Raw genomic sequence first — 144,179 nt, forward strand, 5'->3', positions numbered from 1 at the left:
AGAAAAAGAAAAAAAAGTCTTGCTTATCATAATAACATGACACAACATGACCTATGGGGCTTGCTTAGATTTATTTTCCAGGGCAGCTGTGTATCCCTAGTCTGGCCCTGCAGGCAGTCATAGACACACACATTTACAGGCAGTCAGACAGTCTCACACACACACAGTTACAGGCAGTCAGACAGTCTCTCTCACACACACACACACACAGTTACAGGCAGTCAGACAGTCTCACACACACACAGTTACAGGCAGTCAGACAGTCTCTCACACACACACACAGTTACAGGCAGTCAGACAGTCTCACACACAGTTACAGGCAGTCAGACAGTCTCACACACACACACACACACACACAGTTACAGGCAGTCAGACAGTCTCACACACACACACACACACACAGTTACAGGCAGTCAGACAGTCTCACACACACACACAGTTACAGGCAGTCAGACAGTCTCACACACAGTTACAGGCAGTCAGACAGTCTCACACACACAGTTACAGGCAGTCAGACAGTCTCACACACACAGTTACAGGCAGTCAGACAGTCTCACACACACACACACACACACACACACACACAGTTACAGGCAGTCAGACAGTCTCACACACACACAGTTACAGGCAGTCAGACATTCTCACATACACACACACACAGTTACAGGCAGTCAGACAGTCTCACACACACACACACAGTTACAGGCAGTCAGACAGTCTCACACACAGTTACAGGCAGTCAGACATTCCCACACACACACAGTTACAGGCAGAAAGACAGTCTCACACACACACAGTTACAGGCAGTCAGACAGTCTCACACACACACACACAGTTACAGGCAGTCAGACATTCCCACACACACAGTTACAGGCAGTCAGACAGTCTCACACACACACAGTGACAGGCAGTCAGACAGTCTCACACACACACAGTTACAGGCAGTCAGACAGTCTCACACACACACACACACACACACACACACACACACACACACACAGTTACAGGCAGTCAGACAGTCTCACACACAGTTACAGGCAGTCAGACAGTCTCTCACACACACAGTTACAGGCAGTCAGACAGTCTCACACACACACACACACACACACACACAGTTACAGGCAGTCAGACAGTCTCACACACACACAGTTACAGGCAGTCAGACATTCTCACATACACACACACACACACACACACACACACACACAGTTACAGGCAGTCAGACAGTCTCACACACAGTTACAGGCTGTCAGACAGTCTCACACACACACACACACACACAGTTACAGGCAGTCAGACAGTCTCACACACACACACACACACAGTGTTACAGGCAGTCAGACAGTCTCACACACAGTTACAGGCAGTCAGACAGTCTCACACACAGTTACAGGCAGTCAGACAGTCTCACACACACAGTTACAGGCAGTCAGACAGTCTCACACACAGTTACAGGCAGTCAGACAGTCTCACACACACAGTTACAGGCAGTCAGACAGTCACACACACACACACACACACAGTTACAGGCAGTCAGACAGTCTCTCACACACACAGTTACAGGCAGTCAGACAGTCTCACACACACAGACACACACAGTTACAGGCAGTCAGACAGTCTCACACACACACAGTTACAGGCAGTCAGACATTCTCACATACACACACACACAGTTACAGGCAGTCAGACAGTCTCACACACACACACAGTTACAGGCAGTCAGACAGTCTCACACACAGTTACAGGCAGTCAGACATTCCCACACACACACAGTTACAGGCAGTCAGACAGTCTCACACACACACACAGTTACAGGCAGTCAGACATTCCCACACACACAGTTACAGGCAGTCAGACAGTCTCACACACACACAGTGACAGGCAGTCAGACAGTCTCACACACACACAGTTACAGGCAGTCAGACAGTCTCACACACACACACACAGTTACAGGCAGTCAGACAGTCTCACACACAGTTACAGGCAGTCAGACAGTCTCACACACACACACACACACACACATTTACAGGCAGTCAGACAGTCACACACACACACACACACACAGTTACAGGCAGTCAGAAAGTCACACACACACACACAGTTACAGGCAGTCAGACAGTCTCACACACACACAGTTACAGGCAGTCAGACAGTCTCACACACACACACAGTTACAGGCAGTCAGACATTCTCACATACACACACACACAGTTACAGGCAGTCAGACATTCCCACACACACACAGTTACAGGCAGTCAGACATTCCCACACACACACATTTACAGGCAGTCAGACATTCCCACACACACACATTTACAGGCAGTCAGACAGTCTCACACACACAGTTACAGGCAGTCAGACAGTCTCACACACACACACACACAGTTACAGGCAGTCAGACAGTCTCACACACACACACACACACAGTTACAGGCAGTCAGACAGTCTCACACTCACACACACACACACACACACACACACAGTTACAGGCAGTCAGAAAGTCACACACACACACACACACACACACAGTTACAGGCAGTCAGACAGTCTCACACACACACAGTTACAGGCAGTCAGACAGTCTCACACACACACACACACACACACACACACACACACAGTTACAGGCAGTCAGACAGTCTCACACACACACACACAGTTACAGGCAGTCAGACATTCTCACACACACACACAGTTACAGGCAGTCAGACAGTCTCACACACAGTTACAGGCAGTCAGACAGTCTCACACACACACACACACACAGTTACAGGCAGTCAGACAGTCACACACACACACACACAGTTACAGGCAGTCAGACAGTCTCACACACAGTTACAGGCAGTCAGACAGTCTCTCACACACACACACACACACAGTTACAGGCAGTCAGACAGTCTCACACACACACACAGTTACAGGCAGTCAGACAGTCACACACACACACACACACACACACAGTTACAGGCAGTCAGACAGTCTCACACACAGTTACAGGCAGTCAGACAGTCTCTCACACACACAGTTACAGGCAGTCAGACAGTCTCACACACACACACACACACACACACACACAGTTACAGGCAGTCAGACAGTCTCACACACACACAGTTACAGGCAGTCAAACATTCTCACATACACACACACACACACAGTTACAGGCAGTCAGACAGTCTCACACACAGTTACAGGCAGTCAGACAGTCTCACACACACACACAGTTACAGGCAGTCAGACAGTCTCACACACACACACACACACACACAGTTACAGGCAGTCAGACAGTCTCACACACACACACAGTTACAGGCAGTCAGACAGTCTCACACACACACAGTGACAGGCAGTCAGACAGTCTCACACACACACAGTTACAGGCAGTCAGACAGTCTCACACACAGTTACAGGCAGTCAGACAGTCTCACACACACACACACACACACACACAGTTACAGGCAGTCAGACAGTCTCACACACACACACACAGTTACAGGCAGTCAGACAGTCTCACACACACACACACACACACAGTTACAGGCAGTCAGACAGTCTCACACACACACACACACACACACACAGTTACAGGCAGTCAGACAGTCTCACACACACACACACACACAGTTACAGGCAGTCAGACATTCTCACATACACACACACACAGTTACAGGCAGTCAGACAGTCTCACACACACACAGTTACAGGCAGTCAGGCAGTCAGACAGTCTCACACACACACACACACACACACACACACACACAGTTACAGGCAGTCAGACAGTCTCACACACACACACAGTTACAGGCAGTCAGACAGTCTCACACACACACACAGTTACAGGCAGTCAGACAGTCTCACACACACACAGTTACAGGCAGTCAGACAGTCTCACACACACACACAGTTACAGGCAGTCAGACAGTCTCACACACACACAGTTACAGGCAGTCAGACAGTCTCACACACACACACAGTTACAGGCAGTCAGACAGTCTCACACACACACAGTTACAGGCAGTCAGACAGTCTCACACACACACACAGTTACAGGCAGTCAGACAGTCTCACACACACACAGTTACAGGCAGTCAGACAGTCTCTCACACACACACACACACAGTTACAGGCAGTCAGACAGTCTCACACACACACACAGTTACAGGCAGTCAGACAGTCTCACACACACACAGTTACAGGCAGTCAGACAGTCTCACACACACACACACAGTTACAGGCAGTCAGACATTCCCACATACACACACACACAGTTACAGGCAGTCAGACATTCTCACATACACACACACACAGTTACAGGCAGTCAGACAGTCTCACACACACACACACACACACACACAGTTACAGGCAGTCAGACATTCCCACATACACACACACACAGTTACAGGCAGTCAGACATTCTCACATACACACACACACAGTTACAGGCAGTCAGACAGTCTCACACACACACACACACACACACAGTTACAGGCAGTCAGACAGTCTCACACACACACAGTTACAGGCAGTCAGACAGTCTCACACACACACACACACACACACACACAGTTACAGGCAGTCATACAGTCTCACACACACACACACACACACAGTTACAGGCAGTCAGACAGTCTCACACACACAGTTACAGGCAGTCAGACAGTCTCACACACACACACACACACAGTTACAGGCAGTCAGACAGTCTCACACACACACACACACAGTTACAGGCAGTCAGACAGTCTCACACACACACAGTTACAGGCAGTCAGACAGTCTCACACACACACAGTTACAGGCAGTCAGACAGTCTCACACACACACACACACAGTTAAAGGCAGTCAGACATTCTCACATACACACACACACAGTTACAGGCAGTCAGACAGTCTCACACACACACACAGTTACAGGCAGTCAGACAGTCTCACACACACACACACACACACACACAGTTAAAGGCAGTCAGACATTCTCACATACACACACACACAGTTACAGGCAGTCAGACATTCTCACATACACACACACACACACACACACAGTTACAGGCAGTCAGACAGTCTCACACACACACAGTTACAGGCAGTCAGACAGTCTCACACACACACACACACACACACAGTTACAGGCAGTCAGACAGTCTCACACACACAGTTACAGGCAGTCAGACAGTCTCACACACACACAGTTACAGGCAGTCAGACAGTCTCACACACACACACAGTTACAGGCAGTCAGACAGTCTCACACACACACAGTTACAGGCAGTCAGACAGTCTCACACACACACAGTTACAGGCAGTCAGACAGTCTCACACACACACAGTTAAAGGCAGTCAGACATTCTCACATACACACACACACAGTTACAGGCAGTCAGACAGTCTCACACACACACAGTTAAAGGCAGTCAGACATTCTCACATACACACACACACAGTTACAGGCAGTCAGACAGTCTCACACACACACACAGTTACAGGCAGTCAGACAGTCTCACACACACACACAGTTACAGGCAGTCAGACAGTCACACACACACACACACAGTTACAGGCAGTCATACAGTCTCAAACACACACACAGTTACAGGCAGTCAGACAGTCTCACACACACACACAGTTACAGGCAGTCAGACAGTCTCACACACACACAGTTACAGGCAGTCAGTCTCACACACACACAGTTACAGGCAGTCAGACAGTCTCACACGCACACCATTACAGGCAGTCAGACAGTCTCACACACACACACAGTTACAGGCAGTCAGACAGTTTCACACACACACAGTTACAGGCAGTCAGACATTCTCACATACACACACACACAGTTACAGGCAGTCAGACAGTCTCACACACACACAGTTAAAGGCAGTCAGACATTCTCACATACACACACACACAGTTACAGGCAGTCAGACAGTCTCACACACACACACAGTTACAGGCAGTCAGACAGTCTCACACACACACACAGTTACAGGCAGTCAGACAGTCACACACACACACACACAGTTACAGGCAGTCAGACAGTCTCACACACACACACAGTTACAGGCAGTCAGACAGTCTCACACACACACACAGTTACAGGCAGTCAGACAGTCTCACACACACACAGTTACAGGCAGTCAGTCTCACACACACACAGTTACAGGCAGTCAGACAGTCTCACACACACACAGTTACAGGCAGTCAGTCTCACACACACACAGTTACAGGCAGTCAGACAGTCTCACACGCACACCATTACAGGCAGTCAGACAGTCTCACACACACACACAGTTACAGGCAGTCAGACAGTTTCACACACACACAGTTACAGGCAGTCAGACAGTTTCACACACACACAGTTACAGGCAGTGGCGTACACATGACCCATGGGGCCCCGGTGCGAAAATTGATCCGTGGCCCCCCCCCTCGCGCTTACTCTGCGCGGGCCGGGGCAGCATTACATGGCGGCGGGCACCTGGTCGCAGGGGTTGCGACCGCGGTATGTACGCCACTGCATGCAGATGCACACACACTTAAAGGACCACTACAGACACCCAGATCACATCAGCTCAATGAAGTGGTCTGGGTGTCAGGTCCCTCTAGTTTTAACCCTGCAGCTGAAAGCATAGCAGTTTCAGAGAAACTGTTATGTTTCACTGAGGGTTAATCCAGCCTCTAGTGGCTGTCTCACTGACAGCCGCTAGAGGCGCTTCCGCCATTTTAAGACACTGAACGTCCATAGGAAAGCATTGAGTAATGCTTTCCTATGGGCGGTTTGAATGCGTGCGCGGCTCTTGCCGTGCATGCGCATTCGGAGCTGAGAGGCGGAGGGATCCCCAGCGCCATGGGAGTCCGGCGCTGGAGAAAGGTAAGTGCTGAAGACACACACACACTCTCACGAACAAATGCATACACACTAGCTAACAGACACACACATTTACTGACAAAGACACACTCAGCAGCAGACATACATACTCACTTACAAAACATACACTCTCACTGACAAACACACACACTCACTAACAGACATCAAACAGACTCACTAACACACACACACTCACTAACAGACATCAAACAGACTCACTAACACACACACACTCAGTAACAGACACACACAGTAACACACTCACTAGCAGACACACACTCTAACACAAACACCAACACACACTAACACACACACACTAACACATACACACACTAACACACACACTAACGCTCACACACTAACACTCACACACTAACACTCACACACTAACACTCACACACACACTAACACACACACACTCTCACACACACACACACACACTCACACACACACACACACACACACACTCACACACACACACACACACACACTAACACTCACACTCACACACACTAACACATGTTTTTTTTTTATTTAATCCCCCCAGCCTCCTTACCTTTTGGAGTGCTGAGGGGATTCCCTGGGGTCCAGTGGTGCTGCTGGGCTCCTGGGGGGGCCGGTCACCCGGCGGGCTGGCTGGTCCTGCGGGCGCGCGAGGGAGCACTCTCCCCTGAGTGCTTCCTCTTCAGCTCCCTCGCGCACCGCGTATCAGTGCGGTGCGCGAGGGAGCTGAAGAGGAAGCACTCAGGGGAGAGTGCTCCCTCGCGCACCAGCCGGCCGCCGGGTGTAAGCAGGGCCAGCCTCGGGGGGCCCGGAGGTGGCCGGCTCCTGGGCCCCCCAGGAGAAGAGGCTGGCCCAGAGCGTACATACCGGGTCGCAGGGGCGGCCGGGCCCCCTGGTGGGCCGGGCCCGGTCGCAGCCGCGACCCTGGTATGTACGCCACTGGTTACAGGCAGTCAGACAGTCTCACACACACACACAGTTACAGGCAGTCAGACAGTCTCACACACACACAGTTACAGGCAGTCAGACAGTCTCACACACACACACACACACAGTTACAGGCAGTCAGACAGTCTCACACACACACAGTTACAGGCAGTCAGACAGTCTCACACACACTCCTACTTACAGACAGTGGGCTGGAGGAGGAGTGGATTTGCTGAAGTTCTTCCCTGGTGTTAGTTGGAGAAGCAGGTATACCTTCTTTCTTCACCTCCACGTGCAGCAGTAAGAGCATTCAGTAAGGGCCGTGTTAAGCGCTACCCCCACTGCTGGTTTGGCCTCGCCCCAACTTTTATTAGCTCCGCCCAAACGGCAGCATTGGTCCAGCAAACCAATCTGGCAAACGGAAATGGGAAGCCCTATATTGACCCTGTAACTTTCCAAAACACCATGAAATCTGTACATGGGGGATTCTGTTATACTCGTAAGACATCTCTGAACACAAATCTGAGTGTATTAGAGCCGTAACATGTATAATGCTGATAATATCATTGGTGAGAAGGCAGTTTGTTTTTGTAAAATATGCAAAAAACAAATATAAATGCTATTTTTGTCCAGTGTTTGTGACTAAGGGGCTACTAAAACAGACTGGACATACCCCATTTTGAATACCCTGGGTTGTCTACTTTTACAAATGGTGTGCCATCATGGGGGTAATTCTCATTCCTGGGCTACCATACGGTCTCACAGGTAACAACCAATCTGGCAAATTTCAATGTGCAAAAATGGACAAGGGGAAAGCCCTTTATTTTGACCCCTGTAAGATTCCAAAACCCCAAAACCTGTACATGGGGGTATTGCTGTACTGAGAGAGATTACTGAATACAAATATGTGTTTTTATTGCAGTAAAAGCTAACAGTATTATGACAAACACCTAAAATCTCATGCAAAACTTGAATTTCTTTTTTTCCTTAAATTCACACTTTAGGTTTTATTTATATAAAAAAAATTTTTTTTTTTTATTCTTTATTTTTGTAGCGCATAGATGTAACATAAGCAGGCGAGAGGTGCCCCAAAGGCAGTCCTCCAGCTTATCCCACGCGAAGCATGCGGGACACAGAGTATCATGCACATTTTAACAGTTAAAACCGGTTTTATACATAAGAATACCGTAGTAGAATGTAAAAGGTAAAAATAGTTTTATACAAAGGAACAGTATGCAGCACTATAACATGTGAAAGTGCGCCCGAGTGTCGGTTCATATAATCAAAGCAACTGTCGGGGTGTCAGACTCATAGTAAATGAGGGTTGGCATGTCGATACGTGTAATAAATGGATTCATGCGTAATATGGCGCTCAAGCCTGAGTACCTTCAAAACATAGTTAATGGATATAAAGAGGATATCGAGAAGCAGTATATAAGAGCATAACTAGAGATTAGATGAGAGGAAACTAAAAATATGAAAAAACATATAAAAAATATAAAAGGTCACATAGCGTATTGTACTTAAGAGTGTCACAGACTGTCTCAGTCCTCAAGTCATCGGCAGGTACGCACGGTGTCGTGCAGCCAATCGTGGTAGACCTCCAAGATACGTCCGTTATCAAGTTGTGACTTTGGCATATGGGTCTGCGGGTGTTCTCCGGGGCACGAACTCCGGGGCTTCAGCACCCAGTAGGTGTACTTGGCCTGCTGGACGTGTCGGCTGGGCCATTGCGTTCGGGGGGAGGCCAAGCAGGCTCAGCTTCTCAGTTGCCTCCTGTAAGTCGCGGATGGTATGCCTGTTGCCTCCAGCTTCTATAGTGAGGGTGCGCCCCGGACCCCATCGGTACCGGATTTGTTGGAGGCGCAGGAGAGCCGTGAATGGACTCATTTGTCTCCTCCACCCTAGTGTTCCACCCGACAGGTCCGCGTAGAACGATATGGACATGTCTTCGAAGGATTATGCAGGTTGACCTTTAACAGCTTCTAGGACCGCTTGTTTGTCCCTGAATGACTGGAACTGGAGGATCAGGTCCCTTGTTGCAGTTGGTGGGGCCGAGGCAGGTCGCGGTATGCGGAACAGACCTTCCAAAACGGTCGCCTTTGCTGCCTTTGGGGTGAGTAGTGTTGCGAGTAATCTCCTGACAAGATGTGGCAACTCAGCTTCGGGGATGGAGTCTGCGACCCCTCGTAGTTTTAAATTGTTCCGTCGGGCTTTGTCTTCGTGTGCGGCCATTTGTTGCTCATGTTGCCAAATTTTATGTTGCATGTCCCTTAGTGCTGTCTGGAGGTCTGCAATCTGTTTAGTTTGGCTGGTAGAGGTGGCTTCTACTGCAGTCAATCTGTTGGTAATGCCCTTAATGTCCCCTCTAATCAGGGCAACGTCGTCCGCTATTTTTTTGTGATGGTCCGCCATGAGGGCCCCAATTGCCTCCATGGTCACTGGGGTATGGGGTTTTGTGGGCGGTTTTGTCTGTGGTGCTTGCGGGGTCGGCATGGGCAGCAAGAGGTCTCCCCCATCTTCGTCCGACGACCCATCAGTGAAGTCGGAGCAGCCGCCATGCAGGGACGCCATTTTGGCTCCTGCAGCGTCGTGTGCCTGCCACCATAATTTCCCGATATCCATGCCCTGGCGGGGTTTGTCGGGTTTTACCTTTTTGGTTTTCCTGCCCATCGTGCCCGTGGAATCTCGGGGTCTCCCCTTGTAAGGTTTGGCAAGGGTTTAAGTGCTGGTATTGTGAGTTATTTTGCTTGTTGGTCCGGAGCTAGACGGCCATGCGACCGTCCGCTTCAGATGCTAGGCTCCACCCCATAAAATTATGTTTTATATCTAAATAGTTTATGTGAAATGAAAACCTTGTTTTTCCTGAACAAAATGATATACAATGTGTGTAAGTGTGGGTGCACAATATGAAAGAGGTGAATTATTGTTGAACAGACATTTAGTCAAATTCCAGGTTTTGTTTTGATATATATATTTTTTTATCAGAACGTACATTTGTCTCCATCTTTAAGGGGTTAAGACTATAGCATAAGGAATACTGATATGCATCAATGTTACAGTGTCCCTTTCATTGACATTTTGTTTGTACCATGTAAGTGCATGCTGTGCATTGTGGGTACACATCCTGCACGTAATTTTTAAAATATTTTATCAAAATCCAATTTAATCAATACAATTTCTTCCAATTAAGACTAACGCAATGTACAGATAACAAGTAATGTCAATGGATTGTGCTTGTTATAGCGAGCTGCCCTACATGGCCGGAATTATATCAGTTTATTGGAGGACATTCAGAATACGGGTTTTGTTATATTTATCTGTTAACATATAGAACTCTCCAATCTCGGGGGAATAAAATACTCAGCAGCTAGGGCAGACAGACTGAGAACATTTCTTTCCTAAAAGTCTTTATTCTAAAATGTTTCTGTAATACAATGAAGTATTAATTACTATTATTGCAATGACACTTTTTGTGTGTATATATATATATATATATATATATATATATATATATATTTATTATTCTGATTTATCATCATTATTAGAGGCTGCATTCCCCTCTTCTGTCTCTCTCCAGCAATCTCATCTGATGATTCCCTCTCTTCTCTCTGTCCTCCCCCTACTTCCTCTGCATGGAGCACAATGTAATCAGTGCTTTCTTCTGTGGGTTTAAATGGTTAATTGTATCTTAGGAAGAAACTGGGGGGTAGACCACCCAACCAGTTACAAATTGGGAGGGTGCAGGGGACAGGAGGAAGAAAGGAGACAGGACAGAGGACAAGCTAATTGTTCATTTATTATATGTGTTTTATAATCCACTGTTTGCATATTGCTCTTTCCTGACACGCACCTTTGAAATCCCACTAAGGTATAGATTGTTCTTTAAATCCACCGTCACTGTAATACAAATGTTTATGATTCACTCTGATGATGAACTAGTGAATCATCACCAAGTTACACATTGCTAATGTGCGGTAATCACTGCATGTGGGTGGCCGGCGTATCGTTTGGAAAGTGCACTTGTAAAATGTGTGTGTGCGGGCTGGTAGTCACTGCATCTGCCTGGCCTTGGGCAGTAATAGAGGGACAGGCTAGGAATAGACTCACACGCCGGACATGACTGGGACTGTGGCTATTTTATCACCAATCACTAGTATACCCATTCCGAAGTATAAATAGCCAGGGGCAGAGAAAGCAAAACAACTATGGCTGCTGCAGAACTTCATTTAGATCCCAGCCCTGCTTTACTGGGGTAGGCCAAAGGGCATAGATTTTAAAATTATACTGATTTTACTTTATTTATTTCCCGTGTCCAGGAATAGTAACAGAACAAGGTACCCAAATCGCGGAGTTTACAGGGATGCAGTCGGGTGAGATATACTCACACTGACAGACACAGACACACATACAGATACACAGACACAGACCAAAAACAGCAGATTATTATCGTACTAGAATGCAGTTTCAGGCAGCATTCCTTCCCTTGGGATTTCATTCATTCTCAGACAGTTGATGTAGCTCCAGTTTTATGAATGCACACACATTGCCTCGAAGCAACATTGTATCAATATTAGCCGCCGACGAATGGCGGTTACTCCAGTTACTCCAGGAATGTTGCCATCGGCGGGTATAAAGAACGTCCCTAACATTGCCCGCTTCTTCCCAGTGCTAAGAAAATGTAGTCATTCTTTTTAGAATGGAAATGTAGAAACCATCTCTGAATAACAAGATGTTTCCATATGCCTGTCAACATGAGAAATGTTTTTTAATTTTACTGTCAATTTCAGTGCTGATCAGTTGGAATCCATAAACCCAGAGTCATTCAACCTGATGGGGTTAATAAGTATCCACTTTTAGGTGGGTCCCTGTTCAGTGAATCAAGGGGTAAATAGAAAAGAATAAAAAAGCAACTCCTACTGGCAACTTTGACTATCCCAAAATTAAAATAAAGAAAGAAAAGAAATAAGTATCCGCTTTCAGACCGGAAAATGCCAGTAACATCCAAGTATCTCCATCTAACTTCTTCCAAAGTCCTGGAAGGAAGCAGCTATTGAGTGCATTCTATCAGTGAACTGGTGTCTCCACTAACACAATCTCGGGACACATAGAACAGACCTGCTCGGTTTAATGTCTTTTAGGCCAAAACAGGGAACATTTTTGAAATCATGTTTTTATTTGACCTGTTTTGGACTGAAGTGCTCAATTCACAATAGAAAAGAAAAAAACTGTTTATGCCTGAAGAGACCTTATTCACATTCATTAAATTCACAATTCTTGTAAACTAGAAACAGAATTTTCAGGGATTCATTCTAAAAGAGCCCACATGCAGTGATCAGCCACAACATTAAACCTACTGACAGGTGAAGTGAATAACATGTATTATAATCGTTACAATGACACCTGCCAAGGGTGGGATATAAGGCAGCAAGTGGACAGTCACTTCTTGTATTTCATATGTTGGAAGAGAAAAGGTCTGAGTGACTTTGACGAGGGCCAAATAGTGATGACTAGAGACTGGGTCAGAGCATCTCCAAAACAGCAAGTGAACCGGCATCAGGGTCATGGGCACTAAATACGTCCCCTCCCCTCACACACATACATACGCCCACACAGGCACGTACACATGCAACATTTTAAGTCACCCTCCTGTTTCCTACCTTTTAGATGCAGGAGGTTGACTACCCTGGGGTCCAATGGTGGTTTAGTCTGATGGGAGTCAGAACTCCCACTCTGACTCCCTCTTTGTTTCCTCCTGCGCGGCTCCCGGTGGTTGCTGGGAGGAAGTGACAGTCACTTTCTCCCTGCGCTCTGACCTCATCACAGAGGGCCTCTGTCACACTGACACAGCACTGACCGGGCCCCCTGGATATTCATTGCCATTGGGTGGCCTTAACAGCATGGACCACCTGATGGGCCCTTTAACATGCAGCCCCAGCAGATCTACCGCGCGACCTGGGCCGCAACACATGGCGGTGGGCGGCCAGGCGCCCTAGAATGACGGGCCCGGTCACAGCTACGACCCATGCGGCCGCGGTAGTTCTGCCACTGGACCTGGCATTCATGTGAATGTAACTATTACAAATACCACCTACCTATAGATTGTTGCAGACCACGTACAACTCTTCATGGCAATGGTGTTCACTGAGGGCAGTGACCTCTTTCAGCAGGATAGTGCACCCTGCAAAACTTGTTCAGGAATGGAGAAACTTGACAAAGAGTTCAAGGTGTTGTCTTGGCCTTATATTCCAGATCTCCATTGAGCGTCTGTGGGATGTGCTGGAACAAATCCGATCCATGGAGGTCCATCTTACAACTTGTAGGATTTAATGGATCTGCTGCCAATGTCTTGGTGCCAGATACCACAGGACACGTTCAGAGGTCTTGTGGAGTCCATGCCTCGATGCATCAGAGCTGTTTTGGCAGCACCTACATGATATTACAAAAACATAATGGTGGTCCAGGCACTCAACTTCAATCCAGTGGGCAGATTTATCGGAGCAAAATCAAAACAATGTTTCGACCCACAACAGGGTCTTTGTCAAGCTCAACCCACATGATATTAGGCAGGTAGATTTAATGTTGTGGCTGCTCAGTGTATTTAACAATGTTAATTATGCTGGAATTGTAAGGGCTTACCTTGGTTGGGGTCCATAGTGCAGAGATATTTGCTCACCCTTGCAGGTAATCACAGCCCACAGTAACCAGGTAATAAGCCACCTGGGCTGTGAATCTGTGCACGGGGGCTTGGCAGGAACTATAACCGGGTACATAGACTGTAAGCTCATTTGAGCAGGGTCCTCTTCAACCTATCATTCCTGTAAGTTTTCTTGTAATTGTCTTATTTATTGTTACATCCCCCCCTCTCAAAATATTGTAAAGCGCTACGGAATCTGTTGGCGCTATATAAATGGCAATAATAATAATAATAATAATAGAAACAGACAAGGGCAAATCTAGGAGAGTAGTCAGGCACGGTTCCAAAGGTCAGGGCAGGCAGCAAACAGACAATAACAAAATATCCAAAAGCAGGGGAAACAAGCCAAGTCAGTCTGGAAATCAGGGGAACATGGGCAACAGCTACAGGAACAGGAAACAATGAACTGTCACAGCCCTCAGAGAGAGGCAGTGTTATATACCTGGCTAATGAGCAGATAATTTTCAAGTTGCCTCAGGTGGTCTTAAAGTGACAGGTAGTAGCAACAGGAGAAGTCCAGCCCCCTAGTACGGCAGACAAGGCAATGTAAACAGGGCTAGAAATACACTGATAGCGTAAGTTCAGCAGTGGCTCAGAGGCAAGAGAGTAGGCTTAGGATACTGAAGGGCTCAGGATCAAATCCCCTGTAAGACACCTGTGGGGTGGCCACACCTAGCCGTGTGGATGGAATGGGCCGAACCGTGACAGGAATCCCCTCTTTGATATTTGTAAAAATACGTTCCAGTTGCATGGCAGAGGGCCCAAAAAGAAGTCGTATCCCTCTATGCCTGGATTGTGTGACGACTCTTACAATTCCTGTGAAGATACATTTCAAACCTCCTGCCTCTCCCCACTTAGATTATTACCCAATGTATGTCCCTCTGACTTATTTCATAGTTCTCACCCGCTGCCTATGGGTGGGGACTTGGGGTGCTTGTAAATGTCTGCATCCAATACTTTAAATAGGATGCCTAACAAGTCTGGGGTTGCTGTGTCTCTCGTGCAGAGGGAACTTGCTGGCATTTCGGATCTGGACTGGCCGTACGGGTGGGACCAGTTTGATATGTTTCAGAGATGTTCTCTCTGTAATGGCACAAGACGAGCTAAAACCAGCTTGAGATCTGAGCGGGGACCCACCGAAGGACAGGCTATTTCAGCTGCTGCTCGTTCTCGGCATTCTCTTGCGCCCCGTTTTTTTGCTCTCTTTAAATAGGATTATGTTACCAATAGCACCGATTTTGACGTTGACACCAGATACATCCCCAATAATGCTAAATCCCGATGGTCTATGTTATTAACAATTGCTGTCATCCAATCCTGGATGCACAGCTGTTTGGGGTTTTATTTTCACATATAATATTCACTATTTCCAGGAGCAATCTTTACTACTTTTTGAGACATCCATACAACACTGGTAGCATTGCATTCACTCCTTGTTAATACCTCCCCCTTTACATTTGTATTACATGTCAGTTTTTTTTTTACATGTTTCACTTTGAAAACAAATAAAAAATCCACAGAAATGTACATTGCTGCTCGATTCGGCCTCTTCGTATTAAACGCATTGTATCGTCTTATTGTCCCCTCGTCACCACATACATGAGCTGATATATACACTGTATATCGGTGCTGTGTATTTCCTTATGGAATAAAAACATATATATTATTTAAAATACAAAAAACATTCCATACAATATTTTTAAAAATACAACTTTTGCAACTTACCCATCTGCATCTGAACCAGCAAATTCCACTTACAAGTCTTCTCCATTATTATAGGTCCAGCTCATTCACAAACAGCATTACAGTACAGCGCTACGGAATCTGATGGCGCTATATAAATAATATAATAATAATAACAATAACAGTACATTCTATAACAGACTGAGGGCAGAGGATTATGGGAGAGGAGCCAGGTTTCTATTCGGGGTCTCGTTTCTTTTAGAAAGTGAGAGCTGAGGGGAGTTGCTTGAATACACATTATGTTAATTTTTAAAAAAAAAACAACAATCTTTAGAGTTTGCAGCACAGATAAGAAGCCAAGTAGAATTCACCACAAGCTTTAATTTGGTTTAAATGTGTCCTAATACGTGGAATGTCCCTTTCATTTATCCCATCATCACATAATACTTTGCGCCTGTGAGTTTAGCTCATGAGTCCAACTTTCATAACTTTAGATAAATGGGAACTCTCAACTGGCCGACAGCAAAACTGGAGAAAACATACGCAATGGCGCAGCCCTCGTACTAAAGGATCATGGGAAAAAAGCACGATAATTTTAATGAAGGGCCCTGAGTCATATATAAAAAGTCATGCAAACAGGATGGCATGTAAAAGATGATTTATTTACTGGATTTGATGGTACGTTTTCTCAAACAAGATTATCGTTTAGCTCTCCATATGATATGCTTGTCATTAAATGTTCTCTGTGTTCCCTGAAGTGAGACACATTCCAAATCAGGACTGTTCCACCAGCTCCAGGGCTTTTGGAAGGTATGGTTACATAGGCGGCATGTCACTGCCATCATGTTAATGTGACAGGCTGATAGAACAATCCGTTTTTGTTATGAGCTGCCAATCAATTTGTTTAAAAAAAAAAAAAAAAAAACACAAAAAGAATAATTGTACGTTAAGCTTTGCTCAAACTGGCAGCGCAAGTAACCATCGGGAAATGTTTAAAGTAACAATCAATTAAACAACACAAATGTAAGTAATAATATAAATAAAAAACAGAATATATATATGATAACCTAAATAAATATGCCTTAATTATTGGGGTATATCGGAACTCTCTAAAGAGTTAACCATTTTTTCCTGTGAAGCTAGCTATCAAAATGAAACTAACGATGATTTCTATTACAACCGAATTTCCAATGAGACGCCTGCCGATTCTATCGAGTTATCACCATATTGGAGGATTCGGTTATAGGTTCCCATTATTGGATTCAGTATTTTTTGCCGACTGTTGGCATCTGGACGTTCAACGTTCAACGTTCAGCCTAACTTGGTGACTGTGTACCAAAATCCAGACGTTGATAAATCTTCAGAACAACATCTGGATTTTCCAGTCCAAATGTCTTCTAGAGGCATCTGGAATATTTTAGATCTGGACTGGTCATCCGGACTTTAGACAATAACTGTGTGAGATTCAGTGAAAATATTTTCTGTATTATAAACATTCTAAGGTTTCTCATTTAGTAGATAATGCTGAGTATATTTTTATTATTTCATGTTCAGTTTGTTATCTATACGGAGATTATAATTTTAGCCACATACCTGAATATACTTCAACGAAGTCTAAAATGTAAATGTTATTTTATTTTCATTATTTACGATGTTCTGAACATTTAAACATCTCTCTCCCATTATGCGAATGATTCAGGGATAAACATTTTTCAGATTGTTTTTTTTTTCAGATCAATAAAAAGAATTTGTAATTTGAAATACTGTAATGATAGATGCTCATTTAAATCTGGGGGGTAATTTTAGCCATTTGGTCTCGGAGATTATTAAACTCGGAGGGTGCCCCACAGCAGTACATTTTACCATAATTGGGGCTTACCTTCCCGAGAGCGGCTTGTGAGCCGATTTGCTCTGCTACTTGTTAGCAAACATTGTCTGGAGATATTTTCTAACATTCCCCAAGAGATTCCCTAACTGGCACATTTGCCTGCTGGATCTAATAAAAGATTAATAGTGGTACAAACAGCCTCTAGCTGTCCTGCCACCTGCTACCCGGGCCTCTCCCCTTCTCCTACACTCCCCTCCACCCCCCCTTTAAACAAAAAACAAAACAAAAAAAAAAACACTGGCAAACAAAAGACTTTAAAAATCTTAAAGGAGCCATTCATTCAAGTGACAAAAGGGTAACGTGATACATTATTATAATTAGTCTTGGGTGGTACAAATTCACTGCTTTATCCTTTATGTGCCACAAAGGTCTGCAATACATCTCTGGCTGCTATTAACTGCTCGTACGGTTATATTTACCACAACGTGGGCCAATACCACAGCTACTCATTGACCAAATGCCATGGATTAGGGTTGCTATCTGGATAACCAAACATTCTTGGGAAATAGCTTAAAAGTGCTGTCTTGCAGTATCAAGAAATCACATGCTTCAGGAATGAAATCAATGAATTATGTAAAAAGGAAAGGCATGGATTGATTCAGTGATTATTATTCCCCCGCAGTGTGTTCAGGAAAACACATTCAATCTGTTTTCCCTTGGGAGAATCACTGTATTGGATTCTCTCTCTGATAATTCTAGATCCAGTTTAGGGGGCATTCAGCAGGAATCCTCCTGGGTCCATCTTATCAGTTACAAGGTTCTCCTTAAACAAATCATTAGTAAAGGGATATGGCACGTGTAAAATAAATATCAGAAGCGAACGACAAACACATGCAACACGTCAAAATTCATTTGATTCCAATCCAAACGTATAAATTGTAACTAAAAACGTGATATGAAGTGAGCACAGAACATCACAGCAAAGAAAATTATAAACCTATTGCTCATCAACCAAAATGTTCAATAAATTCTAACAAAAAATAATATACAAAATATTATGCAAATTTGTAACGATAAGATTATACATTAGAAGAGTAAGTCCCAGATAGGGACTGAAACTTTGATCTTTTATGAATACTAAAATTCTTCAATAAAGTAATTCATTTAACTTCAAACACCGTGAGTGCAGCCAAGTACTTTTTACCTTTATATGTACATATCCAAATAACTTCGTTTCCAGGAATGGACATGAAGTGAGAGTAGCTAGTACCAGCCAACCAACCCGACTTCATGGTGGGAGACAAGTAACGGAAGACTGCAGTGGAGATGGATGTGGTGATATCCATTACCCAGAGACCCACTGATATTCGGGTACTGTCACGTGGTGGGGGCTTAGCATAATATGGCCACATGGTATAACTGAATCACCATATTTTTTGCTAAGATAGGTGATTTTAAATAGCCTCATCCAATTTTAAACTGTATATTTCTTTTGTTTGTGTGTGTGTGTGCACCGTTCGTAATCTGGATTTTTATGACCAAGAAGAAGAAGGAACATGAGATGATGGACAAATAACAAGGACTGGAAGAAGAGCAAGAAAGGATGTGGAAGGTGAAGGCAGTAGTAGTCCCAGTTTGATAGGAGCACTCTGGGCTGTGACTCCCAAGTTGGGCTATTGGCTTCAGAAGATTCCAGGTGGGACATCTGAGATCGCTGTCCAAAAGACGCACTTCTAGGAACAGCTAAGATACTGCGCAGAACCCACAGACTCCCAGGCCCCTGGTAGATTTCCCAAGAATGAGGATTTCACAAAACACAACCCGGAGCAGTGAGAAGGTCAATTTATATATAATCCACGATTCTGCATACACATTTGTAGTATAAGTGCCACCATGCCCTTTCAGCCAAATCAACATAAATCTCCACGAAGAAAGGCACACGCTGGGCTTTTTGAAGAAAAATATCTGTCTTTATTCATAACACACGGGTTACAGCAAATCGACGTTTCAGTCCCTCATAGGACTTATCCTGATGAAAGTCCTACGATGGACTGAAACGTCGATTTGCTGCAACCCGTGTGTTATGAATAAAAATGAATCATTTTCTTCAAAATACCCAGTGTGTGTCTTTCTTTGTGGAGATTTATATATATATTGTAGCCTATCCAAACTCCACAATAAATGACAGAAGCTCAGAGCCACCCACCTGGTATTTTTTTTATCAAGTAATCTCTCAGAGCAATGTGGGGGGCTGCAGCCCTATTGTTGCTTTATTGCAAAACATGAGGACAAAGGTCTTAAAATGTTAATTTACTGTATATAAAGGTACTTCAGTATGGCACGTATGGTACACAGTTATGCTCAAAAGTTTGTACACTCTGGCAGAAATTGTGACATTTTGGCATTGCTTTTGAAAATATGACTGACCATGAAAAAATGTCTTTCACTGAAGGATAGTGATCATATGAAGCCATTTATTATCACATAGTTGTATGGCTCCTTTTTTAAAAATCATAATATAACAGAAATCACAAAAATGGCCCTGATCAAAGGTTTACATACCCTTGATGTTTAGCCTTGTTACAGACACACAAGGTGACACACACAGGTTAAAATGGCAATTAAAGATTAATTTCCTACACCTGTGGCTTTATAAATTGCAATAAGTGTCTGTGTATAAATAGTCTATGAGTTTGTTAGCTCTCACGTGGATGCACTGAGCAGGCTAGATACTGAGCCATGGGGAGCAGAAAAGAACTGTCAAAAGACCTGCGTAACAAGGTAATGGAACTTTATAAAGATGGAAAAGGATATAAAAAGATATCCAAAGCCTTGAAAATGCCTGTCAGTACTGTTCAAACACTTACTAAAAAGTGGAAAATTCAGGCATCTCTTGATACCAAACCATGGTCGTGTAGACCAAGAAAGATTTCAGCCACTCATGTTTTAGGCAGGGGGGGGGAGGGGGGTGGGGGGACCATCACAGTCTCCTGACCTTAATATCATCGAGCCACTCTGGGGAGATCTCAAATGTGCAGTTCATGCAAGACAACCAAAAACTTTGTATTACCTGGATGCATTTTGCCAAGACGAATGGGCAGCTATACCACCTGTAAGAATTAAGCCAACTATTACAAAAGACTGCACGCTGTCATTGGTGCTAAAGGGGGCAATACACAGTATTAAAACTAAGGGTATACAGACTTTTGAACAGGGGTCATTTCATTTTTTTTCCTTGATGCCATGTTTTGTTTTATGATTGTGCCATTCTGTTATAATCTACAGTTGGATATTAATCCCATAAGACATAAAATAAATTTGTTTGGCCTGCTCACTCATGTATTATTTAAAAATTGTACATACAATTCTCCAAGGGTATGCAAACTTTTGAGCACAACTGTACATAAGAGGCAGATTAAATGATGCCATTAGTTATTCATTTAATTACTCCCAGCTCTTAACCTTTTCATACTTTAAGGGAAGCAGGGCCTATCACTGAGGAAGATAGAGGGACTCTTTGATCACTTCTGGACCTCTCTGGTGGCACGTCAGATGGCTGCTTCCTCTAGACTCGAGGAAGACAACTGGGAGGATGTGATCCAGGTGATGAGTGAGTCTCCTTCGTGCAATCACCTTACACATGTCCAACTACCCTCGACTGCTAGCCCGCTCGGCCCCATACCCAAGGAGGTAAGGCCCCAAAGCATTGTCCTCACGGACGAAGGACCAGTTGCAATCCACGGGGACATACCATGCTGGCCTTCTGTCTCTCCCCATCTGAAAAGAACTTGGATTCACTGAACCCCAAAGTCCTTAGCTATAGGATGCTGGCCTATCACCAAGCCTGGGACTGGACTGAAGGGATGCCCCACATCGCACCAGGGGCTCCATTGCCTCTTAAACTCCCCACTTACAACAATTATACTTCCCATATTTGGGAATAGGCTGAATGATAGGGTGCCATGTGATTTACCCAGCCTCTTATAAGCCCGTTTAGCAGCATAATTTGGCTGTTAAAATATCAGTTTATTTTGCTTACTCTCTTTAATCTGCACTACGCTGTATAAGACAAGGTATAGCTCCTACCCCCTCCGTAGATAGCTTGGGGGGACTCGCTAATTAAATATCATTAACAACTGTCAAGCAATGCTGAATAATAATATTTTATTTTGCCCAATCTGTATATGCAATGCTGAGAGTTTCACTGTGCCCTAAGCCTGACTCTCATTCCTGGCCCATTACATAAGCGTTCGTTGCTTTTATCACTCTCTAACTCTGTATTTACACCTTGTGCCTCAATAAACATAAACAAAACTGTTACTTTAAGATTAATTCAGTTCAGTTTAATCCAATTAGACTAATTTATGCTTTTCCCTGAATGAGATAATTTATTATAAATTTACATACATTTGTTTGTGTCTGAGGTGGATCAATGTATTTTATTTTCATGATAACGTTTATATCACTCACTGCTTTGGGGATAGTTCTATACCTTGTCATCTTCAACCCACGAGTGTGACTTTACAGAAACAATAAAGGGTTTACTCCAAATATATCCACTACAGGAGTACCCTGGCCCAGATTTAGCAGCAATCTGCTCATATACCTGGATCCCTGCCGGGCGCTGAGGCCGGATTCTGTAGAGCTGTGGAAGTCGATCCAGTCGCCATTTATTGGAGAATGTCAGCTGACCGCTATCGTCCAATGAATGACACTTTGTGCATGAAAATGTGCACAGAATTGATATTATCCGTCAAGAACTCTTGTTCCGGGCCGGATAATTACGCCCCAATGACGCCGCTGGAGGTGGAGTTACTAATTTTACAAAACAAGTCATAGTTGTAAAATGTCAGTGACTATAATATACTCTTTTATATATCTAAGTATATAACCTAAATCTGGGCTGGCTAGCCAAAACATGTGGTAAGATTAATTTGATGACGACAGGAGGATTTGAGCACCATTACATTTTTTTTGGCCAAACAGTTTTCAAGCAGTTTGTCCAAACCTGTGAGTCCCCAAGGCCACAAGGCTCCAGCCCCTGGTCACTGGAATGTAGGGGTCCAACTTCAACATTAATAATATGAGTTAATAAAGTCAAACTAGAAAAACCTCAAACTCATGCTCCCTTTTATTCCATTCCAAGGACTAACTGGAGAACTGGAGAGATAAGTCCTGTTGACAATGGGACCAGCTAAGATGGGGAGATGTTAAGATGGGGAGATGTTAAGATGGGGACCTATAGAGAATAGAAGAGGTTGTGGATCGGGTCTCGGTGAGATGGGGAGATGTTGAGTTTGGAAGATATTGACATGGGGACTTTCTGAGATGGGGTACTAATGAGAGATGTTGAGATAGGGATCTATAGAGAACAGGGGATGTTGTGCATGAGGTCTTGTTGAGATGGGGAGTTGTTGAGTTGGGAAGATGTTGACATGGGGGCTTTCTGAGATGGGGTACTAATGAGAGATGTTGAGATGGGGACCTATAGAGAATAGGAGATGTTGTGGATGGGGTCTTGTTGAGATGGGCAGATGTTGAGTTGGGAAGCTGTTGATATGGGGGCTTTCTGAGATGGGGTCTTAATGAGAGATTTTGAGATGGTGGCCTATAAAGAATAGGAGATGTTGTGGATGGGGTCTTGTCGAGATAGTGAGATGTTGAGTTGGGGAGATGTTGACATGGGGACTTTCTGAGATGGGGTACTGGTGGGAGATATTGAGATTTTGACAAGGTGGTCTGTTAAAATGGGGAGATGTTGAGATGGAGTCCTGTTGAACTGGGAACATGTTGAGTTGGGGAGGTGTTGACATGGAGACTTTTTGAAATGGAGTCATGTTAAGATGTTAAGATGTTGAGATGATGAGATGTTGAGATCAGGTTTAATCTCATTTTAATCTCGATTTAGTCTGTTTAATCAATACACTGGGAATAGAATAAACTGTGTAGAGAACTGATCAGGCAATATAAATAGCAAACTCTCCCACAGATTTATTTCTGTTGTTTTGACCCCAAATTTCCAATAATTTTTTTCCCATATTTTCACTATTTAGTTTGATGAATCGCTAATAAAACATTGTGTATCATTTGACATTGTTTTGATACTTTCTTAACGTTATTCATTGTCTCTATATTATAGTTTGGACAGAATGGAGACAGTCTTGTGAAATCTCTCTGCACTCTGTGTGTCCTAATCATTGATGTGTATTTACTTCATAGTGTCTTCATGCAATATTAGTAGAACTTGTCTTATTATTCCCAACATTTCTTTTTTTTTTAATCAGAATATACTCTGTCCAGGTTAATCACTGAAGAGTAAGTTGTGAGGAATTCGGACTGACCGTGCAAGCACTCTTTCAGTTTGTTCTTTTGGGCTATTGGTGGTTTAAATTTAAACATAAATGATTTGCCTGGTAATCCCCAGTCCTCTGCAGTAAGCCATACGGAAGAGGATTTGGGGTGTTGACAGGCAAAAGGTAATGGTCAGTAGGTGTTGCCAGTGCCACCAAAGGGCATGTACCCGATTAAATGTAAAGATTGAGAAATATCAATTAACTGGCAAGATGGTTATGCTAAACAACTTGGAGGTCTGTGCCTACTAGTCCTTGCAGTAATATATGGTGAGGGATAAAAATGGGAGATTGGAGATCAATAGCTCCTTTCTGTCTAAAAATCGGTACTAAATGCACAAAAAAGCTGACTGCTGTCTTTATTAGATCCTTAATAGCAATAGTTTACCGAAAAAACAGTCTCCCTTCGTAGTAGCTATAGCCTGACCAATAAATCAATAATGTCGGTGGCTAAGGTCTGGTTACCAAACAGCTAACAAAGAAATCCCCATAAGGTGCATTGGCAGCAATAAAAAATCGTAGGATAAGGAGTTACAATACTGGTTACATACAATGTTGCAAGGATCAAAAAGTGATCAGCTGAAAGTAATTCCTTCCTTCCTAATTCTGTTTGGGAGGTATAGGTTGGAGACCAGTTCCCATAATATTGGTGTAGCGACTTGTAACCCACTCTTCTGGTGTCTTGTCTAACCGAGAGCCTGTACACCAGTCCCTAATAATCTCCCAACACCTTCGAGGTAGAGGTAGAAAGGGTACAACAGTTCAAAACAGAACCAACGTTTAGTCTGAATGAAACTAAGTTACAAAGTAACTTGGAAAAATTCCAATCCATTATAAAACAACGTAAACATCACAAATTCCTAAGGGACACAAAAGACTTTAAAACAGGCAACGTATACAGGAGATCCCAAAGGAGACGGAGGGTTAATAGAGACCAATTCTCCACCTCCGAATACGAAACCAGCGAGTCAGATCCAGAGTCTCAAGCGTCTACCTCAACTGGAGACGAACAGAGCGGTGGTATCCTTAAAAAAGGGGTGACTTTTTTAGAAAAACAGGGGGTAGGCCGCCCCCAATTAAGACCAAGAACCAAGAGGCAGTACAACCGAAAGAGCCAGTTCTAGAGAATAAAAACCAAGTGATCAACTTGTCTATATACAAGTTGTCACAAACAGAACTGGACCTCCTTAACAAGGGCCTATCCTTTATACCCACCCCACGTATTGACAAATTCACCTGGGTGAAAGATATCCCCCTGTTCGCCCGAAAACTTTTGCTACACAAAAATTATCTCCTTACTGAGGAGAAAAAAGCAAAGACGCTAGGACTAGACCCTAAAGACTACAGAATGACGATGCTATTAGTGGGACTCTTAGAAGAAAATGAAGGTGGAGAATCAGTCTCACCTCCACTAACCAACTTAAAGAAAAAAAGTCGATACTGCCCCAAATTAGCAGATGCTAAGTATATAGAGACATTCGTTGAACTAGTGTGCAATGAGATTGAGAAAATCAAAATGTCAGATTTAGATTTCACACCCAATTCAAACCTTACCACTGCAGAAGTAAAAGCATTAGACTCCCTAAAGAATAACAAGGAAATCACAATCAAACCATCCGACAAAGGGGGCAACGTGGTCATTATGGATACTACTAACTACGCCAATATGACTAAAACAATATTGACAGATGTAAATACCTACAAAGTTATCCCTCATGACCCCACTAAGAAATTTCAGGAGGAATTTAAAACGATCCTTGAAATAGGACTTAACCAAAATGTAATCTCCAAAAATGAATATGAGTTCATTATAGGGGACAGCCCACGCATTGCCACGTTCTATAGCCTCCCGAAGATACATAAAAAATATGATATCTTAACAGGGAGACCTATAGTCTCGGGTAACAACAATTTAACCCAAAATGCAAGCATTTATATTGACCAAATACTAAAACCACTGGTTACTCAACTCCCATCATACTTAAGAGATACCAAACAGACCCTAGCTGAACTAACTAAGATACAGATGCCCCCACATTCGTTATTGTGCAGCTTAGATGTGGAATCTCTGTACAGCTCGATCCCCCACTCCTTGGGTCTAGAACACACAAGCTACTTCCTACGTCAAAGAGGTACCCAATTATATGAACATAGCGATTTCACTACACAACTACTCAAGTTCATACTAACACACAACTTCTTCTTATTTGATGGGGTATACTACCACCAGGTGCAGGGAACAGCTATGGGGACGTCTTGTGCGCCCTCATATGCCAACCTGCACCTGGGATGGTGGGAGGAAAAAATAGTATTTGCTCACCCACAAAGTCAACTAGTCCAATGTATCCACTATTGGAAAAGATACATAGACGACATAGTGATTGTATGGACTGGAACACACGACCAGTTCCTAGAATTTGTACAGTTGCTAAACATCAACGACCTTAACCTCAGATTTACTACCGAAGTAGGAACCCCAAACTTGACATTCTTAGATCTTACTTTGATCCCCAATCCAAATGGGACGATCAAAAGCGATCTATTTAGGAAAAGCACGGCCACAAATAGCCTATTAAACTGGAAGAGTCACCACCCAACACCCCAGAAAAAGGGAATTCCCATCGGACAATATCTACGCCTCAGGCGCAATTGTACAGATATTGAAGACTTTAAAACCAGGGCCAGGGCCTTAAGAATAATGTTCAGGACTAAGGGGTATCCCAACAAATGTCTTAAAAGGGCCTATCACAGAGCCCTCTTAGTAGACAGGGAGAGCCTAATAAGAGAGGACACTGTTCCACGCAAGAAATTGATGGAACAAGACAACAAGCAATTAAGATGTATAGCCACGTACGATGCCGGATGGAACTGTGTAAGATCAATTATGCACAGATTTTGGCCACTGTTAAAACAGGACGAACACCTGAGGGACATCATCCCAGCACAGGTAGCGCTTGTAGCAAGGAGGGGTAAGAACCTTAAAGATTCTTTGGTACACAGCCATTTTCAGAGACCTAAAGCACCAACGCATTGGCTAACAAATAACCTCAAAGGTACGTACAAATGCGGGAGGTGCAAGGCATGCAAATTCATTAAAAAAGACTCAAAAACCTTCACCGACAGTACCAAAAATCAGCACTTTGACACACTTTCCTTTTTTAACTGTAGCTCAAAAGGCTTAGTGTACCTAATCACCTGCCAATGCTCAATAGCATATGTGGGGAAAACCTTCCGCCCCTTCAGAAGGAGGATCCTTGAACACATCAATTCCGTTAAAACAACCAGACATATGGAGACTCCTATCTCTAGGCATGTAAAGAATGCACATAGTGGAGACCCTACAGTCTTGAAATTTCAGGGAATTGAATTGATCAAACAGGATCAAAGGAAGGGAAACTGGGACCAACAAATTAGAAAAAGGGAGTGTTACTGGATTTACCGGTTGAAAACCCTGTCCCCCAATGGACTGAATGAAGGGTTCACATACACTCCCTTTATAACATAATCTCTATCCATAACGACTGACAACTTGATGAATATATGGAACATATATTCTTTCCAACACTGTAAATAATTCACTGTAAATAAATTAGTTAACCACTCAGCACATACAGATATTTCCTTTACCTGTGCCCAATCCGTCTCTCTGTGCAGCATCATCCTGGTACATCATTTACATAAATGAACCTCTGATCGATACCTATATAAATATTCTTTGCACTATATCCCCCATAGAGGATGACATCCGTTGAGGATTACCATAATTACTCAACGTACAAAAATCCTCTAGGGAAATATCGGTTTTCAAATACTTTTGAAGTGGAAGACATCAGAATGTGACACTATAAATTAACTATAAAACATAGCAATCCACATCCATATGAAGTCTACCACCCTTACTGATAAGTCGAGAATATACAGCAAATGGATCATGGAGGAAATCTTGTGTATTAAATACATCTAGATATGATGACCAAGGAGCATAACCATTTGAAGACTGGCACTATTCCAATAGAAGCCGTCAATCAAAATCGATGCTCGTCACAGGGTCCCTCCCACTGCTTCCACCCAGTGACAGTCACGTGAGGCAGGGCGTCATTATTGACGTTTGCTATTCAGTCAATCTAACTGCCAAACATACTTCGCCCCGCACACCAATCCGCCCACGGCTAGTCACGTGGGCGGACAGGGAAACATGACGCCCTAGTCACATGATGCAGGGCGTCATGATCAACGTCACAGGACTCCGGTCATGTGACCGGCCCACGAAGGAGGTACGGACGATGGTGATTGGACACAGGGGATTTAAAAGTCCCGGCTTTTCCCAGGTGACAAATCCTTAGCCCCTGACGAAGGTGTCTGAGTACACCGAAACGCGCGTCGGGCGTTAGCCTTATTATTTATTTTTTTCACCTCACCACTTGTTTTGCACACTATGGGTATTTAGACCCTCACTGGTTAATGTAATCTTTTTTTACTTTCACAGTGACATCCTTGCAGCGATTGTGATGGCACATTAGGCAGCATTTTGCTCTACTTTAGAGTCAGTAATAGATTAGAACACCCTCGAAGGTGTTGGGAGATTATTAGGGACTGGTGTACAGGCTCTCGGTTAGACAAGACACCAGAAGAGTGGGTTACAAGTCGCTACACCAATATTATGGGAACTGGTCTCCAACCTATACCTCCCAAACAGAATTAGGAAGGAAGGAATTACTTTCAGCTGATCACTTTTTGATCCTTGCAACATTGTATGTAACCAGTATTGTAACTCCTTATCCTACGATTTTTTATTGCTGCCAATGCACCTTATGGGGATTTCTTTGTTAGCTGTTTGGTAACCAGACCTTAGCCACCGACATTATTGATTTATTGGTCAGGCTATAGCTACTACGAAGGGAGACTGTTTTTTCGGTAAACTATTGCTATTAAGGATCTAATAAAGACAGCAGTCAGCTTTTTTGTGCATTTAGTACCGATTTTTAGACAGAAAGGAGCTATTGATCTCCAATCTCCCATTTTTATCCCTCACCATATATTACTGCAAGGACTAGTAGGCACAGACCTCCAAGTTGTTTAGCATAACCATCTTGCCAGTTAATTGATATTTCTCAATCTTTATATTGGTGGTTTAATTACGAAACTGGGATATGTGGAAAACTGACAAGGGAATTGTAGGCCAAAATAGTCAAATTAATTACGGGGGGACCTTCATCCACCCTGGCTGGCGAACGCCAAGTATTGATGAGAACCTTTGCGAGAGTGGCGGAGGATAATAGCACCAGTCTTACATGGCATTCTGTGTCCCCCCCACTTCCCCTGTTCCCTTCCCCCCTCCATTCCCCGTTCCTCATGCACCTTTGAAAATGTCCTAGTGGGCAATTGACGATGGTCTCTTATTCAGCTATTGGTTTCTGTTTTGTGCACTGGGGGATGGCTCTGCGCAGCCATCTCTTGTATTTGTTATGCCAAAGTAATACTTTTAATAAAAGTCTATTTAAAACAAAATAGCCAAATTAGAGCACATCCCCAGCTCATTTAATTTGGCACATTCCTGTACTTCCTTCTTGGGAAAATAAGTGATAAAATAAATACCTTACCTTGGCTTTGATTTTTTTCTTTTATGCAACAAATTTACATTCTTTGCAAATACATAAAAAAATAAAACCACAAAAGTCGTTCCTGGGTTTTCATTTACAAAATTTCCGAATTGTGGTGAATAGAAATCCAAACTGAAAACGTTAAATAACGTAGGATATGGTCACAAATCGACTATTTTAGTATGAACGTTGCCATTCAGGTTTTAATTCTGCCCAGTTTGGAGTTTAGTTAATCAGCCTGAATGCATTTGTTTAATCATCAATATATTAAAATGTTTCATTAATACAGAGCGCTAAGGGATTAACCCTTTCAGTGGGTGTAAGGTTTGAAGCAAACAGTTTAATGGAGTTTCTGTCTCCGTCCCCCCACATTCTCTCCCTGGGAGTCCTTCTCAAGAATAATCCGTTCTCTCTTTCCCTCTTTTGTCTGTTGTATATTTATCTTTCTATCATTGGGATCTGTGTCTGTGTAAATAAATCCCCTCCTCTGTGCGGTTCTACGGCTGGGTGCAGAGCTACCCCGAGCGGCCCCCTCTGGGCCCTGCAGCCTCCTGGGTCCATGTGTTAGAGTGCTGCTATGTGTTGGTCATTGCTGTGCTGTTTACACAGAGCCTGCCAGGGCTGTAATGAAGACCTCCCTCAGTCTGATTCCTATCCCATCCCCACGCTGGACCTGCTCCTCTAACACACTCCAAACCGTGCCAGATGGGAATTGCTGAGATTTAACCCATTCCTGCCTGGGATAGTTGTTTGTCCTACCTACAAAGCATCGTCATTGATCACTAGTCTTGTGCACGGTGCAAGAATTCCGTTCGGTCGTAATCAATTTGTATGGGAGGGAAAAAATGGGGTTGTCTGAAATTTGAACATATGACGGTTTGGTTTGGACAATTTTCATCCATGTAAAGGATTATGGGGCAAAATTTGGCCAATCAGTGTACTGCGTAATTCTTACAAAAATATACTGTAGAAATATATCTATATTTGTGTATATATTCATGTATGTATATATTTTGCAGCACACTGATAGACAATATTCCTCTATTGGGCAAACAGCAAAGCAGAAAGTAAAAAAAATACACTTAAATGACATTCCACAATACAAGAGGTCACAATTCACAGACACACCGACAAAGAGGGGCTTTGGAAGGGATCTTCATCACGCATAGCAAAGAAGGAAACACGTAGACGCTAACTGTTTATAAACCGTTTAGGTACTCAGGGCCTGTCTTGTTCATTTACCAACAATTTTTGAGTCACTGTATCTGTCCGTCCATCCATATCTCAGAACTTACATAGTACCAGGTGATCTGCGTGGAAGTGTAAAGGCTCAGAACGTCTATGTGACTAGTTTAGCTTTTCCACAGATAACTATAACTGTGATGCTCGAGATCACCTTTTTGAAGTAATGGCAATTTGACTCAATAGTGACAATCTCCCTTTTCCTCTGTTGTAAGAGAAAACTCCTTTCTTCCAGTCTCAATGGGCGACCTCTTGTCTGTTGTATATTCCTGCTAATGAACGGGTTAGCACATAGCGGTTTGCACTGACCCTGTATATATTTCTTTTTTTGTCAATCTTTGTTTTTATTGAGGCATAGGATGGGTCAGTACAGAAAGTAAAACAAGAGGTTAAAGCATGAGGAACACACGTTATACATAACTGGTTATACAATGGTTACATGCACTCTCGAGCATAACGGCCTCTTTTTTATGAAAGTTTCAACTGTGGTATTATACAGGCTAAACAAGTTATGTATGCTAAATACTAGATGTTCACTTAGCTAAGTCAGATTCAAAGCTGAATGTTACCTCGCTGGTATATCTAAGCATGGAAGTGGGTATTAATGGCAAGTCAGCAGGCTAGTTTATCAACGCTGATTTTGACCCTCAGCTTATGTGGAGTAGTGTATTCGAGGGGGCTTGGGGACTAGGAGCCTATCTGATAACACAAATATTTAAAGCTTGTGAGGAACATCAGACAAAGCGTACTAAAGTAAATAAAACACAGCTATGTAGAGTGGACTAAAGAGAACATATAAATGCTTGTTCCTATAAAGGAAACATGAATGAGGCATATAAACAGAAAATATAGTAGACATGGTGACTGCATAGTCAGAGTATATCATGTTTGGTACTAAGTCCTGTATCACACTTTTAAGGTACAGCACAGAGGCATGCTAGTGGTACTTATTAGGCAACATCGAATGAACATTAATCGCATGAGAGAGTCCCAATGTGTGAGTGTGTGGGCATAATGGTAGGCTTAGGCACATGTCATCCAGCCAGCCTGCACCTCATGGTAGAGGGCTGATGCTTCTATGGTACGGCAGGTTCAGCCAATGCCCCGCTTGTGCAGGAGTGTTATTGCTGAGGCGAACTTGAGTCTGCCCGGGCCTTCCTGGTACTTAGCTCCCCACACTGCGGTTCTCCCTCTGCACTTCCTGGGTGCACGTCGTCCGGGTGCCGTGTCTCTTCGGCCCGAGGCCTTAGTAGGGGCCTTTGCCGCATGTCCATTGACCCCATCAACAGGGTCGGGGGCCCGAGGGTATGCCGGAACACGACTATCTCCTCGGGTATATGGGCGGCGTGGGAAGATCACCTCCAGGTAAGCCCCCAGCTCGGAAGAAGGGCATATGGTCCTAGTATCGACTTCGTCCCTGTGAGTGGTGAGGTGTGCCGTTGGGCCCTTGGGTGGTCCCTGTGGGTTCCCCAGAGTGTCACCGCCAGGTAGGGCTGTTGTAGAGGTCGTGACTGTGCGGCAGCGACGGGTAGTATATCCGCCTGTAGCCTGCTTTTTCCGTCTGTGGGTTTTATGTGGTAGCGGTTGTCCCTTTGGTGCAGTGAGGATGTTGTAGCTTGGCTGTCGGCGCTTGGGAGGCCGCTGAGGTCGCTGTTCATTGCGTTTTTGTTCACCTCTGTCCGGCTTCCTTGTGGCTTGTGCTTGTCTCATGCGATCCTGCAGCATGGACCAGAAATTGTTAAATATGACCCCCAGGGTGTCCGTAACATGACACCTGGGGTCTGCTTTATCCGGTTGCGGTATTGTCTGGCCCATTGTCACAGCGCCTGGTGCGTCCGCCGTCTTAAGTGGCTCCAGACCCTTGCAGCTTGATGGTTCTGCCGGGTACACAGAGGCGTTTAGACCGGAGGCAGCACAGGTCTTTGGGAACCGGGATAACCCCCACCGGCAGGGGGGAGGGTAGGATGTGTGTGCCCCCTCGTCTGCCAGATAACCGGGAGAGCGGCCGTCTCTCCTCGGTCCCACCCGCACAGGCTGCTCGTCGCACGTGGTCCGCCCGGCTCCGTAGGACCAAGTGTCTGGTATCCCCGGGTTCAGGTCGGTCTTCTACACTCGATAAGTGCTGCCAGCAATCCGTGTGCTCGGGTGGTCGGGCGTTGTGCCCTGAATCTTGAGTCCAGACTCGGTAGCCAACTCTTTGCACGTCTTGTCCGTTTGGCAGTCAGGCTCCGCCTCCCGACCCTGTATATATTTCTATAGCGTTATCATATCCCCTCTTTTCTATCCTTTCTTTATAACTTTTCCATCCTCCTTACTACTTTTGTAGCTTGCCTCTGCACTTGTGCTAGTCCTGCAATATCCTTCTTTAAAACTGTGTTTAAAATTGCAGCGTATGTTCACGGTGGTGTCTTACCATTGATTTTTAAAGAGGTAAAAATTTTTATTGATCACGTGAATCAATAGCCCTTTTTATACAAGAAAGCACCTTACTGGCTTTTGCAACCGCAGGCCGCATTGCATACTGTTATGTAGATCGTTTTTTTTTTTATAATTGTTTGCAAGTCCTTTTCATTTAATGTTATCCCTAACTCAATCCCATTTAATGCATATGTGGCTTTTGAGTTCCTTATTCCAAAATACATGACTTTGCATTTACCCGTATTAAATCTCATCTTCCACTTGTCTGCCCGGACCACAATTTAACCAAATCCCTGTGCCAAGAAGCTATATCATATTCAGACTGTTATACTATGTTCTTACTTAGTTTTGCATCCTCTACAGACACTGACAAATTACTTGCACGGCCCTGCCCTCCCATATTTTATTGAGAGAGTGTTATGGTCTGTACCAATACCAGGCAAAGACAACTTTAAGAGCACCCTCGTGGTCCCCGGGAACTTCTTGCTAATTGAGAGAGCCACAGCCAGTGCTCTGAGTCATTGCCTGAGTCCCAGAACCACAAAGGCACTCTTAAAGTGGTCTGTAACTGATACTTGGCTTTGAAGCAGATATCAGTCATGCTACTTCCTGGTTGTTTATCACAATGGAGCTAAACTGAAGAGGCAGCAATTGCTCAGAGCACCTGCCTTGCAAAGACTTCTCATTGAGCTGCATTGAGAAATCTGTGATTGGAGAGTCAGAGAAAGTCTGGGCGGGGTTAGAAGGGGAGGGCTGCAGACAAGAGAACTGCAGGTTTTACAAAATGCTTTTGGACATACGCCCAATGAAAAATTTCTAACTAAATGCATGCAATTTTTTAATTTGGGGTTTTTCTACTAAACAGTGATTTTTATTTACTTTGTATTTGGGCAGTGAAGTGTCCCTTTAATATCTGGACATATAATGAGGGCATGATATAACTTTTTTTTAGTGGCCAAGAGTTTGCCATTTGTCAAAATGCTTAAACATTTCTGACATAAAACAGAGAGATTGGGGGGCTGATTGCCATGATGATCAGTTGCACTTTGATTCAAGCAAAGTGAGAATGGGAGAAGCATCCAATTTCTCCACTATCACCCATCCTAAACAGCGTAGATACAGCAAGGGCCCACAGCCCCCTACCACAGTTGACAGTTATCCTGGCACAAAACTCTCAAGTCTCCGAACTACTGCAGATACCGCTATTACCGCTGAGACTTTATTAACATCTGATCATCACATTGTCTAGTGTACAGGCCTTATTAAGATGCCACATGCTCCTCTCTAAACAAGGACTTGCCCTACACTGCACTGGCTTGGATAGACATATTGTTTGCAGCTTGTTGGAGAACATTAAACTGATAGTAGCTGCCCAAGATAAAAAGGGAAAAAAATGAAGGATCATACTTTACCAACCGCAGAATTTCCCATGACCACGATGGTCTTCCCGATGCGGAGGTCAAGGCTGCAGTAATAACTTGCTCTAAGGGATTTCTGAAGAATCCCAATCTGCGTTCTTTGTACTGGATCCCCAGAATATCCAATATCCTTTGTCACATACTCAGGCTGAGTGCCCTCAGAGTTAGGGGACCCCTATTGCACGGCCCACACCCTTGGAGGATCTACAATTCTATCAAATTAAAGCTTCCTTATTAGCTATCGATCGGGGCGCCAGAGGTAGCTTGTTCTGTGTGCATTGCATACAGGCTCTTGCTGAGGCCTGAGGGCGGTGGAGTGGAGTACTATGGATGGTGGGCACTGTGTCTATTTTTAGGAACAATCGTCTGAACTTACGAGTGGGATGAGATAAGCAGAGCACTGTTCCTGATTATTCTTTGGCTGATGATTAGTTTTATGTTTTAGACTCGAGTATAATGTTCACTTATCTGAATATGCCTCTCAGCAGGAGGTTAAACATCTAATTATCAGTGCTGTCAAACTTTTCAAGCTCATTATTATTCATTTTTCTCAACTAGTGCATTCTATCGATCCGTAGATCTTTATACACTATTGCCACTATGTAAAGTGCAGTTTCCTGGTTTTAGGTAGAATGTATTAAAGGATCACTATAGGGTCAGGAACACAAACATGTATTCCTGACCCTATAGTGTTAACACTACCATCTAGCCCCCCTGAATCCCTAAATATATTACAATCTTACTTATATTTCAGTCTGTTGCTGCTGGCTCTGCCCCTGATCTGCCTCCTAGGCTGACATCATCTGTAGTGGTGATCTGAGCCAATCACAATGCTTTCACATAGGAAAGAATTGGATTGGCTGAGACTGTCAAGTAATCAGATCAGGGGCAGAGCAAGGACAAGTCAAACACAGCCCTGGCCAATCAGCAGCTCCTTATATAGATGCTGTGAATCAATGCATCTCTATGAGTAAAGTTCAGTACTTCCATGCAGAAGGAGAAAACACTGAATGGTAGTGCTGCAAACTGTGCAGCACTGCCCCAGGAAACACCTCTAGCAGCCATCTGAGGAGTGGTCAGTGACGTTATCACTAGGCTGTAATGTAAACACTGCATTTTCTCTGAAATACAGTGTTTACAGAAAAAAGCCTGAAGGGTATGATTCTACTCACCAGAACAAATACAATAAGCTGTAGTTCTGGTGACTATAGTGTCCCTTCAATGTACACTGCGTTTGCAATTATATGTTTGCAGATACTTAAACTGCCAAAATTAGGATGTTCTTAATGCACTGCATCCTATTAAGCCCCCTCCTTCACATATATTCTATCCGACCTCGGCTGCCAAACATTTCATATCGCCACCTTTTCATTCACAATACAATCAACAGACTGCAGATCAAAAACTAGACAGGCAGGTTTCTATGCCAGCATGGACCTGCCCACAGATGGCGAAGACAGGCATTGCTCTGTTATTGGAGCTATAACCGAGAGATAACAGATCAAACAATAGGACACGATGTCTGTGGTCACCATAATCGGTGGCCATCGTCAATGGGGGTCGGTAGAACCACACACATCACTAAAGAATACATTCTTACTACTTATAGTAAATGTAATATATTTCCAGGATTATAGAGATTTATAGAGCGTAAGAAAAAGTGGAAATATTTATATATAATGTAGTGTAATATTTTATTGCCACAAAATGTAAATACCTAAAATGCGTCACCTGGACGTAGTATTGAGTTAGAGAATGGGAACAATTCATTTTGAAGGAGAACTCATTGCTGGACATTGAATGCCTGATACACAAAGTGTCAAACTCTGAAGGCTTCAACAAGAGGTATAATCAGAGGGTACACCTTCATTCCATATCTGCACAATATAAATTACAATATAAATGAATTAAAACTAAATATCACACCTTCTAAGCTGTAGACTTGGTAGAAAGACACCATAGCAGATTCTATCTGGGTTTACTAGGAGCAGTGCAGGCATTGGCTGTCGTAGTAGTCCTGGAAGTATTTGGGTACACAAATAATGGTGGAAGAACTGGACTCTGAAACTCATCATGGCAGTAGCTGGGTTTTCTGTTCATGCTGGCTATAATCCCAGAATTAAACTTTGCTATCTGACTTGTCATCAATCCCTAACCTGATGAGACAACGTCCATTTCAACACCACAAACCTTTTAGATTCAGCACAATGGGAAAGCAACTACCACATTAAAGAGATCTTACTCCACCCCCTGGTGCTGTTACCCAATGAGAGGCCTAGAAGACAGGACAATCTGCAGGGCAATCATTTTAGGAGTCCAACACTGATTTTTCCAACACTATGCAGGTACTGCTCCACCCTCCTACCCTACGGACCAGCCTCCACTGTTGTGGTAATTCTGGAAGTACATGGTTTTGACGCAGTGCAGGTTATGTAAGTAGGCTTGCGCAGGGGTGTGCTTGGGACCACGCTAATAAATCTTATTTTTAAAAGGAGATATTCTAGATTGTCAGCTCAGTTAAACAGGATGCTCAACGCATCATGTTCCCATGGGGCAGAATTGTCTCATTACGAAAACCGGTCTGTTTCATCCACCCGTTGTACAATGCTGGGAATCATGCTGGCATTTAATAAATAATAATATCAATAATAGTATGAATATTGTCAGATTTTATTAACATAATTGCTGATCTGCATGATGTACTATTATAAACGTCCTCGTTTCCATGGCAACATCATATTCCAGATGTACATTGTACCAATGCTTTTACACTTAATGTCTCAATGTCATGACGGGCTCTGCTTTAAATCCATTTAGTTTGCTGGCCATGTAGGAAGGGGTAGGACAGGCACATGACAGCCAGAGAGGGTGCCTTGAAGTGGTCATGGTGCCTGGAGTAGTATGTGCAACATTGTAATCTGAATCACTGCACATATGGAGTTTAACATGTTCGCTGCCGGAGCTGTAACTCCACCTCCGGCCGAGTCAATGGGGTGTCTATAGACAGCGTAAAACAAGAGTTCTGGCTGGCTAACGTCAATTCTGTGCAAATTACGCAGAATGTCATCCATTCTCTGCAGAAGCTGAATGTATGTCACCAAGCGAGCAGGGAGCCTCGATGCCCATGGGACGCTGAGCGAGGAGAAACAAAAATGTTTGAAACGGTTTGCCCCTTCCCTAAACTCACTGCGGTGCCTTTTACTTCCAAATTTAGCCAGCAGAGGGAGCTCTAGAAAACACTAATATCGCTAAAAATTGTTCTAGAACAGTGATGGCAAACATTTTTGAGCCCGAGTGCCCAAACTGCAATACAAACCAACTTTTTCCCCTCAAAGTGCCAACACGGCAATTATACACACTGACACTCACAGATACACAGACACTCACAGATACACACACACACACACTGACACACATACTCACAGATACACAGACACTCACAGATATACACACACTCACATATATACACTGACACTCACAGATACCCATACACTCACATATATACACTAACACTCACAGACACACTCACACAAACTGACAGACACACAGTGATTGACAGACAAACACAAACACACTCACAGACACACACTCACTCACAGACACACACACTCACTGACAGACACAGAGTAACTGACAGACACACACTCACACACACACACAGACTCACAGACACACACACTGACAGACACACACACGCACATACACATATTTACACTGACACTCACAGATACACATACATTCACATATATACACTAACACTCACAGACACACTCACACAAACTGACAGACACACAGTGATTGACAGACACACACAAACACACTCACAGACACACACTCACTCACAGACACACACACTCACTGACAGACACACACTCACTGACAGACATACATGCATAGAGTGACTGACAGACACACACACACACACAAACACTCACAGACACACACACTGACATACATACACACCCACACACATTAACTGACAGACACACACTCACTGACATACACGCACAGAGTGACTGACAGACACACACACACAAACACTCACAGACACACACACTGAGATACATACACACACATACACACACATTAAATGACGGACACACACTCATACACATTTCCTCCACCACTCCCAAATTACTATTATTATTTTTTTATATATATTTTTAATTTAACTCCAACCAGCGTCCGTGGGAGAACTTCAGTGGATTCCATATCTGGGGTCCAGTGGGGATGCAGGGGCTGCTTGTGCTGCTGGACAGGCAGGCAGGGGGCAAACTGGCAGAGGTGGCGGCGAGGGAGCTCTGATCTTATTGCTCAGCTGCCTCGCGCACCGCTGAGTGATGCCGGGAGCCGTTTTGACGTCATATTCTGGCTCCCGGCATCACCAAGCAGCGCGTGAGGGAGCTGAGCACTGCAGAGCTCAGGCTACAGCAATCTCCGCACAACTGCAAATCAAGCTGCCGCCTGCCTCGGCAGGTGTCCATTGGTGGCCAGCCGGCCAGCTCTTGGGCCCCACAAGGCTAACAAGGCAGTGACACCCAAGGCAAATGCCTTGTAAGCCTCGCGGTGAATACACCGCCGGGCACTCTACCGGCGACCTATAGCCGGGTGCCCACAGAGAGGGCTCGACGTGACAGATAGATATAAAAATAGATAGAGAGAGAGAGAGAGAAATAGAGCTAGATAGATAGACAGACAGACAGACAGATAGATAGATAGCAGTGTTTCCCAATTGGGGTTCGACAATCACCCTGCTCAGCTCCCTCACGTGCACAGCAGTGATGCTGGAGCCGGAATATGACCCCACTCTGGCATATGGCTCTGGCATAACTAAGAGGCGCGCGAGGGAGCTGAGCAGGGAGATCTTTGCTCCCTCGCCGCCCGTACGCCATCCTCTCAGCTTCCCCACTGGACCCCAGGGACTCCATGCCAGCACTTCTAAAGGTAGGGGGGCTGGGTGGAGTAAAGTGTAAAAAAAATAAAAAGAATTGTATGTGTGTCTTTTAGGGAGTTTGTATGTGTTTGTGTGTCTGTCAAAGAGTATATGTGTGTTTGTAAGTGAAAGTGAATGTGTGCTTGTCAGTGAGTGTGCGAGAGTGTATGTGTTTGTCAGTGAGAATGTATCTGTTCTTTTCAGTGAGAGTGTGTATGTGTTTGTATGTGTGTCTGTAAAAGAGTATGTGTGTTTGTCAGTGAGAGAGTATGTGTGTCTGTCAAAGAGTATGTGGGACAAAAAGGAAAGTGTAAAAACACCCAGCAAACGTAAAAAAATCTTAAAACAACCTGGAAAATATAATCCAGGGAAAACGAATCCTTGGCAGATCTACAATGGTGATAAACATAACATAGCGTAATACAGTATTAAAATACAAAATTGGTGATGTAAGGTAGAAAACTCACAAACAAAAGATGAATCAGGCTTCTCACCCCACCAGGGTATGTGTGTCTGAGTGTGTCAGTGTGTGTATCTGTGTGTCAAGCTTTGTGTATGTGTCACTGTGTGTATCTCTAAGTGTGTGTGTGTGTTTGTATGTGCCAGTGTGTATCAGTGTGTTTGTATGTGCCTGTGTGTGTGTGTGTATATGTCAGTGTGTGTCTGTGGGTGCAAGTGTGTGTATATGTCACTGTGTGTATCTGAGGGTGTGTATTTGTGAGTCAAGATGTGTGTGCCAGTGTATATCTGAGTGTGTGTATCTGTGTTTCAGTGTGTATCTGTGTGCCACTATGTACCTGTGTGTGTGTGTGTATCTGACTGTGTGTGTGATATACACACTGGCGCATACAAACACAGATATACACACCTTGACACACACCGGCACATACAAACACAGATGCACACACTTTGAAACATAGATACACACACCTTGACACACAGATACATACACACACACACAGATACACACTGTGTGTCAAGGTGTGTGTATCTGTGTGCCACTACCTGCCAGTGTGTGTGTATCCGTGTGTCAGATTCATACACACTGGCACATATATCTGTGTCATAGGCAGATAGTAACGTGGCTCAGGGTGGGATAGAGCAGATATAACGTGGCTCAGGGTGGGATAGAGCAGATATAACGTGGCTCAGGGTGAGATAGGGCAGGTAGTAACGTGGTGTTTAGGGTGGCACAGTAGCAGTTAGTACCATGGCTCAGGGTGGCACAGGGCAGATAGTAACATGGCTCAGGGTGAGATAGGGCAGATAGTACTGTGGCACAGGGTGAGATAGTGCAGATAGTAATGTGGCTCAGGGTGAGTTACGGCAGATAGTACTGTGGCTCAGGGTGAGATTGGGCAGATAGTACTTTGGCTCAGGGTGGGATAGGGCAGATAGTACTGTGGCACAGGGTGAGATAGTGCAGATAGTAATGTGGCTCAGGGCGAGTTAGGGCAGATGGTACTGTGGCTCAGGGTGAGATAGTGCAGATAGTAACGTAGCTCAGGGTGGGATAGGGCAGATAGTACAGTGGCTCTGGGTGAGTTAGGGCAGATAGTACTATGGCTCAGGGTGAGATAGGCAGATAGTACTGTGGATCAGGGTGGGATAGGGCAGATAGTACAGTCGCTCAGGGTGGGTTAGGGCAGATAGTACAGTCGCTCAGGGTGGGATAGGGCAGATAGTACAGTCGCTCAGGGTGGGATAGGGCAGATAGTACTGTGGATCAGGGTGGGATAGGGCAGATAGTACAGTCGCTCAGGATGGGATAGGGCAGATAGTACAGTCGCTCAGGATGGAATAGGGCAGATAGTACAGTCGCTCAGGGTGGGATAGGGCAGATAGTACAGTCGCTCAGGATGGGATAGGGCAGATAGTACAGTCGCTCAGGATGGGATAGGGCAGATAGTACAGTCGCTCAGGGTGGGATAGGGCAGATAGTACAGTCACTCAGGGTGGGATAGGGCAGATAGTACAGTCGCTCAGGATGGGATATGGCAGATAGTACAGTCGCTCAGGGTGGGATAGGGCAGATAGTGCAGTCGCTCAGGATGGGATAGGGCAGATAGTACAGTCGCTCAGGATGGGATAGGGCAGATAGTACTGTGGATCAGGGTGGGATAGGGCAGATAGTACAGTCGCTCAGGGTGGGATAGGGCAGATAGTACAGTCGCTCAGGGTGGGATAGGGCAGATAGTACAGTCGCTCAGGGTGGGATAGGGCAGATAGTACAGTCGCTCAGGGTGGGATAGGGCAGATAGTACAGTCGCTCAGGGTGGGATAGGGCAGATAGTACAGTCGCTCAGGGTGGGATAGGGCAGATAGTACAGTCGCTCAGGGTGGGATAGGGCAGATAGTACAGTCGCTCAGGGTGGGATAGGGCAGATAGTACAGTCGCTCAGGGTGGGATAGGGCAGATAGTACAGTCGCTCAGGGTGGGATAGGGCAGATAGTACAGTCGCTCAGGGTGGGATAGGGCAGATAGTACAGTCGCTCAGGGTGGGATAGGGCAGATAGTACAGTCGCTCAGGGTGGGATAGGGCAGATAGTACAGTCGCTCAGGATGGGATAGGACAGATAGTCAGATAGTAATGTGGGAACTATTAGGATTTTCGTGATGCATGATGTCCTCATGCAAAAAGTGAGGATGTCCTGCGTTGTTTAATGGAGTCAAACTCAGGGACATTACGGGAAGCACCTCTAGAGGCAGTTTTAGCAATGTAACCATTGCAGTTTCTCTGAAACATGTTTTACATTCCTGGGTTAAGGTGTACATTGCACCTAGACCGCCTCAATGAGAGGAAGTAACCTGGGTGCCTATAGTGTGCCTTGAAGGCCAATATAGCCGAACTGGAATCATTCGATAAGTCAGATATGCTGTCAGTTTGGCAACTCTGGACGAAATTGTAAATTCGCTTTAAATTCACCCAGAATTCTCACTTTAACCCCTTAACGACCGCTGACGGTTCAGGACCGTCAGCGGTAAAACGTGCGTTTGGACCGCTGACGGTCCTGAACCGTCATAACGGTTTTGGGCTACTTACCTGATCGCCGTCGGTCCCACGGCGGCGATCAGTGCTCCACCCGGTCCAGGGGGGTTGCCTGTCTGCCCAGGCAGTCCCCCTTCGGCAGATCAGGACCCCACGGCCATGTGATCACTCGATCACATGACCGCAATAGGTGTCCATGTGTCTGCCTGCAGGGGGACTGTCTGTGCTGACAGGCAGTCTCCCTGCAAGTGAAAAATCCAAAATAAAGTGTAAAAAAAAAATCTGTGTAAAAAAAAAAAAATAATATGTGTATATATATGCTATATATACATGTATTATATCTATATATACCTATATATAATATATGTATATATATCATATATATAATGTCACACTAAGTGTATTTTTATATTTATATATACCTATATAATTATAAAAATACACTTATATTTAAATTACACACGAATATATACAATATATATAATAACTATATATATGGTATATATATATTATTATAAAATACAAATAATATGTTAATAAAAATAAATAACAAAAAATAAAAATAATTTTTAATAATTAAAAAAAAATTATATATATATATTCAGTTTTATTCTAACAGTATTTTGATATTGATATATATATATTTATATCAAAATATACTTAGAATGTAATGATATATATATCTATGTATAAATAAATAAATAAAAATAATACGAAATATACATATGTCCACATACATAATTACATAAATAATTTCATAAATATACACGTAGACGTCAAATATATAAATATGTATATATATTAAAATTCTACGTGCATATTTATGTAATATTTTTACCTAATTAAGTAATTTTAATGATTGCAATTTGAGGGACCTGCCTGCCAACCCAGGCCAAAAGTCCAGATAATTTAATTTGCTAGCACTGTGTTTAACCCTGTAACTTTCTATGACACCCTAAATCCTGTACATGGGGGTACTGTTTTACTCGGGAGACTTCGCTGAACACAAATATTAGTGTTTCAAAACAGTAAAACATATCACAGCGATGATATTGTCAGTGAAAGTGAAGTTTTTTGCATTTTTCACACACAAACAGCTCTTTCACTGAGGATATTATTGCTGTGATATATTTTACTGTTCTGATACACTAATATTTGTGTTCAGCGAAGTCTCCTGAGTATAACAGTACCCCACATGTAGAGGTTTTATAGTGTTTGTGAAAGTTACAGGGTCAAATATAAGGCTTGATTTTACTTTTTTTTTTTTTATTGAAATTTGTCAGATTGGTTAGGTTGCCTTTGAGAGCGTATGGTAGCCAAGGAATGAGAATTAGCCCCATGATGGCATACCATTTGCGAAAGAAGACAACCCAAGGTATTGCAAATGGGGTATGTTCAGCTTTTTTTAGTAGCCACTTAGTCACAAACACCGGCCAAAGTTAGCGTTTTTTGCATTTTTAACACACAAACAAATATAAATGCTAACTTTGGCCAGTGTTTGTGACTAGGTGGCTACTAAAAAAAACTGGACATACCCCATTTTAAATACCCTGGGTTGTCTACTTTAAAAAATATGTACATGTTAGGTGTGTTTCTGGGATTTATGACAGATAACGGTGTAACAATGTCACTATTGATACATTTAAAATATATATATATTGAAACAGCAATTTCCTACTTGTATTTATAGGCCTATAACTTGCAAAAAAAAGCAATAAAGCATGTAAACACTGGGTGTTTTTAAACTCGGGACAAAATTTTGAATCTATTTAGCAGTTTTTTTCATTAGCTTTTGTAGATAAGTAAAAGATTTTTCAAGTAAAAGTCCAAAAACATGTTTTTTTTTTTATTTTTCACCATATTTTATTATTTTTTTTAAATACAATATATGACATAATATATATACTGGTATGTAAAGAAAGCCCTTCTTGTCGTGAAAAAAACAGTATATAACTTGTATGGGAACCGTAAATGAGAGAGCGGAAAATTACAGCTAAACACAAACACCACAAAAGTGTTAAAACTGCTCTGGTCCTTAACGTACAAACATCGCAAAAACAGGCCGGTCCTGAAGGGGTTAATAAATCTTCCTGTTATTGTTTGTTTTTGAAAGACGTAAACATGGTTTCATTCTCAGCAGCTGATAGAAATTCCGAATGAGCTGATTTAAATATGATATTAATCACAGAGCAACTTATATCAAGCCATGTAAACTCCTCCCATCATGCTTAACATTTGATAAATTCATATTTTTTTCCCTAATTAAAATGTATGTGTTAATATTTATTTGTGATATCAAATTCAAAATGAAGAAAACATATTCCAGTGTATTTTTTTCTTTGGAATTTATGTTAATTCACACAGTTTTGTTCAGTGACGCTGCTAATCTGGTTTTATCATTTGGAGACCACACACGTTGGCTTGTTTACACTCAGAAATACACAGTCTTCTCACATCATGTGGTCCGGCAGAGTGATGATATATACAGAGGTCTGGGCTCCCACGGGAAGTATAAGGAAATATTTAACATGCTTATTAATACGTGCTGTATATACATATATATATTAGAGAATAAACAATGAGCTCTGATTAAAGAAAGGCTTATATGTAATTACAATGTATCCTTATATGTAGCATTTCCAAATACGTACATATTTACATGCCCCAGCCTTCCAAGATTTCATTAACAGATGTGCCAAACTCCTTTGCAGGGATTAATGGGAAACTCCAGACCCCTAAAGCACTTAATCTTGCTGAAAAGCTTTATGTGTGAAGAGTGTGCCCTCTTTTTTTCATTCTACAAAATGTGTAGATTTCAATAGAAATTGGCACTCTTATAAATGAACCTAGTGAAACTCTCCTGGCTGTCAAACAGACAATGTGTCCTGTTACTTCTTAGTTTGTTTTGCTCTGTGGAGCTAAACTCAAGAGGCAGCCATTGCCCAGAGCACCTGCCTTACAAAGACTTCTCATTGAGCTGTATTGGGAAGTATGTGATTGGACAGCAACAGAATGTCTGGGCGGGCTTAGTAGAGGAGGGCTTGCAAAGGCTGCAGAGAAGAGATCAGCAGAATATGCCATCTATTTTAAGATATAACCCCAATAAGAAAAAAGCATAACTAAATAAATGCAAGTATTAACTTGGGGTATATCTACTAAGTAGTGATTTTAATATATTTAGAATTTGGGCACCGGAGTGTCCCTTTAAGAATACCTGTGCAGTAGCATAGTTGTAGGTGTCCCTTACCTTTAAGAATACTGTAGCACTATACAGCGGAGTTTCTAACGATTCCCTGACTTGATGAATCTAAGCTATGTGATGACTAGTTAAGGTCAAGGAGGAGTTTGAACACAGTCACAAATAATTCTCCCCATCCTCCCTTTCACAAATTCAGGTGTTAGCAGCTTGTCCATATAATCCTATTATGGCTCAGTTGATGGTACAATGGGATCCATGCTCTTTGAAGACCAGAGACAGACAGGTTGACTTGTCCTGTCTAAAGTGTGGGCAGTTGTGAGCAGTTTCTCCAGGCCCCAGCTATATCATTTACCTCTTTCTTCTAACCTGTCCTACCCCTCATTATGTCTGCAAACATTCTAAACAAACAGCTACCTGATCTAACCGGCGTTCTTGTGCCCAGTGTTAGCACAAGTGCCAGCTCCCGTAACAGTAACCGATGTCTACATTCCAGCAGTTAGAGTCATCCTACAGCAAAGAACATCTGGCCTATCAGTAAACCAGGTGCTGGTCAAAATGCTTCCATAACCAAAGCTACTTCTACTTCTCTTAGAGTGTTTGTGAAAATGATTCTTAGTTTCCAGAGGAGAGGAAGATATAGAGACGTTGCCCATCATCAAAAGAGGACTACGTCTTTGTACTGCAGCCCAACTTCACCCCATGGCCACACTATGTCTACACACCATGACTTGGCTTTATAAACGGCTCACTCAGAACCAATATGGTGGTCATTAACAGAATTATTTAATTGTTTCTTAAATCATTTGTTGATGGTGAAGGACTGAAAACAGATATCGGTTCCCACCATTAGTAAAAGGAATTTATGGTGACATAAAGGAAAGTCTCGCCCCAATCAAATGAGGATTTTTACTGATGGTATATTCACACCCGTGGAAAATGAAATAGAATAAAATCTATCTTTCATCTGTCTGTCTGTCAGCATGAGGTAACACATATGCCCAATATATACATTGTTTGAGTTGAATTTCTGTCTAATGGGGAATAAATAGACCAGTGTGTGGGCCGAGTGAATATTTATTTATTGTTTGGTTTGAATTCAATTTGTCTGTGTTAAATTAAAACCACGCACAGCCACATACCACATGTAGGCATTGATGTACACAGACAAATACATGTTTACCCCGTGTATACACAAACTGTACGGGGATTCTGCGCTCTGACCCAAATGCAGACGTCTCACAAAGCATTTTTATCCAGCGGGAGAGACTTGCATTGTGGGTGGCTTTAAAGGATCTTCAGGTCAGCGAAGTTTAACCACTAACTCCAATCCGTCCTCTCAAATAAAAATAGCAAGCGTTCTGTGCCCTTACAGGCAGCAGTAAAGTAAACGCACATGTTGGGAGCACAGGGCCCTGGATCGTGAGAAGGGCTTTCATCTGTCGTTGGCATCTTCGGGAAAAGACATGAACCTTAATGCAGAACCACCCCGCATTGACATTATTTATGGACGGACATTAGCAATTATTTCCCTCATTACGCTCCCATGGAGCCGGGACGTTTGATGGGGTAAAGGGTCACAGAAACACTACTTTTTATTTCAACACCGCCAAAGGCATCCAGAGAGGAAAAAATGCAGAACTTATGTTTTTGATGTTTTATAGGATATTTATCCCAGTAAACAATGACTGAGCTGAGGAACGCGTGTCTTTATTTTGCTTGTTTATACAAAGATGTTGATTTTTCCTATAATTCCATGTCCCTTAACCCCCAGTCACATCAACGTGGGAAGTGGATGCTATGTTGACATCTGCAGAGTCCCGTCTTCATATCCTGCTGTCATCTGCTGGAATTAAAGTACTTCAAGGTCCAGCAATTTGGGGCTTTCGCTCGGTCCTCGGTTGGTATCAGGTGGTCCCCAAATACAACTTAATAAACCATTTCAGGTGGTCCCCAAATACAACTTAATAAACCATAAACTAAATTGAATTTTGATTGATCAATGATAATTCATAGATTGGAACTCATTTGAGCAGGGTGTTCTTTGACTCTTGTTTCTGGTCATGTTTGTATGTCCATTGTGTATTGTCAAATATCCCCAATTCTATAATTGTAAAGCGCTACGGAATATGTCAGCTATATATAAATTGACATACTAATAATAATACTAATCTACAGCATACCTTCTTTAAACCACATAATAACTCTATTCCTGAACCCCATAAACCTTTGCCTACCTATATGCTGAACCCCAGAATTCTAGATCAGCAAGAGTGAAGGCAGATATGCTGAACCCCAGAATTCTAGATCAGTGGAAGAGAAGACAGTTAGCTGGACCCTGGAATTCTAGATCAGTGAGAGTGAAGGCAGATATGCAGAATCCTGGAATTCTAGATCAGTGAGAGTGAAGATCTGCCTTCCGCTGATCTAGAATTCCAGGATCCAGCCTATCTGCCTTCACTCTAACTGATCTAGAATTCCAGGATCCACCATATCTGCCTTCACTTTTACTGATCTAGAATTCCAGGATCCAGCCTATCTGCCTTCACTCTCACTGACCTAGAATTCCAGGATCTAGCATATCTGCTTTCACTCTCGCTGATCTAGAATTCCAGGATCCAGCCTATCTGCCTTCACTCTAACTGATCTAGAATTCCAGGATCCACCATATCTGCCTTCACTTTTACTGATCTAGAATTCCAGGATCCAGCCTATCTGCCTTCACTCTCACTGACCTAGAATTCCAGGATCTAGCATATCTGCTTTCACTCTCGCTGATCTAGAATTCCAGGATCCAGCCTATCTGCCCTCACTCCTGCTGACCTAGAATTCCAGGATTCACCATATCTGCTTTCACTCTCACTGATCTAGAATTCCAGGATCCACCATATCTGCCTTCACTCTCACTTATCTAGAATTCCAGGATCCACCATATCTGCCTTCACTCTCACTTATCTAGAATTCCAGGATCCAGCATATCTGCTTTCACTCTCACTGATCTAGAATTCCAGGATCCAACATATCTACCTTCACTCTCACTGATCTAGAATTCCAGGATCCAGCATATCTGCCTTCACTCCTGCTGATCTAGAATTCCAGGATCCAGCATATCTGCCTTCCGTTGATCTAGAATTCCAGGATCCAGCATATCTGCCTTCAGCTGATCTAGAATTCCAGGATCCAGCATATCTGCCTTCACTCTCACTGATCTAGAATTCCAGGATCCACCATATCTGTCTTTACTCTTGCTAATCTAGAATTCCAGGATCCAGCATTTCTGTCTCCACTCTCGCTGATCTAGAATTCCAGGATCCAGCATATCTGCCTTCCGCTGATCTAGAATTCAAGGATCCAGCATATCTGCCTTCACTCTCACTGATCTAGAATTCCAGGATCCAACATATCTGCCTTCACTCTCACTGATCTAGAATTCCAGGATCCAGCATATCTGCCTTCACTCTCGCTGATCTAGAATTCCAGGATCCAGTCTATCAAAATTCACTCTCACTGATCTAGAATTCCAGGCTTTAGCATATCTGCCTTCACTCTCGCTGATCTAGAATTCCAGGATCCAGCCTATCTGCCCTCACTCCCCATGACCTAGAATTCCAGGATCCAGCCTATCTGCTTTCACTCTCACTGATCTAGAATTCCAGGATTCACCATATCTGCCTTCACTCTCACTGATCTAGAATTCCAGGATCCACCATATCTGCCTTCACTCTCACTCATCTAGAATTCCTGGATCAAGCAAATCTGCCTTTACTCTCACTGATCTAGAATTCCAGGATCCAACATATCTACCTTCACTCTCACTGATCTAGAATTCCAGGATCCAGCATATCTGCCTTCACTCCTGCTGATCTAGAATTCCAGGATCCAGCATATCTGCCTTCCGTTGATCTAGAATTCCAGGATCCAGCATATCTGCCTTCAGCTGATCTAGAATTCCAGGATCCAGCATATCTGCCTTCACTCTCACTGATCTAGAATTCCAGGATCCACCATATCTGTCTTTACTCTTGCTAATCTAGAATTACAGGATCCAGCATTTCTGTCTCCACTCTCGCTGATCTAGAATTCCAGGATCCAGCATATCTGCCTTCCGCTGATCTAGAATTCAAGGATCCAGCATATCTGCCTTCACTCTCACTGATCTAGAATTCCAGGATCCAACATATCTGCCTTCACTCTCACTGATCTAGAATTCCAGGATCCAGCATATCTGCCTTCACTCTCGCTGATCTAGAATTCCAGGATCCAGTCTATCTAAATTCACTCTCACTGATCTAGAATTCCAGGCTTTAGCATATCTGCCTTCACTCTCGCTGATCTAGAATTCCAGGATCCAGCCTATCTGCCCTCACTCCCCATGACCTAGAATTCCAGGATCCAGCCTATCTGCTTTCACTCTCACTGATCTAGAATTCCAGGATTCACCATATCTGCCTTCACTCTCACTGATCTAGAATTCCAGGATCCACCATATCTGCCTTCACTCTCACTCATCTAGAATTCCTGGATCAAGCAAATCTGCCTTTACTCTCACTGATCTAGAATTCCAGGATCCAGCATATCTGCCTTCACTCCTGCTGATCTAGAATTCCAAAAATGCAGTATATCTGCCTTCCGCTGATCTAGAATTCCAGGATCCAGCATATCTGCTTTCACTCTCACTGATCTAGAATTCCAGGATCCAACATATCTGCCTTCACTCTCACTGATCCAGAATTCCAGGATACAGCATATCTGCCTTCACTACTGCTGATCTAGAATTCCAGGATCCAGCATATCTGCCTTCACTCTCACTGACCTAGAATTCCAGGATCTAGCATATCTGCTTTCACTCACGCTGATCTAGAATTCCAGGATCCAGCCTATCTGCCTTCACTCTCACTGATCTAGAATTCCAGGATCTAGCATATCTGCCCTCACTCTCACTCATCTAGAATTCCTGGATCCAGCAAATCTGCCTTCACTCCCGCTGATCTAGAATTCCAAAAATGCAGTATATCTGCCTTCCGCTGATCTAGAATTCCAGGATCCAGCATATCTGCTTTCACTCTCACTGATCTAGAATTCCAGGATCCAACATATCTACCTTCACTCTCACTGATCTAGAATTCCAGGATCCAGCATATCTGCCTTCACTCCTGCTGATCTAGAATTCCAGGATCCAGCATATCTGCCTTCCGTTGATCTAGAATTCGAGGATCCAGCATATCTGCCTTCCGCTGATCTAGAATTCCAGGATCCAGCATATCTGCCTTCACTCTCACTGATCTAGAATTCCAGGATCCACCATATCTGCCTTTACTCTTGCTAATCTAGAATTCCAGGATCCAGCATTTCTGTCTCCACTCTCGCTGATCTAGAATTCCAGGATCCAGCATATCTGCCTTCCGCTGATCTAGAATTCAAGGATCCAGCATATCTGCCTTCACTCTCACTGATCTAGAATTCCAGGATCCAACATATCTGCCTTCACTCTCACTGAGCTAGAATTCCAGGATCCAGCATATCTGCCTTCACTCTCGCTGATCTAGAATTCCAGGATCCAGTCTATCTAAATTCACTCTCACTGATCTAGAATTCCAGGCTTTAGCATATCTGCCTTCACTCCTGCTGATCTAGAATTCCAAAAATGCAGTATATCTGCCTTCCGCTGATCTAGAATTCCAGGATCCAGCATATCTGCTTTCACTCTCACTGATCTAGAATTCCAGGATCCAACATATCTGCCTTCACTCTCACTGATCCAGAATTCCAGGATCCAGCATATCTGCCTTCACTCCTGCTGATCTAGAATTCCAGGATCCAGCATATCTGCCTTCACTCTCGCTGATCTAGAATTCCAGGATCTAGCATATCTGCTTTCACTCACGCTGATCTAGAATTCCAGGATCCAGCCTATCTGCCTTCACTCTCACTGATCTAGAATTCCAGGATCTAGCATATCTGCCCTCACTCTCACTCATCTAGAATTCCTGGATCCAGCAAATCTGCCTTCACTCTCGCTGATCTAGAATTCCAAAAATGCAGTATATCTGCCTTCCGCTGATCTAGAATTCCAGGATCCAGCATATCTGCTTTCACTCTCACTGATCTAGAATTCCAGGATCCAGCATATCTGCCTTCACTCCTGCTGATCTAGAATTCCAGGATCCAGCATATCTGCCTTCACTCTCACTGACCTAGAATTCCAGGATCTAGCATATCTGCTTTCACTCTCGCTGATCTAGAATTCCAGGATCCAGCCTATCTGCCTTCACTCTCACTGATCTAGAATTCCAGGATCTAGCATATCTGCCTTCACTCTCGCTGATCTAGAATTCCAGGATCCAGCCTATCTGCCTTCACTCTCACTGATCTAGAATTCCAGGATCTAGCATATCTGCCTTCACTCTCACTGATCTAGAATTCCAGGATCCAGCATATCTGCTTTCACTCTCACTGATCTAGAATTCCAGGATCCAGCATATCTGCCTTCACTCTCACTGACCTAGAATTCCAGGATCTAGCATATCTGCTTTCACTCTCACTGATCTAGAATTCCAGGATCCAGCATATATGCCTTCACTCTCACTGATCTAGATTTCCAGGATCCAACATATCTGCCTTCACTCTCACTGATCTAGAATTCCAGGATCTAACATTTCTGTCTCCACTCTTGCTGAACTAGAATTCCAGGATCCAGTGAGAGTGAAGGTAGATAGGCTGGATCCTGCAATTCTAGATCAGAGGGAGTGAAGGCAGATAAGCTGGATCCTGGAATTCTAGTTCAGCGGTATTAGAGGCAGATAAGCAGGATCCTGGAATTCTAGTTTAGCGGGATTAGAGGCAGATAGACTGGATCCTGGAATTCTAGTTTAGCGGGATTAGAGGCAGATAGACTGGATCCTGGAATTCTAGATCAGTGAGAGTGAAGGCAGAGAGGCTGGATCCTGGAATTCTAGATCAGTGAGAGTGAAGGCAGATAGTCTGGATCCTGGAATTCTAGATCAGTGAGAGTGAAGGCAGATAGGCTGGATCCTGGAATTCTAGATCAGTGAGAGTGAAGGCAGGTATGCTGGATCCTGGAATTTTAGATCAGTGAGAGTGAAGGCAGATAGGCTGGATCCTGCAATTCTAGATCAGAGGGAGTGAAGGCAGATATGCTGGATCCTGGAATTCTAGATCAGTATGAGTGAAGGCAGATATGCTGGATCCTGGAATTGTAGATCAGTGAGAGTAAAGGCAGGTTTGCTGGATCCTGGAATTTTAGATCAGTGAGAGTGAAGGCAGATATGCTGGATCCTGCAATTCTAGATCAGAGGGAGTGAAGGCAGATAGGCTGGATCCTGGAATTCTAGATCAGTATGAGTGAAGGCAGATATGCTGAATCCTGGAATTCTAGATCAGTGAGAGTGAAGGTAGATAGGCTGGATCCTGCAATTCTAGATCAGAGGGAGTGAAGGCAGATATGCTGGATCCTGGAATTCTAGTTTAGCGGGAGTAAAGGCAGATAGTCTGGATCCTGGAATTCTAGATCAGTGAGAGTGAAGGCAGATAGTCTGGATCCTGGAATTCTAGATCAGTGAGAGTGAAGGCAGATATGCTGGATCCTGGAATTATAGATAAGTGAGAGTGAAGGCAGATAGGCTGGATCCTGGAATTCTAGATCAGTGAGAGTGAAGGCAGGTATGCTGGATCCTGGAATTGTAGATCAGTGAGAGTAAAGGCAGGTTTGCTGGATCCTGGAATTTTAGATCAGTGAGAGTGAAGGCAGATATGCTGGATCCTGGAATTCTAGATCAGAGGGAGTGAAGGCAGATAGGCTGGATCCTGGAATTCTAGATCAGTATGAGTGAAGGCAGATATGCTGAATCCTGGAATTTTTGATCAGTGAGAGTGAAGGCAGATAGGCTGGATCCTGGAATTCGAGATTAGTGAGAGTAAAGGCAGATATGCTGGTTCCTGTAATTCTAGATCAGAAGGAGTGAAAGCAGATAGGCTGGATCCTGGAATTCTAGATCAGTGAGAGTGAAGGCAGGTATGCTGGATCCTGGAATTTTAGATCAGTGAGAGTGAAGGCAGATATGCTGGATCCTGCAATTCTAGATCAGAAAGAGTGAAGGCAGATAGGCTGGATCCTGGAATTCTAGATCAGTATGAGTGAAGGCAGATAGGCTGGATCCTGGAATTCTAGATCAGTGAGAGTGAAGGCAGATATGCTGGATCCTGCAATTCTAGATCAGAAGGAGTGAAGGCAGATAGGCTGGATCCTGGAATTCTAGATCAGTATGAGTGAAGGCAGATAGTCTGGATCCTGCAATTCTAGATCAGAGGGAGTGAAGGCAGATATGCTGGATCCTGGAATTCTAGTTTAGCGGGAGTAAAGGCAGATAGGCTGGATCCGGGAATTCTAGATCAGTGAGAGTGAAGGCAGATAGTCTGGATCCTGGAATTCTAGATCAGTGAGAGTGAAGGCAGATATGCTGGATCCTGGAATTCTAGATCAGAGAGAGTGGAGACAGATATGCTGGATCCTCGAATTCTAGATCAGTGAGAGTGAAGGCAGATAGGCTGGATCCTGGAATTCTAGATTAGTGAGAGTGAAGGCAGGTATGCTGGATCCTGGTATTTTAGATCAGTGAGAGTGAAGGCAGATAGGCTGGATCCTGGAATTCTAGATTAGTGAGAGTAAAGGCAGATAGGCTGGATCCTGGAATTCTAGATTAGTGAGAGTGAAGGCAGATATGCTGGATCCTGGAATTCTAGATCAGTGAGAGTGAAGGCAGATATGCTGGATCCTGGAATTCTAGATCAGCGAGAGTGAAGGCAGGTATGCTGGATCCTGGAATTTTAGATCAGTGAGAGTGAAGGCAGATATGCTGGATCCTGCAATTCTAGATCAGAGGGAGTGAAGGCAGATAGGCTGGATCCTGGAATTCTAGATCAGTATGAGTGAAGGCAGGTATGCTGGATCCTGGAATTTTTGATCAGTGAGAGTGAAGGCAGATATGCTGGATCCTGCAATTCTAGATCAGAGGGAGTGAAGGCAGATAGGCTGGATCCTGGAATTCTAGATCAGTATGAGTGAAGGCAGGTATACTGGATCCTGGAATTTTTGATCAGTGAGAGTGAAGGCAGATAGGCTGGATCCTGGAATTCGAGATTAGTGAGAGTGAAGGCAGGTATGCTGGATCCTGGAATTTTAGATCAGTGAGAGTGAAGGCAGATATGCTGGATTCTGCAATTCTAGATCAGAAGGAGTGAAGGCAGATAGGCTGGATCCTGGAATTCTAGATCAGTATGAGTGAAGGCAGATAGGCTGGATCCTGGAATTCTAGATCAGTGAGAGTGAAGGCAGATATGCTGGATCCTGCAATTCTAGATCAGAAGGAGTGAAGGCAGATAGGCTGGATCCTGCAATTCTAGATCAGAGGGAGTGAAGGCAGATATGCTGGATCCTGGAATTCTAGTTTAGCGGGAGTAAAGGCAGATAGGCTGGATCCTGGAATTCTAGATCAGTGAGAGTGAAGGCAGATAGTCTGGATCCTGGAATTCTAGATCAGTGAGAGTGAAGGCAGGTATGCTGGATCCTGGAATTCTAGATCAGTGAGAGTGGAGGCAGATAGGCTGGATCCTGGAATTCTAGATTAGTGAGAGTGAAGGCAGGTATGCTGGATCCTGGAATTTTAGATCAGTGAGAGTGAAGGCAGATAGGCTGGATCCTGGAATTCTAGATTAGTGAGAGTAAAGGCAGATAGGCTGGATTCTGGAATTCTAGATTAGTGAGAGTGAAGGCAGGTATGCTGGATCCTGGAATTTTAGATCAGTGAGAGTGAAGGCAGATAGGCTGGATCCTGGAATTCTAGATTAGTGAGAGTAAAGGCAGATAGGCTGGATCCTGGAATTCTAGATTAGTGAGAGTGAAGGGAGATATGCTGGATCCTGGAATTCTAGTTTAGCGGGAGTAAAGGCAGATAGGCTGGATACTGGAATTCTAGTTTAGCGGGAGTAAAGGCAGATAGGCTGGATCCTGGAATTCTAGATCAGCTGTTGTGAAGGCAGATATGCTGGATCCTGGAATTCTAGATCAGCTGGAGTGAAGGCAGATATGCTGGATCCTGGAATTCTAGATCAGAGAGAATGGAGGCAGAAATGCTGGATCCTGGAATTCTAGATCAGCGGGAGTGAAGGCAGATAGGCAGGATCCTGGAATTCTAGATCAGTGAGAGTGAAGGCCTATTGATTATAAACATATCTAGCAAACATTACTACACAACGAAAGGGCAGCAAACCGTTTCTATGTCTATTGCTCCTTATTTCAGAAGGTGGAGGTTATGTTTTTAGCCATATTCAGATACAGAGAGGCGGCATGTGGCTGGTATGTTTTGCTGTACAGGTGTGAATAGCACTGTGTATATATCATGTGTCTGTGTTTAGACTACACCTATCAATGCTGCAGTGTGTGTATCAGTGTTACTGTATGGAATGGATTTACCGGGGATCACATTGAGGATCAGTTAGTGATTTTATCAGCCAGCGGACGGTTTTCTTTAATGTTTATTTTTATATATATATATATATAATGATATATACTGCCAAATGTAGATTCTCTGCTACAATTATACTGTCAGTGAGCATGTTTTGCTCAGTTCGATCAGTTCGATTAGTTACTTAGGTGTGAATTGTCTGCAGAGTAAACTGAATACAACGATTTCAACGAGTTCAAATTACAGGCCAAACCGGGAACAGCTGACAAAAAATTACTCAATTTGGCTTATTTTAAAAATCATTTCACAATTTAGTGAATATCTCTCTGTGACTCTGCTCCTCCCAACATCTCACTCTGGGGTTTGTTCATTGAACTCAGAATTACAGCAAATTGAAATCCAAATTACAAAATGTAATCTGGAAAAATTCTCAAACTCTCCTACAGCTTGGCTACGTTAGATTGCATCTCGTCATTCATCATTCATTTCATTACAATTTGTAGTTTAAAGAATAAACTCCTTCGCTTTCAATGGCATCTTGGCATCTGCGCCTTAGCGTTCGTAGAGCAGACTGGTTAAGCTCACCGTCGCAATTTATTTAAACCAAACAATTACAGGAATTTATCAAAAGCAAGTTATGATTTCAGAGTCTAGTTTTAGAAACGCTAATTTAGTCAATTTAGGTTTATTGTGTAAACCCTTTGGAACTATATAACTCACATACTATAACAACATCCTGGCAGTGAGAAAGACATTAACGTACGTCAAGGAAGAGAATTTCAGAATGCATCCGTCACTGGTAAAATCCTATCCCCTCGTGTCGAAACAATTACCGTATTTATCGGCGTATAACACGCACCGGCGTATAACACGCACCTCATTTTTAGAAAGAAATTCCAGGAAATTTCCCCCCCTCCCATAGTATTCCCCCCCTCATCCCATAGTATTCCCCCCTCATCCCATAGTGTTCCCCCCTCATCCCATAGTGTCCCCCCCTTTCCATAGTATTCCCCCCTCCCATATTATTCTCCCCCCCTCCCCTCCCATAGTATTCTCCCCCCTCCCCTCCCATAGTATTCTCCCCCCCTCCCCTCCCATAGTATTCTCCCCCCCTCCCCTCCCATAGTATTCTCCCCCCCTCCTCTCCCATAGTATTCTCCCCCTCCTCTCCCATAGTATTCTCCCCCCCCTCCCCTCCCATAGTATTCTCCCCCCCTCCCCTCCCATAGTATTCTCCCCCTCCCCTCCCATAGTATTCCCCCCCTCCCCTCCCATAGTATTCTCCCCCCTCCCCTCCCATAGTATTCTCCCCCCTCCCCTCCCATAGTATTCTCCCCCCCTCCCCTCCCATAGTATTCTCCCCCCTCCCATAGTATTTTCCCCCTCCCCTCCCATAGTATTCTCCCCCTCCTCTCCCATAGTATTCTCCCCCTCCCCTCCCATTCTCCCCTCCCCTCCCATAGTATTCTCCCCCCCTCCCATAGTGTACTTCCCCCCCTCCCCTCCCGACCCATAGTGTACTTCCCCCCCTCCCCTCCCATAGTGTACTTCCCCCCCCCTCCCCTCCCATAATGTACTTCCCCCCCCCTCCCATAGTGTACTCCCCTCCCCTCCCATAGTGTACTTCCCCTCCCATAATTACTTACCTGTCCTGAAGCGTGGGCCGGCTTCACAGCTTGCACCGCGGTACAGGAACTTTAATTTCATGTTCCGGTTTCCGGCGGGACTGAAAGGAAGTGTGCACACTATTGTGCACACTTCCTTTCAGTCCCGCCGGAAACCGGAACATGAAATTAAAGTTCCTGTACCGCGGTGCAAGCTGTGAAGCCGGCCCACGCTTCAGGACAGGTAAGTAATTATGGGATATCGGCGTATAACACGCACCCACGATTTCCCCCCTATTTTCAGGGGAAAAAAGTGCGTGTTATACGCCGATAAATACGGTAGATATTTTTTACTGAAGAATATGTTAATTTCAGTTACAATTTTGATAAAAGTCAGTATGTGTTAGGCATGTGCATGGGAAAAATTTTTGGTTCGGTTCGGCATTCCCAAATTTGGCATTTCGGCACTTCACCACTTCGCCACTTCGGAACTTCGGTAAGTTCAGCAGTTCGACACTTCGGACCTTCGGCACTTCGACACTTCGTCAACTTTGGCACTTCGGAACTTCTCTTGCAGCCGCTTGGTAGATAACTCCCTAATTCCCACGGTATTAAGGAGTTATCTACCAAAAGGCTGAAAGACCTACATTGGCCACAAGCTGCTCACTGTTTACTAGACATAGGAGTAGGGGCATAATTTACTAATACTAAGTAAAAAAACTTAGTATTAGTAAATTTGTCTGAAAGACCAATTTAGGTCTTTCAGCCTTTTAGTAGATAGCTCCCTAATACCGTGGGAATTAGGGAGTTATCTACCAAGCGGCTGCAAGAGAAGTTCCGAAATTCCAAAGTGTCGAAGTGCCGAAGTGGACGAAGTTCTGAAGTGTCGTAATTCCGTAGTTCCGAAGTGTCGAAGTGCCGAAGTTACGAAGTGCCGAAGTTACGAAGTGTCGAAGTTGCCGAAGTTCTTAAGTGTCGAAGTGCCGAAGTTGCCGAAGTTCTTAAGTGTCGAAGTGCTGAATTGCGGAAGTCCCCAATTTCGGAATGCTGAATCGAACCGAAATTTTTTCCCATGCACATGCCTAACACATACTGACTTTTATCAAAATTGTAACATATTCTTACGTAAAAATTATCTTATTGTATCGACCCGAGGGGATATAATATTCAATTATACATTATTCATTCCTGTCATTAGATTGACTGGCTAAGTAACTTACATTTTATATGAATGTGTGTTACTTAATTGTTGTAAGTGTTGCAAATGCTTACAGCTGAATCCTGGCTACGTTTGTATGCTTTTTATTTAAACTTGTATACAATGTAACATTCTTCTTCTTCCACTAGGTAAGTATATTAGTACTTAGGCAATACTGTGCTTCGGAACTTCAGCACTTCGGAACTTCGGCAACTTCGGCGAACTTCGGAACTTTGGCAACTTCGACACTTCGTAAATTCTGAAGAACCCGAATGTCCGAATTTCCCAAAATTCGTCCGAATTCATATTCGGCCCGAAATGAATTGCACATTTCTAGTATGTGTTGGAATTGCTTGGAATGTGTAAAAACGGCACATAATTTGTTACATTAAGCTCGAATCCTGCAAATTCTGATTTTTGAGATTTTAAAATACAGCAATATGGGGAAACTGAGATCAGATCTTTAGATCACTGACATACAGATCATCACTGTTTATTAGAGAGACATTTATAAAGGCGCAGCCAGAGTTAGGGGTCGAATTAGGGCATAAACCACTGTTTATAGTTAAGGGACAACTATTCATAATTAGGGCTATTTGAAGGGTTAACAACACCCCACTGCAGACAGCCCTCAGGATTATAGTGCTATACTGACATAGGCTCTGGTTAAAGATGGGGGTTAGCTACCTCCTAAACCTGTTGTCTTAGCTTAAGGTTGGGCAGAGGATTTTGGTTATAGGCAAGAGCAGAACTCAGATTATTATTATTTTATTATTTATATAGCACCATCACATTCCGTAGCGCTGTACAATGGGTTAAATCTCACTTGGGCCAAGACCTACTGAGGAAACATCAGCTAGAAAACCCATCCACCAATCCTTAGTTAAAATTAATCTTATGGATGAGTTACATATTTGACAAATTATCAAATCATCTGACATCACCATGAAAGTGAGGCTTACAAATGCTAAGCAGCCCATAACAGCCCATGTCAACCCAGAGTGTTTGAAGCGATATTGTATCACATTGAGCAGCCTCTTTGCAAACCTCCTGCATTGCCATGGAAACCTGGTCCTTTGTATTGCATTGCCGATCAAACTTTACCTGTGTGAATGAGAAACTAGTTTTATCGTTAGATGCTCAGTGAAAGTATCAAACAACTTGTCTTATATACACTAAAAAGCAGAATTTGGCTCATAGAGACATAGAATGTGACGGCAGATAAGAACCATTCGGCCCATCTAGTCTGCCCAATTTTCTAAATACTTTCATTAGTCCCTGGCATAAATCTTAGTTAGGATAGCCTTATGCCTATCCCACGCATGCTTAAACTCCTTTACTGTGTTAACCTCTACCACTTCAGCTGGAAGGCTATTCCATGCATCCACTACCCTCTCAGTAAAGTAATACTTCTGGATATTATTTTTAAACTTTTGCCCCTCTAATTTAAGACTATGTCCTATCGTGTTCTAAGGCATTGTGTCAGAATATTATATCTCAGCTTGGGAATGTAGTAGGCTTGTCCAATTAACACGACACGGTACTAATACAAGAGTAGTGGAGATGATCAGATACTTTGCCCAACGTGTCCTACAAATGCTAAATATTAGTTATTGTCTCTTGTACTTGCAGTATTTAACCTGCACTGAATTTATCTATACATTGTCAGTGTGTACGTGTGTAAATGCCAGGCAGGTGATTAGTCTCCCCAGGTTTCCTTTCTATATTAAATTGATACACTGTGTATTGTGTTTCAATGTGTGACCCTGTGGGATATTCACAGCAAGCTATGTAATGTACCTTGACATGAGCAGCACATGGTCACAGATGACAAATGTCTCCCTCTGCTGGTCACAAACTATGCTCACACTATAGCATCCATCCATTCATTCATTCATGAATTCTATGAATAGGTGTATTAAGTCATTTTTTGCCTTTGCCCCGCAGATTTGTCTAATTTCTCTAATGTATTTTTGCTATGCAACTGAAAAACAAAATTTCCTGACACAGAAAACTAAAATACATAATCTTAATTTCTTGCAATAAATATAGACTTCAGAAACCCTGCAGTATAATGACAGTAATTATACCTGGTTTTATAGAACACTTAATAACCCCTCCATAAATCATACAATTCCCGATATTATAATCATGTTGATATTTTGTAACGATTAAAAAAAGAAGACCTAGTTATATGATAAACAAATATAGGTGCGTGATCACATAATGTCTGTCTGTCTATTATTATTATTGCCATTTATATAGCGCCAACAGATTCCGTAGCGCTTTACAATATTATGAGAGGGGGCAGTCTATCTATCTGTCTATTTGTCTGTCCATGTGTGTGTCTGTCTATCTGTCTGTCTATCATAACAGCCCTTGTAACCTCTTGATTTGTACGCCCAAGGTGCCATGGTGATTACCTGTAAGGCTTGTCATCACATTGTACAGCGCTGTGGAATATGTTGCCACTTTATAAATGATTATTGTTTGTCATTCATTGTGGTATCATTAGTATATAATCACACGGCGCCGACACTCTTGCGTGTGTGAATGTTTGTGTGTTTGTGTGCTTGTACGTGTGTGTAGAGTATGTATTTTTTAAATTGTAATGTCTATATATCAGAATATACATTAATTATATTGCAGAAGAATTTTTAAATCTTTTATGTAGTCAGAGTTATATACCAAGTTTTTAAATCTTTTATGTAGTCAGAGTTATATACCGAAGTGTGAATTATTATTTTTTTCTAAATTGGAAAAAGTCTGCTATGTTTTCAATATGTCAATATTGTCCAAAAAGTTGAAATTCACATTTAATTTCCAAAAAATAAACCTGTGTATGTTTTCATTAGTGCCATGTCTCACATTTCAAATATTCTAAAAATGAAAACAATATTAAAATAATTGAAATAATGTAATTGAAATCCCTTTTATAACACCGCGAAATATGTCGATTAAAAATAAATAATATTAATAATCTGCCAATTACAGCCCAGGCTGCCGAGACAACGATGTTAAATAATAATTTCAAATAAAAGACAACAGACATCAAGGATAAGAGTCAATTTGTTGTCAGAATCCTGCCATCTGGGTGATACAAGAAGATTAAATAAATCAATCATTCTTGGCTAAATTGCTGCAAGCTGGGGAAAAATGGTAAAAGTTGCAAATTGTATTTTCTGACACATTGTTTGTGCAGGGGATGTGATGTGTGTGAAATGAAGCATTTAGTGGGTGGGGGAGCAGGGGAGGGTGAGAGGGGCCAGGCTTTTTACAGAAATACACACAACCCTAACATAAATAATCAGTCTCAACTCTGCAAATCGGGTTCTATAAACAGATGTCTGAAAAAATCAACTGGAAAAAAAAGAAAAGGTTTAGCTCAGAAAAGTCCTGGAGTTTCCATGTTCAAAAACAACAAACGTTTCATTTTTGATCATAAACATTGTATCAAGTAGACACACACACACACACACACACACACACACACACACACACACACACACACACACACACACACACACACACACACACACACACACACACACACACACACACACACACACACACACACACACACACACACACACACACGGCTTTCACATGGCCCTGGGTGACTTGATTAAACTTCCTAGCTGGTGTGTTGTTTGTTTATTTTTACCTTACTTTTTTCAAAATAACTCTTCAAATTCAATCTTTGTTTTCTTTTGTAAAAACAAAAAAAAAACTAACAAAACACACATAACAAACACAGTATAAAATACAATTTATTTGCCAAACATACAATTAATAAACAGCCCATATAGATATAGGGGTGTTGTGAGGGCCCCAGTGTGTGTGTGTGTGTGTGTGTGTGTGAGGAAGGGGTTGTGTGTTTTTGTCTTTTCCTTACAAAAGCTTGGATTGCAGCTGTCTATGCAGCCCCTGTCACATTGCTCTGCTAAGTAAGAGGTGAGGGGGTATGTGCAGGGGTGGGGGCTGTTTGGACAGAGCAGGGTGGTAAGAAATTTGTAGCATTTGGAGGTCTGTAGAGCAGAATTCCTGTAAAAGTTGAGCGGCTCCTCTGTTTAAGCCCCCCCTCCCCTGTCCCCTCATTGATTTGAGAGAGGGCTGCCTGGGTGGTCTCTCTCCCTTCTTCACTTTGCTGAGCTGTTGCCTAGCAGCTAATAATAAGCTCTGTTTGTAGAGTAATTTGCCTCTTCCTTGGCCAATGGGAGCCTGATCTTGCTGAATCCAGCCTCCTCCCCTCTCATCATCTGTCTCTCTCCTTTTCAGGGAGTGTAAAGGGTGGATGTGAGTGCAGATTCTGGGAACCAGGAGACCCTGCACTCAGGACTGAGCTCTATCCAACTCACACTGCATCCTGATTACCGGGACTGGCTTTCAGCTTTTACTGATTTACATTTTGGGAGATTTTTTTTAGCCCCCATACATTCACCATTTACACTTTTTTCCACCTAAATTTGCCCAAATCCCTCCATCAGCACTGGATAGCATGAAGAACACCCAGGGTTCTATGGATTTACCCACCTAGATGGAGACCTTCACAGCTGCCCCTCATCTCTTTACATGGATTAATCTGTGTTGATTGTCTACCTACGTCGGTGGTCGGTGGCCTGTATCTTGGACACATCCTGCTTGTGTGTTAACCCCATTCCTCCTTTTTGCTCTGGGATCCCAATGGCCTCCATGCCCCCCATAGTGGGGGAAGGTGGGTTTGTAGAGTTACCCCCTGGGTACAAAGCACCTCACCCCACTGCTGCCAACTCTGACCTGCTCAGGAGACCTAGTTACTGCCATGCTGCCTATGCACTCAAACAAATTGCCAAGGTAAGTGCCAATGTGTGGGTACATTTAATGCCCCCTTCTAGTATCTGTCATTAGAAAGGTGTCACTATAACATTGCCCAAAACATGAAGTGTATATTGTGGGGTGAAATAATTGTGATGTTCTCATTATATTATGGGGTGACACTGTCATAGTGATAACTATTCAGTGATTTAATGATTGTATCATACACACAGCCAAGGCTATAGTGACATCTCTAACCTGCAGAGCTTACAATCTATGTACTGTTCAGTGCATGCCCTCCCCACACTGTATCACAATACACCCAAGCAGATATTAAACTGTGCAGTTGTTGATATAATAATATTCCTTGCCAAAGAAGCTGACAGCCTCACCCAAAACTAATATTACAAAGCACACCAAAAGAGCAGCATGTGTTTGGCAAAAACAGTCAGAGTTATGAATGATGTGGGTTTTGTCAATTTTCTGAAAATGATTGATTTTTATTTCTCATAAAATTTAATCATTTCTGACTGTTTCTCATAATAAAGTGGGAATGGGACTGTGAAGCAATTGACAAGGAATTAAAATTATTAGGCCAAAATAATCAAGCGGAGAAAATTATCCAACTTTCCTAGTTACCGTTTCCACCTACTTTGGCCTGATATGACCTATTCCCTTGTTAATTCTCCTTAACGCCCAGTTTAGTGAATAAGGCCCATCATCTCTCTGGGAATGTTAGTAGAATTGCATGTTACAGGCCTCTGGGGTGAAAGGAGTGATTTCCCACACACCGAGTGAGCGGATTTTGGGCAGATCTTGTTCCCCTCACTGTTTCCATTCCTGGGTGGTGACTGCTGGCTTGCCTGATTCTCTTACCCCTTTCAGAGAGAGCAGTCCCCAGATCCATGGAGTAGGAGGAAAGGGGAGAATTCATCTCAGATCAGACTGGAAAGTAAAAATTCACACGCCCTCAGCTCATACTTCGTTAGGTTTAGATGTCACTGGCCTGAAGAGCTTACACTCTAATAGGTGTATATTGTTTGTGTTAAATCGTGTGCTTTGTGCTGTCATTAAGGAGCCAGATCCATGATAGCATGGCGGCCAGTGTTTTAACAGGTAGAATGCCAACTGTGCCATGCAAACATGACCCTTGACCTCTTGACCTTGCCCAGGATTAGAGTGACACCCTGTCCATGTAGTTATAGCCAGGAGGGAAGCGGACGGTGGCAGCTCGTTAATAAAAGCTGCGGATGTTGGCTATAGAGTTACTGACAATTGCATTAAAATGTCTAGATTTAGGGTGGAGGTCAGTGCGTAATTTGGCTGTAAGGGACTCTGTTGCCCCAAACCCACTCCCACATTTGTTCATCCATTTGGCACTGGGGCCGTCGAGGCACTCTGCGTGTACCTTGCTATATTTAATTCATTCAGCACCTGTGACATAAGAAAGACCGTTCCTGTCAGTGTTTGCGTGGTGGGGGTATGAATTGTTAGGTTTGTGTAGTGTATCCCCCCAGACACGGATGGGATTATTATTATTATTATTATTATTATTGGTATTTATATAGCGCCCGCTTTACAATAAGAGGGGAATGGCAATAATCTGCTCTGTGGGCATTGCTGAGCCTGTGCCACCTGAGCAGGCGGCTCCCTCCCTTACCCACAGGATGCTAGCTGCTCCCTTCCCTTGGTAGCTGTGTGGTTGGCGCCGTATCAGTTTTCCAGCCACAGGGCACTGGCAGCTTCTGGCTTCAGCCACAAAAATGTGGGAAAATTCACTTTGGTTTCTGCCTAACGTTCCCCCTTTGTTTTCTGCTGAATCTTAATCCTTCTATTTCCGACCACAGTAAAATATTATCAGCGCCGTTTCTTGCTCCCAACCTCCGTTATCCATTCATTGATACCCTTCTATTTCCTCTATTTATTTCTCTTTTCTCCCGATAGCCATTTCCTCTCTCCGTATTTCTTAGCCTGCTGTGTGGGTGGGAGATCTGTACAGACCAGGTGGGCTGGAAAGGCCACAATAAATTGTCTGAGTCAGTGTTTAAATTCTGGGTTTTCACATCGCAAGACAAGACTTTTATGGCATTGAAAGCTCATGTGCAACATCTATAAAGATCAGTCCCATAAATTCTGTTAACAACCTGCAAAGAATTAGGGCTCATCGGACGACTCCTGTACTTCAACATCTGTAACTAATATCACTGCTGGCACTACCTGCTAGGGGATCTCACACTGCTACAATCAGGAGATATCAGCGCACAGAACTGGCTAACCCGGGGATACCTGGGCACGTAGACAACTTTTAGTGACCCCCAAGAGCAGCTGTGTTAAAAGCTGCTCAAGGCATGGTGACTGCGGGCTGTATTGTTCTGATGTATAGGAATTCTGGTGGGGTGCTGCGTGTGATTGATGACATTCTGTGTTTTTTTTTTGTCTTCCTAGGGTAAAGCAGTCGGTCAGAAAGCTCCTCTCTGGCTGAGGGCTCAGTTTCAAGCTCTACTCTTCTGGCTCGGTTGCTCCATTCACAGACATTGCGGAAAAGTATTATTTATTGGACTGTTGGTGTTTGGTGCTTTGACGGTTGGACTTCGAGTTGCCTCCATCGAGACAGACATCGAACGGCTATGGGTTGAAGGTGAGTGTTGATTGTATTCACCCTGTTATTGTGAGTTTTTTTATTTTTAATGTAATTCATTCAAAACAAATGGTTTGATTGCAAGGAGCAAAAATGTATTAGCCAATAAACACCTACATTTGAAAGTAATATTTATTTATTAAAATCGATTTTGGTGGTAACGCAATGCTCGGTTAATGGTTTAATAAAGAGGCATGAGTAATTCAGTGTTGATGTTATTGGTACCACTTTGTGCCGGAATGTCCGTATGGAGGTGTTGGTGTAAGAAGGTGATGGTAAAAATGGAGGTCATGCGCAAACTGTTGTCGTAGAAGGTGGGGCGCGTACTGTTTATTCGTAAAGCGCCCACATTCTGCGTCATAGAAGGCATTTAAGAACTTGTAGCAAATATGATACGACAGTTTGCAGAGAATGATGGGAAATGTAGTCCAGCAACTGGACTCATCTTTTTTGTAAGTTTGAGGCGGTGACTTTAACCCCTTAAGGACACATGCCATGTGTGACATGTCGTGATTCCATTTTATTCCAGAAGTTTGGTCCATAAGGAGTTAAATGTTGGCTCCTGAGATTACAATTAAACTACATTTCCCATGATGCTAGGCCAGCTAGGGAGTATGATACAATATTAAAGTGTGCGCAGGCCGCTCACTCTGTATGAGAACACACTGAACATGCGCACTGCCTGAAACATAACTCCGCCTCTTTTAGACGCCAATGAGGTTATTACAGGACGTCCCTGTCAATGACAGGATTTGGCAGTGGGGGCTCTAGCACAGCTTGCTAATTACATACTCCTTGCCCCCTAACCCCTATGGTACCAGTATGGCGCTGCCTTGATACGACAGTCGCCGTGTCAGGATTTGTAGATTGGAAGATGATTTAAGCAGAGCCTTCTTCACCTATTCTGCCTGTCTGTATTTTTTCATTGTATGGTAAACCATCACTGTAGAATTGTAATACACTGCAAAAATCTATAAATGCCCATAGTAATAATAAGAACATGAAATGCTCGCGTGAATGGAATGATTTATTAGAAGAGTTGTCAGATTCTCAACTTTTCTGGAAAAATAAGCCGATTCTCGTGATCAATGAGCTGATTCTCAGGGTCTGTGTATGAATGAGCAGGTTTTCAGGGTCTGTGTATGAATGAACAGATTTTCAAGGTCTGTGGGTAAATGGGCAGATTCTCAGGGTCTGTGTATGAATGAGTCAATTCTCAGGATCTGTGTGTGAATGAGCAGATTCTCAGGATCTGTGTGTGAATGAGCAGATTCTCAGGATCTGTGTGTGAATGAGCAGATTCTCAGGATCTGTGTGTGAATGAGCAGATTCTCAGGATCTGTGTGTGAATGAGCAGATTCTCAGGATCTGTGTGTGAATGAGCAGATTCTCAGGATCTGTGTGTGAATGAGCAGATTCTCAGGATCTGTGTGTGAATGAGCAGATTCTCAGGGTCTGTGTGTGAATGAGTCAGTTCTCAGGGTCTGTTTATGAATGGGCAGATTTTCAGTGTCTGTGGGTAAATGGGTAGATTCTCAGCGTCTGTTTACGAATGAGTCAATTCTCAGGGCCTGTGTGTGAATGAGCAGATTATCAGGGCCTGTGTGTGAATGAGCAGATTCTCAGGGCCTGTGTGTGAATGAGTAGATTCTCAGGGCCTGTGTGTGAATGAGCAGATTCTCAGGGCCTGTGTGTGAATGAGCAGATTCTCAGGGTCTGTGGTTGAACTAGTAGATTCTCAGGGCCTGTGTGTGAATGAGCAGATTCAGGGCCTGTGTGTAAATAAGCAGATTCAGGGCCTGTGTGTGAATGAGCAGATTCTCAGCGTCTCTTTTCATTCTGCTGGTTAATGTTGGATAAGTTGTGGTTTCCACGATGTCTGGTATTATTTTGCACTTTTGCTGAAACACCTTTCTGAATAAGCCTAGAACATTTTCTGTCCCCAGGAATATCATTAAGAATTGTCATTCCTGGTATAAAAGGTACAAAGTGTTGGTCCTGCGGTAATATTGTGCCTTGTTATTGTGCTTTGTTACTGCTTCCAGTCAAGGCGGCCATGCACGGCCACTTGGCTCTAAAACTCGTAAAAAGTCATTGTGCCAAATGGTTGGACTTAGTGTGTGCCTGCAGACTGGCGGCTGGGAATAAGATGATCTGCAGGATCTGAAGTACTGGCCGGAGAAGGGACACAGACAATATACAGGCAAACCGTCATGTATTGAGAAATAAGGGCTGGGAATTCTGTGCGGAGATAAAATGGATTTAGTTTTTTTTTAATGAGAAAGCATTAACTTTATTTAGTAAACTCTGAATTGTAGCAAATTAGTGTCTGAATAGGGAAACGTAGGAAAAAATAGCTGTTTTTGGAGGAAACCTTCTCCCACTCAGCCATAGTGTGAGATATTTTTGCCTGAAGTTTGACAGTCACAGTTATTCACTAAAATGCAAATTGTTGGGAGTTCAAAGAGAATTTCCCATTTAAGGTCTAAATAGCCGAGTTGGAAGAGTTCTCAGCTATGCTTCCAATTCAGCTATTATGGCCTAAATGTGAAATTCTCTTTGAATTCCCGCCAGTTCTCTCTTTGAGTGAATACGCCTGTTGGAGTTCAGTTTGTGCAATGTAGACAGTGACACTATTTCAAGCTGCTGCAGAACATCTTCCGTATATTTCGTTTATTAACGTGTCAGTATTCACTGAATGTTGCCGACAGAAGTAACATTATTATGGTTCATTTATTATAAGTAATCGATTATCTTCTCAATCCTGAAAAGACCTTCCATCCAGAGGTAACCAGGGTTTACTTCCTGTGAATGATGACGCCGATGAGCATCATGGGAAATGTAGTCCATGAACCTCTGCAGTGTAAAGGTTTAGCAATCCCTGCTATGAATTAACACTGATAAAGATATCCTCTGCCCCAGTCAGCTCCATGTCTCTCCCCCCTGCCCCTGCCATCAGGTTTATGGGGTTAGGGCTCATTATTTTTGCTGATTTTCTGCATTTTCCAACAGGGGGGTCTTTTACCCTTGGTACACTGTCAGTAACCCTGATCTGGGGTGCACACTGTCAGTAACCCTGATCTGGGGTGCACACTGTCAGTAACCCTAATCTGGGGTGCACACGTCAGTAACCCTGATCTGGGGTGCACACTGTCAGTAACCCTGATCTGGGGTGCACACTGTCAGTAACCCTAATCTGGGGTGCACACGTCAGTAACCCTGATCTGGGGTGCACACTGTCAGTAACCCTGATCTGGGGTGCACACTGTCAGTAACCCTGATCTGGGGTGCACACTGTCAGTAACCCTGATCTGGGGTGCACACTGTCAGTAACCCTGATCTGGGGTGCACACTGTCAGTAACCCTGATCTGGGGTGCACACTGTCAGTAACCCTGATCTGGGGTGCACACTGTCAGTAACCCTGATCTGGGGTGCACACTGTCAGTAACCCTAATCTGGGGTGCACACTGTCAGTAACCCTGATCTGGGGTGCACACTGTCAGTAACCCTGATCTGGGGTGCACACTGTCAGTAACCCTGATCTGGGGTGCACACTGTCAGTAACCCTGATCTGGGGTGCACACTGTCAGTAACCCTGATCTGGGGTGCACACTGTCAGTAACCCTGATCTGGGGTGCACACTGTCAGTAACCCTGATCTGGGGTGCACACTGTCAGTAACCCTGATCTGGGGTGCACACTGTCAGTAACCCTGATCTGGGGTGCACACTGTCAGTAACCCTAATCTGGGGTGCACACTGTCAGTAACCCTGATCTGGGGTGCACACTGTCAGTAACCCTAATCTGGGGTGCACACAGTCAGTAACCCTAATCTGGGGTGCACACAGTCAGTAACCCTAATCTGGGGTGCACACAGTCAGTAACCCTAATCAGGGGAGCACACTGTCAGTAATCCTAATCTGGGATGCACACCGTGGGTTACCCTGATTTGGGGTTCACACTGTCAGTAACATTGTGGGTAACCCTGATCTGGGGAGCGCACTGTGGGTAACACTGATTTGGGGAGCACAATGTGGGTTACCCTGATCTGGGGTGCACAATGTGGGTTACCTTGATCTGGGGAGCACACTGTCAGTAACAATGTGGGTTACCCTGATCTGGGGTGCACACTGTGGGTTACCCTGATCTGGGGTGCACAATGTGGGTTACCCTGATCTGGGGTGCACAATGTGGGTTACCCTGATCTGGGGTGCACAATGTGGGATACCCTGATCTGGGGTGCACACTGTGGGTAACACTGATTTGGGGAGCACAATGTGGGTTATCCTGATCTGGGGTGCACAATGTGGGTTACCCTGATCTGGGGAGCACACTGTCAGTAACACTGTGTGTTACCCTGATCTGGGGTGCACAATGTGGGTTACCCTGATCTGGGGAGCACACTGTCAGTAACAATGTGGGTAACCCTGATCTGGGGTGCACACTGTCAGTAATAATGTGGGTTACCCTGTTTGGGGTACCGGGCAGCAGGGAGAGCATGGCTGCAGTACTCAGTGAGCAGACACAAAGTATCCCAGCGCTGGGATCTAATGGAATCAGCATTCCATATACAGAGACAGAGAAAACAAACTAAGGATTTCTGTGAGCGGCTGCTTATTGGTTCTCTTCTGTAAGCAGGAAGGGGGGGAGGGGGGAGTGCTGGTTTCTTGGGTGGTCACCATTGGCAGTGGGTGGTCTGGGACCTAATAGGAAGAGCACAAAAGGCTTCTTGGTGGAGCTACAGGAATTGTAAGCAGCTGTGCCCTGTGAGAAGGGGGGTTGGGAGCTTTTAAACATAGACTGGACGATGTATATATAATCTATACGTTACGTCCATATATACAAACATCCACGCCTCTGTCTCAGCTCACATTCTACGCTGGAGGATTTACATCTAAATATCTTCCATCGGTAACAGAATATGTCTGGAAATTAATAAATGAAGGACACGTAGTGGGACCATGACGCCTAATTCGCTAACATGTAACGCCGTCAGCTACTGCTCAATTTTTGGCAATAAAATTATGATCCAAATCCGATGGCTTAAATATTGTGCTGGTTAATGGATAGACTCTGTGGAGTTTCAATTAAATTTTTAGCACTTTAAAAAGGATGTGAAATTAATTAAACTGCACTTTGGATTCGGTAAAAAAATTATATATATACGATAATGTTTTAAAACGTGTATTCGGGGCTTGTAGGAGGGCAATGCATTACAGATGTGTTATTTGTATTCTACAATTAAAAGCCTTACACCCCTAGTGTACCTCTTTCATTTATCACACGCATTTATAAGATATATTAAAAATATATCTTTGTATTTCCCCAAGGGAGTGATAGGAGTAGGAGTTGGTTCAGTTGTTGCGATAGCCTGTGTGTTTTGAGATATTTAAAGGATCCACAGACAGTCTGCAGGATTTAATAGAGAAGAGATCATGGATTGCTTGTAATTCAAAATGTCACTGTCTGTCAGCACCCCCAGCTCTGGGAAATACAAGATAAGAGTCACTAACGATAACTCCCAATCCACGTGTAATTAAATGATCCCTAAAGAAGAGTCCTCTGTGAATGTTATGATTAATTAGACTTTGTGTTTTGAGTTTTGTGATTTGCTGTCGGCCCCTTGTGATTCTGATTTTCATGTTTTGTGAGAAGTAAACATAGAGTATCAGGCAGGGCCCACCAGAGTCTGGCAATCCAGCCGGGGCGGGATAGAGCTAAGCTTGATGGGAGTTGTGTTCGGAGATGTTGGCTGATTATTGTTACAATGTGGCTGTGTAGGTTTTGTGTTATATATTGTACAGCGCTACGGAATGTGATGGCGCTATATAAATAATAAAATAATAATATTGTGTTCCGCAGCACACCCCCTCTATATGTTGGGTCTCGTCCTGTGTAGAGTGTCCTGTAACGTTTTAGCTGCTCACTGTAGCCATATACAGTTTAATGTCTAGATCTTGAATCTGAATTGGCAGCTGTCGCCTCGGAAACCTGATGTTCGTTCTAAGTCTTGCGTTAATATTAATATTTTGAGAGAACTCAAGGCTGACGAGTTTCTCAATGGTAGATCACTAGCCAGGTGTGGTTAGAGGCCTTTTTTTGGATGAAAATCAGTCTATATTGACTTTGCCACATCAAACGTTGTTTAGACAAAGTCTGGTCCCATCCCAAATAAAACTACAGCCCACCCAGTGAGACTGCTGGACCCCCCTGTCACACAGGATGTCCCTTCTTCCACTCAGATGTCCCAGTTTTGCAACATATTTAATTTGTGTCTCTGTCTGAGTTCTGTGAAGATGACTTTGGAAGAAATCGTGATTTATTTTGACACTATGCGACAGGTTGGCTCATTTTACCAGGTCCCAGGTGTGAATGTACACGAAAAGCTACGTTATAAAATAGTAATCATAATGATCATATCTTCACAAATAACACCACGCGCAGAGTACGCAGAAAATCTCAATCATTATTTTACTTTTTCCGGGTAGACCTGAGATTTGAGATTGTCTAAAAACAGGGCCCATCTCCCTAAATACTGCTATACTGAGCTGGTTTCCATGGAAACAATTACTGTTCCATTATAGCCCCTAGATCATTATAATGATCTGCCCTAGGAGAGAGGTCTCTCCCATCTCCAGACTGCTCTCTCTGCTTGTCCTGGCTGGACTGTAAATCCCGTTATTAGCAGAGTTATAGAGTATCCTAGCAGCAGTAGTTGAGACTTTAATTACTATTTGTTTCCTATCAAAGTTAACTTTCTCGGGTTAATTAATTCATTAGTTCAATCAGAACATTTTCAGGTAATTAATTAGTAATTAAACTACCTATGTCTGACTCCAAAATGTTCCTGTTTTGGCCTCGGGGAGGAGAGGGACTGGGAGGACATGTAAAAAGTTATCACAAGCAATATAATAACATTTCTGGATTATTTTAAAGTCCGAGCCATCAGCACATAGTGAAAATAAATCAGGAGGATTATATGTGTTGTTATAAAGTAATGGTGGTGGGAATGAGGTGGGGGGGGGGGTCCTTTTTCCCTCTCCCCTCCTTCTGTCTTGCTTGTATTAGAACAATCTAGGAGGACATTCACGGTGCACACAATAGGCCCAGTCTGAGTGGGTAAAGTGCTATTGAGACTTGGGGAAGACTGTGCATCTGCTCTTAGTATTTATGGTGTGGAGTGCTTGGCTGAGATGGGAGCTCTGAGCACTATTTATATGGGGTGTGGGAACAAGTTAGACTCAGTGCTTAAACTATTGGTCTGGGATAGCTTGTTACCAGTCCTCCCCCCACCCCCCCTTTACCTCCCTTAATATTCCTCCTTTAAAGGACCCAATGTCTTGGAGATCGAGAGTTAAATTGTTACAGAATTAATTTAGTATCATTTATTTAACCCCGCATTAAGAATCTTTCCTTCTCGCTCTATAACACACATTATCTCAATGTTTTATATATTATATGTCTGGTTTCGTTATGACCCAAGTGCTGCCTGAAACAGAACAAAAATCAAAAATATATCTTCATGTTTTTTCACCAACGGGTGAAATACGTGGATGGGGTCATCTGAGGGAGACCTCCCCCCCTCCACCCAGACAGCTAAATTAAGAATTACTAAGGACTGTTCTGCCGATAGCAGAGAAATGTTTAATCTTTTTCTCAAAACGATAATAAATGCCATCTCTTATAGTGATGACCCTGTTGGCTTCCAGGCCCCACGATGACACATTGCGACTCAGCTCGGGAAACGGATGTTTTGCCGAACATAATAATGCAGATAACGATCGTGATAATTTCCCAAATATTCTGCCCGGGCTCGGGGACTTTTCATTTTTTAATGGCTTCAATACGGGTACATTGTCCGTGTGTGCAATCACAGATAGACAGAGACGTTTAAAATCTGATGGTAGAAAGGACTGATCACTTAAATTGCAGGAAATGGCTCCGACCTCTTAGACTTCCCAACACTGTGTCCAGCTGAGTCTACGTTTGGGATCTCCAGCCTTACAGACCAGCATAAATGTCTGAGAATTACAGTTGAACAAAAGCCAAAGGTCTAAAGCTGGACATCCCTTGTCTACAGTAAAGGGACAGTTGATTATTTTAAAATTTGACTGAGTTACAGTAGAGCCACGTCATTGGGTATCACAGGCCAAATAGGAGTGATAGTCAAAACGCCATCTCAGTTTATAATGATTTACACATATAACTCCAAGAATGTCCTCAACGTTACAGCTCTGAGTTCTGTAGCATAGAATTTCATCTCCTGCGAATGATAAGCTTTTCGTTATATCAGTAATATGAACTATTTTAATTTATCTGTCATTTTAAAATCACCGTATGGAGCTGGTATGATCGTGTCAAGAAATGACGCCCAATGGCTCAATTGAGCAAGGGAATCTAGATCAATGAAGTATGTTAAAGTATTGTTAAACACATTTACTCTGTGCGAACATACAGAACATGACAATCATTGGTTTAAGGCTGAATAGACGCAGGTTAGTTTTAACATTCGATTGTTTTTGGGACGAGACAACTAATACTTTATTAGCTGTATAGGGGGCCGGTAAATATGTATCCGAGAACCCCTTGTGAGACACATCCTCTCGAGCAGTGGGGGGCTCTCACAGATAGCTTAATCCATATAATCCCTTCCCCCAAAACACATAGAGGAGACGTATCCATAGACTGCTAATTTCAAGCTCCCTGGAGCAATTGTCCTAAATACAGAGTGATGGGAGAGACCGTCCTAAGCAGAGGTTACTTTATCGCATGGCATAGAATACCGGTATATCTGTGATTTCTGTATGAAAGCGGCCCTGGGGTTGCGATGATTACTCTTGCGTTATCGATACGTCCAGAGGCGAACGGTGCACACTTCATAGTGGTTAATAGAATGTGAAATTTAGGACATTTTGCAAGTAACTAATTGTGTTGGATGAACTTGTAAGGCACGGAGAATCCTGCGATGGCCTTGTCGTGCATAACAGACCTCCCGTACTGATTTAGAAATCTGTTACAAATTGCTGACTTCCTGTTGGTAGTCATGCCAGGGCTGAGATAGACAGCATTAAAGCGCAGACGAGAACGCAAGTTTGGCCTTGTTAGTTAGTTAGCTCCTCCAATATGTGTTCTACGAACAGACACAGGGGTAGAACAGCCTGCATGTTCAGCAGATCAGATCTCTTAAACATACAAAACGGCCTGGGGTTTACCCACTAAACACTGAATTGTGGTAAACCGAAAACCCTTCTATAAAATGTAAGTAAATAAATGGCGTATTTAGAAAGAATATCCAACGCTCGGTGTAGTCACAGCTGGAATATTTCAGTCTAAATATTGCGATTTGCTGTAAATTTACTGCTGGGGATATTCAATAAACAGAAGCAAACACGGAAACGTTTCTTTCGCTGGAGACATTTTCTTATAACACCGAGATAACGTGTTAGTCGGACTATGAACAAATAATCTGAAATGGCCTGAAAGCTAGCATGGGAATGTACTGTACACGCCTGTGCCGTGCCACGAGTACTTAAAGGGACACTACAAGCACCATAATCACTGTGCATATTGTACTGGTTATGGTGCACAGACTTCGTTTATGGTTGCAGTCACATTGAATTTTGGAAAAAAGTAGGGTTCCTTCCTGGCATCCCACGGGCCTGCCCCCCGGCTTGGGGCATTATATGAGAACGTTTCACCTTACTATGCATCCAAAATATTTACATGGGAGAGTGGGATTCATCCTTCCCCTTTTCAGCGACTCTGTATTAACACAGACTCTGTGTGTAGAGTCCTTGTGACCTATGGTGTAGTGGTTATGGTGTGTGTATTTCCCATTTAAGAGCGGTTAGGTTGTGATTTTTAAAAGATAAAAGCTGCCATCATCATTCGTTTGAGGAAATCTAAACACTGAATATGAGGTCGGAGCTGCGGTGTTTGTGTGTGAGCTGAGGTGTGTGTGTGTGAGCTGAGGTGTGTGTGTGTGTGAGCTGAGGTGTGTGTGTCTTTGTGTGAGCTGAGGTGTGTGAGCTGAGTTGTGTGTGTCTGTGTGTGAGCTGAGGTGTGTCTGTGTGGGTGTCTCTATGTGCCTGTGAGCTCGTAGAGACCAGATTGTGTGTGTGTGTGTGTGTGTGTGTGTGTGTCTGTCTGTGAGCTAGCATAATTCTGAGGTCTGTGCAGAGTGCGTGTGTGTATGTATGTATGTATGTATGTATGTATGTGTGGGTATCTGTGAGCTAGCAGAGACTCTGTGCTCTATGCAGAGTGTGTGCGTGTGTATGTATGTTTGTGTGCCTGTGTGTGAGTTAAGGTGCGTGTGTGTGTGTGTATGTAAGTGTGGGTGTCTGTGTGTGAGCTGGCAGAGGCTGTGAGGTCTATGTAGGGAGTGTGTGTGCCTGTGTGTGAGCTGAGGTATGTGTGTCTGTGTGAGCTGGCAGAGACTGTGAGGTCTATGTAGGGAATGTGTGTGTCTGTGTGTGAGCTGAGGTGTGTGAGCTGGGGTGTGTGTGTCTGTGTGAGCTGGGGTGTGTGTGTCTATGTGAGCTGAGGTATGTGTGTCTGTGTGAGCTGGCAGAGACTGTGAGGTCTATGTAGGGAGTGTGTGTGTCTGTGTGTGAGCTGAGGTGTGTGTGTCTGTGTGAGCTGGCAGAGACTGTGAGGTCTATGTAGGGAGTGTGTGTGTCTGTGTGTGAGCTGAGGTGTGTGTGTCTGTGTGAGCTGGCAGAGACTGAGGTCTATGTAGGGAGTGTGTGTGTCTGTGTGTGTGTGAGCTTGTGTGTGTGTGTGAGCTTTTGTGTGTGTGTCTGTGTGAGCTGAGGTATGTGTGTCTGTGTGAGCTGGGGTGTGTGTGTCTATGTGAGCTGGCAGAGACTGTGAGGTCTATGTAGGGAGTGTGTGTGTCTGTGTGAGCTGGGGTGTGTGTCTGTGTGAGCTGGCAGAGACTGTGAGGTCTATGTAGGGAGTGTGTGTGTGTCTGTGTGAGCTGGCAGAGACTGTGAGGTCTATGTAGGGAGTGTGTGTGTGTGTCTGTGTGAGCTGGCAGAAACTGTGAGGTCTATGTAGCGAGTGTGTCTGTGTGAGCTGGGGTGTGTGTGTCTGTGTGAGCTGGGGGGGTGTGTGTGTGTGTGTGAGCTGGCAGAGACTGTGAGGTCTATGTAGCGAGTGTGTGTGTCTGTGTGAGCTGGGGGTGTGTGTGTCTGTGTGAGCTGGCAGAGACTGTGAGGTCTATGTAGCGAGTGTGTGTGTCTGTGTGAGCTGGGGTGTGTGTGTCTGTGTGAGCTGGCAGAGACTGTGAGGTCTATGTAGAGAGTGCATATTAGTGTGTGGGGGTTACCTTTAAGTACTTGTTATCACATCTGCTGTGGGGTGGGAATATTTCCTGTTTAAACATGACCTACTATGAGTTGGCAGCTAACAAAATGCTCTATAAACCACTGCTACCCCCCTGTCTTTACCCCAGACAGTAGAATGGCTCGTGTTTATTTTGCAGCCGATCTGCGATTGACAGATTTAATGCAGCACGCATGGATTGTCTAAGCAGAGGGGGCTGCTGGGAAAATATTAAGATCATATAATACTATTTTTTTTTTTTCCTAAACTATGTATTATTAATGACGCAGCCAATACAAACACCTTCCCAGAGTAGAGCTAGTCACCCATGAACACCCTCACTCGCCCCATGAGCTAACATATGGTGGAGCACTAGCCACGCTCTCGTGCACACAGAGCACACGTGTACTGTTTGGGTGGCTCAGGAAATATCAGCAATTCCAAAGCTGCAGTCAACCAGGTTGAGTTATACTGCAGCTTCGGGGATATACATAGTGACTGTTTGTGGGCTGAGAGTGAGGAAGGGGTAGGAACGGGAACCCACCAAGAATAATATGTGGATTTATTGTTAATTATAGCATTCTCTTTGTGAATGTCTTACCATTGTCACCAATTCTCTAGGGCAATAAAGCAGAAAAGGATTCTGGGTAGTGACTCTCAAAACGGGGCTTATAAAATATTTGGCTGCAAAAGTTTTATTAAAAAGAGCTGCCTTTCCAAATTTGGAAAAGCAACGTTTATTCTATAATCCGTGAGTTGACCCCTAACTTGCAAAATTGACTCCAAAATTGCAAATCTACTAAAAAAAAAACAAAAAAAACAAACAAAAAAAAAACTAAACAAAAAAAAGCCCCAAAATGGGTTTTCTTTTTCGCTGTTATATAGATATAGAAATGTTGCATTTTTTTCCTGAAAATCCAAGCAATAAAACCCGAAATCATGGTAAATATTCTCTGGGATGAAATTAAAGCGTTGGGAAATCTGCATGCGTGGGCTTTTATGAAAGGCTCCTATTATTTATGATTATAGTTCATTTCTTGGAGAAATATAATTTAGACATTATAACAAGTACAACACACGTGTCTTGTTTGTTTAACACGGACACATAGCACTGGGGAACCGCTAAATGTATATAATTATAATTGAAACCTCCGGCACATTATCTCGGAGGGTATTGACCTGCTATAGTAATAACATGCCTGAGACCGCTGAGAGTCTGAGTTTTTGTAGCCCAGTCTAGCACAGCTAGCGTGGGAGTGTGTGTGTGCAAAGTGCGAATGAGTAAAACACCCGGCTCAATCACATGGGGACCAGATGAGGGATGAGCTGCCAGTTTGGGTGGTCCAGATGGGCGAGAATAGACAGTACAGACGGAGATATAAGGCCTGGGCCTCTAGTAATTAGTAAAACGTTCCTCCCCATTCAAGCCTCTCCTTGTCTATTCATAGCAGTCAGCCACCCAGTTTTACTGTAGGTTAGAGCACAGGGAGAGATCACGCAAGTTATGGCAAAAGTGTACAGTTATTATGCAGACGCTGCAAGTTTTTTGTAAGCTAGATATGATTAACCTCTGTATCACACAGAGTAGGACCAGCTTAATGTCAGGGTGCTATGGAGGTTCTTCTCACAGCCATGGTTGGACTTATCACCCTCAGCCAGCTGTAAAGGGAGTTGGTGTCACCCAACAGCTGCAGGCTCCTTCCGCAATATCGTTGACGCTGGTTTGACCAAAAGGTCTGAAAGCCCGATTATTAAACAGGTGTTTTAGAAACAAAATGCTCTAAGTGCCATCTTTGTCCTTGACCTTGTTTTGGGGCAAATTTCACCCTGATCTTCCTCCTCCTCTCGCTGTGAACTCCGCTCTTGCCCTCCCTGGCTGTACAGCAGCGTCCTCCGTTTGAAGTTTGTCTCCTCGTCCCCCTGCCTCCTCTTTTCATGTCTGTTCCCTGGGTTAATTAGGGAGTTGACATTCCTCAGCCGATCTCAATGTGCTTTGAAGCCCTGATGGACCAGCACTGCTTCAAATTAGCGCTAATGACGAGAAACTTTCTTTCTTTTCACAAAGCTCGCAAGCGGCGCAGTGAATACCTCAGCTACGCCGTTCCCATCGTTTGAGAACTAGTAACGACAGTCACATTTTAACCTATTTCCTGCCAGGTTATTATAGAATAAGCGGCGGAGGTAACATTGTTACTGGTAGAGTGCAAGCTCTCCAGTGATGTTTTCCATGTAATATGTGTTCTATAGACCTTATTAATGCACCGTATACAAACAGTGTGTGAGCAAATGTCCTCTCCCAGACTGTCGAATAAATAGCTTGCATTATATTGAGAAATCCAGTTTGTAGCCTGTTATATCCGTAGTATATGATTCGTTCAATCCCTAATGAACCCAGACATTCCATATTTACTACTGCTTTGAAAAACGATCTCCAATCAGGTGCGGATATCCCACTGGCTGTGCAGTCAAGTGCCTTTATTACCAAGGGGAAAAAGGTCAACGACTGCATGTAGTATCCCCCACTTATTAAAATATTGAAAGTATTTGTGGTGAATTTGTTTATCCATTTTTTGGCTTTGCGGTAAGTACAGCAATAAAAACCCGCAGTAGGGCACTTTTTAAAGACAAGATATGCATCACACGTAGATCTGAACTCATAAGACGATGAGCTGGTTTCTGTCTGTGATGACTAATATGAGCCCTGCAGATTTCCGAGGTCTACATTGTCCATGATGCATTCATGATGTAAAAAAATAAATTCAAAAAATTGGTCAGACACAGCAGAGCTATGACTTACCTAGAAGTTTTCACTGGTTTACGAGTTTTCCTCAATTCTAAACAAGACTGATTGAAGCTCAATAATACTTTAAGCAAGCCATAGTGGTGGCTGCTCTTCTCCAAAGAAAGTCTTTATTTTAGGTTTGATATTAAATTCCTAAAAGCCCTGTATGTTACGAAGGGGCAGAGTAGATCTGTTAAGATGACAACTTCTCACTCTTCGTCTCTTCTGACAGCGGGGAGCCGTGTAAGCCATGAACTTTGCTACACCAAGGAGAAACTGGGAGAAGAATCGGTTTACACATCCCAGATGCTGATCCAGACGCCAAAGAAAGAAGGAGAGAATATCTTGAACCAGGAGGCCATGCTTCTTCATCTGCAGGCGGCTCTGGCAGCTAGCAAAGTCCAGGTGTCTATGTATGGGAAGTAAGTAACGTGCAGGTCCGTACTGTGGCCGTAATCGTTTGATTAGAACATTTTCCAACAATAATGGAGGGGAATGAGAGCTGGACATTTGTGCTCGTTATAGAAAAAATTAATGCTGAGTACTTTGGAAAAGTATAAAACCGTGTAATTAAACATACCACCTCATATACACAGCTGTTATAGAAGTCATGGCTGTGTCTCATTTTTAATATATTGACTTCGGGGGGGAAGATATCATCTAGTAAGTCGTGGGTTGAGAACTGTAGTGCACATAAAAGGTAGATATGTTGATCTAGGACGTCGAGGACTATCTACAGCACACCTTTACCACCTGCTTCCTTAATATTTGGGTTTCTTCTTGGTCTGAAGAAAATCGAGAATGTGTATTTCAGATTAATGTCAAAGCAAAAATGATACGATGTCTGATATCCTGAATTATTCTTTAAACCATCACTGTGTTCTCCTGCAGATCGTGGAACTTGAACAATATTTGCTACAAGTCGGGCGTTCCAATAATTGAGACCGGGATGATTGAGAGAGTGAGTACTGTGGAACAGACAGATTTGTTGTGTGTTATAAAAAATTCGGTGTTGAATAATTAGTTAACAATGATGTATCTGAGTCAGTGTCGAAACATAGAGCAGGTTTAAGGAAATAAAAGTAAAATTCCCCAAAACACCCATAGCGATGTAACAGACAATAATAGTTACATTTCACTAATTACATGTTCTCGGGGTGCTGGATAGACATTAGTCAGACAGATTATAAGTTCCCCTAGTATTGGCTCTTTGCATTGGTCGGCGGTGTGTTACATACAGAGATTGCAATTACATCAATATTTCTATCGTTCACCAGATGATCGAGAAACTCTTTCCTTGTGTGGTCATCACTCCCCTGGACTGTTTCTGGGAAGGGTCTCAGCTGCAGGGAGGCTCCGCATACTTACCGTAAGTATTTAGCCAGTCTTTGTTGGGGTTATATGTTCGCTGTGTTATGAGGGTATCTGGTCACCGTCATGCTAGAGGTGGACACACAAGGGCTTTGATATGCTCTTCGTTTTCTCGCCCCCCTTTACAAGTTCAGGGCTACTGTTGGTGGCAACCTTGATTTTAGCCTATGTCAGTGTGTCCATTTAGGCAACATCACACGCCTTGCCTGACACCCCCCCTCTTCGCCTACTCCATGCAATTATGTTTCTATTAAGGCTGAGTGAGTGGGGATTCAGCCTGCAGGGGGGGGCAGGAGAGGATTTTGGTGAGGGGGTAAGTGTAAAAGGTGGGGGGGATGGAAAGGGAATGGAGGATGGAAACACAGACAATAGTGGCCATTCTTTCTGTTTACAAGTGTGTTTATCTATATGGGGCCCAAGCAAAGCACTTGCTTTGTCAGCAAATGGTAACACAGCACATTCTCATGCTAATGAACCTGTGGATGGCATGAGTTGCTAAACAAATTGAAATACTGCCATTATTCAGAGGGCTGGTGGACTAAAGAACTGTAAAACAGAGAGGGGGGAGATAAGGGAAAACCATGGAGGGAGGAAAATAGAATAAGAAGAATGCAAACGGACGAAAAGAACAGAGGAGCGGATTACAAGCGAAGAGCGGGGAGATACGCCAGTGTTAAATTATCTGTTGGTTTAGAAGATGATAAAATGTTTGATGAAATTCCTGCAGAGGTCTAAATTCGACATTCAGCAGCGCAAGCTTTCTAGAGTCCTAAAAAAAAAAAAAATTTTTTAAATAATATGACATTATCTAAATATATTGCACCACACCTGGTTAATAATGTGATACGGTAACCGAAAGTCTATGTTAACCCTGTACGTGATCAGGATGAGCAGCCATAGCAGGACCGTTTGATGGAGGTTTGCCTGTGCAGGAATTGAAAGGAGATGTGGTTGGACTGAAGATTTGAGAGAAGGCGGATCCGATGAAGTTGTAAAGGATTTTTTGGTGCTAATATAAATCCTTGAGTCTATGGTTTTCTTCCCATGGATGTCACTGGTCTTTGTAGACAGGTTTTTGGGGTTCGGCTCTTGTGACCCCCATCTTGGGTATAGAGTGTTGTAAAGATATCTCTTTTGTTTGAAGGAAGCTCGTTCTTGCAAACAGTTCCCCCTTCCGCTTGAGTTCAGTTCAGGGGATTTTTTCTCTCCCTTTTTTAACGCAAAGAGAGGCAGAGAGAGAGAGCGAGCAAGAGAGAGCGAGAGACGCTTTATAACAAAGAGTCAGCAATGTGTGGAAAAAACAAAAGCCTTGAGTTGGCTCAGTGAAGCAAGAAAAGACAGATAAAGAGACTTCACTCTGGAAGCAACTGCCAGTCGTTTGGTATGTGGGAATCTGCGAGAATCGCCTTCTTTCTGGCCAGATTTAATGAATTATTGCACTGCCCCATCTCGGCCTACCCCTCCCTCGCCCGCCAATCTGATTCTGTGTGTGTGTGTGTCCCTCACAGTTTTGTTGAGATGGGGAGGTGGATATTGTATCTTTTTTTGTTGTTGTTGAGATTATAATCTAAATTAGTCTTCATCCTGTTGGGTTAATGAGTAGGGGGCGGCCATTTTGGTTTTTGGACCTTTTTTTCCCCTTGTCAAATGTTCTTGTGATTGGGATGTTTTGGATGATGTTTATGCAGTAAAAGGAGAATTTCTTTACCCCCCCTCCCCTCCCACTCCCCTTTAGATCTCACCTCTCTGTCCTTTTAGTTTACTGCTTGTCTTCCCTCAAACTCCCCCTTATTCACCTTCCTTTATGTAAAGCTTGAGAAAACACAGAACTTGTTATATAGGGTCAGCACATCCCAGCACTGAGAGTTTCCCAGCTCGTGAAGAGGGGATGCGGGGCCCATACCCTTTCTAAGCCGGCTGCATGGGGGCCCCCTAAACAGGCAAGGTTGCCCCTTTTAATGAGAATTCCACTTGCAAATATTTAACCCTTTTATTTCTGAATTGGGATTCTATGAAACATGAGTGACATCTCCTGGTACTTTGCACCATTTATTTATCTGTAGAGACTTGGTGATAATAGGCCTCACCCAGCTGCTAATTCCTCATTTTCTCCGTAATATTTGATCTTCTAAAACTTTGTAATTTTCTCTCCAGTCTTCCTCACCGTTATGGCAAACATGTTCAACATATAAACGCAACCTAATATTTAATGGATTTTATTTTGATGGATCGTCTTCTGAGCACGTTTTTAAAAGAATAGGCAGATAATTTGCTTTGCATGAGTGTATGTCATGTATTCAAGGTTGCACGACTTGGCTTAAACAGAGTCGCTTGTGTGTTCTGTTACTCTCCATTTTAAGGCAAGTTTACAACCATTCTATATCCTTAACTATTTTCTTCCGAACACAAACCATCTGTGTATCACTTTTTATTTTTCCATCGTTCCATTATGGAAGATATTGTTTGTCAATCTTTCGGATTGTATTTTGCTCGATCTGAAATCCCAGGAAGAAGTTTAATTGCAGTTTTAATTAGAAAACCCAATGCCTTGGCCATCTACCTGTGGCACGCACAGAGTTAAATTCTCTCCAGCTTGAAGATCCGTAGCCTATTTGCAATGGCGACATATTTCCCAAGCCTTCCACGCAGGGCGGCTGCTCTATCAAGATGTTACTGAGTTGCTGTTAATTGCCCTGACTTGCACTGTGCGTTAAAGAAATGGTAGCAGGCGGCTTTGTTCCTCTGTGTAACAGGATCATACATGGTATTTTGCTTAGCATCTGGTACGCCTCGCTGGTTAAGGGGGGATAGAGCCCCCAGGAACCACTTAGATCTTGGGAGGTGAAGAGCATGGAAGTGCCAATCAAAATGAAAATTAACCAATGGATTGCCGAGGGCGCTTGATACCTAATCCCTTTACGAATGGATTGATCAGCTTTCCAGGAAAATAACCGGGATATTTTTCTTCTTTTTTTTTTATTTCGTTCTCCTTGTCTGAGCTGTGAGGGAAAGCCGTAATTGGAACAACCCTCATGTACATTTGGGGTTTCTCAGTGTGGGAGGCCGAGGTTCGAGTCACTGCTGGATTTATTAATCGTTTTTATTTAAATACCCCACCCAACCACTTAATAGGGTCTTCTACACCTGGGTAATTCATTAGTAAATGTTCTCACCATGTTCGTAGCTTTGTAATTCTTTATCATGCCTGCTCTCCTTGTAAGTAATGAGTTAGTCATTCTGTTTGTTTAAAACCCTAGGTTAAAAGTAACACAAGATGTTTTTTTTTTTGGCAGGGGTCGCCGAGACATCCAGTGGACCAACCTGGACCCCATCCAGTTAATGGAAGAACTCGGCCAGTTTGCCAGTCTGGATGGCTTTAAAGAGATGCTGGATAAGGCCGAAGTGGGACGTGCATATATGGAGCGGCCGTGTTTGGACCCAACAGATCCGGAGTGTCCAGAAAGCGCCCCAAACAAGAAAACACAAAAGGTGAGTTACAGTAACCATCGCTTTACCTCACTCCTTTAGCCGCCAAGATTTCAGCCAATAGGAAACCTACGATTTATTAATCCAGAGATAATGTAACTTTCATATTTATCACCTTCCCAATATAGTCATAGGGCAGAACTCTGGATCCATCCCATTGTACAGTGCTGCAGTATTGGTTGGCACGTTATAAATAATAACAATAATATGAAGGAGAAATTAATTATATATAGAAATATGGCCATTCTATATTTGGAGTAAAAATCTGGAAATATGCCATTTGTCCAAGTCCTGTCTTATAAAATCCTGTGACCTTTTATTAAATATAATGTTTTGAAATTTGTCCTCTGTAGAATGTGGATATTGCCGCTACCCTGCGCAGTGGCTGTTACGGTTTTTCAAAGAAGTTTATGAACTGGCAGAAGGAGCTGATCCTTGGAGGGATGGTGAAGGGACCCAACGGAGACCTCAAAAGGTAATCGAACATTGTACTAATTTTTCTAGCTTAAACACAGGGAGTCAGACAAAACATATTTCGACACATATTTTTTATGTGGTATTTAGGCTCGTGGACTAACTGTCTCAGATTTATCAGGTACTTGGGTGTTTTAGCTACCTGTTCATTGTACTGCACTACAGAATATGTTTGCTTTTCTTAAAATAAAACAATGACCGAAATAACCTGCGGATGTCTTCTCTTCATAGTGCTGAAGCTCTCCAGACCATGTACTTACTGATGAGCCCAGGACAGCTTTATGAACATTTTAAGGGCAGCTATGAGATTCAAGATATCAACTGGACCGAGGAGAAGGCGTCAGCCATCTTGGAATCGTGGCAACGGAAATTTGTTGAGGTCAGTACACGTTTCTAGCACATTGGCATTCTTGTAGGCATTATTACTGTTTAGAATATTTGGTGTATTGAGATCCGCACTATAATTAAAGTCTAAAAGAAAGTCACTAGATGTGTAAGGGTCAGAGGTTATCACGTTAGGGCCATATGTTCCAAACAAGACCTCCTTTGCATGGGTATCTGTGGACGTCGGCGAAGGAGATATGCCCACCAAAGTTTCCATCAATCTGGACAGCTTGTGACGTGATTGGTCCAGGAACACGTACAAGTCCTGCTATAATAGAGAGGAGGAATTTCAGGAGGCAATGGGGGTGCACCTTCCCCAGAGACCAAGTGACCCTGTCTGACCTTTGCCCCATTTAACCTCTGACATCTGTACCCATCATTCTTGGCAGTCCTGAAGGGGAAAAGGTGAAAAGACCAGAGAGAGTTATGGATCCTGATACATAGAATTATCTAGAAATCAGTCACAATGTAGTCCATTGATGACTGTGCCTAGCTCAGGCCTTAATCTCCTGCCTGGCCTGCGGTAGGTTGGAGTTCTCAAAAGACACTGATTAGCCTGCAGACATACCTGTCAGCTCCTTAACCCCTGGACTAGCAAGCTGTTTGCAGTTAATTACCTTTAGAATACGGGTATTTTGGGTGTCCTAGAAAGTACACACATATATACACTTTGATACATGCACAGATATACACACACAAACACACTGATGTACAGAGACACTAAATGACACAGACATTCACTGACAGATACAATTACAGTGTGTGTCTGGTGTTTTGTAATGGTACCTGTGTGTGCATGTCTGGCATTGTGTAGCGTAAATGTGCCTGAGAGGATGTGCAATGAGTTTCCGTGCGCATATGAGAGCATACATCAAATCTGTGTCTGCATGTGTCTGTGCATCTCTGGGGAGTGATGTGACAGCATGAATGTATGAGGGAGGGGGACTGTTCTGACAGATAATCACCCCGTCTACTCCTGGTCATGTGGACTGCTACTCTAGGGTTGGCTGAGAGACGTCCTATGTGAGTTATAGTCCGAATCAGCAGCAGGAGAGCCTAGGATTCTGTCAGTGTCCCAGAATTTATGCTTGCGTCTACCAAACAGTTACAGTGCATGCCGTCACTGTTTGTCATACATTTTATGCTGAGAGTTCTTATATTGTGAAATGTGAATTTCTGATGTTTTTTTTGTTTAGCAAGCTCAGAAGTCCATTCCTCAGAATTCGTCACAAGATAACCATGCTTTTTCCACCACAACCCTTAATGACATCATGAAATCCTTCTCGGACGTCAGCGCCATCCGCGTTGCTGGTGGATACCTGCTAATGGTATGTTTGAGCCTTGAATTTAAAACCATATCATTTATTTTCTCCTTCCAAAACCAATAGTCAGGAAAGCTAATGGGAAAAGTAACATTTAACTAGATAATCCAGTAATTACAATACTGGATACCCCAGAGACACGCACACTACATTTTCTCACTGTCCTCTGTAATGGTCTATACATTGGCAATATGACATAACATTAGGGGCTGGATTGGGCTGTGGGCGAATCTACCCACAACACATTGTCTACAGAAAATCTAGAGGTTGGACAAGGACATCCAACGATATATATCTGCCTGCCATAGATTGAGGGCTCGTTTGAGAATGGTCTTTCTCTAATTCTAAACCGCAGCAGAATATGTTGGCGCTATATAAATATTAACACCCACTTTTCTTTTTTAGTTGGCCTATGCTTGCGTTACAATGTTGCGCTGGGATTGCTCCAAGTCTCAAGGAGCTGTCGGTCTAGCAGGCGTCCTGCTCGTGGCTCTGTCTGTGGCATCAGGACTTGGGCTCTGCTCACTTCTTGGCATCTCCTTCAATGCGGCTACTACTCAGGTATGAAAAAAAGTAAAGAATCCGATGGGTTTTATATCTCACACGTTAATATTCAGAATATGACATCTAAAAGTGTTTCTATAACATTTAGAAATAATTTGTATATATGTTTCAATATGAAAGTGAAGTACTGGAAAGCAGTAATTCCCTTCCCTTGAGCATTTTATCAACTGGAAGCCACTGTGGTCAAAGCAGGAAATGGTACGAGCACCAAAAAAAAGGCTGCCTCCAGAGATCTGAAAATAAGCAAATGTTATTAAGCATATGTTGATTTTGATACCAGTATAGATAACTTTGCAAACTCTGTGGAAAGATTGGATAGCTGCTGTTTCTCATGGGTAGACATTGATTTCCTTTAACCCCTTAAGGACCAAACTTCTGGAACAAAAGGGAATCATGACATGTCACAGATGTCATGTGTCCTTAACGGGTTAAGTCGAAGTGATATGTGTTCTGAATCCTGATATAATTTGTGTCAATAGTCATCAATGATTATTCCTGACTCTTTGATTACCTGACCCCTTGCAGGTGCTGCCATTTCTTGCCCTGGGCATTGGGGTAGATGACATGTTCCTACTGGCACACGCATTCACCGAGACCAGCCTGAGTACCCCGTTTAAGGTAAACTAGAGTTTAAGTCATATTTAAAAGATATTTTCTCGCATGAAGATTTCGAAAGCCTTTGGACCACCCCACTGCTGTCTGAAACTTTGCCACAACTGCTCAATGAATCTAGACAATAACTCTTCCTTTGGCTTTCTCCATAGGAACGGACAGGCGAATGTTTGAGACGCACCGGAACAAGCGTGGCTCTAACCTCAATCAATAACATGCTTGCATTCTTCATGGCAGCCTTGGTACCTATCCCTGCCCTGCGGGCATTCTCACTGCAGGTGAGGTCGCAATTTAAATGTCAAATTACTTCCAAGTAAGATTTGCATTTATTGGATTTAGCAACATTGTGCTAGTTACGTATGCCTATTCAGTATGAAAATAAATCATTTTAAAAATATGAGGTCTAAAGCTACTTATCATTACTCTTAGTTAAATTACCCATTGTACAGCGCTACAGAATTTGCTGGTGCTATATAAATAATAAAATAATAATTACAAAGGATCTACACAATACTTCACTCCTGTAATTGTGCTTCATTTGACTAATGCAGCTGTTGAAATAACTTGTGTATATAAATGTACATATTTGACCTCCAGTTTAATATTAGTTCAGTGAACCTGGAGGGCAGCAAAAGGTAAAAGCAACAGAAAGGTCTCTGAAGGTAGTGGGCTGATCCGCTCAGGTGAAAGGTGATTGAAGTACAAAGAGTAATATCCATGTAGGTGTCACCTCAGGGGCCTGTGGGAGGAGGCTCAGATGTTTGTAACTGCTTCATGGGTGGTCTCTGTGATAAGACTAAAAAGCAGACATCTGTACTGAGGCCTGCCAGGATGGCTACAGCTCACAGAAATCAAGCAAACTAATTAGATGAGCGAGACACAAAAATTGTAAATCTAATATAGATAAATAGTGCCCTGGCCTTCCGCGACAAGGTCAACCCATCCATCGATGGATCTAACCACACGGGACTTACTGAGATGTGGAGGAACAGTTCACAAAGTCAAGAAACAAACTCTAAAATACACCATACAATCATTTGCTACAGTAGTTCTTATTGCAATCAGTTGTATTTTGAATGGTTTAAAGGTCCATAAGAATTCTGTACTGAGAAAATAATCACAATAATTAATGCTTTGATGTTATTGTTGTCCTTTCCAGGCTGCCATTGTGGTTGTGTTCAACTTTGCAATGGTACTACTGATCTTCCCCGCCATCCTCAGCTTGGACCTTCACCGGAGAGAAGACCAGAGACTGGACATTCTTTGTTGTTTTCACAGGTAAATAATATAATTATACTCTAAAACGATGTCCATAACAGGGAAAGGCTGCTCGCAACAGACAACCCAAATAAATTTCACTTCTGTAGATAAGATTTTGTAATTGTAGGATTTTTCTAGTGAACCAGAAATTAAACTAGGTTATATATTTTTTTAAAGCCCCTGCTCTTCCAGAGTAATCCAGATTCAACCACAGGAATTTGCAGATGCAAACGACAATCACACCTATCATCCGTCTTCGTATGGAAACCCGACCATTACCACCAGCACCCAGATTACCACCACAGTGCAAGCGTTTACCCAGTGTGACCCATCAGGACACCACATCGTCACTATCCTGCCACCCACTTCCCAGATCTCCACCTCTCCATCTGTCATTGTGCCAACCATGGACCCACTTGGATCCCAGGTTTTTAACCCATCCAGTTCCACACGTGATTTGCTGGGTCAATTGGATGAAAGCAAAGGAGGCAGAGAATGTGTTCCTCTCCCCTTCTTAAAATGGAGCCTCTCGGATTTTGCCCGTGAGAAGTATGCCCCGTTGTTGCTCAAGCCTGAAACCAAGGTAATTGGTGCTTTGATGATACTTTATGTGTTATGTTTTCTTAGACTTGATGAAAATTACGATGATTGAATGTACTGACTGTTATTTTATTTTATTGTTTTTTTCTTACAGGGAATAGTGGTGGCACTGTTTATGGCACTTCTAGGTCTTGGTTTATATGGTACCACCATGGTCCATGATGGGCTTTACTTGACGGACATAGTCCCACGGGAGACCAAGGAATACAATTTTATCTCGGCCCAGTTCAAATACTTCTCTTTCTACAACATGTTCATCGTTACCAAGGGTGGATTTGACTATCCCAAAGCTCAGGAATCATTGTATGAACTTCATGAATCCTTTAGCTCTGTCAAGTTTGTGGTTCGAGAGGAAGGCAAAGAACTTCCTAAAATGTGGCTACACTATTTCCAAGACTGGCTGAGAGGTGAGCATCCACACTCTAATAGAGTCAACCTATCGTTCATTGATTGCTGAATAGATTCAGACATTGTTTGGTAGTTTATTGTAAATTAATTTGTCTTTTAACGTGATTATCTCTGTGTGTTCTTCAGGTTTGCAGGCAGCTTTTGACCGGGATTGGGAGTCAGGTCGTATCCTTCAAGATAATTACAGGAATGGATCAGAGGATGGTGTTCTGGCCTACAAGCTCCTCCTTCAAACTGGGAACAAGAAGGAACCCTTTAATCTAAATCAGGTATGTCCCCAATGCATTTCGACAATAGTTATTTAGAAACCAACTTCCACAGCATCGATCTTATTGTACATGGCTGCATTCCTTGGAATTGTTAGTATGTTACATAAAAAGTTTTACTTTTAGATTATTATTAACATGGAAATTCTATATAATATTGTATAAATCCCAACAAATCTTTGCATTTTGTGTTTTCATGAAAGCTTTTGAAATTCTGTGGTTGGTCATTCTTTAGCCATTCAGTAAATGCCCACCACAGAGAACACAGGTGAACCAATTTGATTCTTAATAATCTGCATTCTAATAATGAGTATGGATAGATTGATAACTTGTGAAATTTCACCTCCATAATGCATGTTTTTTTCCCTCACCCTGGACAGTTGACCAGCCGACGACTGGTGGATGAAAAAGGCCTTATTCCCGAGGATGCCTTCTATATATATCTGACCGTCTGGGTCAGTAACGATCCATTAGGCTATGCAGCGTCCCAGGCTAACTTCTACCCCACACCTCCAGAATGGATGCACGACCGATATGACACTACTGGGGAGAACTTGAGAAGTAAGTTCGAGAGGAACATATCACGCGTGTGAATGAGTGATTTCCTAAATTAGAATAGAATGGAATCCTAGGAACAGGTGTCAGCTAATTTCTGGAAATACCTTATGAAATTTACTTAGCAATGTAGCAAAGCTCTCTCTCTCCAACAATTAATAGCCATATCTTATGACTCTGTGGTCTCTCATAAATATCCCATTACCCATATAATTTAATATGTTTTATAAATAATCTTCTAAGCTTGTTTGTGTAAAGGTCTAATCTGCTTCTCTCTTGCTCTGTTCGTAGTCCCAGAAGCAGAACCTATTGAGTTTGCACAGTTTCCATTCTACCTGAACGGCCTTCGGCAGACATCTGACTTCATTGAGGCCATTGAGAGTGTGCGCTCTGTGTGCGATGAGTTTGTCAAACAAGGCGTTTACAGCTACCCAAGTGGGTATCCCTTCCTCTTCTGGGAGCAATATATCGGCCTGAGACACTGGTTCCTTCTGGCTATTAGCATTGTGTTGGCATGCACGTTTTTGGTGTGTGCCATTCTGCTACTGAATCCCTGGACTGCCGGCATCATTGTAAGTAGGTCACACCAACTCTGCCCCACTCTCACCTACCCTCTGCTTGTAACTTTGTTTAAATAAGGTTGACTGACAATGACATTATATCTATAGGTCTTTATTTTGGCGATGATGACCGTGGAGCTGTTTGGCATAATGGGGCTGATTGGCATCAAGCTTAGCGCTATCCCTGTGGTTATTCTCATTGCATCGGTGGGAATCGGAGTTGAGTTCACGGTTCACGTAGCACTGGTAAGTTACACGTTCATGGCAGTGTTTGGTTGTCTGTGATATTGTCCGTTGGTCTGGGCAATTTTTTGCCTCTGTCTGTTGGTAGCATGTTCTCTCTCAAGCTGGGATAGCTGTATGGCTGTTACTTGACCCATCCATCCCAATTATAATGTGATGTGTCAGCCAACACAAGCTGTAGCGCAGTACTGGTTGTGTGTGTTGATTACAGAACGTGAAATCTTTGCATCTTTGATACATTTCTGCAGAATATGTTCAGAGATCTTACCTCTTGCTTCTTCTCTTCCTCTACCCAGGGTTTTTTGACATCTATTGGAGACAGGAACCAACGTACAGTTTTGGCGTTGGAGCACATGTTTGCGCCCGTTCTGGATGGAGCCATTTCCACTCTTCTTGGCGTCCTTATGCTGGCAGGATCGGAGTTTGACTTTATTTTAAGGTAAAAACCTTGTATTTTGTGGCTTAGTTATTCTGATTGTAACTCCAGCGCAGTCCTGACAATTATTACAATTATTTATAGAGCGCCAACAAATTCGTAGCGCGGTACAATAGGTATTTGTGCAAATCGAACTACATGCCATGCAGCAATTATTGCCTTACAAACACGTTCATTCACCAAACACTGAATTTACTGAACTGATAACTGACTTGCAAAACTGAGCACCAAATAGCCAAACGGTGACTAAATAGATGGCACATTTTTATAAATCAGACATTTTGGTCTGCATTTTGCAATTCACATATTAATTCACTATAATTTTTTTCTAATTTACTAATTTAACACCTCAAATTAATCAACTGGTAAATGTTCAATAATTAACAAGAGGATTGCAAATAGCTGACCCGAAATAAAAGCAGATAGCGAGAGAGAAATTTTCTCTGTCAGTTATTTTGGTGTACAATTCGCAATTCCCTTATAAACTCTGTATGGCTCCCATGTTAGTGGATAAAACCCATAACATCGGTATATGTTGTATATTATTAAAGGCGACCCCTTCGTTCAGATGTTACAAAGAATTTGGAGGTGGGTGTTGGTTGTAACGAATATCAGGTGCGCTGGGCGCTAGTCTCCATGTCACCCACCACTAGCGATTTACACATAAAACTCTCCCATGTATGGAGAATAGCTACATTGTATCTTTTCTTCTGTGGATACTACCACAAAGATACTGGAAAATCTTTTAGAGAATCTCCCCCCGCAGCCGGAGCTCTGCTCGCCGCGGCTTTTGTAGGTCTTTTAATGGTTTAAGTAAACGACCGTCCCCAGGCAATGAAGTGGTTAAAGCAAATATTTGGAAATAACCCCAGCCGTTTGACGTAGTTTGAGTGATTTCTGGGGTTCGGAGCTGAGCTGGCGAAGGATTATGGCCTGTGTGCTGAATCCTGTCCAAACCATTCCTTTCAGCCTGGGAGGTCTTGTTTAGAGGAGGGAGGAAGGAGTAGAGCCTGGGCTGATCAGGAAATAGCAGAACTATCCCTCATGTAAACAGACATTCTGTGCAGAGTTTGGGATAAACAGCTGAACTGGTTCAGAGATCTGACACCAGGCTCCCTCCCGCCTGCCCCAGGCCTCAGCATGCGCCCCTCCTAAACTAAACACTCAATGGGAGAGATTACAAGACCCAACATAAATATCACATCCCACTTCTAAGCTTGATACTGATTCACAGTTTGGCTCTGGGGCCATTTAACCCTTCCTCTTGCTCCCAATCAGTTCAGATCAGTCTGATAACGCTGGTTTAGTGGAGATGACCCTCTACGGGGCAGTGTATTGTCACCGAGCCGCTTTAACGGGTTTAAAGGGTTAAATTGGCCAGGCAGCCGTTACCCGAATTTAGAGAGGTGAGCTGGTAAAAATGACCCAGTTTTACACATGTCTGTCATCGCTGGCCAAGGGCTTGTTCTCTCTCCTTGCACAGTCTCCTAAATCTCCCCTTCCCCCTTTAAAAGGGTTACAATGCAGGTTCTAATGGATAAGGAAAGGCTGGGGGATGGGAGCATGCAGGAAGCCAGGGGGGGACCAACACTGACAGGCAGAAGGTCTCCAGGGGGCAGAGTCCTAAAATCCAACTTTCAACCTTTCAAGCCTAAAAACACAGTATAAAGGGCAGTGATCACTTAACCCCTCTTAACCCTTTCATTGCCACGGACATCTGGGCTCAGAAAGGAATTTCAATACCCGCTCCTCACTAAATTATCCAACTCGTAAACAGTCGAGCTTGGTAGAATCAATTAAATCACATAAATACACAGGAAAAAAACACGTTTATTTCTTTCCTTTTTTGTGATTGGTGCTGCTTTTTTCCCCCCACTTATATCCGCCTTTATATAAACAAGACAATTTGTGCCTCCGGGGTAGAGGGAGAATTCAGCAAATCTACTAAACATGCAGCAGCTGGTGGGTCCTTTTTAATGAGCAGGTTTGCGTGAAACGTGAATGGTCTGCACATTAACAGGAGATACGGAAAAAAAATATTTATAAATGTAAAATACGTCAAGTGGGTTTTCACAGGCGAAAAAATGCCTTCTCGCAGTCGGTCCATCAATAAAACGCTTCACGTCTCCTTTTGCATCCTTGAAATGTTAACGTGCGCTTTCTGCCAAGGGATTCGAGTAAACATTACATTTCCACTAACGCACACCTGGTAGATATTCTTGGCCCGAACGCCGTCCAATGACGGTCAGCGGCGGCAGACTATCATGCCAGACGCAACATTACAGAATGCCCTAAACGTTGGCTGAATTCCTCGCACAGTAGTTTTTTTGGGTGCCTGTGAAGTGAGAATTATTTGTATTTTGCAGCCTGTTGACGTATTCAATATGCAAGCCAATCCCACCAAGAATTGCAATTGCAAATCCCTTTTTTACCTATTCTAGTAATGGCAACGTCTGACATTCTGGAAATGTATGAACAATATGCCCCACAATGCTTAGCCAGCCTTGGTTGTTTACGTGGTAGTCCATAGAGGACCTGTGTTCTGCAATTTAAGTGACAAATTCATTCTTTACTTCCAGGTATTTTTTTGCGGTTCTGACAATTCTCACCATCCTGGGATTGCTCAATGGTTTGGTCCTTCTCCCTGTGCTACTGTCTCTGATTGGACCCCCTGCCGAGGTGAGTCTCGCAATCAACACCCATTTATAAAGGGTATTATTCACTATTCACTAAAAAATCTAATTGCTCAAAATAGTTGAAAAGTAGAAAATATATATATACTCCCACCCAGCTATGGCCACATCTTGGCAATTTTAAATTTGGTTTTCTGTTCACGGTTTAGTGAATCAAATGAAAAGGAACAATAAATTCACATGTTTAACGAAGTTACATGTTTTGAAAAACATCTATTTCTTATGTGTGCCTTAATTCTCTTATGTTTTCCCGATTGATGATCAGTTTTTATACATACTCTTTTATTGCTTCTAGGTCACCCCAACAGACAACGGCAGCCACCTACCAACCCCCAGCCCTGAGCCAATAGCTCCCCCTCTAAACCATCATGGATTCTACGCTCAGCACAAACCCGGGAAGTTTGGGGGTTTCAGTGATCCCGAGGATTCCACAGAGTATTATTCAGAGACCACCACCACATCAGGGATGGAGGAAGACGATCCACAGCTGTATGAGAGAAGTTCGTACATCATTCCCCGAAAACCCTCACATATCATACTGGAAGCCAGCAGGGACCCTTCCTTTCCGAAGATCATGGTAAGAGCTCTCTGTTATTATTGGGGGTAATCCAGAGAACGAGTTCTTGAGTTCTGGCTATATGATAGCTAACCTATCTTCGTAGCATTGCAATCTGAATTTTGCAAAAATCATGCCGTGATAATGAAATTATCTTTCCTTTCTCTTTACCAGTTGGTGAAGTCTTGCAAGGGGAACCAGGACGAACCAGTAAAGAAAGATCCCCAGGACTTTTGTAAGAATGAAGCTCTTTCGGCTACAGATGCACCCCGGACTATTTGCAAAGACCAGAAAGAATTTCAGGAACTGAGAGACTGGAGGAGGAGGCAATTGCCCCTTTCTAACACACAGGGCCAAGCAAGGACTAACCTGCCCCCTGGCATCAGGACTCAGCACAGCAATAGGACTTCAGGCCAAAGGACTGCACCTCCGGCCTACTGTGCTAAGATGCCGGGGCCTAACGGATCTATAACTACCGTGACCGCTACGGCCTCTGTAACAGTGGCGGTGCATCCAGGTTTGCCTGGAGCGGTCAGGGGTTACACCCACGAGGGTTATGAGGACAGTGAAACAGACTATATGGAAATCAGACCCGAGTGGGCGAGGAAAACAAAAAAGTACCCAGAAGTGTTTGAGTTGGAAGATCTAGAAAACGACAGGACACAGGAGGGGTCCTCAGTCCGACACTAGGTGGGTACTCCTTTCAACACTATGTTGTACAACGCTATGGAATTTGCTGGTGCTATATGAATAACAACACACACTCAGGAATACCCTGGTTTAAAATCAGTCTTATTCAATTAAAGTATTGCACTATAGTTTAAGGGAGATTATCTCATCCAGAGCACGCCTGGCAGTGCCACCTAGAGGCTCTGTGTGGTACTGCCACACTGGGCCTCGTCAATGCAGGGAGCACAGCAAATCAAGGCTAATTTTAAATTACATTCTGGGCACTGTCACTTTTACTTGATCTGAGTCCAGCGATTTCGTATGGTTTGTTACATCGTCTGCCGAGAGGAAAGTTTTCATCAGTCATCTGCCATGTACCTTAACTGTCCAAGTGACAAGTCAATCAGTGGAACGGAATAACTCCGTATCTCTGTATTAAGAAGCCCTGAGGAGAATAGAATTATCATTATTATTTTATTATTTATATAGCGCCATCAGATTCCGTAGCGCTGTACATCATGTAAACCTAGAATTAGAATGCAGGTGAACTGAACGTTAAATTGGAACATTTAGGCTGTAACCCAAGTTCTCTCTATTTTATGGGTCTGGAGAATTTTCCAAATCAAGTATTATAGCCTACATTTACAATTCGGTTTTCAATTAACTAACATTTGTTATTCAGTGAATAAATCCTTCACAGTTTGATGTATAAGCCATTCAATGAGCAAACTATTGTACAGCACGTATATCATTATTTATAAAGTGCCAACAATGTGTGCAGCGCAGTACAATAGGTCGAGTTGGACGCACAGTAACAGAGGGTGCAGAGGGCCCTGCTCTAAAGAGCTTACATTCTAGAGATACGCAAAAAGCTTTGTTTACTATTCAGTGACCTGTGAGGCGTCCACAAGATGTTAGAAAATATAGCGCAAAATAGCCATTTTATCAGAATACATTTGGCAAACAAAAATCTGAGTTTAATTTAAAGCAATATGTGTGCTGTCATAAAGAACGTTATGTATAACGGAATCTGAGTTTCTCTGTTACCAGGGATAATCTTATCTCTTATTGCAGAATGTAGTCCTCTGTTGGATATTTTAAAATGTTTTATTAAATGATATTATTTGTTTATTGATATTAACAATAATCTGCTGGGTAAGGGGTGGAAATGATCCAGCCGCAATGTGATTGTGACATCTGATGTCAAATCTTTGTCTTATGTCGTTTTTTTTTTTTTGTTTTGTTTTTAGGACTTTGCCAACTACACAGTCCTTTTCGACGGAAAGGGTTAAAGGCTCTGCCCCGTGTACGAAACTTTACGAAAAACTAATTGAAAGAAGACAAAATAATGAACATTAATAATAATAATTCAAGATGAATGCATTAGAGACTTTTCTTAATGAAATATTTTAATATAAAAAGCAAACAAAACAGACAAAAAAAAGAAAATGTTATGTTATTTAATAAGCTCATGACTTTGTACTGTACGCAGAGGGGTCGATCTCTCTGGAATCCTATGTATGTACACCTTTAACTTCCCAGTTTATGCTGCTATCTGTTAACCCTTTCATTAGTGGAGTGGTTTAAAACAAGGAACACATCGTGATTCTCTCCTGATTGTTTTGGTAAAACATAGAGTACCTCTGAGTTGATTAAAGAGGGAGAGGAGGGTAAGAGCATCCAGTCCTCTAAATTTCATTTGAAAAACTGCGAATGGTGATGGTTTATTCCCAGTGCTGGTATCACAAATATGAGACCGGATGCATCACTAGAACAATGAATGGAACTTACTGAAATGGTGTTTCTGAATGCAAATTGGCGTAGTCCTGCCCAGCACACTGTATTGTCATTAGCCTGGGTGCACTGCAGTTTTAATCATGGGAACATATTAGTAAATAAATTGTCCAGGTCTGCGATCAGCACGGCAAGCCTGGATAATATATTTTATATTGATCTCTTATAAAAATTGTAATGCACTCATTCTAACTATGCAAATCATACATGTCGTTTTTTTTTTCCATTTGCTATGGATACAGACCAACCTGTCTGCTACCCTAATAGAGCTATGTGAAGCAGTTTTGGTTGTGAATCCCACTAGATTTGTGTCTGGTCTTGGTTGGTTTTGCAGCGTTACACTTTGAGGGCTAACGTGATGGGCAATGCCTGGACTTGCTCACCACTCTGGCTCTTTAAGAATTAATCCTGCATTAACCGCTCGAGATTAACGTTAATCAACATCTTTTAAATTGACACTTTTCGTAGGTAGATGGAGCGAAAGTGGGAGAAACCTGCTTTACGGAGTTAGAAATGACTACAAAGAGTTCAATTAAAGCCAGTACAGGCTAAACAACGTGGCGTGGGTGGAATTCCGTATACAATTTAAATTCTTCTCCTAAATCTCAGAGTGCTACAAAGTATCAGTTACAGGATTTACCCACTGCCATATCAACTCACTCAAGCACTGAAAGGGTTAACGTCCTCCCCTGTCCCCTACCACCTCTATTAGCTGTGAAAAAAGTTAACCCTTTCAATTCTCTGTCCCATTAGGACATTCGTATAATTGTCCCCGAGCAGGGACTATTTTATAAAATATTATAATTATTATAATTATTAGCTTGTTTGTATATTCTTTATTGTGTGGAAACGGCAGCTTGTCTAACATGTAATATATATATAATAATTAACCAGCCTGCTGCGGCGCCGGGGGTCCGCGGATGTACAGTTTTTTGTGCCGCGGGCCCCTGTGGCGGTGGTGGCTTTGTGTATATGTATGTGTCTGTTTTGTGGACTGAAACGCGGTACGATGTCTCACTGTGTTATATAAGTTATTTATAATAAAAAGAACAAAGCTTTATTTTTGTAGTGTGTACAGGAAATAGCCATTCAACTGAAGTTTTATTTTTAAAGAGTAAAATATATTATTATATATAAATATATCCTCTGACTCCTTGTATTTTTTTATATGTATTGTGTTTGTCCTTTGGTTGTTGCACGGCCGCTCTAGCATTCTGGGAGTTGCAATACCCAACTCACTGCTTCGATTAAATTATACACACTGCGATATATTTCATTCTGCATGGAGACGCTGAATTTTCCTCATAGAGATGCATTGATTCAATACATCTCTATGAGGAGGTCCTGATTGGCCAAAACTGCATTTGGCCCTGTGCCAATTTGAGCCAATCCAATGCTTTCCCCATTTTGATGATGTCACAAAGGGGGCGGACCCAGCGCCAGCAGACCCACGTGGCACTGGAAGTAAGGTGAATTTTAAACTTTTAGGGGGGTTGGGGGGGTGGACAAGTCACCTAAATGGAGGGTTTAACACTATAGGGTCAGGAATACATGTTTGTGTTCCTGACCCTATAGTGTTCCTTTAAACAATAGTAAGGCATGTAATTGGCCAGTTGGGAAAGAGCAGTGGATTCATGGAATCTCCTACCAGCAGAGGTGGTAATGACTAACGAATCAGAAGAGTTCAAGAAGACTTGGGCAGGCATAGTGCTGTTTTGAGAAAGAAACTAAACCAACAATTAAGTTTATGCTTTGAATATCTTTATTACTATGTTTATAGTGACAACATATTTAGTAACATAGAAACATAGACTGTGACGGCAGATAAGAACCATTCGGCCCATCTAGTCTGTCCAATTTTCTAAATACTTTCATTAGTCCCTGGCCTTATGTTATAGTTAGGATAGCCTTATGCCTATCCCACGCATGCTTAAACTCCTTTACTGTGTTAACCTCTACCGCTTCAGCTGGAAGGCTGTTCCATGCTTCCACTACCCTCTCAGTAAAGTAATACTTCCTGATATTATTTTTAAACCTTTGTCCCTCTAATTTAAGACTATGTCCTCTTGTTGTGGTAGTTTTTCTTCTTTTAAATATGGTCTCCTCCTTTACTGTGTTGATTCCCTTTATGTATTTAAAGGTTTCTATAGCGTTGTAAAATAGGGGCCAGAGTGGGCAGACTAGGTGCCCTGCTGCTATAGTCAGCTGTAAAATCAACGTTTCTTTATTTCATTTAAAAGAGATATTTGACTTGAACTAATTTAGAAACACATTCAGAGTGAGTTATGATTGAATATATAAAGCAAGGCAATCTGCTGGTATTTGGTTAAATAACAGGTTTACATTTGAGAAATTCGAAAGAAATATAGCTCAATCACGGAAAAGTACCGGTAAAAATCTAATAACGTTTTTTGCAACTTTCTACAAATTAATAACACGTTTAAATATCGAAGAGAGTAAGAAGATCGGTGATTTGCCCAAAGAACTCACAATCTAATAGGAAAGTAGGAAAGTTATGCAAGAATTAAATGTACAATAGGTTAAAGATTGTAAAGTGTTCATTAGGAAAGATGAGTGTGTTAAACTATCTGATAAAAAACAGTATCTTCTGGCTATCAGACAAAGCCTACCCCGGCTGTGATATTGTCCAGCATCCCTTTTCCTGATTGCAGCAAAGTGGAGCTACCAAAATATTTTAGATTGTAAGCGCATTTGAGCAAGCCCTCTTTACCAAATGTCCAGTTATGTCAAACGTGTTTTGTTATAATTGTTTGTCTTTATTATTATTATTATTATTATTATTATTGGCATTTTATATAGCCCCAACAGATTCTGTAGCGTTTTACAATATTATCAGAGAGGGAGATTTAACAATAAATTAGACAATTACAAAAACTTACAGGAACGATCGGTTGAATAGGACCCTGTTCAAACGAGCTTACAGGCTATAGGAGGTGGGGCGTAAAACCCAACAGGACGGGAAATAGCAAACAAATGAGGTGGGAGTGAAGCAGAGCTGGAGGAGAGAGTAGAGTGCTGCCCTTTAGGAGTGCGCAAGAGACAGGTATGTGAGGTAAAGGTTACTCTGGGAGGCCATAGGCTTTCCTAAAGAGATGGGTTTTAAGGCACTTCTTAAATGACTGAAGACTAGGGGAGAGTCTGATGGCGGTAGGCAGGCTATTCCATAGGAAGGGAGCCGCCCGTGAGAAGTCCTGTAAGCATGAGTTGGCCATACGGGTGCGAGCAGCGGACAGGAGAAGGTCACGGGCAGAGCGGAGGGACCGAGAAGGGGCATATCTCTGGATCTGTGAGGAGATATAAGAGGGGCTAGAATTGATTAGTGCTTTATAGGTATGGGTTAGCACTTTAAATTGACTCCTACAGGATACAGGAAGCCAATGTAAGGACTGACAGAGGGGTGAGGTGTGAGAGGACCGACTAAAGAGGAAAATCAGTCTTGATTAAAGGAACATTATAGCTTTAGGAATACAAAACTTTATTACTATAGGTCCCAGTCCCCCCCCCCCCTCCTGTGAATAAAGGAATAAAACCCTTTTTTATACTTACCTCGGCCTCCTCCTCCAGCAAAGTCATGCTCCCATGATGGGGAAACCGAATGAGAAGGCATGGCGAGTGCCTCCTTCCCCATAGGAAATCATTAAATCGGTGTGGTTTTTTGGGATATTGAAGACGTTGGTCATCCTCGTTTCATAGAGTTAAACTCTGTTAGAATCCAGGAAGTGTCTCTAGTGTCTATCTGAGAGACATCCACTAGAGGATGGCTGGACCCTACAATGTAAACTCTACAGTTTATCCAAAACAAAACATGTTTACATTTCAGGGTCAATGAGACAGGGACAATGCACCCAGACCACTGCAATGAATGACCACTTCAATGACATAAACGGGTCTGGGTACCTATAATGTCCCTTTAACTACTTAACTTTAACTTCTACAGCGTTGTGGATTATATTGGGGCTATATAAATAATTGTAACTGTCAGTTAGAGGCACATTTTGGAACTATCAATTACCAGTGGAGTAACATCAGGTAAAGAATATGTTCGAGGCACTGGAAGCACTAATAAAGCATAGAGTCATTGCAAACGTTACAGCCCTCTTAGGACATCCTCAGAAATGTTTCCAGGTGGGACAGTGTGATATGTACAAGACAGGTGGTACAGCACAGGCCGCTCGGTCTATGTTAGCATACAGGTCTATATGCTATAGGCAATCTCTCATCCAAGTCATCGATACCATGCCCCCGCTTTACATGGCTCTATAGAATTGCTGGGTGTAAAAAGTGAAATAAGGGGACTTTAGATGAATGCACATTAAACAAGCAGGTCAGCTCACTGAGGGTGTGACATGCAGGGGGCACTGTTTGCAGGACACCTCGAGCCCCAAACCTTATGCAAGCGTGTCTAATGATGCACTCACGCCACGCCTTTTAGGAACAATTCCCTGAGATCCCCAAAAGTAAACCAGGGCACAAAGTCAGTAAATGACCTGAAAATCAGGACTGTCCCGCCGAAATTGTGATGGTTTGGAGACACTATATATAGTGTTCCCATAAATAATCAATGTATCTATATTTTCCAGTAGATTAATCTAGTTACTGCAAGGGGGTAGTGTGAACGCATTTCTGCTTAATAAATCCGAGACTGCTGTTCACCACATTGCAATGTTTATTTTCTAGGCAGGGCCTGATTTAATTACCAGAAACATGATAAAGTATCCTAAACAGACTCTGCTGGGACTGTCGGGCGAGGGGTGATTGGGCGAGCATGGACGCAGCTGCTGCGTCATCCTTTGATAACGTTTATTGAGATTAATTGTAGACAAGTCTCTGGTCACCATCGCCATCCCAACAGCTTGTTCAAATTTCCCAGAAATGTTTGCTTTGTCCATTTTTACTTTAATTAGACTCCTGGATACTTTAATAAAATTATTACAGGACTAGGATCAGCCATCCTTAGAAACCGTTACAGAGACAGGTCTTTATGCTCCCCCTAAAAAAAACAACTTTATACTGAGAGCTGACCTTAAAGGAGGACATGAGACTGAGAAGGTAGCGCTCACTCATGTTTATCCGCCAAGCCTACTGGCTGTCACAGAAACAATGGCTTAAAATGTCCACCATAATCACTGTAAACTACAATCTCAGCCCATTAATTAACAGGGACAAAATTGATCATCGTTAAAGTGGAATGAGAACTTCTGATTTAGCGACATTGAACAGGTGCACAGGGGATCCAGGTAAATATCGAACCTTTCAAAAACAGTTCAACTTCTAACCGTGGGGCGGTGACAGCATGCTGAAGTGGCTATGGTGCTTAGACTAGCCCTTTAAATATATACCTCCTAAATGTTCCATTTCACAAAGAGGTTGTAAGTGCCAAGAAGCCACACTTTCTGTGTCCCTCAAAAGCTATCGTGAGTGCTAGATGGATTTCATATGGACGGATTATAATGTGTGTGGATAAATCACTTTGGAGTTTATTAGCTTAACCATGAATTCTGCCAGAATTAATGAAAAAACTGCCCATTGTAAGTAGAAGTAGACAACTTGGAAAATTCCACAACTCTGTTATTTAAACATTTCAGCCCAAAACTTGGAGTTCCCTTGACAATTCTGCAAAATTCATATTTAATAAATCCCTTCATCTTTATGAATATATGTTACTAATACGCTGCAGGGAAATCTCTAAAAGTGGAGGGTAATAAAATGTAAGTTGTCACCAGCTATCAGATTAGGATTCATAGAATAACATTGGCTTTTTCCCGGCAGGCTTCCAGCTCTCAGTAAATCAGGGCTGCTGTCTGCCGGCTGGTTATGTCAGCTGTTGCGTAGTGTCAGCGATCGGATGGCCATACATCCTCACCACAAATCAAAAACGCACACAACTGGAGAGAGAAATCCTATGAAAGTGAGAATGGTACAACTGGATTATAACTCCCACCACGCTTCGTAAAAGAAACACTTAATACTTCAATCATAGAAACATAGAAACATAGAATGTGACGGCAGATAAGAACCAGTCGGCCCATCTAGTCTGCCCAGTTTTCTAAATACTTTCATTGGTCTCTGGGCTTATCGAAGTTCAGTTTGTATAAATTAGAACATTAAGTGGAGAAAAAATATATAAAATTACAATATGTGATAGTCGTAGATCTTTCTTAGATTGAGACAGAGAATGGGGGCATCCGATTATCCCTCCCCATGTGTTTCTGGTCATTGACCGAGATTTTAATATCTCCAACCCCATTCCGAGGTTCTTTCCCTCCTTAAATTTTTTTTTAAATAAATCATTAATGGGTTCAGGAACCTTTATTGGTGTTAGTGACCCCACATAGAGCCCAGTTATTTCCTCAGTCTATATATCGTAGTTATGATGAAGGCAGTATGACGAAGGGTATAAATTAATTACTCAACCAGTCAACTCATAATTACTCAAACAGTCACTCCTGGCAACACATGTTTGGTGAAGGGGCATCTCTCCTCTGGCACTGAGTGTGGGCAGCAGCGGACCAGACTAGGTACGATGGCTGGGAGCTCAGAGCAGGAGACCGATTTTACAGTGGGCACATAACCACCAACGACTGAAGATGTCACCTGGTTGGACATATGGATCTTTCAGCTGTGAGATGCAGACACTAGCGTCAAAAATGACACAAACCATATAACACCACGGATACGGCATACTTTGTGCCAGGTGTAAAACTGTGAAGAAATTAAGCCTCTTATTACTTTTGAATGTGGCAGTGTATCTGTGCATTTCTGTTGTCCTTGTACGGCCCTTTATGGCCAAAGTCCACCAGTTTTAACATAGATCCTTCCAGCAGGTCAATGCATCACTAATTGCACCAAACTACTCCCATGTATGTGACTATGGCTTCAGTTTATTCCAATGGACTCTATACCTCTAGATCTCCATCCAAGTCTTTGATGGGGCTTACTGAGCCTCCAAGGTGGGACGCAGGATTTATTTATTTTTTAAATTGTGCAAACAATCTATTAAATATTTGCCATGATACGAGTACATTGTGTGCACCAATTATTGGAACGTGCGCAAATATTGTACGCAAAATGTTACCGGCACTGTACAGCAATGCAACTTGCAAAATAAATTGCCATCCAGGCTGCGTAGCAGCACAGTCCAGCAACCAATCACCATATCGACGTGTTTAACTGATTTTCTGTGAAAACAGGCTGCACCCACTTGAACATACATACATTATAGGGTGCTGCTGCGGCCAATTTATATAACACACAAAATCCTGCACACTCGCAGGTTAGAACCGATTTTCTGTTACATCAATTAAACTATCGTGCACCCGACGTGCTTATATCATGGGAAAGATATAATATTTTGTAAACACGATTTAAAAAAAAAAATCATCCCTTCATAGGACCAGGAGATTTACAACATTATCAGCATAAAAAAAAAAAAAAATCTAAAATATCTTTGGGGCGTGGACCACAGATCTTAAGGAATACCTTGTTAATACCTTGTTATGGAGTTGGAAGGGCATGCTGCCTGTTACTAGATGTATGTACTAATATAGCGGCCGCTGAGTGTATCGATTTAATTAAATCATTTGGTTATCTGTTCTTCAAACTGTGAGGTCCAACTAGCATCTCTCAGTGCACAGCACCACCTAGTGTTCGAAACTCAACATCAGCACTGGCACCTGCCATGCAAATTCTTAGAGTGTACTTTACTATACCATCTTTCCTTAAATCTAGTTAAATTGAAGATGTTCTGCTTCTTTGATTTCATATTATTTGTAAATAAATAAATAAAGGCATCCCACATATTTTGGTCTCCGTTTACAATTTAAGCTTTTTGTTGCGGTCACCAGCCCGCCGAGCCTCACGGTCGTGCCCGACCGGCACGACCGCTCCGACTACACGAGCTTACCTGCTCGTCGGCGAGCCGGGAACCGCGCACGTAGTTCTTCCGGGCATCGCGCCCAGATCCAAGATGGCGCCGACCGCGTGGTCGCGTCTATTGCTAGCCCCGCCCCCGAGAATTATACCAACGTGTGCGTGACGTCACGACGTCAACGCACACGCACGTTTTGGGGTCAGAGGTCGCCCTCTGACCAATCATAGCCTAGAGAGGGGTATTTAAACCCCTAGCTTTCCCCATTACTTTGCCATGTCGTGGTTTCACTTTCCTGGTTTCCTGAAAGTGCTGATTCTGTGTTTCTGATTTCCTGGTATCCTGATCCTTGGCGTTTCCCTGGTTATTCTGATCTCTGGTTTCCCTGACTTGGCTTGTTTTATCGGTATTGAGTATTTTTCTGGCTTCCTTGACCTCGGCTTTCCCTTTGACCATTCTCTGTCTCTAGCGTATTAGTCCGGCCATTCTAAGGTCCGGTTTACGCTCTATCCTATTATTTTCCTTTTCTTACTTATGTATATGTTTACATAAGTTCTGCGTGCTGGACCACATTACTAGTTGTGACATTACGACATGGCCATGGATCCTGCAGAACTATGCAAGCATATGATCGCATGTGAGAGTAGGGTGGAGGATATGGACCACAGGTTAGACCAATTTGCCCAGGCATTTCAGACCTTGCTCCAGAGGACTGCCTATTTAGAGGTTCCTCCGGTACCACCTGTGGTTCCGCCACCTGTAGTGGTTCCCGTACCACATAAACCACCGTCCATAACCTTGTCACCGCCCCCTCGCTATGGAGGTGATTCCAAGGAATTCAGAGGTTTTTTAAACCAAATTGAATACCACTTTGAGGCCTCCCCAGGTTCATTCCCAACAGATAGATCGAAAATTGGCTATCTGATGAACCAATTAACAGGAAAGGCCTTAACCTGGGCTAACCCCTTATGGGAAAGTGGTGACGCAGTAGCCCGTGATTACAATACTTTTCTTACGGCCTTTAAGGCTACATTTGAACCTAAAGGCAGGGAGAAGAACGCTGCCAAAGCCCTTATGAGAATCAAGCAAGGCAGTCGTTCTGTAGCCGATTATGCAATAGAGTTCAGGACATTAGCATCTGAGGTTGATTGGACCAATAGTGGTCTGGTGGCTGCTTTCTCTGAGGGTCTAGCTGAGAGTATACAAGATGAGACTGCAGCTAGAGACCTTCCGGTTAATCTTAACGAGTTTATTGCATACATGATAGACATTGATAACCGGCTCAGAGAGAGAGAGAAAAACAAACAACGTAACAGACGTTCTAATTTGTCCATAGCCCCTCGTTTCTCTAACCCAGTGGTGAGTAGCCAAACGCCTCTTCCGGAACCTGAACCCATGCAATTGGGTAGCGCTAAACTCACTGAGGCAGAGAGACAACACAGACGTAACGAGGGGTTATGTATGTATTGTGGCAAGAAGGGACATCTAAGATCGTCATGCCCGGTTCGGCCGGAAAACTTGCACACCTAAGGCACGTACGGGGACCGACCTTAGGTGTGATGTATATGTCCCCTAAATTGACTAAGAACCGTTTCCTTGTCAAAGTAACCTTATCTTTCAAGAACACTACTGTTCAGTGTGAGGCTATGATTGACTCTGGGGCAGCGGAGAATTTCCTAGACAAAGAATTCTCTGCAAAACATCTCATGCCCTTAAGACATAAAGAGAAACCTATAGCAGTCGAGGCCATTGATGGAAGGCCTCTTACCCAGCCTTTCATCACACACGAAACTCTGCCAATCACTATTTCAGTGGGTATTCTCCATTCTGAAGAAATGACCTTTCAAATTATATCTTCACCTACAGTGCCGATAATACTCGGTTTTCCTTGGCTCCTGAAACACAATCCACGTTTGGATTGGATTGAAGGAGAGATTATGAGTTGGGGTGAGAGATGCAAAGGTGTTTGCTTTAAGCAAATCCCACAACCTATTGGCACCATCAATGTTCCTGTTACACCTCCCTTGACCACACAAATCCCACAGCAGTATATGGATTTGAAAGAGGTATTTAACAAGGTCCAGTCAGAAGGGTTACCTCCTCATAGACCTTATGACTGTACTATAAACTTATTACCAGGGACTATGCCTCCCAAGGGAGGAATCTATGCCTTGTCCCCCCAGGAAAATCTTTGTTTGGAGGAATATATTAAGGATGCTCTCAGAAAGGGTCATATCCGTAGGTCCTCCTCACCAGCCGGGGCTGGATTCTTCTTTGTCTCTAAAAAAGAAGGAGACCTACGCCCTTGTATTGATTATAGGGGTTTGAATAGGATTACCATTAAAAACGCCTACCCTATTCCCCTTATATCAGAGCTATTTGACAGATTGAAGGGAGCTCGAGTCTTTACCAAGCTCGATCTCCGAAGTGCATACAATCTAGTCAGGATTAAGGACGGTCACGAATGGAAGACCGCATTTAACACCAGAATGGGACATTACGAATACCTGGTTATGCCGTTTGGATTATGTAACGCTCCAGCGGTATTCCAGGATTTTATTAACGATGTCCTAAGAGAGTACCTTCACATGTTCGTTCTAGTGTATTTGGACGACATTCTCATCTATTCCCCAGATCTAGAGACACATCACGATCATGTGAGAATTGTACTGAAAACCCTGTTACAAAACGGCCTTTACTGTAAACTGGAAAAATGCCAGTTTGACCAAACGGAGATACAATTCCTTGGATACGTTATATCTCCGTCTGGTTTCCAGATGGATCCTCGCAAACTGGAGGCAGTCTTACAGTGGCCATTACCCAAGGGCCTTAAAGCTACTCAACGCTTTATAGGTTTTGCAAATTACTACCGCAAATTCATAAGGGGATTTTCCTCCGTGATTTCCCCTATAACCAATTTAACAAAAAAAGGAGCAAATTGTATATCTTGGCCCAAAGAAGCAAGAGAGGCATTTGAACAATTAAAATTTTTATTTTCCTCAGCACCTGTCCTGACCCATCCTGATCCATCCAAACCATTTATCCTCGAGGTGGATGCATCAGAGACAGGAGTTGGAGCCATTCTGTCTCAAAGAGAAAGTCCTGATACGCCTTTACATCCCTGTGGATTTTACTCTCGCAAACTCACACCTGCAGAGAGGAATTACGACATAGGGAATAGGGAACTTTTGGCCATTGTACTTGCCCTTAAGGAATGGAGGCATCTCTTGGAAGGTTCCAAAGAGCCACTTTTGATCTTTACTGATCATAAGAATTTGGCTTATATTGGGGACGCTAAGAGACTGTCCTCTCGTCAGGCTAGGTGGTCATTGTTCCTCTCCCGATTCAATTTCGTAATTACGTACAGGCCTGGTACTAAAAACACCAAGGCAGATGCACTTTCTCGGCAGTTTGAGACAGATGAAGTACCAGAACAGGTGATATATCCTATTGTACCTCCTGAATGCCTCATTGCCACTACTGTTTCCGAAGTGTCTTCTCCACTCTTCTGTGCCATAATAGCAGATCAAACTCAGGCACCTGTGGGAAAACCTCCGGACAAACTGTATGTGTCACCTCAGTTTCGAAAGAAGGTACTAGATTTGTTCCATGACAACCTCACAGCGGGCCATCCTGGAGTCCATAAAACTCTCTCAGCCGTCTCCAGGAGATTTTGGTGGCCTGCTCTTAGAAACGATATCAAAGATTATGTTGGGGCATGTCAAATATGTGCCGTTTCTAAAGTTCCTCCTAGGTCACCTCCTGGACTGTTACAACCACTGCCCATACCTAGTGCTCCATGGACCCACTTGGCCATGGATTTCATTGTGGATCTACCCAGTTCTAACGGGTTTAATACAGTTCTTATGGTTATTGATAGATTCACGAAGATGGCACATTTCATCCCACTTAAAAAATTACCATCTGCCCAAGATCTAGTTCAAATATACTTGAGAGAGATCTTTCGGTTGCACGGTGTACCCAAAAACATAGTATCTGACAGAGGTACCCAGTTTGTTTCTAGGTTTTGGCGTTCCTTTTGCAAACAATTGGGCGTCGAACTCTCCTTTTCGTCAGCATATCACCCTCAAACAAATGGAGCAGCAGAGAGGGCGAATCAGTCTTTAGAAGCTTATTTACGTTGCTTTATAAATGCCAATCAATCTAACTGGTATGAGCTCTTACCCATGGCTGAGTTCGCCAGAAACAATGCCACTCATGAATCTTCTAATCACAGTCCATTCTTTGTTAATCAGGGTTATCACCCCACTGTTTTACCTTCTGCATTCTCAGACACAGATATCCCCGCTTTGAACACCCGTTTAGAATCGATTCATGATACCTGGGATTCCGTCCATTCAGCTCTGCAAAAAGCCTCATTCCGAGCAAAGGTCCAAGCTGACAAGAAACGGGGCGCTAATCCTGTCTATCTTCCAGGTGACAGGGTGTGGCTCTCCACAAGACATATCAAGCTTAAGGTCCCATCCATGAAATTTGCCCCTCGGTACATTGGTCCCTTTCGAGTTACCCAACGTATTAATCCAGTGACCTATTCCTTGGCACTACCGGCTCATATGAGAATAGCGAATACTTTCCATGTGTCTCTGCTCAAGCCCCTTACTTGCAATCGCTACACCAGGGTATCCACTCCTCCTCCGCCCTTGGTAGTGGGTGATCAAGAAGAATACGAAGTCCATTCTATCATGGACTCCAAATTATCCAGAGGTGTCTTGTCCTATCTCGTTGACTGGAAGGGTTATGGTCCCGAGGAACGTTGTTGGGTTCCTGCTGACCGGGTCCATGCGCCCCGTCTTATCCGGTCATTTCACAACCGCTTTCCTCTTAAGCCGGGTCCTTCCCGCCCGGTGCGCGGTCTTCGAGTGGGGGGTACTGTTGCGGTCACCAGCCCGCCGAGCCTCACGGTCGTGCCCGACCGGCACGACCGCTCCGACTACACGAGCTTACCTGCTCGTCGGCGAGCCGGGAACCGCGCACGTAGTTCTTCCGGGCATCGCGCCCAGATCCAAGATGGCGCCGACCGCGTGGTCGCGTCTATTGCTAGCCCCGCCCCCGAGAATTATACCAACGTGTGCGTGACGTCACGACGTCAACGCACACGCACGTTTTGGGGTCAGAGGTCGCCCTCTGACCAATCATAGCCTAGAGAGGGGTATTTAAACCCCTAGCTTTCCCCATTACTTTGCCATGTCGTGGTTTCAGTTTCCTGGTTTCCTGAAAGTGCTGATTCTGTGTTTCTGATTTCCTGGTATCCTGATCCTTGGCGTTTCCCTGGTTATTCTGATCTCTGGTTTCCCTGACTTGGCTTGTTTTATCGGTATTGAGTATTTTCTGGCTTCCTTGACCTCGGCTTTCCCTTTGACCATTCTCTGTCTCTAGCGTATTAGTCCGGCCATTCTAAGGTCCGGTTTACGCTCTATCCTATTATTTTCCTTTTCTTACTTATGTATATGTTTACATAAGTTCTGCGTGCTGGACCACATTACTAGTTGTGACACTTTTATTTTATTTTCACTGGAAGACCAGATATCTAATGCCCTTTTTATAAACATTAACCATCATTTTATAACATTACTGTCATTTCAGATGCTCCACACTCCTAGATTCAAATGTGAAAACATGGGAGATGTGTTGGGAGGAAGAGACCCTTTAAATATGGCAGGGGGCTACAAGCAAAGACAAAATGAGTTAAACAAGGTCCTAGCGTTGTAAAAGAATGATGAGAGGTAGGAAGCCGGGGAAATGGCAAAAGATAGAGAGTTTGGAAAATGAGTTGGGGGTAACTAAAGCCTAGATTTAATATTGCTTTATAAAGTTTTCTAATGATTTAAAGGACCACTTCATCTCATTGTAGTGTTCTGGGTGCAGTATTCCTGCCCCTTTAACGATGCAATATAAAAGATGTTTTAGAGAAATTGCAATGTTTGTAGGGTTAAGACTGTCTCTAGTGGCTATCTCCTAGACAGCCACGAGAGGCACTTCCTGCTGTTTCATGGATTCCAATTCCATGAAATGACTCTTTTTTTCACATTTTAATATTTTGAAAGCTAATCCTACAATATTAAATCAAGGCCTAAATTAGGGCCATTAGGCATTAGGCAAGGGCATTAGGACCCCTAATGACAATGACGTCACGACCCGCGGGAAATCTCAAACCAGGACGTTCTGGGGGCGTGGCTATCAATTAAAGAGACAGGGTATAAAAGGTACTCATTTACTGTGAGTCATTGCCCTGTCGTGGTTTCAGCTTGCCTGTCCCTTCAGTGCGTTTATATTCTCCTAGTGTCCTACGGTTTTGACTTGGCTTGTTTCTTGACTTTGCTTACCTCTCCTATCCTTACTCGGCCCGGCTTACGCTTACCTGTCTTCTCGTTCCCTCGACCTCGGCTTGTCCCTGACCATTCCTTGTTTGCTTGACGTTAGTCCGGCCACTCTAAGGTCCGGTATACGTCTTTATAGTTTTAGTACACTGCGTGTTGGATCCCTGTCTTGATCCTGACACTTCCCAGCTATAGTCCTATACCCCTGGATATAGTATTATTATTGGTATTTATATAGCGCCAGCTTATTCCGCAGCGCTATTAGGGCCATTGTTTGTAAGTTTTGTTTCCCCGTCCCATTCTTGGAAGAATGAGAATGCTATTATACCGCGTGCTAATCCTTCATGCTGCACAATATTTCTGTAACAGTCAGATAGCTTAATGTCCCCCTTGTCAAAAGACACGTATGGCTGATCGGGATAGTATCTGTAACACGCACAAAGCAGGTGCACACGTAATAATTACAATAAATCACACCAGAAAAGGGTTCAGAACAGGACGAGTTCTCCAGCCGGTAACAGACTGTGTTAAATTATTTCCTTTAACAATTTCTTCCTTAAAGGGTATTGGAAAGCTATGTGTGTCGGTGTGCGTGTCTGTGTGTGTGGGTGGGGGATCTAAGACTATATACAACTTACATCCTCATTATCTTGTTAAGATTCGCTTGATGTATGGGAAGAGGTGGGCTAGCTAAATTACTCTTCTACCTGTAGTGCAGTGTAAACAAGAGGCCGAGGGGCCTTGCTCCAGTGTGGTCATTCCACGGGAAGGGTTACATACAAATGTTTGGTTCTAGTGTTTACAGTCTACCTCTTCTGAGGCTACAAACAGACCACCCAAGCTGGTGAAGGCAGTGGAATCCATTAGCATACACCATGCAGCACTCTGGTGATTGAGCAAACTTGTAATAATCTAGCAAGGGGGGTGGAAGAAAAACAGTTTTAACACAACAATAGCCCCAGTAGCCCACCCAGGCAGCCAGCAGACAGACACACTCATCAAGGCATGGTCCTTTGTCTCAATATAAAACTGTTAACCCTGCAAAGCTCTGTGGAGGGTGATAGCAGCAAGGATTTGACACTACATGCTGCTAATATGGCGAGGCCACAAGTCTCTGATCTAAGTGCAGCAGATCTGGATATATATAGATGCCATAGGCATGCGCAAGGGGTGTGCCAGGCAAACCCTGTCCCCCCCCAGACCCCTCTGTGAAGCGCTATAGCAAGTTGTTACATCCTGCTGAAAGATGTCATGACATAGACACTGTCGTTATTCGGCAGGTGTTAGTTTAAAATTACCTTAATAAGACTCGGACACCGGTTATTCTGTTGGAGTATAACGTCCACAGCTTTATTAAATCTCAAACAAATTAACAAATTTAGGGTCATTGTCATTTCTGACATTTTGTTACTATCCCCCCATACAATACCCCTGACAATGACCCTAGTACTTAAACAATAAATAACATTTCAATAACATTTAACTTATAACACACGGCCTACCAAAGAGGCCCCAACCAAACGTAACTGTAGGGGTGTACCCAGACACCCCTACCCCCTAGGTTCGTAGCCACCGAAGAGCTTGAACCTACCAACACTCTTATCCACCTGGCCTACTCCGGCCTAGGCCTTGGCCTATCCACTTCCAATTCCAGCCAACTTCCGACTTTACCATGCCCTGTTCCGCCATAGCACATGCCTTGACCCCTTAAGGACATTCGCGACCCCCACTACACAAAAACAGGGCCCTATCAATACCCTCCTGAAAACCCAGGTTCAGCAAGTCAGTCCCTACATCTGACAAATGAACCCCGTCTCTCCTGAAATAACCGGGCAACATGCCCTCCAACTCCTTGTGTCGGACAACTACTCCCCCCAAACGTCTAATAAATGCTGACATTGCCCTATTCACCTTGCCCCTGCAACGGGCTACCGCATCCAAGTCCCTAGCGTGCCTCCACGCAAATCGGGGAACCATCTCCGACCACACCACTACAACTCCAGGGACCAGCCCTACCAGCCGGTCCATGTCCCTCTTCATCCACCTCACTAACTCCCTCTGAGGGACAAGCCCCAAATCGTTCCCCCCGCCATGCAACACTACCACATCAGGCTTCGCTCCCCCATACACTTTCCTGAACAAAACACTGCTCAAACCTTGCCAGCTAAATCCCCTAAAACCAAACCATGAGATCGCCACCCGCTCCCGAGGAAAGCCCAGCTGTGTTCCGCTCCTTCTAGCTGCAGCTCTCTTCTGGGCCCAATACACAAACGAATGGCCGATCACCCACACTGTCCAACCTGAAATGAAATAAAAGTTAGTACATCGTCATCCAAACCACCGTCCCGTCACCAACACCATCACTCAAAATACTTAACTTTCAAAATTGTGTTTTTTTGTTTTTTTTTTAATTTACACCAGCCTGTCTGGCCTCACATACGATCGGAAACGCAAGGATTCCCACCTACCAATCCTTTTTATCCTATCGTCACCCAGCCCTAACCTCGCCGCCTCTGTCGCGGCCCCAATACGGAATGAATGAGTACCGAACTGCATAGGCTCCAGGCCCATCCTCCCCAGGCCTATCCGGAAGACCCAGGTAAACTGGAAACGTGACAACGCTGACCCGTCAGCGTGAATGAAAAAACAGCCCTTACCCTCCGGCCGGAGCGCTAAATAACTAGCCCCCCGCAGCACCGGGCACACCTTGGACCCCGGCAACCCGTACAAGACCACCGTGCAGCCTTTTCCAAAAACATCAGTTTTTGACCTGCATAATCTGATACTCACCCTGTCAGCGCAGACCACCACGTCTTCCTGCTGCAGACCCCCAACCCCCGCCTTGTTCACACTCACCAGCTCGCCGACTCGAAACGCCCCAAAAAAGGCCCACACAAATGCACCTGCGAATAATTCAACCTCGAATGGCGAGCGGCATATCGAGGGTAGCAGCTCCACCAACTGTTGAAGCATCCCGAAAGACACCGGCCGCCTCGAGTCAGCCGTTTTCTTCCCTCTCCTGAAGCCCTTGATAGCCTGCCGAACCAAGAAATGTTTAGTAACATCTTCCCACCCGTTGAACTTAAATAAAAAAAGCCAGAGCTGACATATGTCTGTCGACCATGGCCGGCGAGGCCTGCTTAACAAACAATTGGCAAAGAATCCACAACAAAACGTCCAGTCTCCGCTCCGCGGAAAGCTCCCCCCCTACCTGATGCACCGTCTCCTCCCATACTTTCCAGACCTTAACATACGCCGACCAGGTGCCTGGCGCCAGCGACTTCCTTATGCACTCCCCAAGCAGGCCATCCCGAGTTGCCACATTTCGACTGGGCACACCTGCCCCACCTTCGCTGCACCAGGAGCCGCTTCCCAAAAACGTTCCCACTGTAAACGAGATAGAGCATCAGCCACCACATTCTTACACCCCGGAATGTGCCTAGCCTTAAACACAATGTTAGATGACATACATAGCAAAACCAGCCGCCGCAACAATCGCACCACCGGCGGTCGAGCTAGCAGACAGGCTATTAATCGCCTGCACTACCGCCATGTTGTCTGAATGAAATGTGACCCTCTTGTTGGCAAGCTCCTTGCCCCAGAGCGACACCGCGACCACCACGGGAAACAGTTCCAGAAACGCCAGGTTTCTGATAAGCGGGGATGACAACCACGTTTCCGGCCACCCCTCCGCGCACCATTCTCCCGCCAAATAAGCACCAAAGCCAATACTGCCCGACGCGTCCGTAAACAACCCTATAGCCTCAGACGACACAGACAGCTCCCTAAAAAACACCGTTCCATTAAAATTGGTCAGAAAATGATCCCACACCTCTAGATCTTCTCTCATGTCGGCGGACACTCTAATATAGTGAGACGGCCGCCGCGCCCCGCTGGTTGCCTGAGCCAACCTCCTACAGAATATCCTCCCCATAGGAATGACCCTGCATGCAAAGTTAAGGCTCCCTAGAAGAGATTGCAAGCCCCGTAACGTAACCTTCCTTGCCCTTTTTGCCGCGCCTACCACCTGTCGTAAAATCTGCAGCTTATCTACTGGCAACCTGCACTCTCCAGCACACGAGTCAATCTCCAGACCCAAGAAACAAATGCACGTAGTGGGGCCCACTGTCTTATCCGCAGCTAAAGGCACCCCGAATGTATGCGACACCCACTGCAGAGTCCCCAGCAGCTGACCGCACCTACCCGAATCTCGAGGGCCGACACATAGAAAATCATCGAGATAGTGCACCACCGATCCCCCCGCCGACTCTTTGCGCACCACCCATTCCAAGAACGTGCTAAACTTCTCGAAATAGGCGCATGACACAGAGCAACCCATAGGCAGGCACAAATCTACAAAGAACCCGTCCTCGAAATGACAACCCAAGAGGTGATGACAATCCGGATGGATGGGGAGCAGCCGAAACGCTGCTTCCACATCCACCTTCGCCATTAACGCCCCCCGACCCGCTCTCCGTACCAGCTCGACGGCTTTGTCGAATGATGTATAGGAGACCGAGCACAGGTCCGCGTCAATGTCATCATTCACCGAACCCCCTTTCGGGTGCGACAAATGATGAATCATACGGAATTTACCCGGTTCCTTCTTGGGAACCACACCCAAAGGGGATATCCGCAGATCCGCCAATGGCGGGGCCGCAAACGGACCCGCCATCCTTCCCAAGGAAACTTCCTTCAACAACTTCTCCCCAACCACCCCCGGATGTTCCAGTACAGACTTAAGATTTGCGCTAACCCCACTCGGACCTTTTGCCTTGAAGGGGATCCGGAAGCCTTCCGTGAAACCCTTCCATAAAAACTCTGCATCTTGCTGACTATCGTATTGCCTTAGCCAAGGCAACATCACGTCGACCTTCACCGGGGACCGCCCCAGCGGTAGTCGCTGTAGCAGCGGTTCCTGTCGTACCTCCCCCTGTGCTACTCTTCCCTTTTTTAAAGCATCTACTGACCCCGTGGCTCCCGCCGCAACCGGAACACTCGTGTCTAACCCTACACGAAGCCCCCCATTTACACTGGCCCTCGTTAAACGCCCAGCAGAAACCTTTTTTCGGACCCACCAACGCAGCGCTCCCAGTGGGCGCGCCGGCTGTCCCCGGAAAGGGAGCAGATTTCTGCGCCATCATCAGCCGCATCCAAAGCGGCAGGTCCATCTGGTCCCACCGCATGGATGCATTCGCTGCTAGCCGTTGACGAAACTGTTCGTCGTACTTCCACCACGCCAGCCCCCCATAAGTCCGGTACGCGTCTCCTATCCCGTCGAGATAGCAAAATAGCTGGGAACAGCAATCCGGACGCTTTTCGCCTATAACGCTGGCCAAAATACAAAATGCCCGCAGCCAATTCCCAAAAGTCTTCGGGATCTTCCTATACTTACGCCTCTTTTCCTCCTCCTCTTTCTTGGCGTCTTTTTTGTCCTCATCCTTGAGGTCTAGGAACTCCTCTAGGGGAAGAAGGGAAAAGATTTCCACGAACTCACCTTTCCATATCTTTTCCTTCACCTCCCCTTTTAAATGACAACCAAGGGGACCCGCGAAGGACACGTGCACGTTTTGCCGTGCGGCCTCCGAGATGTCCCCAAACCCTGCCTCCTGCTCTAACGCCCCTTCAGTCGATTCCACTGGCGGAAGCGCGGCATTCGCGTCCCCACTGGCAACCCCCCCCGATAACGAGCCTCTACTAGTAATTACCTTACCCTGGTCCCCGTCTGTGGCCCATACTCTACCAAACTGCTGTGACTCCCTACCTTCCTCCCACGAGTCCAATAAAGATTTCAAACAGCCTATGAGTGTTCCTGGATGTAATGCAGAGCTCGACTCACCACTGTTGCCCCCGGCCGCCTCAGGCCCAGGGGATGCCGTCCTTCCACCGGCCCTGACAGGCCCCGGAGCTTCCGTAAATCGCCGACTCCTGCTCTCCTGGTCTCTCCTCGGAACCGCTGGCGCGTGACTCCGTGACCTGTAAGGAGACGACAACCTGGGCAGTCTGTTCGATCGGTCCCCTGCCCGCCCGTGCTCCCTACGCTCCTCCCTTCCGTCCCAGTCCCGGCTCTTCCTTGCTGCCCTACGGTCCCTGCTGACAGACCTCAGCCTCCGATCCCGGCCACTCCTATCCGAAGAACCGGATGCACTCAGCCGACTATTCCCCCTCCAATTCCTAGAAACGGACCTCCGCTGCCTAACTCCGCAACTGTGCCTGGAGTCGCTACGCCTGTCCCGTGACGGGCTCCTGTCCTCACTCATCCGACCTCTGTCCATGCACCTGCTTCTGCTGTGCCTGGCGCTAGCGCTGCGCCGTTCTTCGCTCCTTCCCCTCCAAACACTAGGCCTCCTATTCACACCCCCCTGGGAGCTGCCTGCCGGGCCCTCCCGCTCTTCTCTGCCTCGCCTGCCTCCACCAGCCGTCATGGGCCCCAGCCCATCCCAACCCGGCTGGCCACTACTCGTCGTCTCCTGTCCTCCGCTGACCACTACCGCCTGACTACCAGAAGCATCCCTGGCCGTTGCCGCTTTCTTCGGATTGTGGCTGAGCTTGCAGCGCCCCCTCTCTCCTCCCTCTGTCCTGCTCCCCGACCTGGCCCTCGATAAGGCCGCCCTCTGTCCACTGCTGACCTGATCCCCCTGCTCCTGAGGCGGGACCGCTAAAGAAGATCCTGCAGCAACACTCTCGCCCTGACTCCCCAAACCCCCCCTGGTGTTCGACTCACCGCTTCCTGACAATCTGGCCTCCCTGGCCTCCTGGCCGCTTCCCGACCCACTCTTCTCGCCAGCTGTCCTGGAAACCGGCTCCGTTCCCGCCTTCCTGCCAACCGCAGATCCGCGGGGCGCCATCTTCCCCCGCGCTCCCTTCGCCGTGGCCTTCCTCGCCTGGCTAGACGTCCCAGTGACCGGCGCCGCCTGCTTCGACAAACCGCTGCCGGAACCAGTCGCCATATCCCTATCCTCGACCGACGGGCTCCTCCGACGACGAGTTGCGGGTGCCACACCCGGGCTGAGACGCTGTGGCGGCCTCGTCCTCCGCGTAGGCCTCCGCTCTGACTCCCGGGCAGTTGCAGCAGCGCCGAGCTGCTGATGTAGCCACTCCATGCCCCGGTCCCTGACAGCCGCTCGGACTCCCTCCAGGATCTCTTCTAACGACGCCATACCTGCAGAAACGAGAAAACAGAGGAAACCCACAGACCTGACAAAGAACAGGTGAGTGAATTTCTGTTAAAATGGCTCCTCTCTAAGATGGCCGCTATTTAACTCGCTCTTAGACCACCCCCACGCTGCATTACCCTAAGCCCACCCCCAATTCTTTACCCTGCCCACTCTCTGGCCCTGTCAAGGCCCACTCCCCCTCTGCGTTGTTCCGTGGGCTTCACATATGGCACCACGGCCGATGTCAAATAATCTCCAGCTTGGCCAGAGACACTTGGCTACTTTGGCCTAAATATTGCAAGTCAGTTCTCAATGCACCACAATGCAATGTTTAGTGAATAGTACCTGTGGAAACTGTAGGATTTAGCTTTTATTAATATAATAAAACATTGTAAAACGTGACACAAGGTATAAATGTTGTATAAGGTCAGGATACAGCATTAAGGTAAGTAAGGGAAAATAGGGGTAAGGACAGATTTAGGGTCAGAAAGGAAGCATAGCTCATAATAAATGAACCTGGCTACGGATAATGAGGATTGTAGTCAATAACAGCTGCACGGATGACTAAACGGCCAACCCTAATCTTGTTCCCGTATTTATTCCAAATGGCAGTCAGTATTTCATGTACAATATACTTGGATAGGGCCCGCATTCCTGGAATGGAATTTGGATGAATTTTTTGTAGGTTGGGATTAAAAAGCATCTAATGAGCCAAACCTCTCAATCAATGTTTTCCACCCTCAGGAGAATATATCATTAGCTTTCTGCAAACGGATTAAATTGCAGTTTCGGTAAATGTATATTTATCTACATAGCACTTTACAAGGTATGTGTCAGCAGAGGGAGGTACACTATGTGCAGTAGGTATACAGTGTATGTATATTATATTTATATAGCGCTAACAGGTGTACTCAGCACGTTACAGGTTACATTATAGTAGAGGGAGGTACAGTAAGTGCAGTAGGTATACAGTGTATGTATATTGTATTTATATAGCGCTAACAGGTGTACTCCGCACTTTACAGGTTACATTACAGCAGAGGGAGGTACAGTAAGTGCAGAAGGTATACAGTGTATGTATATTGTATTTATATAGCGCTAACAGGTGTACTCCGCACTTTACAGGTTACATTACAGCAGAGGGAGGTACAGTAAGTGCAGTAGGTATACAGTGTATGTATATTGTATTTATATAGCGCTAACAGGTGTACTCCGCACTTTACAGGTTACATTACAGTAGAGGGAGGTACAGTAAGTGCAGTAGGTATACAGTGTATGTATATTGTATTTATATAGCGCTAACAGGTGTACTCAGCGCTTTACAGGTTACATTACAGTAGAGGGAGGTACAGTAAGTGCAGTAGGTATACAGTGTATGTATATTGTATTTATATAGCGCTAACAGGTGTACTCCGCACTTTACAGGTTACATTACAGTAGAGGGAGGTACAGTAAGTGCAGTAGGTATACAGTGTATGTATATTGTATTTATATAGCGCTAACAGGTGTACTCGGCACTTTACAGGTTACATTACAGTAGAGGGAGGTACAGTAAGTGCAGTAGATATACACTGTATGTATATTATATTTATATAGCGCTAACAGGTGTACTCCGCACTTTACAGGTTACATTACAGCAGAGGGAGGTACAGTAAGTGCAGTAGGTATACAGTGTATGTATATTTTATTTATATAGCGCTAACAGGTGTACTCCGCACTTTACAGGTTACATTACAGTAGAGGGAGGTACAGTAAGTGCAGTAGGTATACAGTGTATGTATATTATATTTATATAGCGCTAACAGGTGTACTCAGCACTTTACAGGTTACATTACAGTAGAGGGAGGTACAGTAAGTGCAGTAGGTATACAGTGTATGTATATTATATTTATATAGCGCTAACAGGTGTACTCAGCACTTTACAGGTTACATTACAGTAGAGGGAGGTACAGTAAGTGCAGTAGGTATACAGTGTATGTATATTATATTTATATAGGACTAACAGGTGTACTCAGCACTTTACAGGTTACATTACAGTAGAGGGAGGTACAGTAAGTGCAGTAGGTATACAGTGTATGTATATTATATTTATATAGCGCTAACAGGTGTACTCAGCACGTTACAGGTTACATTACAGTAGAGGGAGGTACAGTAAGTGCAGTAGGTATACAGTGTGTGTATATTATATTTATATAGCGCTAACAGGTGTACTCAGCACTTTACAGGTTACATTACAGTAGAGGGAGGTACAGTAAGTGCAGTAGATATACACTGTATGTATATTATATTTATATAGCGCTAACAGGTGTACTCAGCACTTTACATGTTACATTACAGTAGAGGGAGGTACAGTAAGTGCAGTAGGTATACAGTGTATGTATATTTTATTTATATAGCACTAACAGGTGTACTCAGCACGTTACAGGTTACATTACAGTAGAGGGAGGTACATTAAGTGCAGTAGGTATACAGTGTATGTATATTTTATTTATATAGCACTAACAGGTGTACTCAGCACTTTACAGGTTACATTTCAGTAGAGGGAGGTACAGTAAGTGCAGCAGGTATACAGTGTATGTATATTTTATATATATAGCACTAACAGGTATACTCAGCACGTTACAGGTTACATTACAGTAGAGGGAGGTACAGTAAGTGCAGTAGGTATACAGTGTATGTATTTTTTATTTATATAGCGCTAACAGGTGTACTCAGCACGTTACAGGTTACATTATAGTAGAGGGAGGTACAGTAAGTGCAGTAGGTATACAGTGTATGTATATTATATTTATATAGCGCTAACAGGTGTACTCAGCACTTTACAGGTTACATTACAGTAGAGGGAGGTACAGTCAGTGCAGTAGGTATACAGTGTATGTATATTTTATTTATCAAATTTATGTTTTATTGTTTTAGTCAAAAGAGTTCAGGGTACAGAAGAGAAGGTAGGAGGGTTAGTCAGGCATATGTCACATCCAGCTTGACATTAATGGTTGCGTAACAGCATAATATGGATAAGTTTTGAACATTTGTTTCACCTTGACAGTTATGGTTACGATATGGCATAGTACAAGTGTGCATTGAACATTTGCTTCATCGTTACCTTTAACAATACAGTGCTAGTGGCGAGATCAAGCATCAGGTGTCTCAAAAGTCTGGATGGTATGAACCTGTTTTGGGGGTCAGGAACTTGGGAGGGGGGCCGAAATTGGAAGGAAGGGAACCTTAGGGGGAATGGGAGGGACAGGGAAAGGGAGAGGTGCGTGAGTAATACCTATGGTAATTTGGTTGTCATCCTAGCCCTAGGTCATTTGTGATGGTGTGGTGGTAGGGGATATTCAAGATGTGCTCTTAGTCAGTGCTTCTGGCGGTATTCGCCAGTGGTGGTGCCTTTTCTTTTGTCCTTCCATACTCTTCCTCCCACTTTCCCCAGGTAGCATCAAATTGTTGTATTTTTATCGAGGATGTAATTGCCATTCTCTCATATGTGTGAAATTGCTCTACTTTATCCTTCAACTGGGCAAAGAAGGGCAGTCTTGGGATTTCCAATTAAGTGCTAGGAGGTTTCTTGATGCTAGTAAGACCAGCGCCATGATCTGCTTTTGGCCTGGGTTTAGTCCTGCCGGGAGCAGTAGCAATAGGCAAATTGATGCTGTCAATTCAAATTGCGGGATATCTAGTGTGTCCAATATTGATCTTGTTGTGGCCCAGAGAGGTCAAATACCGGACCACCACAGGTGAAGGAGTGTGCCCGGGGCTGAATTACATCTCCAGCACATCGGGTTTGTTGTGGGGAATAAGTGGTGGAGTCTTTGTGGGGTCATGTACCACCGGTATAGGAGTTTTCTGTGGGCTTCTATGTGTGAGAAGCACTTTGTCCATTTGGACAGCCCGTTTAATGCCTGGAGCCACTCTGTGTCTGACAGGGTTATGCCGCAGTCCTTTTCCCATTGGACTTTGTGCGAGTGTATTTTTGTTGGCGTGAGTTCCTGCCAGGTTTTATAGCACAATGAGAGTGTTTTAGGTTTATTAGGTGAAGACCAACATCTGTCAATGAGTAGATGTGGCGTGACCTGTGATGGGCCTTTTGTGTTGTGTGGGGGTATCGCGTGTGCTTGTAGTACACTTTTCACCTGCAGGTATGAGAAGGTGGCTCGGCTTGGGAGATGCCACTGTGACTGAAGTGTTGGGAAGGGTGTTACTTTCCCGTCAGTTAGCAGTTGGGATATGTTAGTGATCCCTGCTTCGTGCCAGTCTTGGAGCGGTATGTGTGGTACTATTGCCCTAAGAGTCGAGATGGGCGATTTGGGGTGGAAGGAGTTGTTGTAGCCTATTGTTCCCATAAATTCGTCCCACATTGCTATCGTAAGTTGAGTGGTTGGGAGGAGATCTTGTAGTTTCAGTCTTAAGTGCTTGGGCGTCCATAGGTATTCAATTAGGGATTGACTACCGAATTGTGCCCTTTCCATGTCTACCCATTGGATTTTGTTAGGTGGTGTGTGCAATAGAACACCTGAGGATAGAATTGCTGCCTTGTAATACTGTCTGATATTTGGGAGGCCGACACCTCCAGAACGGGTGACTGTCTGTAGGAGTGCAATAGACTCTCTGGGTTTCTTGCCCCCCCAGATAAACACACTCCACAATTTTTGTAGTGTATTACAGTATTGGTTGGGGACTCTGAGGGGAAGCATCCTAAAGACATAGAGGATACGGGGCAGGATGATCATCTTGTAGGTGTTAATTTTCCCTAGCCATGAGATCATTGTGTGTTTCCATCTATTCATTTCTGTTTTGCAGAGCGTCAGCAGCGGTGTGTAGTTTAGTGTTATTGTGGCTGAGGTGGAGGGTGCAACCTTTATTCCTAAATATGTAATGGAGGTAGTTCTCCAGTCAAATTTGTATGTGGTGCGGAGAGAGTCTGTTTGGGTTTTTGTTAAGTTGATGGGTAAGGCTTGGGTTTTGTCTTGATTTAGTTTATAGTATGAGACTTTTCCGAATTGTCCTATGAGATTCAGCATGGGGTAGGGAAAGGGTGGGGTCCGTCAGTGCTACGAAAATTTCATCGGCAAAGAGGGCTAGGCTGTACGTCTTGCCTCGTATAGGAATTCCTTGTATGTCGGGGTGTAGTCTGATTTTACATGCTAGGGGTTCCAGGGCCAATATGTACAGAAGGGGGGATAGGGGGCAACCTTGCCGGCTACCATTCGTGATGGAAAAGGGGTTGGACAAGAAGCCTCCATGGGAGACTCTGGCTGCTGGATTGTGGTATAACGCCATAATACTAACAGTAGCGCTAACAGGTGTACTCAGCACGTTACAGGTTACATTACAGTAGAGGGAGGTACAGTAAGTGCGGTTGGTATACAGTGTATGTATATTTTATTTATATAGCGCTAACAGATGTACTCAGCACGTTACAGGTTACATTACAGTAGAGGGAGGTACAGTAAGAGCAGTAGGTATACACTGTATGTATATTATATTTATATAGCGCTAACAGGTGTACTCAGCACTTTACAGGTTACATTACAGTAGAGGGAGGTACAGTAAGTGCAGTAGGTATACAGTGTATGTATATTATATTTATATAGCACTAACAGGTGTACTCAGCACTTTACAGGTTACATTACAGCAGAGGGAGGTACAGTAAGTGCGGTAGGTATACAGTGTATGTATATTTTATTTATATAGCGCTAACAGGTGTACTCAGCACTTTACATGTTACATTACAGTAGAGGGAGGTACAGTAAGTGCAGTAGGTATACAGTGTATGTATATTGTATTTATATAGCGCTAACAGGTGTACTCAGCACTTTACAGGTTACATTACAGTAGAGGGAGGTACAGTAAGTGCGGTAGGTATACAGTGTGTGTGTGTTTGTGTATCTAATAAACACTCTATATTATTATTAAGGATCAATGAAAGTTCCCTTGTCCGCCAGTTAATGAACGCCGAATTACAGAATTCTGCTGATTTCCACGGATATCTTGGGAAGTTTTTCCTACGACCGTGCGCTAAATTTGGGTAAAATTTAGATACAATCTCATGCTTTACACATTTTGTGCGATTTCTAAGACCATTTTCTTTTAACCTCAAAGCATGGTTTAGCTGAATGCTCACACACCCACTTTGAAGTAGTTCTGCTATTAAAATAAGACATTTATTTTACAAACACCATGTGCCACCATCACAATGCTTTAATGTGCCTGCATCCATAAAGGGTAGCGCAGTACAATTCTATTTTTAATAGTACAATCATCCCTGCAGCATTGTGGGGAACGTCTGGGTACCCACAGATACCTGTGGACACTGGAGATTCTGTGGACTGTTTGCAGAGATTTCCACAAACTAGGCTTATTTCCTAGAGATAGACCGATTATTGGTTATGCCGATAAATGTTGATAGAGCTAAAATTTGCATTTGTACAATAAATACAAATGTTAGTATCGGCCTTGTAAATTACTGATATCTTACTCAACACACACCATCTTCCGCATCCATTAACTCCATCCACCAGCCAATGGGGCACCCCTCCCTGTGAGTCCCCGCGTGCAGAGGTCAGCTAAAGGCAGGGAGGTGAGACAGACTGTAATGTACTGGGCTGGCTGACAGCGTGATAGAGGTGTGATATTTCTTAGCTATCACATTCCGAGATCTCAATAATCCCAGCATGGACTGGCCGCCTGAGAGTGATAGGATGTGACAGCTGTCAGCACGTGCAGTTAATGCCAGATTAAGCTTAATGGAGCAGTTTTTTTGTTTTTTTTTTAATTCTTTATTTTTTTGTGCATATAAGCTTGACAGATTGCTTGTGGTACCCCAAAGGCATTCCACTCGCTTATATCCGTGACATTTGTTACAGTGGGGTATACAGAGACATGTGCACATTTTTATATTTTAAGTGAAGTTAAGTACTGATAATACATGAGTAATAGTAAAATATGCGTCGAACAGGTACCTTAGACGTGACATTGCTGTGATTTCTAAATATGTGTTGATTGTCTGTACCTGGCTAAGATATGCAGAACGGTAGACGATGATGCCAGACCCACGTTAATGTGTTAGTTAGTTAGCGTTATACCCCTGCTATACACATTGAGAAATTAACCCGTTGTGTTGTCCGAGTATGGTTAGCTGAAGCAAGGTAGAGTTAGCAATGCGTCGCCGTGTTAGATTAACTACACTGGTATAGTCATATCGTTTTATCGTGTCTAGCATTATATTAATAGTTAGGTAATGTGTAGTGCAGGGAGGAGTCAGCCCGTTAATGTATAGGCTACAATTCGTTAAGTAACGGATACTTTCCCTAAAGCTTGTGTACGTTGTAGAAAGGAAACTAGAACACTCGTAGTCTGACTGATTTTAAGCTAGCAGTAAACATAAGAGGCAAATCATTAAACACAGGCTAAACCCACATGTCTGTACAACATTCAAGTACTTTGCATTTTAGTCGAGCCGGCTAGCCAGTCATGGTATACTATAGCATACTGAAACTTAACACACTAAACAACACACATATTAAACAAGTTAAACGAAAAGTTATTGGCTGTGCCCTGTAATCTAACGTGTTAGTCTTTGTGTTATACAAATCAAGCTAGGTTATCTGAGCATCTGGGCAAACTCAAAGTTCTCTTGGTGTGAGCAAAGGCTATGACTGGGAGCCGGAAGGTGAGGGAACCCCCTACCCTTAGCCGATGCCCGTTCTGGAGGCCGTGGTTGCGGGTCTGGAGCAGGGTATTGCATGCATAGTTGCTTGGGGCGGTGTCATCCCCGTTGTGTTGGGCACCTGAGGGGGTCTTGGCTTCACCGATCTCCTCTGCTTTCTAGCTTTGCGTGAGAGAGGTGAGTGCTGAGCTCTCCTGTGGTCTGCATCCGGGCGGTGAGGGTGGAAGAGGTTCAGTGGGTGCTGTCCCGACTTCTGCGGTCGCGCCCGGTCCCAGCATGTAGTAGGGAGCGGTTCCTGTGAGGTCCTCCCCGCTTGCTTTGATGGCAGGCTGGGTTTGGCTGGTTTGTTGTTGCAGCTTGTTGGTACCATCGGCTGGGTTGATTGCGTAGGGCTGCGGTTCCTCAGGGGGCCTTGTTTCTTTCGGCACCTTTTTCGGGCTCTGATTGCCGGAGGGAGTGTGCGCCCGCATTGGGAACGTGTCAGCAACACCTTGGGATGGGTGCACGTTTCGAGAGTGGGGTTTGTCCCATCTCTCCTATTGCCTGTACGTGCCGGGTCCTGCCACTTCTTGCCAGCTGAGGGTTCTGTGAGTGGGGACTGCAGTAGGGCCTCCAGCCTCTCCCAGACTGCCCTGAACATGCGCTCGTACCTGAGTTCCGTGTCCCTTCTGATCTCGCAGCTAGTAGTGGTGTGTGAGCCGGCCGCCATTTTGTTTTCTCCGCACGTGGCCTCCGGACTCCGTGGTCCTGACTCTTGAGTATAGCTTGTCCGGCTGATCGTGTGAGGGAGGACCGGGATATCCCCCGCCGGTCCATAGGGGGGGGGACGAGGGCTCTGAGTCTGCTTTTCTATTGTTCTGGGCATCAGGAGAGCGGCCGCCTCCCCCGCGCCCGCCATGCCAGCGTGCCTCATCAGTGCATGGGGCTTCGATCGGGTCGGGTGTCGCTTGTGGGGTATCATTTTGTTTGCCCCGATTTCCCCCTTCACTTGGTGGCTGTAGCTTGGCGTTTTGGTGCCGTTTCAGCAGCTTAAAGTCATTTCAAAGAAGCTGATAGCAGGAGCTGGTAAGGATTGCTGCCGCTCAGCTCTGCGGTCCGGCCCCGCCCTAATGGAGCAGTTTTGGTGTATAGATCATGCCCCTGAATTCTCTCCGCTCAATTCTCCACCATTTAGGAGTTAAATCACTTTTGTTTCTGTTTATGCAGGCGTAGCCACACCTCCACTGACTGTGACTCACAGAGCCTGCATGAAAAGAAATGGTTTCACTTTCAATCAGATGTAACTTACTTTAAAAGTTTGTATTTCCTGCTCTGTAAATTGAGCTTTAATTACATACAAGAGGCTCCTGCAGGGTCTAGCAAGCTATTAACAGAGCAGGAGATAATAAATGGTAAATTAAACATTATTTTCAGTACAGGAAGTGTAAACATTAGATGACTCTTTGCAGGAAGTATTGGAAGGCACATGCAGGAAGGTGTGGCTAGGGTTCATAAACAAAGTGATTTAACTCCCAAATGGCAGAGAATTGAGCAGTGAAACTGCAGCGGCAGGATCTACACACCAAAACTGCTTCATTAAGCTAAAGTTGTTTTGGTGACTATAGTGTCCCTTCAAAGACACTTTCTGTGAATCTTACACAGGGAGCTAGGGCCAATGTGCAGCTATGCTTGGCAGTCAGCACCGTGGCTGTGATGGACAACGCCATCTGTCAACCCCATTCTCCCCTACCCCCTTTACTCCCCCACCCGTCACCCATTTTGTCTACCTACCATAACCTGTGTATTATTACGTGATGTATGTCTCTCATTGCCTCTTTATAAAACACATAGAATAAGTTAACTGTCCCATCTTTGCCTTGTGATTTTCTAGAAATTCCTTCCATCCATGATTTGGGCAGCCATGATGTGATTGCACAGGACTGGAGCCCGTAGACTCGGCGATAGCCAAATATAACTCACTATCTGTTAATTGCACTGACACGGACTGAGAAATAAATCTATATTTTGGGGGTTTATTCTGCAATCATGTGCAGACACCATCACTAAAATGTGAGTTGTTGGAAATCAAAAAGAATTTTCAAATAATAGGTCAAAATTGATATATCTGAAAAATCTAGGTCAGCTGTGTTTCCAGTTTATCTGTATCGGCCTAAAATGTATATTCTGCTAATTTTGGTTATTGAGTTTCCCTGTGCTAGACGCTGGAAGGGGTTAATTCTCCTCGCTGCCCTGTATAGTGCACTTTGTGCTGAATCTCGCTGTGTGGTCCGCGCTCTAATTAACTATCTTGTCACTGCCTCTCTGCCTGGGGGCACAGCTTACCAGAGCTGACTGGATGTGAAACCACCCACCCCCCAGCCACCCCCAGCCCTGTAACGAATATCAAACTTCCTACCTTGCCTATTGTAGGCTCTGAATTCATGCTGTTTGTACTGGGATTGTCACCCTGGGGTATTGTGTCCAAACAGACCACCCCATTGAAATATCCCCAGACAACATTAAACAAGTCACAGTGTCAGGAGGCTGAGGGGAATGGGGTTACTGTGAGAAGCATCTACAGTTATTATTATTTTATTATTTATATAGCGCCATCAGATTCCGTAGCGCTGTACAATGGGTAGTTCATCGTTTGTCAGAGTAGGGGTTCAACTATATGGCATTTACCGCAGCATTGATATAATGTGAACTATTGGCCTTCTTAGCTGTGCCTTTAATCTCCGAACATGGAATTATTACTCATTTTGGATGCACGTCATGATGACAGATTAGGTGACCAGGTACGAGGCCAACATGAGAGCCCAAGGACAGGGAGCCTGGTGCATGCTGGGACATTATATACAAAGTATCATTTTATCATAATATTCCAGGAACTGAAACTGTTCTATGTAAATAACAAAACAAATAGATACAGATATAGACGGTAAGCTCGTTTGAGAAGGGTTCTCTTCAACCTATTGTTCCTGTAAGTTTTTGTATTTGTCTAATTTATTGTTAAATCTCCCTCTCTGATAATATTGTAAAGAGCTACGGAGTATGCTGGCGCTATATAAATAGCAATAATAATAATAATAATAATAATAATAATAATAATAATAATGATATAGAAAAATGTGTAATAAAAATAAATCAAATAGTTTTTGTGAGTACCAGACAGCCTTGCAGCTTATTATATCATTACAGCTTATTGTATTATTTCAATGTATTGTATTATTACACTTTATTGTATTATAACAACTTATTGTAATATTACAGTTTATTACAGCTCATTGTATCATTACTGCTCATTGTATTATCACAGTTTATTGTATTATCGCAGCTCATTGTATCATTACAGCTCATTGTATCATTACAGCTCATTGTATTATCACAGCTTACAGTAGTGATTGTTGTAATGGTTCGATGAACCTTTCCCCATACTCTCACCCAATATATTCAGTCATATAGCTCTGCACCCCTTCGCTTTTGACATAATATAAAGGAACTTTGCTTTCTCATTTGGCAATCCACATATAATGCATGTTCTGAGCACGATTTGACTGCTCACACCGAGTCACACAGACATGCATTACACTGCATTCCTCTCCTATTACACACAGCACTATCCCCCTGTTACGCACTGCACTATACCCCTATTATGCACGGCACTATCCCCCTGTTACGCACTGCACTATCCCGCTGTTACGCACTGCACTATCCCCCCATTACGCACTGCACTATCCCACTATTACACACTGCACTATCCCCCTATTACGCACTGCACTATCCCCCCATTAAGCACTGCACTATCCCCCCGTTACACACTGTACTATCCTCCTGTTACACACTGCACTATCGCCCCGTTCCGCACTGCACTATCCCCCCGTTACGCACTGCACTATCCCCCCATTACGCACAACACTATCCCCCCGTTACGCACTGCACTATCCCCCCGTTACGCACTGCACTATCCCCCGTTACGCACTGCACTATCACCCAGTTACGCACTGCACTATCCCCCTATTACGCACTGCACTATTCCCCTGTTACGCACTGCACTATCCCCCCGTTACGCACTGCACTATCACTCCATTACGCACTGCACTATACCCCCGTTACGCACTGAACTATCCCCCTATTACGCACTGCACTATTCCCCTGTTACGCACTGCACTATCCCCCTTTTACGCACTGCACTATCCCCCCGTTACGCACTGCACTATACCCCTGTTACGCACTGCAATATACCCCCATTAAACACTGTACTATCCCCCTGTCACACACTGCACTTTCCCCCTGTTACGCACTGCACTTTCCCCCTGTTACACACTGCACTATCCCCCGTTACACACTGCAATATGCCCCCATTACACACTGCACTATCCCCCTGTTACGCACTGTACTATCCCACCGTTACGCACTGCAATATCCCCCTGTTACAGCAAAGTGTGGATGAGCTGATAGTGTTATGTATTAGAGCCAGCCTGGGTGGTCCACTCTTTATCTGCGGTCTCAATCTGTGCTGCTTAGTTTAGAGCCTTGCAGAGTGACAGTAATGACCATTACTTAAAGGTAAAATATGAGGGGAGGGTGCAGCAGGTCCGAGCACTGTCTGGTGCATAGTGCCAATGCCTCCAACCTCAGACACTGGATACCTCATAAAGCGATACAAACCATTACTGTCAGCTCCTGTCTGGATAGATTGTCATTTCCAAAGCCGGTCCTGGGCAAGTCTGAGAAACTACTGGCTAATTAGAATACTGGTTTAACCAACAGCCCACCCTGCATCATTAGACTGGGACCACCACAGCTATTGAGAGACGATGCAGAATATGTCGGTGGTGTATAAAGTCTAATAATTTTGAAAGTAATCAACAAGTATTACTATAAGAGGTTATCTATGGCTCCTGGCGCACCGTGTCATTGCAGTAAATGTTACAATAAGATTTATAAAACGCTGTATTAAAGGGACACTATACGCACCCAGACCATTTCACGTCATGCAAGAGGTCTAGGTGTCAGGTAGGTTTGTTCAGCTGCTTTAAATTTACATATTTTAAAGGCAAATCTGGCAGATTTTTCTTTAAAAAGTTAAACAAAAGTTCTAGATTGGCAGCTGATCGTGAACTGATCATTAGCTGATCGGGCACAGAACTAAGTGGAGCATGGATGGGCTGGACCAGAATCCATAGGTCACCCAGTGAAAGCCGCCTGATTGCCCAAACTGAATTTGGCACCATGTAAATACAAGTTATTTTATTATAGTTACTTTTTATAGTTAAAAAGTTATTTTATTATATTTCGAACTATTTCCATGCCCTGTACAAAGGTTTTGTAATCGTACATCTATTTACATAAACACTGCGCACTTTTAGGGACCTCTGAGACATAACCACTACATCCCAAGATATTTCATTTCATTGTAGTGGTTATGGGATAAATAAATAGTCTGTAGCTTTTTGATTTGTGTCTCTTGCTACACCAAGGTCCATCTGTTGCCACGGGTCTAATGCAATAGTTTACTTCTGCGGTAGTCTGGCCAACTGCAAACAACAATCCGCTCAGAGTGCTAGGGCTTGGTGAACGTCCGTAAGTGCAAACCATCTAGAAACAGTGCTCTCTCTCCTGTACTCCAAAATGGAGCTGTACTTTTAATATACGGATTACAACTTGCGCGGAATTAATTAATTACTAAATTTCTGGGTTATCACAGAGCTCCCTCTACAGGACGGTATAGGAATAAACCTGAACAAATCACTGTATACAGACTTTAAAGGGACCATATAGTCACCAGAACAACTACAGCTTATTGTATTACTTCTGATGAGTAGAATAATTCCTTCAGGCTTTTTGCTGTAAAGACGGTCTTTTCAGAGAAAATGTTATGTTTACATTACAGCCTAGCAGGGGAGGGCTGGCAGCCTTAGGTCAGGGGGGCAAATCCAGTAAAGTGGCCCATTGCACCACCGAATCAGCTCACCATCCATGCCCACCTTTTTCCAGTTTTTTTTTAACGGGTATTGATGGATATTGATGATCGTGATAGAAAGGGGGGTGATGGTGAGAGGGGTATTAGTGAGGGGGTGATGGTGAGAGGGGTATTAGTGAGGGGGTGATGGTGAGAGGGGTATTAGTGAGGGGGTGATGGTGAGAGGGGTATTAGTGAGGGGGTATTAGTGTGAGGGAGAGGGGTGATGGTGTGAGTTAGGGGGTGTTGGTGAGAGGGAGGGGGTGACAGTGTGAGGGTGAGAGGGAGGGGGTGAGGGTGAGCGGGTATTAGTGTGTGGTATGGGGGTGATAGTGTGAGTTAGGGGGTGATGGTGAGAGGGTGATAGTGTGAGGGTGAGAGGGAGGGGGTGAGGGTGAGGGAGTATTAGTGTGTGGTATGGGGGTGATAGTGTGAGTTAGGGGGTGATGGTGAGAGGGAGGGGGTGATAGTGTGAGGGTGAGAGGGAGGGGGTGAGGGTGAGGGGCTATTAGTGTGTGGTATGGGGGTGATAGTGTGAGGTAGGGGGTGATGGTGAGAGGGAGGTAGGGGAGTTGATGGTGAGAGGGTGAGAGGGGGGTAATGGTGTGAGGGAGGGGGATAATGGTGAAAGGGAGGGGCCACTTCCTATCTCAGTGCTGCAGAGTGTGACTGACATTCAGTGTCTCCACGCTCCTCAAAGAGATGCATTGATTCAGTGTATCTCTATGAGGAGATGCTGATTGGCCAGGGCTGTGTGTGACTTGTGTTAGCTCTGCCCCTGATCTGCTTCCTTGACAGTCTCAGCCAATCCTATGGGGAAGCACTGTGATTGTCTCAAACCATCACTTCTGATGATGTCAGCAGAGAGGGGCAGTTCACAAGACTTTAATACAAGTAAGATTTTACTATATTAAGGGAGGCGGGGAAGGGGGGGGGGTTGCAGAGGGGGCTAGGTGGTGGTTTTAACACTATATGATCAGGAATACATGATTGTATCATAGATAAACTCCTTAAAGAGCCTTGTTTCTCCAGGATGTCCGAGACCAGCAAAATGATGAAAACATACATTTAATATGTGACCTAAAAACACCAACACACTCAGAAACACATGTACCATAAAATCAATAGATTGTGTGATATACATGTATGTGCAGAATTAAAACACCAATATTAAACCCATCAGGTTCAATATACTGAATTGTTAAATGCTGAATTTTAATATAATAAAGTGAGTGCCAGAGAAAGAATAATAGATCTTCACATGTTGCTAGTCTTAAAGGGACACTATAGTCACCAGAACAAACAGAACGTGCACCTCAAGGACGACGCGCCTCCAACCTTGGCACACGAAGTCGACCCGCTACCTGCAGAGATGCTCTCGTTCAGCAGAACGCTGCTGGAGGAAGTCCCGCAACATGTCAGACCTAATCCAATTATAAATTCACATTGTGTTCATACAGCACAGCCCTCATCCTTGCTATACAATCCTACTTTTCCTCATCATTAGTTCATGCTCATCCAGTCCCAGGCACCTCTTTCAACTCTCTATTAACTCTCTTCCACCTCAAGTCAGCCCCCAAACTAACCATTCAGCCGATAGCCTTGTATGCTACTTTACCGACAAGATTGTACAGTAAAGGAAATAATTATCCCCCCTTTGTTCCTGGTCTTACCATGAGGTAGCTGTATTAGTTATTATACTATCTTACCATGGGATAGCTTTATTAGTTATTATACTATCTTACCATGAGGTAGCTGTATTAGTTATTATACTATCTTACCATGGGATAGCTGTATTAGTTATTATACTATCTTACCATGCGGTAGCTGTATTAGTTATTATACTATCTTACCATGAGGTAGCTGTATTAGTTATTATACTATCTTACCGTGGGGTAGCTGTATTAGTTATTATACTATCTTACCATGGGGTAGCTGTATTAGTTATTATACTATCTTACCATGGGATAGCTGTATTAGTTATTATACTATCTTACCATGAGGTAGCTGTATTAGTTATTATACTATCTTACCATGGGATAGCTGTATTAGTTATTATACTATCTTACCCTGGGGTAGCTTTATTAGTTATTATACTATCTTACCATGGGATAGCTGTATTAGTTATTATACTATCTTACCATGGGATAGCTGTATTAGTTATTATACTATCTTACCCTGGGGTAGCTGTATTAGTTATTATACTATCTTACCATGGGGTAGCTGTATTAGTTATTATACTATCTTACCATGGGATAGCTGTATTAGTTATTATACTATCTTACCATGGGATAGCTGTATTAGTTATTATACTATCTTACCATGGGATAGCTGTATTAGTTATTATACTATCTTACCCTGGGGTAGCTGTATTAGTTATTATACTATCTTACCCTGGGGTAGCTGTATTAGTTATTATACTATCTTACCATGGGGTAGCTGTATTAGTTATTATACTATCTTACCATGGGATAGCTGTATTAGTTATTATACTATCTTACCATGGGGTAGCTGTATTAGTTATTATACTATCTTACCATGGGGTAGCTGTATTAGTTATTATACTATCTTACCATGGGGTAGCTGTATTAGTTATTATACTATCTTACCATGGGGTAGCTGTATTAGTTATTATACTATCTTACCATGGGGTAGCTGTATTAGTTATTATACTATCTTACCATGGGGTAGCTGTATTAGTTATTATACTATCTTACCGTGGGGTAGCTGTATTAGTTATTATACTATCTTACCATGGGGTAGCTGTATTAGTTATTATACTATCTTACCATGGGGTAGCTGTATTAGTTATTATACTATCTTACCATGAGGTAGCTGTATTAGTTATTATACTATCTTACCATGGGGTAGCTGTATTAGTTATTATACTATCTTACCCTGGGGTAGCTGTATTAGTTATTATACTATCTTACCCTGGGATAGCTGTATTAGTTATTATACTATCTTACCATGGGGTAGCTGTATTAGTTATTATACTATCTTACCATGGGGTAGCTGTATTAGTTATTATACTATCTTACCATGGGGTAGCTGTATTAGTTATTATACTATCTTACCATGGGGTAGCTGTATTAGTTATTATACTATCTTACCATGGGATAGCTGTATTAGTTATTATACTATCTTACCATGGGGTAGCTGTATTAGTTATTATACTATCTTACCATGGGATAGCTGTATTAGTTATTATACTATCTTACCATGGGATAGCTGTATTAGTTATTATACTATCTTACCATGGGGTAGCTGTATTAGTTATTATACTATCTTACCATGGGGTAGCTGTATTAGTTATTATACTATCTTACCATGGGGTAGCTGTATTAGTTATTATACTATCTTACCATGGGGTAGCTGTATTAGTTATTATACTATCTTACCATGAGGTAGCTGTATTAGTTATTATACTATCTTACCATGGGGTAGCTGTATTAGTTATTATACTATCTTACCGTGCGGTAGCTGTATTAGTTATTACATTATCTTACCATGGGGTAGCTGTATTAGTTATTATACTAGCTTACCATGGGATAGCTTTATTAGTTATTATACTATCTTACCATGGGGTAGCTGTATTAGTTATTATACTATCTTACCATGGGGTAGCTGTATTAGTTATTATACTATCTTACCATGCGGTAGCTGTATTAGTTATTATACTATCTTACCATGGGATAGCTGTATTAGTTATTATACTATCTTACCATGGGATAGCTGTATTAGTTATTATACTATCTTACCATGGGGTAGCTGTATTAGTTATTATACTATCTTACCATGGGGTAGCTGTATTAGTTATTATACTATCTTACCATGGGATAGCTGTATTAGTTATTATACTATCTTACCATGGGGTAGCTGTATTAGTTATTATACTATCTTACCATGCGGTAGCTGTATTAGTTATTATACTATCTTACCATGGGGTAGCTGTATTAGTTATTATACTATCTTACCATGGGATAGCTGTATTAGTTATTATACTATCTTACCATGGGGTAGCTGTATTAGTTATTATACTATCTTACCATGGGGTAGCTGTATTAGTTATTATACTATCTTACCATGGGATAGCTGTATTAGTTATTATACTATCTTACCATGGGGTAGCTGTATTAGTTATTATACTATCTTACCATGGGGTAGCTGTATTAGTTATTATACTATCTTACCGTGGGGTAGCTGTATTAGTTATTATACTATCTTACCATGGGGTAGCTGTATTAGTTATTATACTATCTTACCATGAGGTAGCTGTATTAGTTATTATACTATCTTACCCTGGGATAGCTTTATTAGTTATTATACTATCTTACCATGGGGTAGCTGTATTAGTTATTATACTATCTTACCATGGGGTAGCTGTATTAGTTATTATACTATCTTACCATGGGGTAGCTGTATTAGTTATTATACTATCTTACCGTGCGGTAGCTGTATTAGTTATTACATTATCTTACCATGGGGTAGCTGTATTAGTTATTATACTATCTTACCATGGGGTAGCTGTATTAGTTATTATACAATCTTACCATGGGGTAGCTGTATTAGTTATTATACTATCTTACCATGGGGTAGCTGTATTAGTTATTATACTATCTTACCATGGGGTAGCTGTATTAGTTATTATACTATCTTACCATGGGGTAGCTGTATTAGTTATTATACTATCTTACCCTGGGGTAGCTGTATTAGTTATTATACTATCTTACCATAAGGTAGCTGTATTAGTTATTATACTATCTTACCGTGGGGTAGCTGTATTAGTTATTATACTATCTTGTGGCGAAACCGACCTCGCCACGTGTCCTTGGAGGGGGCTGATTGCCCGCCTCTTGCCTTTGGACTATGGACCAGACTTTATGGGAATGTGATACCCCAGATAGCCATACCATGGAGCCTATTCATATAATGAAAGACTATGGGAAAGACTTTAGGTCCATGGCAATTGTACTGTGTGAGTAGGATCTGCGCTCTATTCGGTAGTTTTGTGCGCGCAGATCCCAGCTATCTGGGGATAGGGGAAATGTCTGTGTGTTATGTATAAATGTGACTTTATGTATTTTAAAGTGTTTTATGTCGTTTTGCAACCATGTGGTTAATGGGGTCTGCCTCTAGTCCTGGATAATTGGATTACTTCTCCAATTAACTCCAGGGCAGAAGGGAGGAAACCAGGGTGTATTGTGGGGATGTTTTTCTGCCAGACAGGAGGGACAAAAGATACTTTTAGTAACTTTTGAACCCCTGGTCGGATTCATGCCATTTTTTAATATGTTGTTCCCCTGAATGGATTGATTGTGGATATGTATTTTTATGTGAATGTGATGTATGGTTTTAAAGTTATGAAAGTTGTGTAAAAGTATATTTTACACTGTATGCATAATGGGATTATGTGTCACACTAAGGGGAGGGGATGTGTGGGAGGTAACATCTATGTCATTGGTTCTTTTATGCCTCCCCCTGGGTGTGGCCTGTATGTGTGAGTTGGAAATAAAAGCCAGGCTGGATGAGCCAGTCCAGAGTTCCTGTTTAACCCTCAAAATGAAGTGTCGTCTCGTTCTTGGGGGGAATTGGATTGTAAGCTGACTGCCAGGAGTGTAAGCGGATTGTATGCTTTTCTTGTTCAGCTGTTCCAGTTCGGAGTGTTATCTTGTATCCAGTTCGGGAGTTTGGTGTTCTGCAGTAGCTGTGCCTGTCTCTCAAAAAGGGGATTATCGCCTAAACGGATTTTTCCCCTTTTATGCTGAAACGGTCCGTTACAATTGGTGGCAAGCGGTGGGATCGTTCCTACAACCAGAGGGACAGCTACAGACAACACCATTCCTGGATTACAAAGTGAGGGCAACGCCAGTACCCGTACAGCGACCCTATCTACGAAGGATTTTGGGAAAATGGGCAACACGCACACCTGGGCAACACACACACCTGAGGAAGAGAGTGAATTAGAATGGAGAGATAATGCCCGGATAGCATTATGGTATGATGCCCTGGAAGAAGTCCAGTATCAACGGCAGCAGCGCTTTCCTGGTGCCGCATACCAGTTGGAGGAACAAATGGCCTGGCGGATGCCGCTTCTGGGGGACCAACCCGGAGGGGAGCGGGTAAGACAACTTGAGTACCTCGTGGAAAGGGAACTGAGCCTGGACGTCTCATACCGGGCACTGTGGTGGTGCACTGTCCAGCCAGAGACGTGGAGGGCAGAGGGCATCCAGCCGGAGGGGGATCACTACACTAGCCCTGGCCTGTTGTGGAAGGCCCTAACAGAAGACGTCGACTTCGGCAGTCCAGCAGAGTCACGGTACTGGGCTATCGTGCATTACCGGAGTGAGATGTTACAGGGCCCGAGATCTATTGGACTGGGACAAGACCTCCGCCGTTTCGCTGGCATGGAACAAGGGCTGGAGATGGACTATGTAGAACTATTAAATTCCGGCCAGCCGCAGAGCAGGGACGCAGACCGGGAAAACTGGGTGGCAGACCCAGACCTGCTAGCCTACAGCTGGGAAAACGGGGCCGAGGTACCTCCTGCTTCACTACCAGCTGCAGAAGTGGGGGACCTCATGGACTGGCCCTGGAGAGACCCACAGATGGCCGGGGGAGATGGGACCGAGATCTCTCTACCGGCCCTACAGGGATGCTGGGCAGTCGGCCCAGATCCCCAGCGGCAGTGTGTGTCCCAGGGAGCAGAAGGTGCAGTCCTTCCTCCCCAGCGGCAGTGTGTGCCCCAGGGAGCAGAAGGTGCAGTCTTTCCTCCCCAGCGGCAGTGTGTACCCCAGGGAGCTGATGGTGTCGTCCATCCTCCCCAGCGGCAGTGTGTGTCCCAGGGAGCAGAAGGTGCCGTCCTTCCTCCCCAGCGGCAGTGTGTACCCCAGGGAGCTGATGGTGTCGTCCATCCTCCCCAGCGGCAGTGTGTGCCCCAGGGAGCAGAAGGTGCAGTCCTTCCTCCCCAGCGGCAGTGTGTACCCCAGGGAGCTGATGGTGTCGTCCATCCTCCCCAGCGGCAGTGTGTAACCCAGGGAGCGGATGGTGTCGTCCTCCCTCCCCAGCGGCAGGCTGAGTTACAGGGGGCAGAGGTTGTTGTTCCTGCCCCCCAGCAGCAAAGTGATATGCCAGGAAGGCAGTGTGAAGTGAAGGGAGAGGAGAGCAGCGTCCTCCCTCCCCAGCGGCAATGGGTGTCCCAGGGAGCAGAAGGTGCCGTCCTTCCTCCCCAGCAGCCGTGTGTACCCCAGGGAGCTGATGGTGTCGTCCATCCTCCCCAGCGGCAGTGTGTCCTGCAGGGAGCAGAGACAGTCAGTCTCACACCCCAGCAGCAGGACAAGAGAAGGAAAGGGGAGACAGCTGGTCTCCCTTTCCACCAGCAGAGAGAATGGCAGGGAGAGGAGCCTGCTAGCCTCTCTCCCCAGCGGCAGTTTACCGTCCCGAGAGAGGAGCTTGTTACACCCTCTCTCCAGCGGCAGCCTAACCCACCAAGGGGAGATGTTAAGCCCCGCATCCGTGCAGATGGGACCGTAGTCTCTGCACTTACAGCACTAGGGGTAGGGACGGTCGGTCCTGTCCCCCAGCCACAGAGCGATATATCCAAAGTGGAGACAGTCAATCTCCAGCAACCAGGCTCCAACCAGGCTACTCCCGGGGTAGTGCTGGCACCAGGACAGAGTACCGCTGGTCTCTGCACCCTCAGCAACCCACCAAGACAGCCTACCAGTCCCCCACACAGCCGTGGTAAGGCACCTGGACATGGACAAGATTCTCCCTTACCCAGGTGTAGTAATGGTTTATTGTGGGTGGGCTGTACTGCTGTTTCTGTCTTGTGGGTGGGCTGCTGGACTAACAAGGGCACTGACCGGCAGGAGGTCAAGTACCCTGTTAGTCTGGGGGGTAAAGGGGAGAAGTGTGGCGAAACCGACCTCGCCACGTGTCCTTGGAGGGGGCTGATTGCCCGCCTCTTGCCTTTGGACTATGGACCAGACTTTATGGGAATGTGATACCCCAGATAGCCATACCATGGAGCCTATTCATATAATGAAAGACTATGGGAAAGACTTTAGGTCCATGGCAATTGTACTGTGTGAGTAGGATCTGCGCGCTATTCGGTAGTTTTGTGCGAGCAGATCCCAGCTATCTGGGGATAGGGGAAATGTCTGTGTGTTATGTATAAATGTGACTTTATGTATTTTAAAGTGTTTTATGTCGTTTTGCAACCATGTGGTTAATGGGGTCTGCCTCTAGTCCTGGATAATTGGATTACTTCTCCAATTAACTCCAGGGCAGAAGGGAGGAAACCAGGGTGCATTGTGGGGATGTTTTTCTGCCAGACAGGAGGGACAAAAGATACTTTTAGTAACTTTTGAACCCCTGGTCGGATTCATGCCATTTTTTAATATGTTGTTCCCCTGAATGGATTGATTGTGGATATGTATTTTTATGTGAATGTGATGTATGGTTTTAAAGTTATGAAAGTTGTGTAAAAGTATATTTTACACTGTATGCATAATGGGATTATGTGTCACACTAAGGGGAGGGGATGTGTGGGAGGTAACATCTATGTCATTGGTTCTTTTATGCCTCCCCCTGGGTGTGGCCTGTATGTGTGAGTTGGAAATAAAAGCCAGGCTGGATGAGCCAGTCCAGAGTTCCTGTTTAACCCTCAAAATGAAGTGTCGTCTCGTTCTTGGGGGGAATTGGATTGTAAGCTGACTGCCAGGAGTGTAAGCGGATTGTATGCTTTTCTTGTTCAGCTGTTCCAGTTCGGAGTGTTATCTTGTATCCAGTTCGGGAGTTTGGTGTTCTGCAGTAGCTGTGCCTGTCTCTCAAAAAGGGGATTATCGCCTAAACTGATTTTTCCCCTTTTATGCTGAAACGGTCCGTTACATATCTTACCGTGGGGTAGCTGTATTAGTTATTATACTATCTTACCATGGGGTAGCTGTATTAGTTATTATACTATCTTACCATGGGATAGCTGTATTAGTTATTATACTATCTTACCATGGGGTAGCTGTATTAGTTATTATACTATCTTACCATGGGATAGCTGTATTAGTTATTATACTATCTTACCATGGGGTAGCTGTATTAGTTATTATACTATCTTACCATGGGGTAGCTGTATTAGTTATTATACTATCTTACCATGGGGTAGCTGTATTAGTTATTATACTATCTTACCCTGGGGTAGCTGTATTAGTTATTATACTATCTTACCATGGGGTAGCTGTATTAGTTATTATACTATCTTACCATGGGGTAGCTGTATTAGTTATTATACTATCTTACCATGAGGTAGCTGTATTAGTTATTATACTATCTTACCGTGGGGTAGCTGTATTAGTTATTATACTATCTTACCATGGGGTAGCTGTATTAGTTATTATACTATCTTACCATGGGATAGCTGTATTAGTTATTATACTATCTTACCATGAGGTAGCTGTATTAGTTATTATACTATCTTACCATGGGATAGCTGTATTAGTTATTATACTATCTTACCCTGGGGTAGCTTTATTAGTTATTATACTATCTTACCATGGGATAGCTGTATTAGTTATTATACTATCTTACCATGGGATAGCTGTATTAGTTATTATACTATCTTACCATGGGGTAGCTGTATTAGTTATTATACTATCTTACCATGCGGTAGCTGTATTAGTTATTATACTATCTTACCATGGGGTAGCTGTATTAGTTATTATACTATCTTACCATGGGATAGCTGTATTAGTTATTATACTATCTTACCATGGGGTAGCTGTATTAGTTATTATACTATCTTACCATGGGGTAGCTGTATTAGTTATTATACTATCTTACCATGGGATAGCTGTATTAGTTATTATACTATCTTACCATGAGGTAGCTGTATTAGTTATTATACTATCTTACCATGGGATAGCTGTATTAGTTATTATACTATCTTACCCTGGGGTAGCTTTAT

General features: G+C 43.8%; 1 protein-coding gene across 1 annotated transcript; it reads left to right on the forward strand.

Annotated features, from left to right (window-relative positions):
- Positions 1-63,706: 63,706 nt before the first annotated feature.
- On the forward strand, positions 63,707-100,364 carry PTCH2 (patched 2). Its single transcript, XM_063427708.1, has 24 exons — positions 63,707-64,260; positions 66,667-66,859; positions 81,202-81,391; positions 81,861-81,930; positions 82,247-82,338; positions 85,634-85,829; positions 86,180-86,301; positions 86,532-86,679; positions 87,881-88,012; positions 88,412-88,567; positions 89,096-89,188; positions 89,335-89,460; positions 90,342-90,460; positions 90,620-91,025; positions 91,137-91,449; positions 91,577-91,719; positions 92,097-92,277; positions 92,563-92,843; positions 92,940-93,077; positions 93,371-93,513; positions 96,090-96,189; positions 96,499-96,780; positions 96,934-97,449; positions 98,679-100,364. Exons 1-23 carry the CDS (start codon positions 64,111-64,113, stop codon positions 97,447-97,449), a joined length of 4,290 nt encoding a protein of 1,429 aa, XP_063283778.1. The 5' UTR covers positions 63,707-64,110; the 3' UTR covers positions 98,679-100,364.
- Positions 100,365-144,179: the final 43,815 nt, after the last annotated feature.

This window comes from Pelobates fuscus, chromosome 7 (assembly GCF_036172605.1).
Source record: "Pelobates fuscus isolate aPelFus1 chromosome 7, aPelFus1.pri, whole genome shotgun sequence".
In the NCBI taxonomy this organism is placed as follows: domain Eukaryota; kingdom Metazoa; phylum Chordata; class Amphibia; order Anura; family Pelobatidae; genus Pelobates; species Pelobates fuscus.

Bases quoted from the DNA above. Each gene is read 5' to 3' on its own strand.
- PTCH2 (XM_063427708.1), top strand. From the start codon at position 64,111: ATGGCCTCCATGCCCCCCATAGTGGGGGAAGGTGGGTTTGTAGAGTTA. The intron at 86,680-87,880 runs GTCAGTACACGT...TTTTTTGTTTAG, and splicing joins GGCAACGGAAATTTGTTGAG to CAAGCTCAGAAGTCCATTCC. The intron at 96,781-96,933 runs GTAAGAGCTCTC...TCTCTTTACCAG, and splicing joins CTTCCTTTCCGAAGATCATG to TTGGTGAAGTCTTGCAAGGG.